This window comes from Chionomys nivalis, chromosome 11 (genome assembly GCF_950005125.1).
Source record: "Chionomys nivalis chromosome 11, mChiNiv1.1, whole genome shotgun sequence".
Taxonomy (NCBI): Eukaryota; Metazoa; Chordata; class Mammalia; order Rodentia; family Cricetidae; genus Chionomys; species Chionomys nivalis.
The window spans coordinates 16,622,253-16,741,950 of NC_080096.1; the positions used below are offsets into that span (position 1 = coordinate 16,622,253).

The following is a 119,698-nucleotide window of genomic DNA, read 5'->3' on the forward strand; positions in this document are numbered from 1 at the left end:
AGCCAGCTGCCTGCAGGGCTTCCCTCATGGTGCTCTGTCCTCTTTTCCGGCCTCTTCCTTCTTTCTGTTTCTTTCAGACGCTGGGTCAAAGCCTAGGCTTGTTTCCCCTACCACCTCTGGTTTCTCTAAAGCTTCCCTCCCCTTCTACCATGCTGCTCCACGGCAAGATCGCCCTGCTGACTTTCTTAGACCCTAATTCAAAAAGCCCAGCTTTCCTCTGTGCTCCCTTCTCCCTCCTCCGGAGGCTCGCGGCTTGCCTACCCTGTTGTGTTCCTCCCAGACTCTAGTAAGATTGTCCTCACGCATAGGACAATAACAACCAAATAAGGGAAGTAGAAAAGGGAACTAGCTGGTAGCTAGTTCTTGTAGGTGTTGGGGAAGTGTCTAGAGAAAGGGTCTTGGAACTTTTAACGAGCAAGGCTGTGAATTTGACAAGCAATTGCATAGAAATTATCCTAACAGGAGGCTGACACAGAGTATCACAGGTCACAGATGGCCTCTCTCCCAAAGTCAGTCAGGATGTGAAACTCTGTTGGGGTGAAATGTTCACAGCTGGAGCTCTGGGCTTCAGCCTCAGCTTTCCCACCATTTGACCAAGTCTTGGTTTATTCCCTCTTTCTGGAACATAAGGGTAGCAGTACCCACCTAAGGTGAGCAACATTTAAAGAACTACTTCTGCTAACAGAGTTGAATCTTCCATTTGGGTTGTTCCCATGGCTGGCCTCTGTCACTCTAAGTCAGAGGGGCACTTATCTGGGGGAAGAGGTCTGATAGCATTCTTTCCCCCCAAACCATATGCCTGTCTTTGGCAACTCAGCTCCCTGGAATGGCCTCTGTTTGGGTGTGTGCAAGTCTCTGTCTTTTGGGTACAATGTAACTTCTCTAGAGAGAAAGTTCCTGGGGGACTGTAGGTGGTCATGCTGAGTTGAACACAGTTGTTCCATGTGGCTAATTTGCATCTGTGCTCAGAAACCTGGTTTGTGTCTTCAAGGTAGAACTCTGCCTCACAAGCCCTGTCCTTACTGTCTGGGTGTGTCTGTGGGCATTTTGAGCATGGTGGAGTGGTATGCTGGAGCATTTGTTTTGTGCTGGGGTTTGAGGTGGGAAGTCCTTCTGTATATGTGTTACTTTTATTGGTTGATGAATATAGTTGTTTTGGCCAATGTCTTAGCAGAGTAAAGCCAGGTGGGAAATCTGAACAAAGATATACAGAGAGAGAGTAGGGAGAGTCAAGGAGACACCATTTAACAGCTGAAGGAGAAAGAACCAGAACATTACCTGTAAGCTACAGCCTTGTGGTGATACATAGATGAATAGAAATGAGTTAATTTAAGATGTAAGAGCTAGCTAGGAATATGCCTAAGCCATTGGCCAAGCAGTGTTGTAATTAATATGGTTTTTGTGTGTGATTATTCAGGTCTGGGCAGCCGGGAAACCAACAGGTAGTCTCCGTCTACTGGGATTCACAGGAGCAGGGTGTCCATATCCTTCCCTACCTTCATCCAGGGTCTTATGCATCCAGTCCTTTTGTAGCTGCTTCTGTCCAGTCTGCAGTGACCTTCTGCTCACAGTTCAAGCTCTTTCTTCTAAGAGCTATGGCTATGGTCCCACTCTTGACCGCCAGGCAGAGTTGGGCTCCCTTCCTTGTTCATATTCAATCACACGCTCACTCACTCATCCATTAGCAATGTTTTTCCTTGCCCGTCAAGTACTTGGGAAACACTCTAGCACTGATCTACAGCCCCAGCCCTCCCACAGCTCCCAGATCACTGGAGGAGAGGAGGTTTAAGCAGACAGCTAATTCCATCTTGAACCTGCTCAGTACTAGGGGTGTGGAGGGGCATCAATGAAATGAATGAATTAATAAATGAATGGATGAATGTGAAGCAAAAACTCACAAAAGCCTAATAACCAATTTATTAAGGGGTGCAATGAAAAGACAAACTCACAGATACAGAGCAGATCAGATTCAACTGCCTGCATTCAACTGCTCTGCCCAGCAGCAGGCACCGAGAGCAGGAGAGAGAGCAAGAGAACCCTCCTATCAGACACATACGCAGACAAGACCACGCCCTAGGGCTCATAACCCCCAAAAGTCATTGGCTAAAGGGATCAAAATTCCACAACATGAATGAATGGTCAAATGACTTCTTCCCAATAAGCTTCTCAGGCAACAAATAGCTTCTCAAGCAAAGTAGCTTAAGGTTAGTGAGCTTGAGTTTAGCACACAATGTAATCTCAGGAGGCAGAGGCAGGAGGATAACTGAAAATAAGAGGTCAACATATGCTATGTGGTAAATTTCAGAACCACCAAGACTGCAGAGGGTCACGGTGTCTCAAGAAACAAAACACATGGGGCTGGAGAGATGGCTCAGTGGTTAAGAGCATTTCCTGTTCTTCCAAAGGTCCTGAGTTCAATTCCCAGCAACCACATGGTGGCTCACAACCATCTGTAATAAGGTCTGGTGTCCTCTTGCGGCCTGCAGGCATACACACAGACAGAATACTCTATAGATAAGAAAGAAAGAAAGAAAGAAAGAAAGAAAGAAAGAAAGCTAAAAAAAAGAAACAAAACACAAAAGCAGGGGCTGGAGAGATGGCTCAGTGGTTAAGAGCAGTGACTGCTCTTCCAGAGGACCCGGGTTCAATTCCCAGCACCCACATGGCAGCTCACAGCTGTCTGAAGATCCAGTTGTAAGGGATCTGAAACCTTCACACCAATGCACATAAAATAAAAAGGTTAAAACACAAAAGCAGTCAAGCTACTTCGTTTACCTTTTGGTTGTGTCCTTTACCAAACTGATGGTCATTCTTTAGCCTCTCCCAGCAGTAGATGCCCCATCCCTGAAATTCCTCAAGTCATGCTGGGAGGGAGAGATGAAGTAGCCGAGAGCTGGGCTACCAGACATTCAGCCAATAGCAGTTGTTCCTATCTGCTTCAGCCAGGCTTTCAGGGGCAGGCTCTTCCCCTTGCTGAGGCATCACTGTGGTCCTCAACCCAGTCAGTAAGTATCTGTCTACCAGCTATAGAGCCCAGAGATGCTCCCTGGGTTTACATAAAGAAAAGAATCAAAATAAATTAAGACAAAGAGCTAAGGGAAGCTTGTAGGCTTTCCTGGATACAATGTGTATAAACACAGGACATTTTAAAGTATTGAATTATTTTTGTTATTCTTTGAGTGATGGAAGCATGAGTACTAAAGCCAGGCCTCCTACAAGCTAAGCAAACATTGTATCAACGAGCAGAAGCGGCTTCCTTTCCATCTTTCCATCTTTTCTGTTTTTACAGGGTTTTTTTTTTTTTTTTTTTTTTTTTTTTTTTTTTTGTGTGTGTGTGTTTATTGGTTTGTTTTGTTTTGAGGCAGGGTCTCTCGATGAAGTCCTGGCTATCCTGGAACTCCCTGTGTAGACCAGGCTGGTCTAGAACTCAGAGATCCGCCTGTCTCTGCCTCCTGAGTGCTGGGATTAAAAGTGTATGCCACCACAGCTTCAGAGTAACTTTTTTTTAAAGTGGGGGAGAGGGCAGGGCTACAGATTCTTAGTGGACTGTGTAGACAGATTTTTTCTTTGGGCCTCCAGTTCAGAAAAAAAAAATGACATGGAGACTTATTACTAATTATGAAAGCTTGGCCTATAGCTTAGGCTTGTCTTTGATGGGGTCCGGTGCTAGCCCAGACCATAAATTATTTCTCTACCAGACCCCAACATAAACAATCTCTCTCTGGACCAGTGTGGAGGAGACAGGAATAAAGACACAACACACAATCATCTGTAATGAGATCTGGTGCTCTTCTGGCTTGTAGGCATAGAAACCTGAGCCTATGAAGAAAACAGTGGCCACAGATACGTGAAACAAGCTGGAGGAATTCATGTGCTGTTTTACTGCAGAATTCAGTTCAGTATTCCTCTTCAAACAGTGTCTTTTCCCAACTATTGCTTCTTCCTTTTTTTTTCTTTTCTGTTTTGCATTTATTTATTTATTTTGAGCAGAGTTTCTCTGTGTAGCCTTGACTGTCCTGGAACTCTGCAGATCTGTAGACCAAGTTGGACTTGAACTCACAGAGATCCCCCTGACTCTGCCTCTAGAGTGCTGGGACTAAAGATGTGTGCCACCACCCCCAGGCTCCTTTCTTTTCTTTCTTTCTTTTTTTTTTCTTTTCGAGACAGGGTTTCTCTGTGGTTTTGGAGCCTGTCCTGGAACTAGCTCTTGTAGACCAGGCTGGTCTTGAACTCACAGAGATCTGCCTGCCTCTGCCTCCCGAGTGCTGGGATTAAAGGTGTGCACCACCACCACCTGGCTCTTATATTTTTTTTATAAATTATTGTTTTTTACTTTATTTTTATTTCATATGCACTGGTGTTTTACCTGCATGTATGTCTATGTGAGGTTGTTGGATCCTCTGAAACTGGAGTTACAGTGAGCTGCCATGTGCATGCTGGGAATTGATCCTGGGTCCTCTGGAAGAGAAGTCAGTGCTCTTAACCAATGAGTCAGCACTCCAGCCTTCTTATTCTTTATATAATATATATATATATATAGAGAGAGAGAGAGAGAGAGAGAGAGAGGGAGAGAGAGAGAGAGAGAGAGAGATATGCATGTGCCATGATGAGTGTACAGAGGTCAGAAGACAACCAACTCTCTCCCTACCTCATTATGGTCCCAAGAATCAAACTCAGTTCATCAGCTGGTTGTCTGGCTAGCTCTTTACCCACTGAGCCATCTCCCTGGCCCCCATGTTCAAGTGTTCACTTTTGGACTGGATGTGATATTGCATGCCTTTAATCTCACGAGGCAGAGCCGGGCGGTGGTGGCGCACGCCTTTAATCCCAGCACTTGGGAGGCAGAGGCAGGCGGATCTCTGTGAGTTCGAGACCAGCCTGGTCTACAAGAGCTAGTTCCAGGACAGGCTCCAAAACCACAGAGAAACCCTGTCTCGAAAAACCGAAAAAAAAAAAAAAAAAACAAAGAAACAAAGAAAAATCTCACGAGGCAGAGGCAGGTAGATGTCTGGGAGTTGGAGGCAGGCCAAGGCTTCATAGCTAGCCCCAGGCCATGTGTGGATGTGTTCATGCAAGTCCAAGTGTCCTCTGAGACTAGAAGCATAGGACCCTCTGGAACGGGAGTTAACAAGCAGTTGTGAGCTGCCCTAAGATGGACTGAACTCAGGTCCCCTGTAAGTGCACTAGGTGCTCTTAATTGCTGAGCCATCTCTTCAACCCCCTCTTTCTTTTTTTGACATAGGGTCTCATGTAGTCCAGGCTGGCTTTTAATTTATTATGTAGGTTGATCTTAAATGCCTACTCCTGGACCTAAGTGAGTGCTGGGGTTACCAGTCAGAACCACCACACCTTGCCTGATGCTTTTCCAAAGTTGCTGTATGCTGATTGCTTAACACAGGAATCACAAATCTAGTTAAGTGGGAGAAGCAATGTCAGGGTTTTCCTAAGGACCAGAAGCCATTGTGGACTCAGCACCTGCAGCTCAGGTTGTCACTGCCTCAAACCTGTGTTCTTTATTCTCACCATCCAAGCAAGTTCAGGTGATGCCTCTTCCTGAGCGAGTGGTGGAGCTCAGGGCCGGAGAGGTCTGAGGAGATACCTCCAGAACCAGAAACCCCCACTTAGCATTGGCTGTCCCAGCATAAGAATGGCACTTGAACAGCTAGAAAACAGGGCTGCTTCCTGCTGTCGAAGACAAGATGCTTGATAGATAATGTATTTTTTGTTATTTTTGCTTCCAGTGTTTCAAACTGCCTTAAAACCAGTCTGCGTTGCTCTTTACCAAAATTACAATACCGTTAAGTTACTTTAAATTTTTTAATTGTGTGGGTGTGTGTCACAGCTTTTAGGTGGAAGTCAGATAATTTACAGGAGTCTGTTCTCTCCTTCCATTCCAAGGGTCCCGGGATGGGACCCCGGAGCCAAGCACTGACACCACCGTCAGGTGTAAATGAGGGTGTGGCTCGCGGCAGGACCGGGAGGGCTCTGCGCTGGAAGAAAGGCCGGAGTTAGGCTGGCGGATTTCAGCGTCTGTGCCCGGGTGCAAGGCCCGGGGGCGTGGCTGGCGGCGTGGCTCTGGGCTGGGCGTGTCGGGGGCGTGGCCTGCTGCCGGGGTCGAGCAGGGCGGATCACGGAGAACCTGTGGGCGTGGTCTGGCGCGGGGGCAGGTCCTCAGGCCGTCCCCACACGCCCCCCAGCGGAGGCCCGGAAGGGACCATTCGCGCTTCCGTCTCCGCCGGGGCCGCACGGAGGGCGGAGTTGCGGCCCGAGGACGCGACGCGAGCCCAGTTCCGGCGAGGAGGCCGCGCCAGTGACAGCGATGGCGGCGGAGTCGGCGCTCCAAGTTGTGGAGAAGCTGCAGGCGCGCCTGGCCACGAACCCCGACCCTAAGAAGGTGAGCGGCGGGCGGGCCGGAGGCGCGGGCGGGCGTTGGGATGGGCGCGGGCCCGGTAACGGTCGCGGGCCGGGTGAGCCTGGGTCCTCGTTGGACCCGGAGCCAGGCCCAGCGGAGCGGCGCGGGTTAGCGGAGAGTTCGCAGCCGGCGGGCGCGTCCCGGCTGGGTGCTGAGGACTCGAGGGGGCACGGGCGGCCTGGCCTGGCGGCTTTCCCGGGGCTCGGGCAGCCGCGCCAGCTGTTTCCCCGTCCCAGCCGAGCGACGCTGTCCGTCTGGCTGGGGTCCTGTGGCTCCGCCGTTCAGCGGCGCGAGGACCCCCGCTCTCCTCTCTGTCCTTTAACCGAGAAAACGAGGAAAGCCTTGGGTTTTCGAGCTCTGCTCCTGGGCCAGGCGTGAGAGTATTACACGGCTCTGACTTACGGAAAGGTGGGAGCCGCCAGCCCGGAGAAACCACGTTTAATTGCACTTAACTACTTTGTTGCTTCTGTTAGAAACTATTACTTTAAATACATTGTTTCCACTCCTGGTCTCCCGGTGACTCGGCTTCTCCGGGGTCTAGGAGACGATATGATGGGCGTTAGAATAGTGATCATTGAAGTCTCTGGATGAACATACCGAAGGGTGTGACATTGCTTGTCAGCATTTTCGCCTGGACCCGTGGTTCCTAAAAGGTGAATTCTTCAGCGAACTGAGTGGACGAGGAAGAAGTGGAGGGAGGCAGCGGGCTTCTAAGTGCAATCTAGGTTCCCATTCAGCACTAGGTCTGGACTTTAGGGGAGGTCTTTGCTCCGCCTGTCTCTATTTTCTTCCTGAAATGCCAGGGGGACCCAAGTGCTCTGTGTTAATCACCGTCTTTCAGAATTTCCAGTCAAGGACCCCATTTACTCTTCTTGTTCCTAGCGGGTCCCAGAGAGGTTTTTCCATTTTTTGAAGGTTGCTACCTTTCACCACCAGGCCACTTTCTTTCTTTTCTTTTCTTCTTTTTTTTCTTTTTCTTTCTCGAGACAGGGTTTCTCAGTAGCTATGGAGCCAGTCCTGAAACTCACTCTGTAGACCAAGTTGGTCTCAAACTCACAGAGATCCGCCTGCCTCTGCCTCTGAGTGCTGAGATTAAAGGCGTGCACCACCATCGCCTGGCCTACTCCATTCATTCGGTTCGGAAATATACTTCTTCAGGAAGCTGTGTTCTAAATTAGTGAAAACTTAATGTTTTCTATTGTCTTTTGTCTCACTTTCTATGGAGGCTTTGGTACGTTCAGTCAAACATTTACAGTTTCTTTTTACAATAATCCTCTGTGGACATCTAATGGTCATTATTTTCAAGTACCAGTACACTGTAATATTTGTCAGTGACCTTAAAGTAACCATCCTCATTTGGGCATTTTCCCATTAGATTAAAAAAAAAAAAACCGACTCCTTATACTATCTATAGGGTTCCCCCCCATTAGAATTTAAATTTTGAAATGATCTTTCTAGTTGTGCTTGAAATTTCGAGTTAGGGAAAGTTTAAGTAGGTTTTCTTGCCTGGTGGTGGTGGCACACGCCTTTAATCCCAGCACTCCGGAGGCAGAGGCAGATGGATCTCTGAATTTGAGGCCAGCCTGGTCTACAGAGTGAGTTCCAAGACAGGCTCCAAGGCTACAAAGAAACCCTGTCTTGAAAAACCAAAAAAAAAAAAAAAGTTTTCTTGAACTACTAGGAATGTTTTTCAAAAGGTATTTGGTGTTTTTGTTGCTGTCATTTGGTGGCGGTTCTGCGGTGCTGGCATCTGCGCCCAGGGACTTGTGCGCTGACACTAACAGACAAGTGTCCACTACTGAAAGCCCCATCTGACTTTTCTTTTCCTAGATAGAAAATTACCTTGGGGCTGGGGGTAACTACTTGGGCTCCTGGGTTCTGTACCCACTGGGGAGGGAGAACTGAATGTGTCACCAAGAGAGCAGCACTAGGAAGGTGAGGAAAGAGGAAAATATTGAGACCGCTTTGCAAAGGGTCTGATTGTTGACATTCAGAAACAAGCGAAGTGCAGAGGGAAAATTGCAAGCTGGCGTACTGGCTTTCCAGACTCTTTTAACACAGCAAGCTCTCACAGGTACTGGAAACTGTGAGATGATTATAGAGTAGGACCGAATTCGCAACCAAATCATCCAGACCATCATTAGCCAAGGCTGAGTCCACACCCGTGTTTCTGGGACTCCTACTATTGGACTTTGGTGTTTTAAATGTAAATATAAATATCTGTCCACTCTACATTCACCCAAGGTGTAGGCTCACTTGATAAAGAAGGTGCTAGGAGAGACAATTAGCTTTTTTTATTACTTTGGGATCAGAAATGATTTTCGTGTTTGATAAAGTTAGCAGTCTTCTGTTCAGTTTTCAGTGTGAAACTATGAAGCTCACAGATTGGTAGATAGAGAACTAGAGGTCACTGTTGAGAACCTCATTGGCTTTAAGGATGGAAGCAGTGGGCAGGAGGCCCAGATCCCTCAGCTTGCTGCTGTACAGATTTTTGATATTTCTCAATCATCTGTTATCAGTTCTGGCTAGCTCTATAGATGCTACTTGGTTGACAACACAAGTTTCATCTACTTGGGAATACCCATAGTGCTTTCCCCTTGTTAGTGCTTCAGTCTTTCTTGGAATTTACTAAAAACTGGAGATGGTGAAGTTCTTTTACATTGGACCAAATCAGCTTGAAAGTCTCAGGAGTTTTCATTTTGTCTGCTAGCCCCAAGGCAAGAGACAGGCAACTCTCACTTTACCAGTTAGTGCTAAGCCTTGAGATGAACACATCCTCTGTGACTTCTGGCTCCACCCTTCTATGTTGACTGTGTAGAGGTCCTATAACTCTGTGTCCTTGTGACCGCCTCTGCCTTGTGGACTGTAAGCTGTCACTGTGAGCATGGTACTGAAGAAGAGTGCCTGCTTTCTTCTTTCATTTTAAGTGCTCAGTGCATGAGTTAGATATATGCTCCCTTTTTATCTTAGGTGTTTCATGGCTCGCTAGGCAAGCTTTGAAATCTCACTGGGCCTAGCTTCAATATGGATAAAATAGGAGAATAATACCCACTAGACAGGGTCAAATGAGACAAACTTAGCATGATACCGGTACACTGTGAATGGTATATAAATGTTCCCCTTCTAGGGATTCACATTAGAGAAGAACCACCTGTCTTAACTCTTTTCAATAATTTCAGATTTCACTTTCAGGAAATGTGAATTGACTTTAACCTTTGCACTTTATGTGACAAGAAATGCCCGTACGCTCTTTCCTGAGTTGGACCATGGAGGAGTTGGAGTTTGAGTACAGTTTTTACTCCATTAAGTTTCATACTCCCAAGATACACACAGGGCCTCTTATTCCCAGTCAAACAAGATTGTCACCTGTGATCCAATTGTTCTGCCTAGAGACCATGTTAAGTAATTATGGAAGTAGAATGACCAGAAAAACATACTTGCTGCCCCACCTTGTAGTGATACGGCATACCAATTACAGCCTGAACTTCAAAGAAGAAAGAAAATGTCTTGCTGTCTGTTATTTAAATGTAAAGGCAGCTAGTTATCGATTTTTCTGTTTTAGCTTCTTAAAAGTGTTTTTTTTATTTTTTATGTGTATTAGTTTCAGATGTGTGCCTGATGCCTATGGAGGCCTATAGAGGGCATTGAATCCTCTGGAACTTGAGTTAGAAACAGTTGTGAGCCACCATATGGGTTCTGGGAATTGGTCCCAGGTCCTCTGAAAGAGTAGCCAGTGCTTTTAGCTCTGGGGCCATCTCTTAAACCCTGTTTGACTTTTTTAAAATTAAAATTGTTCTAGTTCCAGGACAGGCTCCAAAACCACAGAGAAACCCTGTCTCGAAAAACCAAAAAAAAAAAAAAAAAAAAAATTAAAATTGTTAGCTGGGCGGTGGTGGCGCACACCTTTAATCCCGGCACTCGGGAAGCAGAGGCAGGCGGATCTCTGTGAGTTCGAGACCAGCCTGGTCTACAAGCGCTGGTTCCAGGACAGGCTCCAAAACCACAGAGAAACCCTGTCTTGAAAAACCAAAAATAAAAATTGTTAGGCACATATGTGTATATCTGCATGTTCGTTTGTACACATGCATGTGGGTAGAAAGCCAGAGGAGGGCAACAGGTGCCCTAAGGCTGGAGTAACAGGTGGCTATGAACTGCCAGATGGTTCTGGGAACTGAGCTTGGATTCTCTGGAAGAGCAAGTGTTTTTAACCACTGCCCTGTCTCTCATGTCCCGTGTTTTGGCTTTTTGAGTGAGGGTTTGCTATGTAACTGGCCTGGTATTCAAATGTAGCCCAGGCTAACATCCAACTCTAGGTGCTGGAATCATAAGGGTGTACTGCTGCAGCTGGCTCAGTTATCAGCAGTTCTACACTGCTTGTACTTTGCTACACTCCCGGTATGGAAAGTGTTTATATTCTTAGAAAAAGGCTTGGGCAATCCTGACTTTCGTAGAAATAAAGTAAGTAGGAATTGACTGAGCAGTGTCTGGTCCAGGATCAAGAGTAGGACATGGAAAGAGCTGTTGGTTGATGAATGAAATGATTAGAGGTGGACATGTTTAATTTTATAGTGTTGCAGACACCATGACTAAGCACATGGTTTGTCCCAGTGAATCGTCACAGCCTGTGCAGCAGACGGAGAATCCAGTTTTGATTTGTAGATGAAGTAACTAAGGTTCAGGGAGGTTACTGACTTGCACAAAATCAGACAAGAGATCAGCTAAGACAACCTGCCTCTGATTCCATCTTGAGCTTTGTCCTACCAGTTTTGACCTTGTTTTAGAGACTTTAGAAAGGAAATGGGCAAACCCAGATCTTTCTGATCTACCCAGGCATGTTTGATCATCATTAGCAATAAAGCTCTGACTCCAGCAACCCGAGATTGATCTTGGCTTCCCATTTGTGTTGAAAACACTTGTGCTAGCACTGCGCTCTTGAGGAGGCCTGTAGGTAGGACTCTGTTCCTGTGGAGTCCTTGTTCTGCTTCCCTATCAAGTTCTGGGTCATTTCCTTAATCTTTCACAGTCCTCTGCAAAGTAATAGTTGCTGGTGGCTTTATTTGGTTGTTTTCGTGGGGAGGGGTGGGATCATTCTCTGAAACCCAGGTGACCTTTGAATTCATGGTGATCCTCCTGCCTCAGTTTCCTAAATGCTGGGATTATAGACATGAATCATCATACCAGGCCAGTTAGCAAGGGTTTAAAATTTTTGTTTTATGTGTATGGGTGTTGTGCTTGCATGAATGTCTGTGTACTTCATGCATGTCTGCTGCTCTTGGAGACCAGAAGAAGGTATTGGATCCCCTGGAACTGGAGTTACAGATGAGATCATTTGAACTGCCATGTGGGTACTGAGAATCAAACCCAGGTCCTCGGGAAGAGCAGCCAGTGCTCTTAACCATTGAGCCATCTCTCCATTCCCAGTTAGTGAGTTTTAATTCTCTTCTCTGCCTCTTTCTTTCCTTGGAGAAGGAAAGCAGTTGAAACTACACACTCTAGCTAGGTCTAGTAGCAAGATTCCTGTAATCCCTATCAAAAAACTAAGGCAGGAAGCTCAGAAGTCAAGACCATACCTGAGCAAGCTAGTGAGACATTGTCTCTAAAAGTGGAGAGAAGGCTGGGTGATAAAGCACTTGTCAACATGGGTAAACAAATAAATAGGTTCAATTTCTAGTATTATAATCAACTGAAAACCACAGAAGAAGACTCATTTGGTAGCATGCTTACTTCAGAAGCATTAGGGTTTGAGTTCAATCACCTGTATCCATGTAAAAATGCTGGGCCTGGTGTTGCGCTCTTATAATTTGAGTGTTGGAGAGGCAGAGACAGGAACCTGGGGATTCATGGATCAGTGAGCCTAGCCTAATTGGTGATAGACCTGGTATCAAAGGAGGTAGGCAGTGATTGCTTGATTTTTGACACAGGGTTCCTGTGTAGACCAGGTTGACCACTGCTTCTCAACTATTGCTATAATTAAAGGTATGTATTACCATGCCCAGCTTGGTAATTTTTAAGGTTGTTCTCTGACCTCCACAGATATACACATATGTGCTTGAACACACACACACACACACACTTATTTGTTTTTAGACAGATTTTCTCTGTGTAGCTCTGGCTGTCCTGGAACTCATTCTGTAGACCAGGCTGGCCTTGAACTCACAGAGATCTGCCAGACTCTGCCTCCTGAGTGCCAGGATTAAAGGTGTGTGCCATCACTACTCAGCAAAAAAAAAATCTTTTTTTTTTTTTGGTTTTTTGAGGCAGGGTTTCTCTGTAGCTTTGGTGCCTGTCCCGGAACTAGCTCTTGTAGACCAGGTTGGCCTCGAACTCAGAGATCCGCCTGCCTCTGCCTCCCAAGTGCTGGGATTAAAGGCGTGCGCCACCACCGCCCGGCTTCTATTTTTTTTTTTTTTTTAAAAAAGCACAGACTCTAAAACCATAGACGAAAGTTACTTTGTTCCACTTGTGTCTTACACTTGTAAGATCATACACCCATAGTTGTTACTATAAAGGGCATAGCACCAAGCAAACGTTTCACCATCAGATAGTCTCATCTGCTCCAGAGAAGACTGTTATGACTATAGAAATTAATATTTGTTTTATTCTCTTTGCAGCTCTTGAAATATTTGAAGAAACTTTCCATCTTGCCTATCACAGTAGACATTCTTGTGGTAAGACTTTTGTAACTGTAAATATTACCTGACTATATTGCAAATGTTTCTCACTAGAGAAGGGTAGAGGGAGACTCCGAGGATAGGCTTTACAAGCTAAAGAAGCGAAACACAAAACACTGTACACTGTCTGAGTCTGTTCTTATGAGATGTCCGGAATAGGCAATGGCAAAGTCAGAAAGTGGGTAAAGTACGTGGTTGTTAGGGGCTGGGGGAGTTGGGAGGAACAGCGCTTCTTTTTGTGCTCTGGAGTTAGGTGATGGTAATTATTGCTCAGTATGAGGAATGTTCTAGAAATCACTATGTACTTTAAGATGGTGAATTTTATGTCATGTGTTAAGGTGGACAGGTGTGCTGTAGAACAAGCCCAGGGTGTTACAGATGATAGAAAAGTGTTCTCAGCTGAGCTACACTTCCATTTCTGTTATATGAATTTTAGTCCAAAATTTAAAAATTTATTCTTTTACTTTGTACCTGAGTAACTTTGAGTATTATGTGTTTAAATGCCCAAAGTGGCCACAGGACCTCAGATTGACTGGAACTAAAGTTACAGGCATTTAATTGTGAGCTACCTACTATGGGTGCTGATTGAATTCCTGTTTTCGGCAAGAGCAGTAATTGCTCTTAACTGCAAAGCCATCACTCTAGCCTTCAGTTCAGAATTTAGATAGATGAGGTGCATGGGTGGTTAAGAGTGCTTACTAAGGAACCAAGTATGGTGGCACTCGCCTTTAATCCCAGCACTGGGGAAACAGAGGCAGGAGGATCTCTGTGAGTTCAAGGCCAGCCTGATCTACAGAGAGAGTTACAAGATAGCCAGGGCTACACACAGAGAAAACCTGTCTTGAAAAACAAAAACAAAACAAAACATAAAAAGAACATTGGCTTTGATATCTACTACTCCTAAATTCTAGTCCAACTTCTAGGCAGGCATGGTTGCGTGTGCCTTTGTAGTTGAATCTAGCCTGGTGTACAGAGTGAAACCCTGTCTTTAAGAAGAAAATCAAATCTAACTCTGGCTGGGCCTCTGTACAGTGAGGCTGATTCCTTCCTACCTCTAGGGCTGTGATGAACACTGACTCATATGGGGCATGCAGGATCTTAAGTCCAGGGTCCACCACCTCCCCTCCTTGTTACATTGTTACTGTTCTGGGATGTTTTGATGACACACTTCTCTAACCCTGTGAGCTTTATTACTTAGAATCAGATCTTTGGGCATAGGCAACAAAGTAATTTAGTATAAGGCTTAGAAGGCATCTTAATAGTGAAGTATTTGCTTGTTCCTTTTCTCAAAGGGGAGGCCTTATTTCTTAAAAAAAATATACCCTTAGTTTCAGAACCCTCAATCAATTCCTTTGTTAAATTTGTAGGAGACTGGGGTAGGGAAAACAGTAAACAGCTTTCGAAAGCATGAACAAGTGGGGAACTTTGCCAGAGACTTGGTGGCCCAATGGAAGAAGTTGGTTCCTGTAGAGCGGTAAGAATGTTTCTTCTTTGCTTGTTCTGCTTCTTATATCAAATAACTATAATGCTTCAAGTATAAAAATAACCCGTAATTATTGTAGGCTATTGTAGAATATACAATAAAATATTAACAATCAAAATGGCTCATGCCTTTAATCCCAGCACTTAAGAGACAGGCAATCTGAGTTACAGGACAGCCAGGGATACACAGAGAAACCCTGTTTCAAAAGACAAAACAAACAAAACAACAACAACAAAAAACGAATCAAAATTCCTTAGGGACCAAGGAGATGGCCCTGTGGGTCACCTGCCACCTACTACCAACCTGAGCTTGATCCTTGGTACCTATATGGTGAAAGGAGAGGTCTGGGTCCCAAAGGTTATCCTCGGATCTCCAGATGTGCACAGGGCATGCTACCTATCAAATAAGAAGTAAAAATGGAATCACATATTTTTTTTCTTACAATGTTTTTGCTTTTGTTTTTTAAGACTGAGTCTCTATGACCCTGGTGGAACTCTGTAGGCCAGGCTGGCCTTGACTTCAGATCTGCTTGCCTCTCTGAGTGCTGGGATCAAAGGCATGCACCATCATGCCTGGGTATACAGTTCTTTTTTAATGATAAACATTAACATTTTGTTGGGTATTTTTTGTTTTGTTTGAGGATTTGGTGCTGTGGATTGAGTCCAGGGTCTCTCACATACTAAGCACGTTATCTTACCCTTTGGTTGTTCTTTCTGTTTATTATGGGGGGGCGGGGTGGGTATATGCTCTAGCTTTTGAGAGTCAGTTCTTTTCTGCCACCATGAGATTGGACACAGGTCACCAGGCTTGCATGACAAGTATTTTCGCCTGTTGAGCTGTCAGGCTGACCTTAATATCTTTCTTTAGACAGGATCTCATTTTGTGACTCAATCTAGCCTAAAACATACTATGGAACAGGATGACCTTGAACATCTGATTCCTCAGCAGTCCTATCTTAGTCTCATTGATCCTGGGGTTATAGGTATGAGCTACCACTATTGGCCTGGCTTTTGTTATTTTATTTTGTGGTGAGCTGGTCTCTCCTTTTTTTGTTTTTGTTTTTGTTTTTTGAGACAGGTTTTTCTGTATAGTCCTGGCTGCCCTAGAAATCACTCTGTAGGCCAGGCTGACCTCTGCCTCCCTGAGTGCTGGGGTTAAAGGCACGTGCCACCACCACCTGGCTGAGCCAGTTCCTTGTAGCAGAGGATGGCCTTGAACTTCTGATCCTCCTGTCCTCACCTCCCAAATATTAGGATTATAGATTTACCCTCCATGTTTAACGTCAGGGTCTGTGATTTTATCTAGAGAGGCTTATGCTGAGATTTCCTTCTGCTTTTGCTTTTATCTTAGAAACAGTGAAGCTGAGGATCAGGACTTGGAGAAGAGCAGTTCCCGAAAGCGCCCCCGAGATGCTCTTCAGAGGGTGGAGGAAGTGGAGGGGGACTACCAGGAGAGTTGGAAAGCCTCTGGCAGCCGGTCCTACAGTCCTGAGCACAGGCAGAAAAAACACAAGAAACTCTCTGAGCCTGAAAGGCCTCACAAAGTGGCTCACAGTCACGAGAGGAGGGATGAAAGAAAGAGGTGTCACAGAGTGTCACCACCATATTCTTCAGACCCTGAGTCTTCTGACTATGGCCATGTTCAATCCCCCCCACCTTCCAGTCCACATCAAATGTACACCGACCACTATAGGTCGACAGAGGAGGACCATGAGCCCATCATTTCACATCAGAAGCCTGGAAAAGTCCACAGTAATACCTTTCAGGACAGACTAGGAGTTAGTCAAGAACGACACTTGGCTGAGCACCAGGGGAAAGGGGCTGTAAGCCAAAACAAGGAGCACAAACCTTCTCACAAGGAGAAACGGCCTGTGGATGCCAGGGGTGATGAGAAGAGCTCTGCCCTGGGCAGAGAGAAATCATCACACAAGGCCTCTTCCAAAGAGGAGAACCGAAGGCTGCTCTCAGGGGACAGTGCCAAGGGGAAGCCGCCCTCTAGTGTTGCCAAGAAAGAGAAAGACAGAGAGAGCAACAGTCTCAAGAAGAAGTTTTCACCTGCCTCAGAGGCTATTTCAGAAAACCACTTTAGAAAGCCCAAACACAAGGACTCTGATAAGAGCAAGGCAGACAGGAACAAGCTGAGTGCAGACGGCTTAGACTCGGGGCGGGGGACAGGGGATCTGCTGCTCAAAGCAAAAGAGAAAGCTCCCAACAGCCTGAAGACTCCAGAGGGAAAAGGAAGATCTAACTCGGATCGAAAGTCACCAGCCTCGCTCCCTAAAGTAGAGGAGCCGGAGGTGGATGACGAGTTTGAGCAGCCCACCATGTCCTTTGAGTCATACCTCAGCTATGACCAGCCTCGCAAGAAAAAGAAGAAGGTTGTGAAACCCTCAACCACAGCACTTGGAGAAAAAGGACTTAAAAAAAAGGACTCCAAAAGCGTTAGTAAAAACTTGAACTCAGTTCAGAAATTGCCCAAGGTCAATGAAAACAAGTCTGAGAAGTCCCAGCCAGTGGGAGCTGAGCCCACCAGGTCTCGAAAGGTAAGAAAGGTAATTGTCGCCACCCAGCGCCTAGCCTGCTGAGTGCACAGAGCCACTGCCATGCTGCCTGGCTTGCTGGCATTTGGCCAAGTGAGTTTCGAGTGGTAGGAATATGTTCTGGGCCTCACTAGTTGCTAGCATGGATGCTACCCAAGACTTATTGTGGGCTGGGGAGGTAGGTAGCTCAGTAGTACAGGGCTCGCCAAGAGTGTGGGGTCCTACATTTACTTCTTAGCACCTCAAAAAAATTTTCTTCAAGGACTAGTTATTGTCTTATCTACATTTTATCGTTTACTTATTTATTTGGGTGGGGGTGAGCTTGAGATAGGTTTTGCCTGTGTAGCCCTGACTGTCCTAGATCTTGCTCTGTAGGCCAGGCTGGCTTCGAACTCACAGAAATCACCTGCCTCTGCCTCCCGAGTGCTGGGATTAAAGGCATGCACTACCACCACCCAGTTATACATTTATTTCTTGACCTAGATTTGTCATTCATGACTTCTATCCCCCTCTAGCCTGGATCTATCTCTATCTGCCTGTGCAATATGCTTGGTTAACTCAGGGATTAGCGCAGGGAAGAACATTGTGCTTACAGGATCAGCTCCACGCTCTGTCTCTTGCAGGCCCCTACTGATGTGCTGCCAGCGTTGCCAGACATCCCCTTACCTGCCTTACAAAGCAACTACCGTCCCCTTCCTTCCCTCGAGTTGATTTCTTCCTTCCAGCCAAAGCGAAAAGGTAATTTTGGAATCTTTACATTTATTTATTTACTTAATATTTTAAATGAGTCTCACTGTGTAGCCTTGACTGGCCTATAAATCACTTTGTAGTCAAGGATGTAGGAGCTCTTGGGATTAGAGTCACAGAAAGTAGTGAGCTGCCATGTGGGTTCAGAGTCTTCACCATGTGACTTAGACTTTTTGTGACTTGCTGGTTTTTCTCTTTCGACAGCATTCTCTTCACCCCAGGAAGAAGAAGAAGCTGGATTCACAGGACGCAGAATGAATTCTAAGATGCAGGTGTATTCAGGTTCCAAGTGTGCCTATCTCCCCAAAATGATGACCTTGCACCAGCAGTGTATCCGGGTGCTTAAGAACAACATCGACTGTGAGTCTCCACCTCTCAAGTCATTACCACACTGGGGCTTTGTCACCGGTGAGCTTGGCTGCCATTCAGCACTCACCTTGTCACCTTTGGTTCCTCTGCAGCTATCTATGAAGTGGGAGGAGTCCCCTATTCTGTTCTTGAACCCGTCCTGGAGAGGTGTACACCTGATCAGCTCTATCGCATAGAGGAATGCAATCATGTGAGTGTCCTGAGTGGGAGCAGGGCAGCTTCCTGGCTGAGTTTCCACAAGCAGTTTTGTCTCTGGTCTGATGTGGCTGAAGGGCAGGTCAGAGGGCAGATCACTAGATCACTGTTCTGGGCATGTTTGGTTTGCATCTGGGCCTTTAGATAAGCATGCTCTTTGCCTACTCCTGGGATCCTTCTTTGGTTTGTTTTTTTTGAGACAAGGTCTGGTTGCTCTGAACTTAATATGTAGACCAAGCTGGCCTCACAGAGATCCTCCTGCCCCTGTCTCTCGAGTGTTAAAATTAAAGGTGTGTGTCCCTATGCCCACCTCATTTAAAAAAAAAAAAAATTTAGTGTGTGTACATGTATTGTCTGTATGGAGAGGTCAAAGGACAGCTTTGTGGAGCTGCTTCTCTTCTGTCTTTACATGGGTTTGAGAACCAGACTTAGGTCAACAGGCTTGTATGGCAAGTTCCTTTCCTTTACCTATGAGACTTTTTGTTTGTTTGTTGTTTTTTTTTGGGGGGGGGGACACAGTTTCTCTGTAGCTTTGGAGCCTGTCCTGAAACACACTCTTGTAGACCAGACTGGCCTCGGGCTCACAGAGATCCTCTTGCTTCTGCCTCCAGGGTGCTGGGATTAAAGGCATGCGCCACCACCACCCAGGCTCTCTGGGGATCTTAAGCAGGGGGCTGGGATTCAAACACAGGGAAAAACACTTTCAAGGCGTCCCTTGACTTTTTCTAGTCATGAACGTAAATGGGAAATTCTGGCAACAAAACATCTGGGATCCAGGGCGATTTGTTTAGTGTTGACACTTGTGTGTCTAGTAAAAGTGACAGCCCATGCTAGACATTTGGAATCTTCTAGAATCCTTCCTAGAAGGCAGATACACTCATCTGATCTCACTATTCAAGACCTCCAAGGTAGCCCTCTTGCATGGCAGTTCGGTATATTGCTGGCAAACCTTTGACTTTACCGCAGCGCTGTTGTTACCGATTTCTGAAGAAAAAGACTAGTGTTGGTAGCTATCTTGTTAGCTCTCCATTTGCAATGCCATAGAGCAGTGATTCTCAACTTGTGGATCATGAGTCCTTTGAGGGTCTTATAGTGGATATCCTGCATATCAGATGTTTATATTCTGATTCATAACAGTAGCAAAATTACAGTTATGAAGTAGCAATGAAATAATGTTATGATTGGGAGTCTCTACAATATGTGGAACTGTATTAAGGGTTGAAGTATTAGAAAGGTTGAGAACCACAGTTCTAGGGTGATTAGCATAGTGCCTACAACTTACCTATATGTTTAATTTGGTGAGTTGCCTTTTTTTTAGAATTGTGGTACTATAATACTATTGTTTAGATCCCCCTCCCCCCAACTGTTAGGCAGTGGGTCATGCCTAAGCAGAAGGGAGAGAACCAGGGGCACTTATATCGAAATGATGTCCTGGCCTGATTGCAGGTATTAATTGAGGAAACAGATCAGTTATGGAAAGTTCACTGTCACCGAGACTTTAAGGAGGAACGACCAGAAGAGTACGAGTCCTGGCGGGAGATGTACTTGCGGCTTCAGGATGCCAGAGAGCAGCGGCTGCGCCTGCTCACCAACAACATCCGGTCTGCACATGCCAATAAGCCGAAAGGTAAAAGAAGTGGGAGCTGTGCAAGGGCAGCCAGCTGGGTGCTTGAGTCAGCAGCGGAGTCTCGGTGGCCCTGGTGGAGATGGGCTACCGTCCTCGAAGTGTCTCTTTGCACGTGGGCAGGCAAGGTTTTTCTTCTGCCACAGGCTGCTCCCAGACAGTCTTGGCTTGATTGAGCCCTAGTTTGGGGCTTTCAAAAGTTGTAGATTGTTGGGGCTGGAGAGATGGCTCAGAGGTTAAGAGCACTGACTGCTCTTCCAGAGGTCCTGAGTTCAATTCCCAGCAACCACATGGTGGCTCACAACCATCTGTAATGAGATCTGGTGCCCTCTTCTGGCCTGCAACCATACATGCAAGCAGAACACTGTATATGTAATAAATAAATAAATCTTTAAAAAAAAAAAGTTGTAGATTGTTAAATTGGCAGCAGTACCTTTGTTTAAGAAGTAAATATTGATGTTGTATTTCTCCTAGGACGACAAGCAAAGATGGCTTTTGTCAACTCTGTGGCCAAACCACCTCGAGATGTCCGACGAAGGCAGGAGAAGTTTGGAACTGGAGGAGCAGCTGTCCCTGAGAAAGTCAGGCAAGATCTCTGCTACTGCATGGTCATTTCCTGAAGGAGACCTGGGGGACAGGAAGTGACTTATTTTGGGGGTAGAGACCAGCAGAACGTGCTCTGGAGTGCTTACCGGGTCTGTACTCCACCTTTTGCCCCTCAGTGTCTGGGCCTGCTGCCTGGATAGATTATTTCTGCTTCTTGGTCAGGGACACAGGTCAGTTTCGTGGAGAACAGGACCTGGTTCAAGGAAGTGTACCTCTGCTTTCATTTTTCTCATTTAAACAAAACTATTTCTAGGGTTGAGGAGATCGCTCAGCCGATGAAGTACTTGAGGTCTGAGTTTGATCCCCAGCACCCATGCTGACAGACAGATGGGACGATGTGTACCTGTGATCCCAGTGCTGGGAGTGGATCACTGGCCTGCCAGCCTAGCCTGTGCAGTCAGCTCTAGGTCTCACAACCAAGTGACTCCTAAGGAACGACACCCAGGCTTCACTTCTGGCCTCCACGTGAGCACAGTTTACACACACAGCAAAACAAAATAAATTTCTAGGGTGACTAGATGATTCTAGGCCACGTCAGCATCTTTGAATTATAGACTAACAATTAATTTAACATCCAGAGTTTAGCTGAGACTGTCATTCTCACTGATGGGCTCAACAGTTGCCTCTGAACCTTCACCAGAACTCAGTGTATCAGGCCTACCGCTCAGAGCCTCACCAGGCTCACCCAGAACAGCTGTTTCAGATCACGTGCTCCCAGCTAAGCAACTTTGTTCTGTGTTACAGGATTAAGCCAGCACCATATACAACAGGAAGCAGCCATGTTGCTGCTAGCAACAGCAGCAGCAGCAGCTTCCACTCCAGCCCCGAGGAGCTGGCCTTTGATGGGCCCAGTACCAGCAGTGCCCACTTAGCTCCAGTGGCTAGCAGTTCTGTTTCCTATGATCCTAGGAAGCCAGCTGTGAAGAGTAAGCAACTTTGATGGGAGCAGGGCTGTGGGTGGGTGGGGATCCTGGCGCAGCTGTCAACTTGGCATAGGTCACTAGCCAAGGGCAGGCTGGCCATCCTCAGGTGTTTTGAATTTAGCTCATCTGAATCTTGTTGGGAAGCTGTGGGGGAGGTTAGGGGAGGTTTGTGTATTATTTACTGGTTTGAGTGTTTATGTTGCAATGTTAAATCGTGGGACTATGGCCCCTATAGTCAGCAAAGACTCCTGATTTGACACAGCCACCATGTACACATCAGCTGATCTTCGAGAGCTGTGATGTTAAGGATGGTGGTGGTTCTGTACTTGCAGGGTCGTGGCAAGGAACTGCCTCGTGATTTCTATTGCAGTGCTAGCAGATAGTTCCTGTTTGTGTCCATGTCTATGTCCACGTGCTTATGCATGTGTGTACGTGTGTGCATGCGTTCATTCATGCGTGTGTGTGTGTGTGTGGTCGCAGCAAGGATCTGCCTCATGATGTGATTTTTTATGGCAGCACTAGCAGATTGTGTGTGTGTGTGTGTGGTCGCAGCAAGGATCTGCCTCATGATGTGATTTTTATGGCAGCACTAGCAGATTGTGTCCATCTGTGTGTGTGTGTGTGTGTGTGTGTGTGTGGTCACAGCAAGGATCTGCCTCATGATGTGGTTTCTATGGCAGCACTAGCAGATTGTGTCCATCCGTGTGTGTGTGTGTGTGGTCACAGCAAGGATCTGCCTCATGATGTGTTTTCTATGGCAGCACTAGCAGATGGTTCGTGTCCATGTATGTGGGGAGGGTACACAGCCAGGGGAGCAAACTCAGTCTGGCATTTGCTGTAAACCACAGTGGTACATTTCTGTGCTACCACCCATCTGAAACAACTGCCTCCTTTTCCTTCACAGAAATTGCCCCAATGATGGCTAAGACAATTAAAGCTTTCAAGAACAGATTCTCCCGACGATAAATAGGACTTGCCTTGGAGGTGGAGTCTGGGAAGCAGAAGTACAGGGATGGTAGGGACAGGAGAAGAGGATGTCCACAGAAGACCCATATCTTTTGCTTTGTGGAACTTTTGGCCTCTGACTCCTGCACAGTTGCAGGTATCTTCCTGTGTGCCACAACCCTGCACCCTGCCTGGAGCACACTTCAGATTTCTGAAGACAGTGTGAAGCCTCAGTCTTACTGAGGACTTTAAGGTCAATTATACTTTTATTGCTAATTAGCATCTTTGTAAACTATAAGACATAGTTTTAATTAATAAATATTGCCCCCAGATGTATTTATAGTACCCCCAGGGTTTTTTGTTTTGTTTTGTTTTTCTTTACTTATTTTTTTTTTTTTAATTTTCTTTTTTCTCTTTTTCCCCCTCTATTGTATATTTAGCATTTTATTTTCCAGGTCTTTTATTAAAGTTAGATGAGTCTAGCAAAAGCCAGTCTTGTTCTAGGTCAGGTCTTTTGAGTAGACACTGGTCCAAAAGGTTGTCCCCAGAGCTTGTGTGTCATTTCAAACGCAAATATGGATGGGGCCAGGAGTTAGGAAGTGCTGGACTGCCTGTCCTCCAGGGGAGCCTTGACATAGTAACTGTTCAGAGGATCCTCACTCTGAGACCATCAAGAGTTCTGGGCAGAGGTCTTTCTTTCCTGTCCTTCAGTAGTGTTTGCTAAGGAAGGTTGTTTGCAGAGTCTAGAGTTCTTCCGTCTTCTGCAAATCACGCTCCTCCCTGTTATAAGGCTCACTGGAGGACAGAGCCTTGGGTCAAATTTGCAAAGGACCTCAGCAGTTTTAGGATTTCGAGTTTCTGGTTCAGTAGTTTAGCCCCCTCCCCCCCCAACCCCTTATTTTTCCTTTCCTTACACCACCAGGAAATACAGACATGGCAGGGCTTTTGTAGCTCTGAATGTGGGTTTTGGGGTTCTGAAAAGCCAGCACTTTACTCTCTTGTTCTCTATGAATTTCTACTAGGAGTGAATTATTTGAAACATTGTAGTGCTCTGTTGGAAACTGTTTTGTTTTAAAGGAAAGATCATGAGACTGGAAGAGCACAGCAGGTTGCTGTGTCGGACAGAGATCTTGCTGGGAAGCCCTCCCTCTACCTTCTGAGTGAGGGCCAGAGTTAGGAGGAAAGGGCCGCCTTTGGGAGGGGCTGGACTATACACACGGAGTCAGGGAAACCTGGTCCCAGCTAGCCAGCCAGTTCTGAAGGGAGGGAAGCTCTTTCCAGTTGACATGGAGGCAAGATCAGAACTAAGAGGGCAGTACCAGCTCCTTCCTTGCAGTCAGAAAGTATGGAGTTAGTAAGACTCGCTTGGTTATAAGCCAAGTGGAAAAAGCTGTGAAGTTGGGGGACAGATTGCTGACCTGTGCCATCACTCCTGACTACATTGTTTTAACCACCCTGCAGACCTCAGGCTAATGAAGACTCCAAGGCAGCACAGGAAACCTGCATTGCCACGCAGGATGCCTGTTGCCATGGGACATAAGTATTGCTGTATTTGGGATTGAGTAAAGCATGTTTCTCTGGATTGCTTATTTCACATACCACCTCTCTCTTAGCCTGACCTCGAATCTACCATCAGGTCTCTGACCTGAAATCAAGGGGATGTTTGCACCAGGAGCCAGGCACCTGGTGCTCAGAATAGCCCCTCTGGGTGTTGACCACCTCAGATCTGCCTTAGCTCTGTTTCTGAGACTTCCCATTGCCGTCTTTCCTGTTCTAGATTCAGTTGTGTATGATTTATTTCCCCTTCTTTGGAGTGCATAGGCCTAGGGTAAGAAAGGGCACAGATTTGTCTATCTCCGGTGTCAGATTTCTGATGCAGCCAGTTTGCTTAGAGCCAGATCTTCCACCTTTTCAAGAGTGTCTGTGTCAGGGATATGATTGGTGAGAATGGTGAGGGGACCCAGGGAGCCAACTGTCTCCACAACCCCTCACCAGTGTACACAATAGCCACAAAGCAGACACACAGTGATGTTCACCTTTTAGTTGCATTTGTGAAAATTTGTGCAATTTTTTTCTGTGCTACACTACATACTACAAATCACAAATGACAGATTAGCCCTTTGCGATCCTTGGTGTAACAAGGGGTTCTCAGGGGCTTTCTTTCTCTTTTTTGGAGGCAGGAGGGGCAGGAGTGAGCATCATCCTGCTCTTCATTTGTATTTCGGTCCCAAAATGTAAATACAATTTTCTATGTTACTTTTTTGTGGTAACTACAAGATGAATATTTTAATTAGATAAGTTATACAAAAAAGAAAAACTCAAGTCTAAATAAAAAACAAGAATTCTACCTGCTGAGCCTTCTTCATTTTATCAGGGAAGAGATATCGATCATAAGATGCCTGCTTCTTTTTTTTTTTTTTTTTTTTTTTTTTTTTTTTTTTTTTTTTTGGTTTTTCGAGACAGGGTTTCTCTGTGGTTTTGGAGCCTGTCCTGGAACTAGCTCTTGTAGACCAGGCTGGTCTCGAACTCACAGAGATCCGCCTGCCTCTGCCTCCCAAGTGCTGGGATTAAAGGCGTGCGCCACCACCGCCCGGCAGATGCCTGCTTCTTTAATTTTGGGGGCTATGCTTACACTGATGGGGCTGCCTCAGTGCCTGTGAGAGCCTCATATTTATGCTATTCAACTGAGCAGGGAAGGGGGTTATGCTATACAGCTGAGCAGGGAGGCCGAACTTAACAGTGTGCATCTGAACTAGGGGGCAGTTTTAGCTAATCTCAGTGGAGCAGTCTTAAGGTAGCAAGCATCTTTAGGGGGTGAGGGGTGCTAAGGTGGACATTTTCTGTATATAGTCAACATTCACACTAGGACCAAAGGAAGACTGTCATCCTCTGAGCCTCAGCTGGGAAAGCCTTTGCCATCTTTATGATTCTGATGCATTGGAGTCCTTGGCGTGGCCTTGCCAGTGTCAAGTAATGCACATTCACTCAGGATTTCCCTCGCTCCCTATAGGCCTAGTCTTAAAGGATTCAGGACCAGAGAGGAGTTTCAGAGACAACCTTGGCATCAAATATGTAAAGAGCACTTGGTAAGGGCTGGTGCTCTCTGTGCTTAAAGGCCTGAGGCTGAGCTAGTAACGCCACGATATTGTTAGGAACTGTGATTCAGAGATGGAGTCATAATATAGCCATGTTGAATAGCTTCAAGGGACAGAAAAGTATTTGAAACCCAGGTTCCCTGACTACAAGCTTTGAGTCCTTCTGGCTCTTAGTCTCCCAAGAGTGTAAAGGGTAGGTCTTACATTTTCCCTTGGCATCCTGAGATCTAAAAGAACTTGGTAAGAACCTGCTGTGTCGGCTCTAGTTGAGCTGCACAAGTTGTAGCATTTCTTAGAGGGACCAAGGGCTTTACTTGACTCACCCTGCGTGTATCCACTGGACCAGACCCTACATCAAACTGGGATCTCACAGCTACCCAGTTCTGTAGCCATCCTCTCCTAAAAATGGCATTTTTGGCCCTTAGCCTAGACTTCCCTTTCCTCCCCACTTTGCTTTACTAGATCTAGTTGTCAGTGTTAGGGAAATCCAGTACCTATATTAGATCTTGCTGATTGGGCTGGAGAGGTGGCTCAGAGGTGTGTGGGCATACATGCCAGAACACTGCCTATATAATAGATAAATAAATCTAAAAAAAAAAAGGATCTTGCTGATTATGCCAGGCCCCTCTTGGTCCTGATACTCTGTTCTCACATACATCCTAGGGAGTCAGTCATAGTTCTGTTTTATTTGTATTTGTTGGTAGACTGTGAGGCAAGGTTTTTGTAGCTCAGGTTGGCCTTAATCATTGAGTGATCCTCCTACCTCAGTCTCAGAAATGCTGGGATTATAGGCATATACCACCATGCCCTGCTCCATTTAAAAATAGGACTAGGTAGGCATTGGAAACCCATGTCCTTAATCTTAGCACTCAGGAAGGAGAGGAAGGTGAATTGCTCAGGGCCAGCCTGGTCTGCAGAGTAAGTTCCAGTACAATCAGGGCACAGAGAAACCTTGTCTTGAAAAACCTAAATAAATAAATGAGTAAGAAAACTGAATACAAAGAATCCTACTATTGCCCTATTGGGGATATGGGGCAGTGTGTGGTGTATACAGGTACACAAGGTACACACATGCACTCCTGGGGGCCAGTCCTCCCTGCCTGCAAACGCCGGAATCCTAAATGGGCGTGAGGTTATGTTAAGATCTAGCCTGAGGCTGGGTGGTGACTGCGCACCCTTTAATCCCAGCACTTGGGAGGCAGAGGCAGGTGGATCTCTGTGTGTTCGAGACCAGCCTGGTCTACAAGAGCTAGTTTCAGGATAGTCAGGACTGTTACACATAGAAACCCTGTCTCAAAAAAACAAAAGATCTAGCCTGAGGTCATAGAAATTGTCCTGGGTGCCCAGCGTTAGTGGCGCGCACTGCACTCCTTTTGGGAGGCAGAGAGTTCAAGGCCAGCCTGGTTCCAGAAAAGGCTCCAAAGCTACGGAGAAACCCTGTCCTGGGCTATAGTGCTGTGTGGTTGCCTGACTCCAAGGCATCTGCTCTTATGAGATGGCCTTTCTCAGTCACAGACACACACAGCCAGTTGGGTTTCAGAAGCAGAGCCTCAAGACCACAGTCACTGCTGAGAATTTCTGGCTGCTGGCGGAATTCTCTGTGTGGCTTGGCACCTTGCCGTTGCCCATCAGGTCTAAGTGTTCTTTTTCCTTGAGTTTCCCTGATCGGTTAAGTAGAGAAATATGACAATTCTTCTGCAAAATCCCCTGGACCTCCCTTTCTATGACCCCTGCTGACGGAGTGTTCTTCAAAGACTAACAGAGTTTCAAATGCACCCAAAACTTCTCAAGCGTGCTCTGTACCCAGAGTGCACATTTCAAAAATCAACAGAAGGGATTTAGCCTGAATGTGTCCTCTTTCCCTCCCCCACCAGTTCTGATGTTGAAATCCTAAAATCCAGCACGATGGTGTTAGGGGGCAGGGCCTTTGGAGGTAACTAGGTCATGGCGGCTTTAGCTTTGTGAAGAGACTATCCCCTGTATAAGAAGAGAAATGCAAGCCTGGCCTGGTGGCACATGCTGTAATCCCAGTCCTCGGAAGGCTAAGGATTATGCAGGCGTTCAGCTCAGCCTGGGCTACATGAGCCCATATCTCAAATGTTTAAAAATTAAAAATTTGAGAGCTACTCCATTAAATTTGCCACAAATAGTGCTGCAGGGCCAAGGGTCAGGGCTGGGAAGTTTGCTCATCACATACCTGTAGGGTCTGTTGCAGTCTCATCACTGATTAAGCAGATATGGCCCGTGTCCCCAGGAAGCCATGCAGTAGGGGCTAGGGAGATGGTTCATGGTTAAGAGAACTGCTCTCGCCAAGGACCTTGGTTTGGTTCACAGCACACGTAGTGGCTCACATCCATTAGTAATCCAGTTCCAGGGGATCTGATGCCCTCTTCCAGCCTCCTGTGGCAGCCAAGCACAAACAGAGTGTACGTGCACATTTGAAACACGCTTAGACACACAAAATTAAATCTGAAAAAAGTGAAGCTGTGTAGTATAGAATAATCAAATAACTGCGTAAATAACTGTTTAAAATGTAATTCTCGGGGCTGGAGAGATGGCTCAGAGGTTAAGAGCATTGCCTCCTCTTCCAAAGGTCCTGAGTTCAATTCCCAGCAACCACATGGTGGCTCACAACCATCTGTAATGGGGTCTGGTGCCCTCTTCTGGCCTGCAGGCATACACACAGACAGAATATTGTATACATAATAAATAAATAAATAAATAAATATTTTTAAAAAATGTAATTCTCCAGGTTGAGATGGCTCAGTGAGAAAATCTCTTCTACATGGGCATGAGGACTGGGGTTCAGAGCCCCAGAACTCACATAAAAAGTCAGTCATGGCTACAGTTGCATCTATAGCCCCAGTGCTGTGGGAGGCAGACTTAGCCAAGCTCCTGGACCTGGAGAGACCCTGTATGGATGGAATGTCCAGGGCAGTAGAGCAGAACATCTGAGGTCCTCCTCTGGCCTCCACGAACACAGCTCAAACTGAGAACTAATACTCAGACATCTCCGAGCCAGAGTGTAAGAGCAGGAGTGGAAAGCAAGAAGAAGAAAAAAGAAAAAAATGTGGGGCAGTGGTGGCGCACGCCTTTAATCCCAGCACTTGGGAGGCAGAGATAGGAGGATTTCTGTGAGTTTGAGGCCAGCAGATAGAAATCCTTGCTGCCAAGACTGATAGCTTGAGTTTGATCCCTGGGACCCACAGGGTAGAAGGAGAAACCAAGTTCAGCAAGTTGTCATCTGAATCCACTTGTGCACAGTGGCATTTCCTCCATAAATAAATAAAAATGTAAGGAAAAAACTGATCGTTTATACTAGACACTTCTACAAGACAGGGGTAACGACAGGGGTCTTAGTTACTCTTCTATTGGTGTGATAAGACACCATGACCAAGGCAACTTAGAGAAGAGAAAGTTTATTTGGGGCTCACAGTTTCAGAGAGTGGGTCCATGACCATCACGGCAGGGAGCAAGGCAACAGGCAGGCATGGCATCGGAGCAGTAGCAAGAGGCAGAGCTAACTAGGCATGGGCATTTGGAACCTCCAAGCTGTCCCCAGTGATCTACCTCCTCAAGCAAGACCACACCTCCTAGTCTTTCTCAGTTCCTGTTGCAAAATATTTGATTACAATGTGTAAAGATATGTCACTGTGATTGGTTTAATAAAGAGATTAATGGCCATTAACTAGGCAGAAAGAGGTTAGTCAGGGCTTCTGGGGACACAGCTCTGGGAAAAAGAAGGACAGAGTCGCCAGCCAGAGGTGGAAGAAACAGGATGGGTCAGGAAGTGGTGGCACACACTTTTAATCCCAGCACTTGGGAGGCAGAGGCAGGCAGATCTCTGTGAGTTCGAGGCCAGCCTGGTCTACAAGGGCTAGTTCCAGGACAGGCTCTAAAGCTACAGAGAAGCTCTGTCTCGAAAAAACAAAACAAAACAAAAAAATAAAAATAAAAGAAAAAAGGATGGACAGAATGGAGATAAGGTAACAGCCATGGGAGAAGGTAGATTAAGAAGTATGGGTAAGAGCTAGTTAGAAACAAGTCTGAGGGGACTGGAGAAATGGCTCAGCAGTTAAGAGCATTGACTGCTCTTCCTAGAGGCCCTGAATTCAATTCCTAGCAACCACATGGTGGCTCCCAACCATCTATAATGGGGGTCTGATGGCCTCTTCTGACATGCAGACAGAGCACTCATGCCTAAGAAATACATGAATAAATACATAAATTAAAAAAAAAACAAACCCAAGTCTGAGCTAAGACCAAGCTTTCATAATAATAGGTCACAGTTTCATATCCTGTGAGCTGGCAGTCTTGGCAAGAAATTTCATCTAGCTAGATAGATGGTGGTGGTGCACACCTTTAATTCCAGCACTTAGAAGGCAGAGGCAGGCAGATCTATGTGAGTTTGAGGCCAACCTGGTCTACCAGGGCTAGTTCCAACACAAGCTCCAAACCTACAGAGAAACCCTGTCTTGAAAAACCAAGGAGGAGGAAAAAAAAGTTCGTCCACAAGTGTCACCACCTGGGGACCAGACATTCAAATGCATGAGGCTGTGGGGGCCACATGCAGGAAGTGTAGTCGTTGAAATCGCAACATAAACCCCTTCATCTCTTAGTTGCTTTTGGTCATAGTTTTTATCACAGAATTAGAAAAACAAACTATAGGGCTGGAGAGATGGCTCAGTGGTTAAGAGCATTGCCTGCTCTTCCAAAGGTCCTGAGTTCAATTCCCGGCAACCACATGGTGGCTCACAACCATCTGTAATGAGATCTGGTGCCCTCTTCTGGCCTGCAGGCATGCACACAGACAGAATATTGTATACATAATAAATAAAAGAATTTTTTTAAAAAAAGATAGAAAAACTATAAAGAAATACAAATTCTATATAGGATAGAAAAACACTGCACAAGCCGGGCGATGGTGGCGCACGCCTTTAATCCCAGCACTCGGGAGGCAGAGGCAGGCGGATCTCTGTGAGTTCGAGACCAGCCTGGTCTACAAGAGCTAGTTCCAGGACAGGCTCCAAAGCCACAGAGAAACCCTGTCTCGAAAAACCAAAAAAAAAAAAAAAGAAAAAAGAAAAACACTGCACAGAGAACTAAGAAACTGAATGACCTTGTGCTTCTTCAATGTTCTGAAAGAATTCATCCAAATAACAAGGTCCACGTATCAGCAGCCTAAAGGATCTTGTACTCCGTGCCGTGTGTGCCTGTGTGGCAGGTGGCCTCTGAGGAAGGAGCCCTGTCTCCTTTAGGATTCGTCCCCATGGAACCATGGGACCCTGCAGACCTAACAGCATTGCAATGACTAAGGTTAGCACATCAAAGACCTTGCCTTCTCTTGGCTTACTTGCTCTGCAGACAGTCAGCTTCTGTCATACCATAGGTTTACTGTCTGCACAGCCATAAGGCCAGGTCTGCACAAACTTACTCTCACCTGAGTACCCCAGTCTTGGACCTTCAGGTGACTTCAGGCTCCTGAGAGATCCCAAGTTTGAAGCCACCCAAGGAAGCCACTCCTAAATTCAATTCTTGATTCAGAAACTGTGAGCTAATTGTTGTTCGAAGCCATGAAACCAGGGAGTGGTTACGTAAGGAAAGAGACCCACTTCTCACTGAGGGGAGGTAGTCCCAGAACTTGCTCTGTAGACCAGGCTGGCCTCGAACTCACAGAGAACTGCCTGCCTCTGCCTCCTGAGTGCTGGGATAAAAGGTGTGCCCAGCTAAAGTCAACTGTCCCCCATTACACATTCTGTGTAATGAAATCACACACATTGGTAAGTGCATTTGCGCACACACATACACAACCACACACACACACACCTGCCTATGGAAAAGCTGCTGCATGATGTACTTAGGGACTGTACTGATGTACTGAGACTGTCTTGGGAAAACAGGAATAATTCATGACCTTGAACTATTCCGAAGCTGAATGGAGCCTGCCCAGTTCACAAATAATTGGAGCAGTACACCTTAAATATTTCTAAACAAACAGATGTTTAGGGCTGTAATTTACCAACTTAGTAAAGCCAGCTGTGAAGGGAAAGGAATTCCAGAAAGTTCTATAGCTTTTTGAGCCCCCTCAGCCCCCCCCACCTCCCCCCCCCCCCGGGTGAGGGAGGAAGAAGGTGCTCTACTTTGAAGACAAAATCCTTTGAGCTGGACAGTAGGCTTTCAATCCTTCTGATGTCAACCTACAATATTAAAGCCACCCATGTGGCTCAAGGAGGAAACGTAAAGGTTCTTGAAATATCAAATGGGCAGGCATTAGCCCTATCGGGGGTTAAGTCGCTGGCCCTAGACCACATTTATAGTAAGGAGTGTTTGGATTTGATGGTGGTTACTAACAATCGAATACTTCCCCTGTGTCAGCCATTCCTGACACTGAGTTGTCTTTTCTGCTATGGTTTTGAGACGGGCTTTTATGTGCCAGGATGACCTTGAATGTGAGATTCTCTAGCTTTAGCCTCTCCAAAGCTGAATTTCCAGTGAAAACCACCACACCCATGTGTTGAGTTCTTTTTTTTGGGGGGGGGCCATGTTTCAAGACAGGTTTCCTCCACATAGATCTGGCTTTCCCGAACTCACTCTGTAGACCACGCTGGCCTTGAACTCAGGTCTGCCTGCCTCAGCCTCCAGACTGCTGGGATTAAGGGCGGGAAATCTTTTTTTTTTTTTTTTTTTTTTTGGATTTTTCGAGACAGGGTTTCTCCGTAGCTTTTGGTTCCTGTCCTGGAACTAGCTCTTGTAGATCAGGCTGGTCTCGAACTCACAGAGATCCGCCTGCCTCTGCCTCCCGAGTGCTGGGATTAAAGGCGTGCGCCACCACGGCCCGGCTAAAGGCGGGAATTTTTGAGTCACATTCTTCCACCCACTAGTCACTGTGACTACTGGACAGATACTATCGCGCCCCAGAACAGATGAAGAAGCAGTCTCAGACCAGGGAAAGAATGCCTTTTTTTCCCCAGTGTAACATGACCAGTGGCAGACCCAGACACTTGCATCCCAGGTCTGGCGGTGATCACAGCCTGCTATCAAGAAAGTAGCTATGTGCTTTGGAGATGACTCAGTGGCTAAGTGTGCAGGCTGTGAAGGGCACAAGGTTCAGAGTTCAAATCCCAAGCAGTCACGTAAAAGCTGACCATGGCCCCAGGTATACAGCAACCTTAGCTTTGGAGTGTGGAGTCCAGGAGTTCAGTGACCAGTGAGTCTAGTCTACTAAATGGTGAGCTTCAGGTTCAGGGATTCTGTTATCAATAAAATGGGGCTGGGCGCACCTTTAATCCCAACACTCAGGAGGCAGAGGCAGATGGATCTCTTGATTTTCAAGCCAGCCTGGTCTACACAGTAAGTTCCAGGCTAGCCAGAACTAGATAGTGAGACAGTGAATCTACTACCAGACATGGAGGTGCATGCCTATAATCCCTGAATTTGAGACTCGGAGGCAGGAGGATCAGGAGTTGAAGGTCATCCTCAGATATATAGATCATCTGAAGCCAGCCTGGGTTCCATGAGAACCTATCTGTAAAGAAAATCGAAGGAAAGGGGAGAGAGAAGAGAGAGAAGGGGAAGAGGTGGAGGAAAGTAGGGGTAAAAGGGGCAGCGGGGGAGAAGAGAGAGAGGAGGCCGGCTGTGCTGTCCCCTGGGCCCCGCCTTATCCACCACTCCCGAGAAAGCTAGCCGCTATGGAAGAAAGTGCACGCTTTGGCCGGGGAGAGGAGGATTCGCGTCCCTGCCACGCGGTGCTCTCCGATGCCGTGGTGTCTCCAGCCCTTCAGTTTCCACGCCTGAAAGGTGTCGCTTTTCCCCCACCGCCAGCATCAAGCTCAGCGGGCGTGCGTCCGGTGCCAAACCCTCTCGGCCCCGCCCCCTGGTCCCCACGCGCACGCGCCGCACAGGGGCGCCTTTTACGACGCTTCAGTCGCTGCGCTTGGCGGCGGGTGCGGAGCGCAGCAGGCGCCGGTCGAGCGGCGGCTCCCGGGAGTCGCAGGCGGGCGGCGTCGCCATGTCGCACGGGCACAGCCACGGCGGGGGCGGCTGTCGCTGCGCCGCCGAACGCGAGGAGCCGCCCGAGCAGCGCGGCCTGGCCTACGGGCTGTACCTGCGCATCGACCTGGAGCGGCTGCAGTGCCTGAACGAGAGCCGCGAGGGCAGCGGCCGCGGCGTCTTCAAGCCGTGGGAGGAGCGGACCGACCGCTCCAAGGTGGGCGGCCGGGGCGGGCTCGGAGCCGCGGGGCCTTGGAGGATAGACAGGCAGGGAAACAGGCCCAAAAGGAGCAAGGTGGGCGTTTCTCCTCCTTTCCAAGGCGGCGAAGGCTGCTGCCTCTCCCTCTGACCATTGGTCCAAATGGCTGTCCGACGGCATCACCTAGCCTAGGGTCGCGACCCGTGTTTCCAGCCTGGAGCCCAGGACCTCTTTGAAAGCCATTTGAAGGCTCCCCAGAAGGATACACTTAAGCACCGGTCTTTCAGTTCGCAGCCCGGGAAACCCTCAGAATCTAGTTTAGATAGAGGGTCTGTGGTGATTAGAACCCTGGCTGAGACTCATTAGAGCCTCATGCTCTTGGGTTGGGTGGTGGTGGTGGTGCAGGTCTGTGCATCGCATGCCCAGTTTGTAGAACAGGGAGGCAGGATGCCTGACGTAGTAGGCTCTCGGCAGCAATTTGTTGATTTCTCCCCCCCCCCCCCCAGTTTGTTGAAAGTGACGCGGATGAAGAGCTTCTGTTTAACATTCCGTAAGTATCTCCTCGGTCCTAGCCTCCGGCGAGGTAGGCTCTACCCAGTTGTCGCTTCAGACGGCTTCGTTCATTGGCTACGTCAAGAGTGCACATCTGTTTGCAGAAATGGGACAGATTACTTTGGTGGGTCCGAAAAAGAAAGCATCATAGCTTTTGTGTGTCTGTGTGTATGAGTAGAAGTGGATGTGTTTGTTGAATTAATGACCGAGAAGTTGAGGTAAATTTCCTAGAGTTGTGGAATGACAGAATCTTTGAAATGGCTACAAGGGACAGGTAGTTAAATTGGGCTCAGAGAGGGGAGGGTCTTGTTCACTCAGGGTCTCGCGGCTTCGTGGGATTCGATCCCAGGTAGACAACGCTCTCGTTTGCGTTCTGGCAGGTTTACGGGCAATGTCAAGCTCAAAGGCATCATCGTCATGGGAGAGGACGATGACTCACACCCCTCGGAGATGAGACTGTGAGTATCCGGGCCTAGGCCCTCGGGAACCTCCCACTTGTCTTTTCTCCGCTGCTGACATTTTATTCCAGGGATCGGGAGACGGCACAGTGGGTAAGAACGCTTGCTGCCAAGTGGGAGGCTCGGGATTCAGATCCCCAAGACCCAAGTGAAGAACTGCTGTGGCCTCCGTGCTGTGGGGAGAGCAGGATTGCAGGTCTTGCAGGGGTTCAGAGAGACCTGTCTCGGGAATAGGCCAAGAGTGCCAGGGGAGGGTCCTGAGGTCAGTCTTTGGCCTCCGTGTGCATATGCCACACACAGATAGGTTGGTCTGGCTGGGTGTGACAGTGTGCACTTGTAATCCTAGCACTGAGGAAGCTGAGGCAGGAGGATTATTGTGAGTTCAGTGGATTGATCTGGGTTCTCATTTACATTGGAATGCATGTATTGCTTCCTGAATTAGTTATATATGGAAATGTTAAATATGAGCTTTGCTTTATTTTTGAGACAAGGTCTTATGTGTTATGTAGCCCAGGCTGGCCTTCAGCTTCGAACCCCTACCTCCATCTTCCAAATTGCAGGTGTGTGCCACCATGCCCAGATGACTTTATTTTCTTTTTCTTTCCAGATGACTTTTATTTATTTATTTATTTTGGTTTTTCGAGACAGGGTTTCTCTGTGGTTTTGGAGCCTGTCCTGGAACTAGCTCTTGTAGACCAGGCTGGTCTCGAACTCACAGAGATCCGCCTGCCTCTGCCTCCCAAGTGCTGGGATTAAAGGCGTGCGCCACCACCGCCCGGCATGACTTTTATTTTTGATGCAGATTCTCACTGTGTAGCCCTGGCTGGCTGGGAACTCACAGAACTCTCTTTCTCTGCCTTCTGAGTGCCGGGATTAAAGGCACGGAACACTCTGCCTAACTGACTTTTTTTGTATTTTGTGGTTCTGGGGATGGACTACCAGGCCTTATGAGTGCTTGGTACCTGCTCTACCACTGACTCTCATCCCCAGCCCAGTGACTCTCTTAGATTAAGTATCCCTAGGGCCAGCTGCTTATCTCTTTTCCAAGTGCTGACTGTGGCGGCACTCTGACAGTTGGTGATGACTTTGCAGTTTCCTTAGTAACCTACCTGCAAGTTCCTCGGTGTTCCTTATGGCTGCTCTCGGTGACCATCTTTGCAGTGCTGTGCTGACATGCAGGTGCTCCATCTGCATCTGTTGGCCTCAGAGCAAGGTTCCATGGTCCTGGAGAGCTTGCTTTTTTTCTGGTGTCGCCTTCCTGAAAGAAGAGGAATGTTCTTTGTGATGCTGTGGAAATGTTAAATTTTCAGGATGGCTAGGAACATAGCTCAGTCAACAAACTGCCTGCCTAGCTGGCACAAGGACCTAAGTTGCATTTCTGACACCGATGTGATAGAGTGTGCTTGTAGTAATCCCCGTGCTGGGAGACAGGGGATCCTGGCGCTCATTGGCCAGCCAGCCTCACCTAATTGGCGAGCTTCTAGCTAATAAGAGAGCCTGTCTCAAATAAGGTGGGTGGCATTCCCGAGGATCACACCTAAGGTTGTCCTCTAACTGCCGCACAAGCATACAGACATAAATTCTTTCTCTGTCTCTGTCTCTCTCTCTCTCACACACACACACACACACATTAGAAGGGTGCAGAGATGGCTTAGTGATTGAGCATAATGCCTACTTTCCCAAAGGACTCGGGTTCAATTCCCAGCACCTGCTGGCTCACAACCATTTCTTAACTCCAGTTCCAGGGGATTTGACACCTTTTTATGTCCTCCGAGGGTACCAGTTATACAAGTGAGGTACATAGATGTACATGCAAGGACTCATACATAAAATAATAAAAAGAAAAAGAAGTGGCCACAGAGAGACGGTTCAGTGGTTCGGAGCACTTAATGTTCTTACAGAGGCCCCGGATCTGATTTCCAGCACTTACACCAGGTGGCTCACAGCTGCCTGTGACTCCAGTTTCAGGGATCCAACACCTTCCGATGTCCTTGATCACCTGTGTGCATGTGATACATACACATAAGCTCATGCAGGCGCACACAGATACACATAAGGAATAAACCTTCCTTGTTCTGGATTGCCTTGTCCAGCTTGAACGCAGGGGGAGGTGCTTGATATGCCATGCTTTGCTGAACCCATGGGAGGCCTGCCCTTTCTGAGCAAATGTGGGGGAGGGGTGAGAGGAGAGGAGGGAGGGGAGGCTGTGGTAGGGATGTAAAATAAGTAAATAATAAAAAAGTAATAAATCTTGATACTAGGCATAGTATCTCATACCTTTAATCCTAGCACTTGGAAGGCTAAAATAGGATTGCAGAGACTTTGAGGCCAATTGGTGCTATATAGTGAGCTCTGGGCCAGTGTGAGCTACCACATGACACCCCATTATAAAAAACAACATTTTTAAAAGTTTTTAAAAAAAATTACAAAAGCTTAATTGGGGCTAAGGTTGTAGCTCAGCGGTAGAGGACTGAGCATGTGTGAGGTCCCATGTCCAGTCCCTGCCACTCCTGGAGAGGTCTAGAGTTCCATTCCCAGTGACTACATTGGGTGGCTCGTAATCATCTGTAACTCCAGCTCCAAGGCATTAGACACCCTCTCCTGGGCTCCTTGGACACACATACCGGCATGGCATTGACAGAAATTCACACATTAATAAAAATAAATCTTTAAAAGTATATCTCTGTGTTGAATCATTTTAAGGAAACTCGATGTTTGATCTGATAACTTTTGATACTTTTGGATACTTAATTACTGGGGAGGTTGACTAGCTTCAGTCAAGCTGTTCTCTCCCTGTGCCTCTCTGGTTGAGTGTGGTCTGTGGGGCAAAGTGAGCTCATTTTCACACTGTACACTGACTAGCTGCTTCATGAATTCCGGACGCTGTTTACCTGTATGCTTTATTTTATGTGTATGTGCCTGAGTATGTAAATATGTATGTGCGCCACATGCGTGCCATCGCCTGTAGAGGTCGGGAGAGTGTCCAGGATACTCTGGAACTGGAGTTACAGGTGGTTGTGAGCCGCCATGTGGGTGCTGGGAACCAAAACTGAATGCTTAAGAATCTCTCCGACCCCATGGGTTTTTATTTGTTTATTTTTCTGAGGCATGATCTTTCTACATAACTCTGGCTGTCCTGGAACTCACTCTGTAGACCAGTCTGACCTCGAACTCACAGAGATCCGCCCGCTTCTGCCTCTGCTGGGAGGAAAGGCATGTACCATCTGGCTCCCGTTTTTTTGAGAGAAGGCCTCATAACAGTACACACTGACCTCTAACGCACTATGTAGTTGAGGCTTAAACGCCTGATCCTCCTGTTTCTGATCCCCAGGTGCTGAGATCACAGGTGTGTACTATCATGCCTGAGAAGCTTTTCTGTTCTTTTCTACAGTGTCTTTCCCCCATCATCTTACTATGTAACAGACTGGTCTGGTCTCAATGTGTCAGCCTCCCGCATGCTGGCATTGAGTCCCTATGCCTGGTGATCCATATTTGTCCTACTGTGCTGTAGGATACTAGAAGGTATTCCTTCTACCTAGCTGCATCCTGAACTAGTTAACCAGTCTTTCTCCGTGCTCACACCCCCGCTCAGGCTCCAGTAATCTCTTCTCTATCCTTGTTTCCCTGAGGTCAGCCTGTCTTGCTTCTAGGTATGTGAGAGAGCGTGCGGCATTTGTCGTTCTGTGTTAAGCTCATTTCACGTAACATCCTCTAAGCGTGTCTACACTGCATCAAATGATGGATTTTATTCTTTTCATAACTGAATAGCATCCGTGCTTACGTCACGTTTCCTCTGTTCATTCATCTGTTGATAGGACTGAGGTTGAGTCTTTGTCTTGGCCATTGAGTTGGCATTGGATAGTGCCGTGATAAGCAGCAGATGGCAGTAGGAGTGCAGACGGCTCTCCCGTACTCACTGTCTTTCCTTTGGATATTTGCTCAGTAAGGGAATTCTTAGCTCATATGGTATTTCTATTTCCCTTTTGTTTTGTTTTCTTGTTTGTTTTTTTAAGGATTTCCCATAATCTCACCCTAGCTTACATTTCTATATGCAGTGTTTGTGTGTTCCCCTTTCCCTGCTTCCTCGCCAATGTTTATTTTTATTTATTTATTTATTATTTTTTTTTTTTTTGGTTTTTCGAGATAGGGTTTCTCTGTGGTTTTGGAGCCTAACCTGGAACTAGCTCTTGTAGACCAGGCTGGTCTCGAACTCACAGAGATCTACCAGCCTCTGCCTCCCAAGTGCTGGGATTAAAGGCGTGCGCCACCACCGCCCGGCGCCAATGTTTATTTCTTGTTCTTTGGTGGTAGCCTTTGTGAGCGGGTAAGATGATAGCCAATTTGCATATCCTTGGTTAGTGATGGAATATTTCATATTCTTATTGGCTTCTTGAATATTTCCATCTTGTGGTTTTGAGACAGGGGCTGACCTCAAACTCGGGATCTTCCTGGCTCTGCCTCCAGTGCCGGGATTACAGAGTGTCATGGCGCCCAGGTGTATCTCTTGAGACCGCCTTTTCAGCTCCTTTGTTCTCTAATCAGAGTATCTGCTCTCCTGTGGCTGACTTGAGTTCCCCCATGTGTAGTTTGGAGCAGCTTGCATGTAGTTTCTGTCATTCTGTAGGATGAACCCGTGGGTTTTTAACTGCAGTACCGCACTGCCTCATAAAGCGGCTCATGAACACTCACTGTTATTACCCTGCTGGGGCTCATTCTTGGGAACACTTTGAAGCAAACACTTGCTTTCTTAAGTGACACACATTCTGCTGCAGTGAAATTATAGCCCCTCCTTTGTGGGTGTGTTAGTAAAATACCTGGAGGGACATTCAGCTGAGTGCTTCAGAATTTGTTAGGTGTCTTTTTTGTTTTTAAATATTTTCTTTAATTTACTGGCAGTTTAACTTCCCAAAGCCTTTTATGAGTTTGTTGTCTTTTGTGTACTCTTTTTGAAGTTGAAATCCCTCATTGTATTTTAAGAAAAATTGCTGGATATGTTGGCACAAGACCTTTAATCTCTTAATTTCAGTGCTTGGGAGGCAGAGGCAGGTAGATCCAGCCTGGTCTACCTAGCAAGTTCCAGGACAGCCAGGAGACCTTGTCCCAGGGGGGAAAAAAAAAAAAAACAGGAAAAGAAATATGATATGATGGTGTTCAGGTGGTTTTTGAACACGAAACCCGCTTGAGTGTTGGGCCACCTGATCTTAACTGTGTGTAATGTTTCTGCTGAAGTGTGCGCTTTCCCATGAGTAAGCTGTCTTCACAGTTCAGCGTGGGCTGGATGTGCTGAATCGGCTCTTCTCCGTGCAGTTCCTGTATGTGACCCAGCTGAGCGCTCTTGGGATCTCAAGCCCTCAATGGTGCCACTGGATTGCGTGTGGTTCCTAGCTCTCTACTTGCTGTTTTGTTCTCCCTCTCCTCTCTCTCCTTTCTTTCAAGGTGGGATCTTGCTGTTTGCCTGCAGTGGCCCCGAGTGAACTCTGATTAAGAAGTCCTCTTGCTTTGGGCTCCCTGATAGTCAGGGCTGCAGGCTTGCACTACCCCTTCCAGCTTTGTTGTTGGCCTAGGGATGTTTGTATGTAAATGCCAGTAAAATGCCATTTTGATCTCCTTTTGACAGAACTGGGGCTAGTTGGGCAGTCAGTAGGGAGTTATAAAACACTGAGAGATAATGCCCATTCCTTGACTTTTCTTCCCTTTTTCCCCCTCAGGTACAAGAACATTCCCCAGATGTCCTTTGATGACACAGAGAGGGAGCCTGATCAGACCTTCAGTCTGAACCGAGATACTGCAGGAGAATTAGAGTATGCTACAAAGTAAGCGTGCGACCGTCCTCCACTCTGTCTCTTCTTCCTTTCATTGTGGAGAAGGGTCTTGATATATGCCCAGGCTGGCCTTGAACCTCAGTCCTTCTGTATATCTGTCTCCCCAGAGTGACTGCTGCTTGCCCTGGCTATGCCATGGCTTGTCCTTGACTTGCAGCAAGCATGCAGCCTGTGAGCTTGCTTCTTTCTTTGGCCAGTGTCCTGCTCTGTGAGCAGTGGAATCGAGTTACAACAGCAGAGGAAGCTTGATCCTTGGCATGGCCAGCTTTTGGCAGAGATCAGTGCACATCACAGACTTGTTAACTTGGAAGCACTGGACAGTATCGGCTGAGCAGCTAGTATGGATTAGCAAAGGTGTTTGCAGAATTCATCTGCAAAGTGGGCTTGTGGCAGACTTGTTACCTGTGCCCGCCTGCTCGCTTGCTCGCTCGCGCTCTCTCTCCTCCCCCCCTTTTTTTTGAGATAATGTTTTTCTAGCTGTCCTGGAACTCACTTTGTAGATCAGAGTGGCCTCAAACCCACAGAGATTCACCTGTCCTGCCTCCTGAGTACTGGGATTAAAGGCGTGCATCACCACCACCTGGCCCCACCTGGTTTCTTTAGTGTTCTCCAAAGGGTGAAGTCGACTTGATAAACATGGCTTAGAACCCTGGATGGTCACACATCATTCCTATTTCTTGAAGTTAGGAGCATTATATATTCTTTTTTGCTTTTTCTTTCTTTTTTTTCTTTTTCCTTTCTTTCTTTCTTTCTTTTCTTTTTTTTTTTAAGACAGTTTTTCCACATATCCCTCACTGGGCTGGAATTAACATGCCGACCAGACTGACCTTAAACTTGTGGTAATCCTCCTCCCTCTGCCTTCCGGGTGTGGTGATGACATATGCCACTATGACAGGTGTGGTTTTTATTCATTTTTCTGTCCTTGCCTTAGACAGGGTCTGGCAGATGCTTAGTAAGTGTTCACTGCTCCTAAGGAAACCGGGGTGAAGGACCAGGTGTCCTCTGATACTTGGCTGCAAGTTGGGGCTGAAGTGTCGTCTCCCCTGGTGGAAGGATGCATGCCGCATGGTCAACTGTGTCTTCTCTCCTTCTTTCTTTTCTACCCTCCAGGATTTCCCGGTTTTCAAATGTCTATCATCTCTCTATTCATATTTCGAAAAACTTTGGAGCAGATACCACGAAGATCTTCTATATTGGCCTGAGAGGAGAGTGGACTGAGGTAAGAGACTGGTAATGTGTGTGCACACTCTGGGGCAGGAGCTCCAGGAGAAGAGCAAGTGAGGTATTGGCTGCTCCATCCGCTTATAATTTTTCTTTCTTTTTTGTTTGCTGTTTTGAGACAAGCTCTCACATTTAATTCTAGCTAGCCTAGAACTCATGTAGCCCAGGCTTGCCTGGGTCTCACAGAGATTCACCTGCCTCTGCTTCCTGAGTGCTGGCTTCTTAATTTTTCTTGATTTCATCATAACTTTCTTCATTGGATAAACTTGAAGTTTTTTGCTTTTCTAATTCATGTATTTTATTTTCTGAATATATTTATGTGTATATAGGTATGGGTAGCTTACAGGGCAACTTGTGGGAATCATTTCTCTCCTTCCACCATCTTGGTGTCACATGTATAATTTAGGTCATCAGCCTTGGCAGCGTCACCCTTACCTGCAGGGCTATCTTGCTGGCTCTGCTATAGGTACTATTAAGGGAATGGAAATGATAGAATTTCTATCAGTTTAGTTTTGAAGTTTCAGATTTTCATGAATATTTTTGATACAGCGTGTGGGTGTAGTTCAGTGACAGCTTGCTTAGCATGCAGAAGGCATGGGTTCCAGTCCATCACACATCCTTGGCTGTCTCTTGTTCTGGGCACCAGAGATAAGTTCCTTAGACAAGTTCCTGTTCTCACCTGGGTTTTCTTGGCTGCTGGGAATCTTGGTAGTGGATTGTGGTCTTTGTTGGCTTCTCAAGGTTAAAGTGTCAGCGGAGGGGAGCTTCAGAGAGGACATGTGGTGGGGAGGAGCTTTGGGAAAGGAGGGCTCCCTGGCAGCCACTGACCTCACTGTTACCTTTGCCTGTAGCTTCGCCGGCATGAGGTGACCATCTGCAATTATGAAGCGTCAGCTAACCCAGCAGACCACCGGGTCCATCAGGTCACCCCACAGACACACTTCATTTCTTAAGGGCGGGTCCAGGCTCCCTCAGATGCACTGTGAGTGAAGATGTACGACCACCTGCGGGGAAGGACTGAGGAGGCTCCAGCAAGAGCTGCCTGCCACAGCCTCGGCCAAGCTCTGTCTTGGGGTTTCTGCAGGAACCTGGCCTGTGGAAAGGGCCTCACCACCAGGAGCAGTGTGGGTGCCAAGGGCAGTGTTCTCTAAGGCACTACAGAAACGGGCTTAGGCTGGGTGCTATCTGGCAGTCCTGAATAACGTTTGCTTTTCCAGTCAGTGTGGCCATGGGATCCCAAGTGTCTTGTTGCTTGTGACAGGTTTTTTGTGTGATTTGTCTGTTTTAAAAAAGAAGCTTCCTGGGCCGCAGGAATCCTTCTGAAACCGAAGTTTTGTTTTTGTGTTAGCCCTCAGGAAGATCTCCAGCTAGAAACACACGTCCCTGCTCGCTCCTCCTCCCTGTCATTGCTCAGCATTTGTGTCAGGGTGCCCAGCTGGTGTCATGTGTCATGCACGAGTGTCCCATGATGGTGGTTGGAAAGGAAGGCGTCTCTTGGTAAATGACTGCTTGGGGGAGGTCTCTTCCAAGCAGGTGGGAGAGCATGGCATCGTTTCTGTGTGGGCGGCCTGGATGCGGTGAGACCGAAACTTACTAGAGATCACCCTCGGGACTCCTTGGTGTTTACTTGCTTCTGCCTCGTGTTATAAACTCAGTGCTCGAATCTGGAGACCCTGGTTCTTCTGTTCATGGCTTCTATTCACTGTGACTAATAAGCTTCTTAATAAATCCTTGCCAGACTTACAGTTTGTCCTGTCTTCTGTGCTCTTAGTACTGGGAAACTCACAAGCAGATAAAACACCCATGCACATAAAATCATCTTGGATACAGGAGAGATTCTGGAGGCATCAGACGAAGTGAGGATGAGGCTAAGAACAGTTCCTGATGGTGAGCATCTGAGTGTCAGAAAACATTGAGACCTGGTTTTCCTCTAAATAGCAAGAGTTGGTAAGGGAATTCCAGGACGGCTCATGCTAGTCGAGGAGGATGTGCAGTTCTTGGTACAAGGTCTGCCAGTTGAAGCCTTGGTGAGAATCAAAGTTCTTCCAGAGCATGAAGGTTGTCTTCAGCCGCAGCCTGCTTTGTCGGGGGCATTCTGAAGACAAGCAGAGGGCTAGCGGGTGTGGGTTTAGTTCAGCAGGACCCTTGCCTGGCATGTGCAGGGCCCTGGGTTTGGCTCCTAGCACCAAGATAAAGGCTACTTAAAAATTTGGATTAAGTGAAAATAGAAAGTTAAAAACCTCCAAACAGGACCATGCAGAAGGTAAGAGTATTTGCTACTTAAGTCTGACAACCCTAATTGGGATCCCCAGGACCCAATTGAGAAGCCCGAAGCCATGGCACATGTCTGTAATCCCAGTGAGATGGGCAGAAATGGGAGATTCCCAGGAAGTGCTCAGGCCAGCTTGAGTGCGGTATCCAACACTGCAACCGAGCAGACTGCCTCAAACAGGAGGTTTGCTGGGTATGATGGTCCATGCCTTCCATCCCAGTCCTTGGGAAGCAGAGGCAGGCACGTCTGTCTGCTTTACATAGCCAGGTCTGAAAACTGATAGCTGAACTTGGTCTCTGATGTGAACAAACAAGGACACACATGCACACAAAACACCCAGCGCCTCAAACACCAGCCCGTTTGTTCCCCTAATATGGGCTCACATGGAGCTCCTGGACCTGGGCCTGTAGATTTAAAGCGTCCCTTGCCAAAGTGCCATGTGGCCCATGTGATGAGCCTACAGGAGGAGCTGCATTTCACCCACAAACCAGCCCAGCAGGATTCTAGGATTCTGCAGTCAGGGGACCACCCCTAACCCATTGTTTTCTTCTACCTTTTTTTGTTTGTTTTTCGATACAGGGTTTCTCTGTATAAGCTCTGGCTGTCCTGGAACTCGCTCTGTACACCAGGCTGGCCTTGAACTCACAGCGATCCACCTGCCTCTGCCTCCCAAGTGCTGGGATTGCAGGTGTCTGCCACCACTGCCTAGCTGTTTTCTTCTTTTATCCCCTTTCTTTTGTGACATCCACTCCCAGGTCTTTGGCTTGCTGTGGTCTCTTGATCCTGGTATCCCAAGTTCCAATTATGTGACCTTTTGACTTAAATACGAGAACAAATTGCTTCTTGGCCTCGAGGGAAGTGTTTTGAGCTTCCAAGCTTGAATTGCTTTGGATTCATAGAAAAAGACTATAGAGTTGGTTAAACTGGGAAAAGGAGGCCTCAGTTGCTGAGGGACCCCTATGAATCATTTCCTGTTTGCGGATCCCTACTGGCTCTCTCAGGGATTCAGTCCTTCAGTTCTGCTTGTCTCAGCCTGGACTCCAAGCCCAATTTCCACTTCAGCAGTGTGACTCAGTGGTGACCAAATGAAGTCCTTTGGTTCGCAGCTCCCAGCTGGTGGCATTTGGCACAACCTGCAAGGCATCAAGTCGGCAAGGACAGTGTCAAGTCAACACCACCTGGGCTGGTCCGTATCCTGATATGGCCTACATACTTTCCCAGGGTCCTTCTTCAAATGGTTAAGGCCTCCTACTGTGATCTTCCAGTGTTCAAAGCAAGTTTACATGGCCTCATTGGAGCTTAACAGCAAAGTGACGAAACAGCAGGTGGTTATTATCATTTTATAGCCGAGGAAGCCGGTCAGGAAAGGCAGATTACAGTGTAATCTTGACGTTGCTATTCATTTCCTCACCTTTAAAGATAAGCGTGGAGGGCTGGTGATCTCCGGTCTTTCCAGGTCACGGTGTAGGACCGCATCCATGATCCTGTGAAACTGGAATAGGGCTTGAGAAAGATCTAAAGTATACAAGGTGTGTAGTTAAAGGCATTCAATCCCAGCACTCAGGAGGCAGAGGCAGGTAGATCGCTGTGAGTTCAAGGCCAGCCTGGTGTACAGAGCAAGTTCCAGGACAGGCAGGACTGTTACACAGAAAAACCCTGTCTGCAAAAATCAAAAACAAACAAACAAAAGCATTCACAAGTTTTGTGAGGGAAGCCAAACTCTGAGATGTAAAAGTGTTCCACTACAGTGAGCATTTCACATACACACACAATGCTGTGCGCTGGAGATGTATCTTAACCCAGGCGGTGGTGGCGCACCGCCTTTAATCCCAGCACTAGGGAGGCAGAGGCAGGCAGATCTCTGTGAGTTCGAGACCAGCCTAGTCTAGTTCCAGGACAGGCTCCAAAGCCACAGAGAAACCCTGTCTCGAAAAACCAAGAAAAAAAAAAAACAAAACCAAATAACCCGGGCGGTGGTGGTGCACACGCCTTTAATCCCAGCACTAGGACTAGGGAGGCAGAGGGAGGCAGATCTCTGTGAGTTCGAGGCCAGCCTGGTCTGGTCTACAAGAGCTAGTTCCAGGGCAGGCTCTAAAAAAACTACAGCAAGGGCTGGAGAGATGGCTCAGAGGTTAAGAGCACTGGCTGTTCTTCCAGAGGTCCTGAGTTCAATTCCCAGCAACCACATGGTGGCTCACAACCATCTATAATGAGATCTGGCGCCCTCCTCTGGCATGCGGACATATATGGAGGCAGAATGTTGTATACATAATAAATAAATAAATCTTTAAAAAAAAAACTACAGCAAAACCCTGTCTCGAAAACAAAAAGAAAAAAATAAAATAAAACAAAATATTGGTTAATACCCAAGACCACACACACCTGGAAGTGTGCCCTGCCCTATAGGGATGGGAAGACGCCCAACTTTATGATAAAGAATACTGTGAAGACTGTCTCTCCTCCAGGACGCAGATCGATCAGGAGCGCTGGGCTGGCAGAGCGTCTGGGAATCCCCTGTCGTGTCCAGACGCTGCAGGCGGCAGCGTCGCATCACAGGGAGTGGTCCCACTGTGGGCAACATGGCAGCTCCTAGCCAGGAAACCCGGACCCGCTTCCGGGTTCCGTACCACTGGCCAGGCTACTTCCGGCAGCGCGATGGCTGGGTTCCCGGGACTCGAACGGAAGTTCCGGCGGGGGCGGCCGAGGGGGACTAGTGTGTGTCTGTGCGGGAGAAAGGGGAGACTCGCCCGACCGGTCTCGGAAGCCCCAGGGAGTGAGGTACCCAGCTCGGCGTGCGGCGAGGCTGCGAGGGTCCCGGGGCGGCGGCGGGGAGCGGCCGGAGGGCGCTGTCCAGTCCTGGGACGGCGGGGCCAGGGGCTGCGCGCGTGGCGGGAGAGCGGCTGCGCGCTGGGCATTGGGAGACCCCATTGTGGGGCGGAGGCTCCCCCGGGTCAGTGCCCCTTTGTGGGCGGGTGCGAGCCCTGGGGGCAGGGTAGCAAATGCCACTGTAGGGATGTGATGACCCCGGGTCAGAACCCAAGTTCCCACTGTGGAGAATGGGAGACGCCGGGTCATCCCATCTCACCCTTTGGAGAGTGGGAGCCGGGTGTAGGTGGGAGTTCCCAGAGCGGAGGAGGAAGGGGATTCTAGCTTAAGGCGGCAGGTGCATCCTTCCTGTGTGGGAAGAGGATCCTCAGGGTCAGATGCTGTGTGATGCTGTGTGATGCCCCTTGAAGAGGGGCAGTCGGGGTCAGAGCTGGAAGGTGGGAGCCTGCAGGAGGGCGGGGCGCCCTTAAGAAGACACTTAAGAGGCAGGTAGCCGAAGCTTCCGGAGTTTGGAGGATGCTAAGGATGGGGAGGGGCCAGCCAGCTTGATATTCTTTTGTGTTGGGAGTCGCAACACCTGTTCATTTGGAGACCCATTTGGAGTCAGTGGCAGCAGCAACAGCAGGTAGCCCCGTGGAGCTGGGAAGGTCTGGAGCACAGTTTGTCGTGGAAGATGGCAGAAGGGAGTTGTTAGGCTCTCCTGGGACCTGGGTGGCTTCCAGAGGCCCTAGGAATTTCTTACTGAGCCAGAAACTGCTGTGAAGACTGGATAGGGTGGGTGGGACTGAGTCTGTTTTCCTGGCATTTTCTTTCCTTCGTCTCTTCTAGGGCCAGGACTCAGGGAAAGAGGGGCTCCAGGGTTCCAGGAAGGGATACCTGGGACTTTGGAAGGATGCCACTGGCACTCAGAGGCTTATGGGGAAAAGCTGCAGGAAATGCCCTGCCTTTCCTTGTCCCCACTTCCAACCCCTGTGCCTGTCCATCTGTGCCACGCTTGAGCTCTGGGGTTGGGTCAGAACCAGGAATGTGAGTTCTAGACCATGAGGATGGCTGTCCATGCTTCTCAACTTTGGGATGAGGCCAACTTTCTTTCTTGATTTTTCAAGACAGGGTTTCTCTGTGTAGCCTTTGCTGTCCTGGAACTAACTCTATAGACCAGACTGGCCTCCAACTCAGAGATCCGCCTGCCTCTGCCTCCTGAGTGCTGGGTTAAAGGCGTGTGCCACCGACACATGGCAAAGGCCAATTTTCTATCCCTCTGCCCCAGACTTCTTTTTGCTGGTATTTTCTCTCAGCTCAGAATCCAACCCTGGTGATGTGTGGCCTGGGGGGCGGGGGGGGTGGCTTCTTCTTTGGCTTGACTTTTAATCTACCGCCTTCCCTTGCGTAGGCCCAGCCTGCAGGGAGCCCTGCAGTGTATGTGTGGTAACACCATGTCTGTGCCCCTGCTCACCGACGCTGCCACTGTGTCTGGAGCTGAGCGGGAAACGGCCGCGGTAAGGACCCTGGGCCAGACTTGTGTGTGGCAACTGGCTGTAGGCAGTGTGGGAAACATGGAGGTGGCAGTATGAGGAGGGACTAGCCTGAAGCTAGGAGGGGGTTAATAATCTGTTGGCTCCCACCTTGGTCTCCCCAGGTCTGGGGAGCTGGGGGGGGCGCTGGAGTTGGAGGGTCTAAACGGGGACCTTTCAATCCCATTTTTTTACCTTTTTCCCAGGTTATTTTTTTACATGGACTTGGAGACACGGGGTGAGTGGGCTGAGGGGTGGGGTGCTCCTTCATCAGGTGGGGCTGGAGGGCCATTGTCCCTCTCGATCCTTCCTTTACCGGAGCCTCTTCCCCCCTCCCACAGGCACAGCTGGGCTGACGCCCTCTCTACCATCCGGCTCCCTCATGTCAAGTACATCTGTCCCCATGCGTGAGTGTCACCCCAACCGGAGAGGGGCTAAGGGGTGGGGTGTCCTCTAGCCCTAGGCCTGGCTCTTTTCATCAGCTGCCTCCTGGGGCTTGGGCTTAAAGCAGTCAGGCCTTGTTCAGTTTTATCTCCGTAGAGCCTTAGGAGTGGGCTCCAGTTTCTGCCTTCACCCCCAAGGCTTCCTAGACCCAAGACCTCCTAAACCGAGCCTTTTCCAAGTACTCACCCTCTGAGCTGGACCCCATCACCGGGCATTAGTCTCTGCTTCTCCATCCTTATCGCTGATGCCCCAACCACAGGCTCCAGCCCCACGTGGCAGGTTGCCGGGCAACACTTGAAACACAGGCTCTGCCTGCTGGGAGGGGCCCCCAAGGGCAGTTGTGCCCATGCCCAGGCTCTCTACCGATGCTTTGTCCCTCCTGAGACCTCTTGGCCACCCCTCCGCAGGCCCAGGATCCCTGTGACACTCAACATGAAGATGGTGATGCCGTCCTGGTGAGTGTGGAGCAGGAAAGAGATGGCAGCTGAGGTTGCTGCAGGGGCTGGCCAGCTCTTCCAAAAACTGCCGCCTCTGCTTGCCCAGGTTTGACCTGATGGGGCTGAGTCCAGATGCCCCAGAGGACGAAGTTGGTATCAAGAAGGCAGCAGAAAACAGTAAGGCCCCAGCCCCCCTTACGTCCCCCCCACTCTCCCTTCCTGAAGCACTGGGCAGTGCCTGCTTGCTCACTTTAAGCCAGCAGCTTCCTCCACCCAGTCTTGCCCTTCCCACCCCCCAGTCAAAGCTTTGATTGAACATGAGATGAAGAACGGGATCCCTGCCAATCGAATCGTCCTGGGTGGCTTTTCGCAGGTGAGGCTGTTGTAAGGGGGAGGGGCTGGGTGTATACGCTGTTCCCTCCTGACCCGCCATTCTTTTCTCCCCAGGGCGGGGCCCTGTCCCTCTATACAGCCCTTACCTGCCCTCACCCTCTGGCTGGCATTGTGGCATTGAGCTGTTGGCTGCCTCTGCATCGGAACTTTCCCCAAGTGAGTATCCGTGTCAGCCCCTCCCCTCCCGAGGGTCCCTGTGGCCTGGGCGCTGTGCTGTGCACAGCACTGACCTTGACTTGGAAATTCTTTCTGGCCCACAGGCAGCCAATGGCAGTGCCAAGGACCTGGCCATCCTCCAATGCCATGGGGAGCTGGATCCCATGGTACCTGTTCGGTTTGGGGCCCTGACAGCTGAGAAACTCCGGTCTGTCGTCACACCTGCCAGGGTCCAGTTCAAGACATACCCAGGTGTCATGCACAACTCCTGTCCTCAGGTCAGTGGGGATGACCTACTCCCATGCTCTCCCTCCTCCCTCCGGCAAGGAGCTTACAATCTCCCCTCATCCCAGGAGATGGCGGCTGTAAAGGAATTTCTGGAGAAGCTTCTGCCTCCAGTCTAACGAGTTGCTGGCTCCCATTGCGGTCCCCCAGCTCACCAGGGACCCCGCAAACAAGCAGCGCACCATCTTGGATCTGAGCCGGTCGAGCCCCTGTCCTTTCTCTTCCCACCCTGTCCTCTTCCCACAGGCCTCTGGGGCAGGTGGCCAAGGCTGGCCAGGCCTTCCTGCTGGCCTTGGCCATCTGGAAGTCAGCAGCAGGGGTGGGCTGCTTTCTTCCCCACTTCCCCAGAGGTGGGCCCCAGCAGCAGTATTGGAGGGGCTGTAGGCAGCGGGAGAAAGGGGGCCAGCTGCTGACCCACTCACTCAGGACCTCACTCAGCCCCGCTTTGGGCCCCCTCCTGCGACCTCAGGGTTTGGCCCATGGGGCCCTTATGGGCCCCCCGCCCCAGTGATTCTGCCCGGATAATCGTCTCTCCTGCCTCACTGCAGCTGCTTCTGTCACGAATGTGTCCATGGCCCGGGGCCCTTGCTACTGTGGGCTGCCTGCTTCTGGGCAGGCCAGTCAGTGAGGAGGTAGAGTCCCTCAGGGCCTCCCCTCAGCCCCTCCACAAGGGGGGGTGGGCCCTGCCTCCCCATGGCCCTTCCTTGCAGGCCTGGAGCCTACAGGGCTGGATCGAGGTTCAAGGGCCCCCTGCCCTCTGCTGTCTCACCCCCACTATGTCCCCACTCTAGGGCCAGGGAGGTGTTGGGGGAGTTGTGTCTTGTCTTCTGTCTCCATGTGGTTTTGGGTGTTTTTCTTGTTTTGTCCTGGATTCCGATAAAATTAAAGAAATTGCTTCAACTCTCAGGCCTGCCTGATGTGGTGTGGGGTGACCACCTGTGAAACTCTGCCCCAGGATAAGAAAACGTTTTTATTTTAAATACTTTGGAAAACTCAATCATAGCAGTATAAGTTAGTGCCTGGGAGAGGCTATGGTCCCAGACCCCTGGCCCTCACAGGCTTTAGGGGTCCCATGAGCTCCTGGACCCTGGAGGAGATGGGCTGGAAAGACCCAGGCTTCTTCCTGGTTAGTGGAGCCAGGCAGAGGTTGGTCTGGAGGGCTGAGCAAGCAGCTGGCATTTGAGGTAGGGTGGCCTCAGCTTGGCCCCAGGGCATGAGGGTACAGGGTCCTGTGGAGATTGGGAAGCAGGCAGCTGCTCCTCTTCCTTTCTGGTCCCTGGTAAGGAGGTCCTCAGGCCTGTGCCCCAAAGCCTGCCGGGTTCTGCTTCTGCCAGCGCCACAGATCTTCACCTGTGCACATATAGGTGGTCAGAGCTTGCCCGAAGCCAGCCCAGAGCAGAGCTGCCCTTTCTAGCCTGTTCATCACTCTTCCAGGAGAGGCAGACACTCACACATCCTGTCCAGCCCCAAGGCTGCTGTCCAGCCCAGCTCCTCGTGGGCCAGGCTGGGGTTGGCATAACAGGCTGCCACGTCACCTTCCCGCCGTGCCACCACCTTGTACGGGATCTGTAAGGAAGGTAGTGGATGCTTAGCTGAATAGGTCCTGGGCCTGAGGAACTGCGATTGAGAGCTGTGTCTAGAGTAGTACCTAGCTCTCAAGTTCAAGGTGGCTGGAGGTGGAGGGTGTGCTGGGTGCCTACTGCGTGGGTGGGACCTACCTTCTTCCCCGAAGCCTTCTCCATGGCTTGGACCATCTGCAGGACAGAGTAGCCTGTGCCTGTGCCCAGGTTGTAGATCTGCCCAGGAGAACAGGGGATGTTGGATGGGGTGTCTCATCCACCCCACATTTGCCCTGGGTTCCAACCCTTGCCCTCACTGGCTTCCTACCCGGCAACCACATTGCTCCTTCAGCTTCTTCAAGGCTGCGATGTGGCCCTTTGCCAGATCCACCACATGAATGTAGTCCCTTACACCTGTGGAGGAAGCGGTCGATGGGAAGTTTCCATCCTCAGTCGCCCCCCCCCCCCCCCGCTTCCTCTGACTCTTAAGCTCACCTGTCCCATCCTCCGTGGCATAGTCATCACCAAAGACATTCAGAGCCTCTCGTCGCCCAATTGCCACCTAGGGCAGAGGTCAGGTCAGCTTTCTCAAGGGCCCTGTACCAGCAGTACTCCAAGGTACCCTAGGAGTATCCCCCGTTACCTGGGAAACATAGGGCATGAGGTTGTTGGGGATGCCCTGGGGATCCTCGCCGATGCGGCCCGAGGCGTGGGCGCCCGTGGGGTTGAAGTACCGAAGCAGCACTGCATTCCAGGCCTATGGTGCAGGTCAGACAGTGGGGCTGGGGCACACGCAGTGAATCCCAGCTCAGTCCACAGCCGTCTACCCCAGTGTGTCCATTCTCAGTTCTCTATGAATGAGTGAGGCTGCTGTGACCTTAGGCAGGGTAGTGCCACGTCTGAGCCTCTGTCTCCTTGTGCTGGGAGTGCCCAGGGTTCCAATCCTGGCCTCAAGGTGAATGGGTGGAATGAGAGCTGGGGCAAGAGGGCCTCACCGAGTCTGCCCTGCACAGGTCCCGGATCATCTCCTCAATGAAGAACTTGGACTTTCCGTAGGGGTTGGTACAGCCCCCAGTGGGGTGGGCCTCGTCCAGAGGCAGGTACTGGGGGTTCCCGTAGACTGTGGCTGAACTGCTGAACACCAGGTTCTTCACTCCGTGGGCCCTCATGATCTGGCCGTGGAAGGGAAGGTCAGTGGCCTGTGCCTCAGCAACTAGTCCCATCTCTTACTCCACCCCAGCAGGGTCGAGGCAGGGGCATGCTCAGTTACAGAAAGGGAAACAGGCTGAGAGGCAAAGAAAGGCAGGTGTCCAAGATAACACAGCGTGGGTCATTCTTCCACAGGCCCCACTGTGGCCAGCATGCCAGGGACCCAGTTGGGGTCTGTGTCCCCTTCCTCTTACCTCCAAAAGCTGGATGGTTCCTGTTAGGTTAACTCTATAATAATCCAGAGGTTTCTGCACTGACTCGCCCACAGCCTTGAGCCCAGCAAAGTGGATGACGGCCTTAAAGCTGTGCTGCACGGGTAGAGCAGGGGTCAGAGGAGGCTCTGTAGCCTTGGCAACGCTCCTCCCACCTGCCAAGCAGCAACCACCTTTGTTTGTTTGTTTGTTTTGAGACAGGGTTGCTCCATGTAGCCCTGGCTGTCCTGGAACTAGTTATGTAGACCAGACTAGCCCCAAATTCACAAATGATTCGCCTGCCTTTGCCTCCCAAGTGCTGGGTTTAAAGGCGTGCGCCACCACATCCAGCTAGCACCCACCTTCTTAAAGAGGTGCTGTAGGGCTGCCTGGTCCAAGATGTCCATCTCCTCAAACTCCAGAGGGCGGCCTGTCAGTTCTTGGACCCGCCGCAGGCTCTCAGGCATGGAGTCCCCTCCTGGTGGGCAGGTAGAGGCTGTCAGCATTAGAAAATGGGGTCCTGGACACAGCCCCTCCAGAAACCACTCACTGCTTCCCAGTCAGCGCTCACCACGAATGGCATTATGGAAGTTGTCGATGACCACGGGCGAGTAGCCTGCCTCCAGCAGCTCCAGGACTGTGTGGCTGCCAATGTAGCCAGCCCCACCTGTGACCAGCACCTTCTCCGCCATGATGTCTGCTTAGAGGACATAGAGTTTCAGAGGTGGCTGAGGGTGTCCGCTCAGGGCCTCCCTCAGGGATGCTGGTCCCCTAACCTCACCTCAGAGGATACACTTGTGGGCCCTAGTGTAAGGAGGGGCTCCGGAGTCAGCCCGAGGTCTGACTGGGTAACGATTGCTTTCTGGCTATTTCCGGTTGAGGCATCCCTACTCTCTAGGCCATAGCTTCTACTCTATACTAATCACTGCACATATGCCATGTGCTAGGAGGGCCCAGTGAGGTGATTTAGAGAGGTCTGCCACCTTATATGTAGGAGTCAGACACGTCACACTGTCTAGTTCCCATTGATGTGGGGGTGGGAAGAGGGGCCTTTTGAGGACCCACCCTTCCTGCCTCCCTGTCTGGAGAATTGGCAGTCCTGGGCAGAAGTCCATGGCTTCAGGATTAGAATGCAAGAATTTGAAAAACTCAGACCCTCTCCCAGAAGTAGAAGCTTCCTGGGTTTGGTGACTAAAGCCTGGTCCTCCAACAACCCTTCCCCTTGAAGGTCAGTTGGCAGGAAGCAGAAAATGCAGTAAATGTCTTCAAGGGTGGGGTCCTGAGCCAGGGCAGCCAAGCCCAGCTCCGAGGCTGCAGTACCAGCAGCCCCGGAGTGGATGGGGCTTCTCCACCCTGGGGCAGCCAATAGCTCAGCTTTGGCCCGGCCGGATCACTTCCCGGCTAGAGGCAACATATCCCGCCCAACTTCGGGCAGCCGGTGTCGACGTGGATTTGGCCCGCACTCCACTGCCAGGTGTGCATCCCCGCCCTGAGCAAACTGCTGGGCGGACAGAAAGGAAATCCACACACTGAGGCCTTTCATTCTCGCGATCTGGCCTGCCCATCCCTCTCCAGGCTGCGCCCCAAGTGGCTGCTGGGGTCATTCCGCTGCAACCCATTGGACTGGACGCCCACTGCGTGCCAGAGTTACTACCCCGCGCTCGTGCGTTCCTCCCCTCTCCCCGAGTTCCCCCCACATCACATCTGGATGGGCAGGTGTTTCCAAAGCACTTGGGTACTAAGGTCAGGATCCGGAGGCAGTCGGCCCGGGGTCACAGAGCAGTGAGAACTGGGCTGGATGGGAGTCCTAGCCTTCTTCCCGCTCCTCCCCGCTGCTCCTGCTCTGCGCACGGACTCGGTGTAGTGGTCACCGAGGGGCCCTAGAGGCAGAAAGGCTGCTCTGAGGCCGCTCCGCTCCAGTCGGGGGCTGACCTTGGTCAGTTGTCCCCTCCTCAGTTTTCCCAGTCTGTACAATGGAGGGGAGAGGACGCTGGGCATCAGGAGCCCGGACGCGGCTTTTGGTCCTGGGCTGGGAGCGCGAGCGGGGAGCCGGGCCTGGAATGAATGGGTTCGGGTGGCCCCCACTACGGCCGCGGGAAACGCGAGCAGAGGGGGCGGGCCTGACTCTGTCTCGAACACGACCCTCTTGGAACTCCCTCGCTCCCCGCCGACCACAGACCCTTCCGAGCCCCCTAAACCCGTTATTCTGCTTCCCAAACCTGCTGAGGATCCCGCGCTGGCTCCGGGTGCCGCCTCCCGCGACCTGCGCGGCGGCCCCTTTAAGAGCTGACAGCCCAGTCTGGCCACGCCCCCTTCACGCCCTCCAGGAAACGTGTCTACTGGGTTACCTGCTCTACGGCGGCTCTCGAAGGACAAAAGACCTGCACAAACTTCAGCCAGCTCCGCACCGCAGTGCGTTTCCATTCTGGAAAACGCTGGGCGGAAGTGAGGGGCGTGGAACGTCATCCTGTGAGTCGCAGACTGCGGAGGAGAAACGGCCTGCACGGTGTCCTTCCTAGTCGTCATCCGTGGCAGCTGCACCCCGGATGATTGCGACCTGTTCCACTCTGAGCCGTTGGCTTCCGAGTTTCCGCTCATCTGCCAAGCCTTCGTCGGGCTGTGCTATTTGGACGGCATGGCTGGCCCGGGCTGCGACCTGGATCCAAACCCACTTTGGGAAAGAAAATAAAACCCTAGAGCGAAAAGAACCTTTAAATCCTTTTTTTTTTTGTTTTTTTGTTTTTTTTTTTTTTTTGTTTTGTTTGGTTTTTCGAGACAGGGTTTCTCTGTGGCTTTGGAGCCTGTCCTGGAACTAGCTCTTGTAGACCAGGCTGGTCTCCAACTCACAGAGATCAGCCTGCCTCTGCCTCCCGAGTGCTGGGATTAAAGGCGTGCGCCACCACCGCCTGGCGAACCTTTAAATCCTCATTAGCAATTGCTTGCTCATTACTGAGCCACTGCCTCCCTCCCTCCCCCAAAAGTGTGTCTGCACCTCTCCACCATATAGCGATTCAAGACACAGTTTTGTCTCGGTTAAAGTAAGAGATGGGGCTGGAAGATGGCCCCGAGCACTTTTTGCATTGGACCTGAGTCCTTTTCCCAGCACCCACAAACTGCCTATCATTCCCATGCCCGCTCTGGCCTCCGTGGCCGCCTGCACATTCCTGACGTTCTCGCACATATAAGCAAAAATAAATCTTATCTGGTGGCACAGGGCTTCAAACCTAGCACTTGGTAGGCAGAGACAGGCAGATTTCTGTGAGTTCGAGGGCAGCATGGCCTATATAGAGGGTTCTAATCCAGCCATGAATGAACAGTGAGAAGTTGTTTCAAACCCCCCCCCAAAAAAAGAAGAAAAAAAAAGAAAACCCAAAAATTAAAAAAAAAAAAAAGAGGCGGAGCTGGAAGATAGCGGATCAGTCAAGGGCACTTGTTACCCTTCACAAACTCTTGTAAGTGCAGTTCCAGGGGATCTACAACCATTCTGTCTTGGAGCTCCTGCAGTCACACACACACACACTTCTTTAAAGCGGGGAGGAAACGCTTCAGGAAGGCTCAGTAGTTAAGAGTTGGTGCAAGGGCTACTTTTTCTGAGAACGGAAGTTCTGTTCTTAGCACCTAACCTGCATGGCTCACAACTGTCTGGGTGGCCAGTTCCAGGATCTCCAATGTCTTCTGGACACAGCAGCCCCTGTACTTACACATGCACATACCTACACATGCATGCATGCATGTGCGCACGTGCGTGTATGTGTAATTAGAAATAAATCTCAGGGGGCTGGAGAGATGGCTCAGCGCTAAGAGCATTGCCTGCTCCCAGCACCCACATGGTGGCTCACAACCATGTGTAATGAGGTCTGGTGTCCTTTTCTGGCCTGCAGGTACAACACCGTATACACAACAAACAAATAAATGAAAAGTCAAGCTGACCATTGTCTCCATTCATTCAAGCACTGGAGCAGGGACAGATGGATTCCTGGAGGGAGGCTCACTGGCCAGTTAGCCCGTCTACCTGGCTAGGTTCAGGACAATAAGAGACCTGTCTCACTGCTCTGGGAACAGAGGCACAGCCTCAGAAGCAACTCCTTGGGTGTCCTGGCCAGCCACCCTATTGGTCTCGGGAATTAACCCAGAGTCATGATTGCCAATCACTGGACCTGGGGCTCAGTGCGGAGATGGAAGAAATCCAGAGATGAACCAGCTAAGACCTTCACTCTTCCTCAGAACGATCTTATTCCCCCACTCATAAACAAATACACTTTTGCATGATTGGATATTAGAAAATTAAACCTTTAATTACATAATCTGTTTTCAAAAATCATGTACAGAGTGAAGATTTCCCAGAGATGCTGGGGTTAGCAGATGGCCAGCACAGCAGATCAGCCCCCACCATTTCAGCTCTGCTGCTTTAGGGGGAAACTGCTCTGTTTTCCGAAGAGACGCACAGGACCCACAGTCATGGCAGGGTGGACAGCAGCTCTGTTAGTTAGCAGATTCACCCAGGAGACCCAGGGCCATCCCAAACCAGTGCTCATGCACTCGGCTCTGGGGAGCTGGCCCACAGGGAAGGGGGACGTCCAGGCTCCAAGACCACTCAGTTGCCCCAAGGCCTGGCAGCTCCTGCCCTTTCTGTCTAGAACCTTTGTGATACCTGCTCATTTGTCCGCATTCCATTCCCCCACCAAGGAATCATCTGAGCATGCCCACCTCCCCCGGTCCCAGGCCTCAGGTGAACAAGGGCTCAGAGTTTGCAGGTGGCCTGCGCCACTTTGGAGCTGGTTTTTCTGCTCAGGGCTTGACAGATGAAATCCCCAGCTTCGAGAAGTTTCTGGAGGTTCACACCCTGGAAGAAGTAAGTTAGAGGATGAAGCCAATCAGGGCCTGCTCTCAACACCAAGGGAAAGAGACTGGATAGCTGTGGCATGGAAAGAGGGAAGGTGGCGGCACTCAGGCGCCTGCTGCAACCACTGTCTGGGATGTTGTGTCCAGCAGGCACCAGGGTTCTTTCTTCAGAGTGGCTGTGGGACCTCCACCAGAAGAGGGGCCTTATTCTTGTCTCATCTCCATGTTTGGGGTCTAGCACAGGGCCTGGTCATGGAAATGTATTGTTCACTTATTTGCTTTTGTGTCTTTTTTTCCTGTGGCAGGAAAGGTACCCAAACCACTGCTCATGCTAGCCAGCGGTTCTAGTACTGAACCGCGTCCTCACCCTGCAACTGTAGAGCAATTGCTATCCGTGGCCGAGTGCCCAGGGCTAAGCACTCTACATGGTTCTGGCGCTGGAGACTGAACCCAGGACCTCACCACCGACCTACACCTCTGGCTGCACATTTTCTTAATTCTGTAACAACCTATGAGTAATCCATTTGCTGCCATGACTAGAGTTTGGAGAGATGAAATAATTTGAGGTTGCGCAGCCTGTGAGGAACAGATTTGGGTTTTAAATCATCAGCTCTTAAAGCAGAGGTTCTGTGTGTCCCTACAGAGTCTGGTGGAGCCCCGTGCGCTAATTTCACTGTCCTCATTTCACATAGAAAACATGCTCGGGGTAGTGACTCACTGCAGGCCATGAAGCCACCTCTCACGGCGGCCCTTTCCACCCTTTCTGGGGCTTCCAGGGACTGGACTGTGGACATCACTCTGAGGTCTTGGTCTCCTGCGCTCATGATCATGCCCAACAGACCAAAGTCCCTTCTGCCATGCTGCTCCCTCTGCCGGAGACCCCTCTCCTCATCCCATCTTTGGCTTTCCCATCCTTGGAGTCTTAGTCTACTCCTTCTAGGCCACCAACCAAGCCTCTCCTGCTGCTGAGACCCTGTCTGCTGGTTCTTCACACACACCCCAGGCTGCTCTGCCAAGGCCTCTAACCTCACACGGGCCCGATCGCTGTATCAGCCATTTTCCACTCTCCTGGAGGACTGTTTAGTCTCTCCTCTGCTCTCTCAGAAATATAAAGCTCCCACAATCCCTGCCCCTCTTCTAAATGCCACCCGTCCTAAGGATGGATGCCCACATCCCTATCCTCTGGCTCCAGTCCAGCACTGCTTAGTTCTGGATGTCACCACCAGAGGGCAGGCAGGCTTACCGTGTGAATCCCTAAGCCAGTCAGCATGTAGACCAGGTCCTCCGTAGCCAAATTCCCTGAGGCCCCCTGTGCATAGGGACAGCCTCCAAGTCCAGCCACAGAGGAGTCCACAACACTCACTCCCATCTGGAAACACAAGGATGGTGAGATGTAGCTGCCAGAGCCTGGAGGCCATTGAGCCTCTCCTCTTCTCATAAGCCTCTTGCCCTGGAGTCAGGAATTCTGCCAAAGCCATTCTCCTGCCTGCGGTCCTGCTGGGGGAATCGCTGAGGAACAGAGCTTCTCTCCCTGGATCAGTGAGCCTCCTTTGCTAGAAGAACTTCCCTCATCTCTTCAGTTGGCTCCTAGCTCCGTTTCTCCCTTTGGGGTTCTCCTTAGAGCGGCCCCTCTGGGACACCAGTCTAGCCCCTTGGTTCCAGGACAATGGCACTGATAGTGGACTCAGCTTCTCTGGAGGTATTTTGTCTTGAATAGAGTCAGAGAAATGGGAGGTTGGGAGTCTCAGAAGGATCTATAATTGGCTAGTGAAGTGTGGCTGAGGGGGTAAAGGTGCTTGTCAGAAAATGTGACAACCTGAATTTGGTCCCCAGGCAGAAGGAAAGAACCAGCTCCTTGGTTGCCCTCTGACCTCCACGGGTGCCTGCACATCCCGTCAGGTCTTCAGGTGGAACACCAGCTATGGCCTGATGCCAGCGTGGAAACCAACACCAGAGGGCGCCATTACAGCAGGTTCCACCTGCTTACTCTCTAGGTCACCCTGCTGCCACCAAAGACGCCTCCCTGTTCCCTGAACATGGCAAGCATGCCCTTCAGGCCTCGGCACCTGCAGGCACCTGCGCAGCATCCTCTCGTGACCTTCTGTGGGGAGCCATTCCCTTAACCTGGTATGTCTCCATCTGTGGCCTCATATACTTTTGCTTCAGTATTTTTTCCAAGACAGAGTTTTTCTATGTAGACCAGGCTGGCCTTGAACTTACAGAAACCTGCCTGGTTCTGCCTCCCAAGTGCTGGAAGTAAAGGCGTATGCCGCCACCACCACCTAGCTCAATACTTTTATTAATAAATAAAATGAAGCTGGGCTGCTCTGTCCCGTGCCCTCCTGGGGAATGGGCACGTGGCTTTCATTACCTGCAGGGCCACCAAGGTGTTGGCCAGGGCTTGACCATAGGTATCATGGCAGTGGACAGCCAGTGCGGCCACAGGCACCTCCCGCAGGACAGCAGTCAGCATGTCTTTCATGAGTCCCGGGGTGCCCACACCAATGGTGTCCCCAAGGGAGATCTCATAGCAGCCCATCGAGTACAGCTTCTTGGCAACCTGGAAAAGCGAACAGATGCTTAGAGGGTCCCAGAGGCACCAGTGTGGCTCTAGGGTTCAGAAGAATGGACTCTGCCCAGGCAGTTCACCTCTCTGAGGTGCTGGGTCCCTGGGTCCTAGGTTCTGACAACTCCAATGGAAATGACAAGCATTGCTCACAGGCTGGGAGACTGAGCCCGCAACAGAGGCAACCATGGCAGTGGCCCGTGACTCCCCTCTGCTTCCTCCACAGTGGCTGACAGGGATCAGGAAAAGGCCTTCCTTTGGCAATAGGATCTGTGGACTGTGGGTCTAGGATACCAGCTGTGTTCTTTAAGGAGTCACGGGGAGCCAGGCGGTGATGGCACACGCCTTTAATCCCAGCACTCGGGAGGCAGAGGCAGGCGGATCTCTGTGAGTTCGAGGCCAGCCTGGTCTACAAGAGCTAGTTCCAGGACAGAAACCAAAAAAGCTACGGAGAAACCCTGTCTCGAAAAATTAAAAAAAAAAAAAAAAAAAAAAGGAGTCACGGGGAACTATGTAACTTTAGAGAAACTCCTTTGAAACCGGTCAGCCACCACAGAGCCTCAGCAGCCAAAGTGGCCCCTGAGGAGGCTGCCGATGCCTGGCTCTGAGCAGAGGGAAGAGGTGGCAGGAGACACAATGTTTACTGTTTACACAGATGACTGTCCTGATAAATGACACAGTGACATCCCACCCTTCACCCCTGCCATGTGCCTACCAGGTGACAGCAGTGGCAGGCCTCTGGGGCCATGTGATGCTGAGTTCAAAAGTCCCCATCTGCAGTTCACTGTCTACCTGCGTTGGGGGGTGTGACTTCTCTGAGTCTCAATTTCTGCTTCAGGGAAGTGGTGATGGGCTACAGGAAGGGCAGGTGATAACAGGAGTGGGGTGCAGAGACCAGGGAACAGCAGCCACTGGAGCCCGCAGCAGCCCTGGGGTCATCCCTGACTGACGCCACAGGTATTGGGGAAGAACAAAAGGGTTCTGTAGGACACTGGATGAGACCCTAGCTGCCAGCAGCACCCTAGGTGGCCAGTGACTTGCCTCCTCAACTGCTCATGGAAGAACAGCATCAAGTACGCTGTGAGGTTTTCTGGGTGAAAAGGCTGAAGTTCCTGGGTTATTTACACCCTGGTCCTATGCTGGGTCCTCCTCTGTGTAGCCATGGTTACTAGTCAGGAGGATGTGTGTGGTCTCTCACCTCCTACAAGAAACCTGGAGACTCCTGGGGATACCACACTGGCAATTGTGCCTCAGCTGATGAGACTGGAATCTGAATGCAGGGCTTTCGGGTGGGTAGACCTGAGGGGCAAGTGCGGGCTGTGCTCTCAGTGTGAGCATGCGTGTGTGTGGCGGAGAAAGGGTAAAAAATGGTGTCCTACTGGGGAAGGGAGGCGAGGGCACCTGTGCATTCAGGTTGGCAGGGAAGCCAACCCTCACAAGACCTTGCCCACTGCACACACCTCAGCTACTTTAGCCGGGGAGACCTTCCCCTCGTAGGGGCATCCGAGGGCACAGGAGACATACCTGTGGAGAAACAGGAGGAACGGTGTCAGTGACCCAGCTCGTCAGCCATCAGGAATGCCTGGTGACCATTTGACACACATCCCTGGTGAGGCCACAGTAAACATGAAGCTGGGCAGGAGGCCCAGTACTGGGTAAAAGGGTAACTCTGAGTGGGAGAAAGGCTCTTTGGCCTAGTTTCTGGGCGGGAGAGCTAGAGAAGCCTTCATGGAAGGTGGGGCTAAGAGGCCACAGCTCCAGAAGCAGGTGGCAGGTGGTTGAGAACTCACAGTAGGTACAAGGAACCAGAGTGCACCTGAGCTGTCTGGAGGGGCAGCCCCACGCACTGGGGGAGATGGGCCAGTATTGAGGTCACCAATGCCAGGATGAACACACAGGTTCACACAAGAAGACAAGAACAGACGAGTCAGTACCAGGCTCGGGCCCCATGGCTCATCTACCACTCAGCTGCTGTTTACTGAGATGAAGAGGATGTGCCAGGCACTGGGCAGAGCCATGAGAGGACCCATAAGGGCCCTTGCCTCCAGAAGCATGTTCAAATCAGGAAGATGGCAAATAAGACTGCTGTCACATTAGGAGGGGGAGATAATTCCAGAAAGAGATGCGTCGTGAAGGACGCAACAGGAGGAAGCACAGGCAGGCAATGCAACAAGGGTTGCTAGGCAGAGCTCCCTAAGGCCATGGTGCCAGAGTTAGAGAGGGGAGAGTCTTCAGGAAGCATGTTTCAGTCAAGGTCAGAATCTGACATACCCAGGACAGAGCAAGGGACAGAACATCTAAGGCACAGGGAGAGATAGGGGCAAAGAAGGAAGACATGAGACAGGAGGGGAGTCCAGGCCTGACCCGCGACAGCCGTGTGGTCTGCTCTCAGCGCCCCTGCTGGCTCTGGAGCATCTTTATTGAGTTAGGCTGAGGGTGGTGGCTCAAACCTGTAATCCTAGCACCTGGGAGGCTGAGGCAGGAGGATTGACAGCCTTGGTGACATGAGTTCTAGGCTAACATGAACCTAAAGAATGAGATGCTAAGCCGGGCGGTGGTGGCGCATGCCTTTAATCCCAGCACTTGGGAGGCAGAGGCAGGCAGATCTCTGTGAGTTCGAGACCAGCCTGGTCTACAAGAGCTAGTTCCAGGACAGGCTCCAAAACCACAGAGAAACCCTGTCTCGAAAAACAAAAAAAACAAAAAAAAAAAAGAGATGCTGTCAGAAGAAACCAAACTGAACCAAAAACCCAGCCCCCTGCCGGGCGGTGGTGGCGCACACCTTTAATCCCAGCACTCGGGAGGCAGAGGCAGGCGGATCTCTGTGAGTTCGAGACCAGCCTGGTCTACAAGAGCTAGTTCCAGGACAGGCTCCAAAACCACAGAGAAACCTTGTCTCGAAAAACCAAAAAAAAAAAAAAAAAAAAAAAAACCCAGCCCCTTCATAGTCAAGTAAAATATTCTATCTATTAAGAGATGGAACAGGAGTGATAGCGCATGTCTTTAATTCTAGCTCTCAGGAGGCAGAGAGATCTCTGTGTGTTCCAGACCAACCAGGATTACACAGAAAGACCTTGTCTCAACAAATAATTATATAAATAAAGTATATAAATCAAAATAAAAAATGTTTGCTGGATCAAGATTCCAAAAATCTTGGTATGTTTTCCACCTTAATTTTGCTATTTACTCTGACATTGCTAAACAAGAAATAGTGGTTGGTGGCACAAACATCTGACCCCAGCACTAGGGAGGCGAGGCTTAGGCAGGAACTCTGAGTTCAAGGTCAGTCTGGTAACAGAGTGAGTTCCAGGACAGCCAGGGCTACATAGTGAGACTGTGTCTCAAAACAAGCAAACAAAAACAAAAAAAAACCCAGAAACAACAAAAAAGTAAGAAAGAAAGGAAGGAAAAAGAGAAAGAAAAAGTTAAAAGATTTAAAAAGATTTACCAGGACAGAGCACAGGCCTGGGGGACACAGCTGGAGACCCAGCTTCCCCTGCTTCCACCTGTTTATTGGGTCTTGAGCATCTCCTGTGTGTCAGGCCCTGTGATGGGAAAGCACAGCACCCAGGAACTGTAGGAAGTGGCCTGCCCTCAGAGAGAGCACAGCCCAGTGTGGTGAAGGCAGCTGCAGAGCTAGACAGCTAAGTGCCATGTTTCAGGATGTCAGAAGACTTTAGAACCCCAAAGGAGGGGCGCTGTCTCCTGCTGAGGGACAAAGGAGGGGCGCTGTCTCCTGCTGAGGGACAAGGAAAACCAAGGGGAGCTGACATGCACAGGGACCGTGAAGGAGCTGAGGAGCAGAATGAAGGAGGAGCATTCTGCCCACGGAGGGTGAATGCATTGCATAAGCAAGAGGCAGAAGGCATGTGGCAGAGAGTTAGAGGCTCCACCAGGGCTGGCACACAGAGTCATGAACTACTGTCCATGCTGCAGAATGCCAAGGTGATGCGCACAGGGTCCTGAAACACAGTAAAAGCTTCACTCGCTGTGCATACAGCAGTGGTAGAGTACCTGCCCAGGAGGCTACAAGGCTTCATCAGTGCTGGGTCTCGTTCCCAGCATTGCAGTTTATTTTTTTCTTTTTTTTAAAAAATATTTTATTTATTTATTATGCATACAATATTCTGTCTGTGTATATGTCTGCAGGCCAGAAGAGGGCACCAGACCTCATTACAGATGGTTGTGAGCCACCATGTGGTTGCCGGGAATTGAACTCAGGACCTTTGGAAGAGCAGGCAATGCTCTTAACCACTGAGCCATCTCTCCAGCCCTGCAGTTTATTTTCTTGAGACAGGGTTTCTCTGTGTAGCTTTAGCTGTCCTAGAACTCAATCTGTAGACCAGGCTAGCCTCAAATTCATAGAGATCCACCTGCCTCTGCCTCCTGAGTGCTGGGATTAAAGGTGTGCACCACCACTGCCTGGCCCCAGTCACTGTATTTTGTTGTTGCTGTTTGGTTTTTGTGGTTTTTTTTTTTTTTTTTTTTTTTTGGTTTTTCGAGACAGGGTTTCTCTGTGGTTTTGGAGCCTGTCCTGGAACTAGCTCTTGTAGACCAGGCTGGTCTCGAACTCACAGAGATCCGCCTTCCTCTGCCTCCCAAGTGCTGGGATTAAAGGCGTGCGCCACCACCACCCGGCCCGGTTTTTGTGTTTTGAGACACGTTTAAAGGCATGCACTACCAGGCCCAAAGCCACCAGGCCTGGCTTCCCAGCAGTGTAAGAACCAATCCTGGGGCTGGGCATGGTGGCACATGGCATCCCAGCACTGAAGCAGAGACAGATGAATGTCTGTGAGTTCCAGACTGGCCTGATCAGTCACCAAATTTAGGTCTGAGAGAAACCCCAGCTAATCTTCTGCCTCCACTCCCTCGGAGAAAGGTTCAGTTGTGGACTTTGGGTTGCTCCCGCCCAGCAGGAGTCTGAGGTGGAGAGACCAGTGGGTGGGAGAATCTGGCTCCATTCCACCAGGACACTGAGGAAGGAGCCGTGCAAGGCCTGACTCACCCTCTCACAGGGATGCTGGCAGCCTGTGCGGCCTTCATGACTCCATCAAAGCGCTGGAAACTCTCATCGATGGAGCAGTTCACATTCTTCCGAGTAAAGAGCTCAGAGGCTGCCCCAAAGATGCTGACTTCCTTGGCACCTGCAGCTACCTGCCAACATCCAGGTGAATACCTTTAGCACTCTGCTCCTGGAAGAACTGGTCCTGTGGCAAAACCTTTCTTGAGGCAGGTTGGACAGTATGTAACTGTTACAGGCTGCACAGTCATATGAATATCCTTTAGGGAATAGGCTGGGGCAGGCGACATGGCTCGGGAGGGAAAATGCATGTGCTGTCAATCCTGATGACCTGAGTTCAATTCCCCAGGACCCACACGGGAAAAGGAGAGAATCAAGTCACTCAAGTTGTCCACTGACCTCCATATGAGTGCCACTGCACACTCGTGTGTGTGCACACACATACACAACAAACAAATTTAATAATAATAAACAAATTATGTGGACATCCCAATATCTAGTTTCCCAGAACATGACCGTACTTGGAAATAGAGTCACCACAAATGTAACTAGGTAAAATGAGGTCACAATGGAGCAGGATGGGCCCCTAATCCAGAATGATTGGTGTCCTTAAAGGATGGTTGTGTGAAGAAATGCGGAGGGCGACCTGAGGGTGGAGGCAGGCACTGGAGGGAGGCACGACACCAAGGCTAAGTGCTCATCCCAGTCACTAGAAGATGTATGCGACCCCCTGGCCTCCAGAATGTGAGACAGTAAAGCGATTTCTGTCACAGTTTGCAGTATTTTCTCATAGCAGCCCTGGGAAACTTATATTTCAATTAGAAAGCAAAACAAAAGCAAGACTGGGGAATATAGACATTACAAGTGCCGGGGGTCGAGCAACCACTGCAGAAGCACCCATGTGCGGTGGGGGTTGAACAACCACACTGCAGAAATGCCCATGTGCAGTGGGGGTTGAGCAGCCACTGCAGAAGCGCCCATGCACAGCGCTGGTACCCTTCCCTAAAGCAGTGAGTGATGCGTGCTGCAGAGAGCGCAGCACTTAAGAGCGCTTGCTGCTCTTGCACGGGATCTGGGTTGGATTCCCAGCATCCATAACTGTTTGTATCTCCAGTTCCAAAGGACCTTATGTCCTCTTCTGGTCTCTGCAGGCATTGCATGCGCATGGTGCACAGACATTCAGGCAAAACACCAGAACATATAAAATAAAAAAATCTAAAAAATGAAAAAAAGAAGTGGGTGATCGCAGGACCTAATAGTTATAACAAGTGCGTGTCTCTCGGGCTCTTATCGAGCATTGCCTAACAGAAACAAATGGGTTCAGCTGTAAGCACCATGCTCAGTCCTCCTTCACGGGCAGACCTGAAGCTCAGAGGTTAAGCAATTTGTCAAGACAACAGAGCAGTTCCCTCGTCCCCAATCTGATGCTGCTCATAGCCACTGGAGACTAGCTGCTCAAAGGGCCATCCCAGGACACTACCGGAAGATGAGGCAGGTCAACCTCTTACCGCTTCCTCGAAGCCTTTCACATTTGGAGTCAGGACTGGATAGTTGACACCAGGAAACTTCTGAATGCCCTTCAAGACTTCAGAGTGGTCAGCCATCTGGGAGCCAAAGCCAAGAGCTCAGTGCTAGAGAGACCCCTCTCACCACTGAATTTTCTGTTTCCAATACTTTCCCTATTTGTCTGACTACTGAGGGCTCAGGAGACATCCTGGGCAGTGTGACCTTGGCAGCTCCTATGGTCAGTATTGACAATTCTGTGGTACCCTCAGTCACAACCAGCAGCAGCCACTCACCCAGAACCTTCTCTGGTGGGCCCTGGACACCACTCCCTCTGCATTGCCTGGCACTCACTGTCATGGGATGGTTTGCCCACCCCTGTGAAGGGGTCCTTGTGGCAGATGGGCATGGGGATTGTATGTGCTAGGGAGACCTCAGAGGCTGCCTCTATCTTGAGAGGGCAAAGGCCTCACTTAGCAAGGGCTCCAATAAACCAGGGCAGAGCCCAGACCAATTCGGAGCTCCTGGCTCCCAGGTCACGTCCTTCCTGTGCTACACAGTGCTGAGACTCACTTGAGACCTCTGAAGCCAGGAACCTGGAAACCTATGCTTCCGACATCCAGGGGCTGCAAGAGCAAATGGGGGGATCCCCACCATCCCATCTGGGACAGGCTTCTTCTGGAGGCTGGGCTCACCTGGGGAACCCACTTTGGAGAGACAAAGCTGGTGGCTTCGATAACGGGGAGCCCTGCTTCGGAAAGCATGTCTATCAGTTTGATTTTCACGGGGGTAGGAACAATGTTCTGTAACAGACGGAAACCCAGAGAAGGCAAGTCAGCAACACTGGTACCGAAAACGACCATTTTCCTATGATGTAGACTCTACCTTAACTCGATATGTTGGTTTACGGCCCCATCATCAACTGAGAGCAAGGTGCCTTGGCCAGAGTGAGCAGAAATGAATCCTCTGCTCTCTGAGTGCTGTGGATGGGTGGACCCCAAGTACCATGTTTTTTCTCTTTCTCTCCCTTCCCCACATCGAATCCCTCAGCACAGCCTATGGATTCCTTTCTAATCTACCTCTAAGATCCCAGGTGTAGTATGGCATGACCGCCCTCTGTCGACTCAGTCTAAACTGGAAACTTCCTGAACTGCAGTCTCCAGTGCCTCACTTTCCTGCCCAAAAGCCATGCATGAGGGGCTGCAGAGATGGCTCAGTAGTAAAGACTCCTCGGAGGACCCATGCTCAGTTCCCAGTACTCTAGCTGGGCAATTCACAAATGCCAATTAACTTCAGCTCCAGGGGATCTGATGCCCCCTTCTGGCCTCTATGGGCACTGCATGCACGTGGCAGGTATATGCACACAGGGATACACATACACATACACACACACACACACACACAAATAAAAATAAACTTTAAGCTGGGTGGTGGCAATGGTGCAAACAAATAAATATATAAAAAAAAAACTTAAAAAAAAAAAAAGCCTTTCATGGCTCCTTGGTGCCAGTCAGTAGGATTACAGTACAGGTTCTGACAATTCCCGGCCTGCCCATCATCTTCCCAGGGTTGTAAGCCATCATATGGGTACTGGGAATTGAAATTGGGTTCTCTGAGCAGGAAGCACTCTTAACCACGGGGTCAGTGTCTCCAGTCCCCTCACAAGCCACACATCAAGTGCTCCAAAGCCACACACGTTGGGGCCATAAATGGTGTATGAGCCACATTCAAAGTTATCCTTGGCACATGAGCCCTGTGTGCACAGACTGGACACGTGACTCATACTCAGGTGTAGAAAACTCCCACTTTTAAGGGAGTTTTATGTTTCTAAGTAAATACTTCCACACATACCTAGGCCTATTTCTTCTACATAGGAGTAAAGTTCAGCCTGGCATCATTTAATATTCTTGTATTAATAGCCGCATAATATTCCAATTTCTCAAAAGTTCATAATGTACCCGACCCAACTTCCCTGGAATGCTCCAAATAGACACGTGAACCATCTTTCCTGAGCCCACTTCCATCTTTACCTTTTCATTCTGCAGACCATCGCGGGGACCGACTTCCACGATCTTCACCCGCTTCGGGAGGACACCCATGGATGACGTGCCAGCCTTTGGTGTAAAGAGGAAACCTAAGTGTCAGGACTTGGCACAGGACCGTGTGGAACACAGGGCTCTTCCTGCGCTACTGCGAGCAGCCAGCTTCTCCCTGTGTAACTCCACCTGGTCTCTTTCAGGATTAAGACAAAAAAGCAAAATGCGCTTTGGGCAGGAATGAGCAAGAAGCCGTGCGTCCAGGCAGATCCTCCTTTGGTTCAGCACACACACACACACACACACACACACACACACACACACACACGCCCATTTGTCAGCCCCATTTCCACACTTCTCATTCGGCAGGCCCCAAAGCCCACACTGCACCAACACTCGCTTGACTCTATCCTGTCTGTTTCTGCAAAAGACATCACCAGCGCCCTGCTGCTCAGCTGGACTCTGACTCACCCCTTCCTCTAGTCACCCTGCCTTAGAGGCTCTGACCTCATTACTCACCCCTCCTTTCTGCTCCATTCTCTTCTACCCTCTGCCCAACAAGTCGCTATGCTCCAGTCCAGCAGGGCTGCCCTCTGCCTGGAATGCGCACCGATTCTTACATCCATCAATCACTTACTGAGTCGGAGCGCCTTCCCTGATCTACCATCCATTACCTTTGGTACTTTGTATTTCACAAGACTACAACGAATGCCTTCCCTTTGTCTCCCTCCGCCCCCTCTCATCCTGGCTGGCACTGCCCTGGCAACGCATTCAGTCACATTACAGGAACAGCAAACAATGCACGAAGGTATAGTGTCCAGAGGACAATCGCTGAGCACCAAGAGGAGTTAGCCTCAGATCCCACAGCGGTGATGAGGGTATGAAGGCTTTGCTAGCTCCGTTAAGGCTTGTCTAAAGCCCAATTCTGCACTGATGGGTGACATGGGGACATTAGGTCTGAGGAGATGACATCCCCGGCAACTGAAGAAAATATTTTTTCCAAAAGTTTAAAGCCTTTAGTTCATTGTACATCAGGTCTGCCACAAATCTTCCCCTATCCACCTACAGATTGTTAATTATTTATTTATTTTACGTGTTTGGGTATTCTGTCTGCATGTATGTCTGTTCGCCACATGTGTGCAGTGCCTTCATAAGCCAGAAGACGTCAGATCCCCTGGACTACAGCTACAAATGGTTGTGAGCCCCAGGTAAGTTCTAGAAACCAAGACGGAGTCCTCTGGAAAGAGCAGCGATCACTCTAAACCGCGGAGCCACCACCTCTCCAGGACTTCCCCCACCCCCAAATAAACATCCTGCAGTGGGCAAGGGAAAGATACACTGCACAATACACCAAGGACCCCAGGCCCATGCACCCTTAAGGAAGGACACAGCTGTGCCACGAGTCAGCTGGAACACCTCAGTGCTCCGGAAGTGGCTTTGGTTTTAGCCGGCAATGGTTTCTGACAAAGGGGACAAGGCCCTAGATTATAAGAAGCCGGGGAGCTGAGAGAAGGTCCCTGCCCCTGGAGTCTCCCTCCACCTGAGACGGTCAGCCTCTGCTGGTGTATCACCCCAAAATGACACCAGTGGAGCTTAAGTGTCAAGGGCCGGGAACTTGGTTCTCCCCACTGCTCTTCCCAAGGCTCCGGGACATAACAGACTCAATAAGTAAAGGCTAAGGCAAAACGTGCCTACTTTCTGAGGAACAGTTGACCTTAGTTCTACTTCTTTCCCTACAACTGCTCTTCATATAACAACAAAGGCCGGGTGTGGTGGCTCACACCCTAATCCCAGCACTTGGGGATGGAGGCAGGAGGGTCAGAAGCTCAAGTGTGTCTTCGGCTACCTAGCAAATGTGAGGCCAGCCTGAGACAGGAATGATCTTATTTTTAAAATATACCCAGAGACTGAAGAGCTCAGTCACTAAGAGTGCATACTGCTCTTACAGAAGACCCGCTTCCAAACACACGTCAGACAGCTTACAACTGCCTAAGTTTAGCTCAAGGAACCTGATACTCTCTTCCGGCATCCATGGGCACCTGCACACACACATGAATTTATATAATTCAAAACCACATAAACGGTGCTGGAGGGATGGCTCAGCAGTTAAGAGCATTTGATGGTCTTCCTGAGTTCAGGTCCCAGCATCCATGCCAACTGCCTATAATTCCAGATGGCCTCCAAAGGCACCGGAACACCCATGGTACACATTTACACAGACATGCACACATAACAGACCAATAATAAAAAACAAAACAAGAGGTTGGAGAGATGGTTCACACTCAAGAGCACCGGTTGCTCTTCCAGAGGACCTGGGTTCAATTCCCAGGACCCACAACACAGCTCCCAACTGTCTGTGACACCAGTTCCAGGGGATCCAACACCCCGACACAGACAAAATGCCAGTGCATATGGAATAAAGTTAAATGAAGACAAAAACAGAAACCAGGGTTGGCAAGAATTAAGACACTTGCTGCTAAGCCTGACGGCCGGAGTTCCACCCCTGGAACTCACACAGTCGGACAAAACCAACTCCTCAAAGTCGGTCGGCCTTTGGACTTTCACTAGGGCACGCTCACATATAAACAAGCAAATGAATAAACATAATTAAAAGCCAAATAAAAGAGAAAAGTGACAGCTTTTCATTCCATTCCACCAGGTTTTAAAAAATGATTATGATCTAGCTGAGCATAGCGGTGCATGCCTGTAATCCTAGAGGCAGAGGCAGGCTGATCTATTTCTGTTGAGTTCGAAACTAGCCTGGTCTACATCAGGAGTTCTAGGACAGCCATAGTTACATAGAAAGCTACTCTATCTCAAATAAACAAAACATTATTATCCACCATCTCAATTCCTAACTTCTTAAGTTGGAGTTGGCATTTTCATTTGATCCCTGAGCAATCAGTGGAGCTGGGTGGAGACCCACGAGATGCAAAGGAAGTAGTTTTCCCAAGTACTGATACACTGCCTAAACTCCAATTGTAATAAGCCCATCACTGAGCTGAGAATGTAGCTCCGTGGTAGAGCAGTGAAGTGGGGAGCTAATCCCCGCAAAACACAACTCCACCAAAACACCACCATGACTGATCACTCACCAAATCACCCTGAGACAAGCTATCCATTTCACGTACAAGCAAGCTGAGTGAAATCCGTCACTCGGCCTTGAAAGTGTCAAGCTCATCCGGACACCAGTTTGCGGCTTAACCAGCGCAGCTCCTTGGCCCTTTCCCTCCCCTCACTGTGCGTGGGAGAAGACAGAACACCAGGATCGCACAGGCCTAAAGTACAGTTCCGAGGGAATCCCTGCCCGACCGACCCACGCGATCCACGTTCTCCGCGGGAGTCCAGAAAAGCAACAAGACCCGGGGAGAGCGGCGAGCAGTGATGCTTTTTCCAGGTGGGACGTGTTTTTCATTAATAAAGGGCTGGAGAGATCCGAAGCTCAGTTAGGGAAAGGAGCCAGAGCCACCGTAAGGGAGTTAGGGCCCGGGATGATGTCCCAGGTCCCCACAGTGACAGCGGGTTGCTTGGCTTCACAGGCCTCAGTTTCCCCGTTTCTTGCAAGGGATCTGAGCCAGACCGGCTGGATCCGGAACTCTCAAACCCTCCCGGCTTCGGCCCCTGGAGCTGCCTCGCTTCGTCTGTCAGAGTCAGAGCAGCCGACGAGGCCCACCCGACCCCAACTGTCTCCCCTTGGGGCACTTACAGCCCGGAGGGACGCCAAGCCCACCAGCCTTCGCGGGAAAGCTCTCCTCACTGTTGCCATCTTTGCCCCGAGTCCCCGTGGCCACACCCTCTGAGTCCCACGTGACCTCCGATCGCTCTGTGGGCGGGACCAGGCATAGGGAGGAGCCTTGTGCGTGACGTGAGACTCCCAGAGTTGGCTCCACCCCCACTCCGCCTTTGTTTTTCTTCCCGGCTGGTTTTTCTGGTTATTCTCCGCGCCGCGGAACTGCTTTTTTGGTTTTGTTTTGATTTTGGCTTTCTGGTTCTACGTAACCCACGCTAGCCTGGAATTTACATATCACCCAGATTGTCCTCCTACTCATGGAAATCCTCCTGCCTCTGCCTCCTGGATCTTGACAGGAGTAAGCCACTACATCTTGCCCATTCAGTATTTTCCAGGCTTCTGCTATAAAACACAAAGAAAAGAGCAAGGAATATAGAGATGGTTAAAACTTCAGCCGGGTATGGTGACGCACGCCTGCCGTCCCAGCACTCCAGAGGCAGAGGCAGGACTGTCCCAAGTTTGAGACCAGTCTGGTCTATATGACAAGGTTCAGACCACTCGGCTTCATAGAGAGAGAGGACTTGCCTCTAAAAATCAAATCCAACCAAAGGGGGAAAATGAGGAAATGTAGTGAAAGTCTCTCTTCCTGCGTTTAGAGTCTGAGAGGTACGGAGAGAAACATGTGGCTGTAAAATGTCTAACTTTGAAGATAAGTCGCAGTACACCTGTTTTCTGTTGTGTTCTGAGCTGTCTCCATCTTCAGGCGGCAGCAGCTTCAGAGAAAACATTCCTTGATGGGTTCGTGAAGGAGTAAGAGCTATCCAAGCGAAGAGGTTGTCAAGTACAAGACAGTAGAAGACTGAAAGTCCTCCCCTCCTCAGGAATTAGCAGAACCCTGGGCTGGGGAGACAGCTTGGTGCACAGCACAAGGTCGTGAACTGAGATTCCCCGGTGCCTGGTACCGGCGGGCATAGGAGTGCACGCCTTGAATCCTAGCATTTGGGAGACAGGCAGATCTGCCTGGTCTACACAGTGAGTTCCAGGACAGCCAGGACTGAACAGAGAGATGCTCTCTCAAAGAAACAAAAGAATTTTTAAAAAATATTTATTTATTATTTATACAGTTAGCCAGAAGAGGGTATCAGACCTCATTACAGGTGGTTGTGGGCCACCATGTGGTTGCTGGGAATTGAACTCAACTCAGGACCTTTGGAAGAGCAGGCAATGCTCTTAACCGCTGAGTCATCTCTCCAGCCCCAAAAGAATTTTTTTTTTTTTTTTTTCCGAGACAGGGTTTCTCTGTAGCTTTGAAGCCTGTCCTGGAACTAGCTCTTGTAGACCAGGCTGGCCTCGAACTCCCAGAGATCCGCCTGCCTCTGCCTCCCGAGTGCTGGGATTAAAGGCATGCGCCACCACCGCCCAGCCCAAAAGATTTTTTTTAAAAAACTTCATCAAAAAGGTTTCCAGACAAATCGAATACAAATGCAGTGACCCTGAGGTAAGGAAACGATGCGTTGTGCACTGTTTTTCAGTCTGCATGCTGCACCCCATTAACTGTTTGCAGTAGCTTCTTGGGTGGGGTACCAATTATTACTGAAAATAATGAAATAGGAAGTTATCAGAGAACATTTGAGTAGTAAAACAAACTGGAGAAGTGGCTCAGCAGTTAGGAACACTTGTTCCTGCAGAGGTCCTGAGTTCAGGTCCTGCACCCACATGAGGGCTCACAACCATTGGTAACTCCAGTTTCAGAGGATCCGGTGCCCCCTTCTGGCCCCTGAAAGCACTGCATATATGTGATGCACAAACTTGCAGGCAAACCACCGTCTGGCCGAAGTTATTATTTTTCATTACATGTAGGTGTGTACCTGCATATGGGAATGTGTGTGTCAGTGTTGCTGGATCTTCCAGAGCTGTAATTACAGATGGTGGTGAGCTGCCTACTATGGGTGTTGGGAAACAGAACTAGGATCCCCTGAAAGAACAGTAACTGTTCTTAACCACTGAGCCGTCTCTCCAACCCAGTAAAATAAGCATTCTGGGTGTTGTGGTTAATCCCTGCAGTCTGAGGTATGCAGAAGGCTGACTGGAGAAGGAGCTCCATTGGTAGAGTGCCTGACTAGCATGCAGGAAGTATGAGCCAGAATGTTGCCACACAGGCTTCTAATCCCAGAGGTGGGGTCCCCCCCCCCCAGGAGTTCAAGGTCATCTTCAGCCTCAGGCAGTTCCTTGTCAACCAGGATGAGCAGAAACTGTCTCACAGCAACAGAGTTAGCTCTTTCAGGTTGAGGAGATGGCTTTGAGGATAAAGTGTTAGCTGCACAAGCCGGAAGACCTAGGTTTGGACTCCCAGTACCCACAAAAGATCAAGGCATGGCAGCACATACCTATAACCCCAGTGTTGGGGAATGGGGAGCCCCAGAGCTTGCTGGCCAGTGAGTCTACCTAGAATGATGAGCTCTGGGTTCAGTGGGAGACCGTTTCTCGTAAAGTAAGGTGGAGAGCAACAGGTACAGACACCCGATATTGACCTCTGGCTTCCAAGAGTGCACACCTGGCAAGAGCACCCTGGCACATGCATGTGGGCACACATGCATACACTTTTTTTTTTTTTTTTTTTTGGTTTTTCGAGACAGGGTTTCTCTGTGGCTTTGGAGCCTGTCCTGGAACTAGCTCTGTAGACCAGGCTGGTCTCGAACTCACAGAGATCCACCTGCCTCTGCCTCCTGAGTGGTGGGATTAAAGGTGTGCGCCACCACCGCCTGGCTTGTTTTTTTGAGACAGGGTTGCTCTGTAGCTGGAACTAGCTCTTGTAGACCAGGCTGGCCTCTAACTTACAAAGATCCACCTGCCTTTCCTGAGTGCTGGGATTAAAGACGTGTGTGACCACCACCCAGCCAGCCACTTAAAAAAATTTTAAAGATTGGTTATTGTGAATACGGTGTTCTCCCTGAACGTATGCACTTTTCTTTGCTCCCCCTCTATTCAACCCTCTCCCAAGGTCCCCATGCTCCCAATTTACTTAGGAGATCTTGTCTTTTCCTACTTCCCATTTTTTTTTAAAAGATTTTATTATGTATAGTGTTCTGATCTGCATGTATGCCTGCAGGACTTAAGAGGACACGGTGAGCCATGTGGTTGCTGGGAAATGAACTTTGGAAGAGTAGCCAGTGCTCTTAACCACCGAGCCATCTCTCCAACTCCATACAATGTGATTCTGTCAATAAAATGCTTTAAATATTTCCATGTGCCTTCATGTGGGTATGAGCAATTGAGTGCAACGCCCTCAGAGGGTAGTGGGTATGGGCGTTACACTAATGCCCTTGGAGGGCAGAGATGACACTGGATCCCTTAGAGCTGGTGTCACAGGCAGTTTTTGAGCATCCGTGGGTCCTGGAAGCCAAATTCTGTCCCCTGCAATGGCAGCATGAACTCAGACTGCTGTGCTGTCTCTCTAGTCCCATTGTTTGAGAGTCTCATGGAGCTCAGACTGGTCTCAAATTTGGTATATAGCAGAGCCTGGTTTTGAATTCTTTATCCCCCAGCTTCTGAGTGCTACAATTATAACAGATATTGACAACTGGCCATGTTTAAAATTTTGATATAAAGATATCCACATTAGTGTTCTTAATGGTTAATTTTTGTTTATGAGTGTTTTGCCTGTATGTGTGTTTATGTACCTGCACCATGTATGCAGTACCCACAGAAGCCAGAAGAGGGCAACAGGAACCAAGGCCAGTTTTCTTGCTATTTTATGTTTTAAAAATCTGGATGTAAGCCGGGAGGTGGCAGAGCACATGGAGATGGCAGAGCACATCTTTAATCCCACCACTCAGGAGGCAGAGGCAGGCCTGGGCTATAGAGCAAGTTCTACAGCCAGAGCTACACAGAGAAACCCTGTCTCAAAAAAAATCAAACCAAACCAAAACAAACAAACAAACAAACAAACAAAAAAAAAAGTCAAGAAAACCAGAAAATGAGTAAAAAGCTGTAAATAGCCCAAACAGAAGCTAGGGAAAGAAAACTATCACATGGTCTTGGTAGAAATAACTGACATACAAATTTACTTCCATCTTTTTAAAAGGCAAGACAGAATCACACTCCTTCATCAGTATCTCTGCAGATATGCTCAATGCCAGAGTTTTGGCTTTCTTCACAAACTTCCAGAGAATTGACCTTGGCAGCCTGGCAAATCCTTCAGGACCAGCTTAATCCCTTCAGGATTAGTGACAACCAACATAAGGCACAGGGGCTGGCTTTGCCAGACCTCTTTTACCTGGTCCCACAGGCAACAGGTGACTTGGCTCATTATCAGGTGACTTGGCTCGTCATCAGAAAGAGAGATTTCACCCCAGTGAAGGAACAGGTGACCTCAGCTGAGCTGTCCAGGGTTTCTGCTCAGAGATACCAGTGGTCTAGGTTCTCACTGATTAAAATGGGTTGGGGAAGCCATCACTGGGTGGGGGAGGGTAGCTACTTTATTGCACTGCTGGTAAGAGAAAGGCAAGCAGCCCAACATAGGGCCTTCTGCCCTTGAACTCCAATCATCACTTCACGCTCGTCAGCTTTAGAGTCCAGGCGAACTCCACTGGGAGAGCCGTAGGTGGCAATGGGGGCAGAGTGATGAGAACCCCCTCCTGGGGATCCTGGGTCCAGGTCAAATATTCTTCCATCCCTAGCATTGTTATCTGTGGAAAGCAAAGGGGGATGGGAAGACCCCGTTATTCAAGCAGACTTTGCCCCCAAAATGATGGGAATAAGTGTGCTGGCCCAGAGCACTGAGGACACTCTAGTAAGGAAGGAGCCAAAGCCTGCCAATGTGTTTTAATAAAAATTCTATCTATCCAGGCATGGTGACACAAGCCTGGAATCTTAGCACTGGGAAGGTAGAGGCAGGAGGACCACAGGTTGAGGCTAGCCTGAATGACATAGAGAGAGTCTTTAATCCCAGCACTCCCAGAGGTAGAAGCAGGAGGATCTCTAAGTTCAAGGTCAGCCTGATATACAGAGCAAGTTCCAGGACAGCCAGGGCTGTTACACAAGAGAAACCCTGTCTTGAGGTAGCTGGGAATGTAGTTCAGGGTGGTTTGCCTAAGCATGCCTAGGCCCTGGGGTCTAGCACTAGAAAAATAAAAACAAAACAAAACCAGGTTGTAGCTTAGGAGGGATGAGGAGCTTCCTTACCTTTGTAGCCGAGGTCGTTTTGGGAGATTTGAGGCTTATGATTCCATTTTCTGGCCAGTACAGAAAGGTGGCATAAACAGCTGAGTCTTTAGTGGTGTACCTGGGAACAAGAAACACCGTTGTCCTAGGGGAGTCGGTGGTGTTCCCAGACAGACCCTCAGTCCTCTCTAGCTAACTCACCAATAAAGACCTTGTATCATGACTACTAGGAAGTGAGAGGAAGGTGAGGAAGGAAGAAGTCTACAAAACTCTGAAATCCTCTATTCTCCCCCTTCACTGGGTTAAGGTTCCTGTAAAAATTAAAACTAACCCTTGGGCAACACATTTTCCAGACCTTTCCCTGCTGCTTCAGTATCCTTTGTCGCCAGGCGGTGGTGGCACGCGCCTGTAACCCACACACTTGGGAGGCAGAGGCAGGTGGATCTTGGTGAGTTCGAGGCAAACCTAGTCTACAAAGAGAGTTCCGGGACAGTCAGGGCTGTTACACAGAGAAACCCTGTTTCTAAAACAACAACAGCCAAAACCCCAAAACAAACAAAAAAACAAAGGAAAGGTATGGCATTGTATATATAATCCCAGCTACTAAGGAGGCTGAGGCAGCAGGATACCTTGAGCTCAGGAGCTGGGGAACTGCCTACACAACACGGTGAGACCATGACCCACACAGCAACAACAACAAAACACGCACCAGCTACTTCCCTACTTCTTAGGAGCCGAAGCCACATAAATGTTACTGAAATCTTTCCAACTCCAGATCCATGAGAAGACAGAGAGTGTAACAAGGGGACACACAAAACGGAGGCACACTCACTGAGAGTTCACCCTATTCAGGAAGTAGGATGAACAGCGCCTCATAGGAATTCATCTGTAGGGGTTCATGTCACCTAGTCTTCAAAGCAAGTCTGTGAAGCTAAGTACCATCACTCACTTCGTAGTTGGAGAAACTGAGGTCCAAGATCAAATAACTAGATCTAGAGGCCCAGGTACGAAAGGGAAGAATTTAGGATGAGCTCTGCACAGGGGACCAGAGTCAGAACCCAGCTGGGACACAGATTTTACAGCAGAGGCAATAACCTCCAGCCTTGTAATGAGGATGGAGGGACCTGAGAATGTGCAGGGCAGCAAGTGTGATGTACAACATACTGATAAGTGCATTTGGAACTCCAGCTGACTACCCCAACTTCCCCAGTATGTTTCTAGTGAATATTGTAAGCCCCTGATTTAATGACATTTTCTCTGGTCTGGGACTCTGAGACTCTGTCAGGAGCTCCAGCCTTAGGGCAACTTCCACAAACAACTGATTTCTGTTGGGTGCCTTAAGTACCAAGTTTGATGGTATTTTACATCTATCTATCTATCTATCTATCTATCTATCTATCTATCTATCTATCTATCTATCATCATCATCATCATCTTTTGCTAGTTATTCTCTTACTTAGGCTGTACTCTCACACAGAACTGAAGATGTGGCTATCATCAATCACTCTCCTGACCATACAAGAAGGCAATGCTTACCACACAACTGTTGTGTTCTTTTCAGACTGCACTCTCCAGGGTTGGGAGGCATAGATAGCCTCCCCGTTGATCTGCAGCCACTTGCCTACAGCGAGAAGCCTTTCTTGGAAGATGGGAACGATCAGTCCATCTTTAGTTGGTCCAACGTTGAGAAGATAGTTGCCTCCCAAACTTACTGTCTGAACCAATTCCTAAAGAGAGCAGAGACAATGAGAGCTGAGGCATGACTACCAAGCCTGGCATGGTGTCTAGAATGCAGACAGTAAGGGATATGAGAGAAGAAAAGCCCTGGATTCAATCCTTAGTGCTGCAAAGGGAAAAGAAGGGAAGGTGAGCTTTAGATCCGGGCGAGACGGCACTCGTCTCCCTGAGCTCTTTAAGGACAAACTTTATGTACCTGTGGGAAAACTGAAGCAAAGAGAGCAGGCATGCTGGCCCATGCCTGGAATTCCAGCACTTGGGGTGGGGAAAAGGCAAGAAGGCCAGGAGTTCAAAGTCAGCCTCGGCTACAATACCAAGTTTGAGGCCAGCATGGACTACATGGAGACCCAGTCTCAGACAGGAACTGCCAGAAAGAGACACATTCTGAAGGCATCCTCTTATGTGGAGGTGTTCACTGTGACCCCAAGCAAGCGTCACCCAAGGTAACCCAGGACTAGGTTTACACCTGAAAAAATGTACAGATGTGAGCCCATTAGGGACCACGCAAAGGCTCTCTCCATCCTTTCAACGTCTCTCGGTCTTCCCACTGCCACTGAAAGCTCATGTTTTAACTGAAAATGCTCCTGGGAGGGGCTCGGACGATGATGACCCAGAGGGTGAGCGCTTGCCTTAGAAGACCTGAGTTCATCCCCAGAATTCACGTTCAAACAAAACACACCTCAATCATTAACAACCAAAAAACCTGGAGGTCGTGGTGTGGCGTGTGCTGGTGATCACCATCGCAGCGAGCAGAAACAAAGGCTCACTGTGGCTTCCTGGCCAGCGAGCCTCGCTGAATGGCCAGTTCCAGGCTATTAAGTGATCTTGCCCCTCGGGGCCCTGAGCTCCTACTATACCCCATAGAAGGAACGTAAGAATGACAATTCAGGTTGTGCTCTGGAGGTCAAAAACATGCCTGCATACACGTCACAACACTCACACATACACACACACACACACACGCGCGCGCGTGTGCACCCTCCCAACAAAGAAAAAGGAAGGAAAGTTCTGGAAAGATAAAGCTTTCTTTGAGGGTAAGAAAATGATAATAAAGACAACGGACTTCAGTGGGTGCCATCAAGATGAATGACCTGAATTTGATCCTAGGGATTTCCGTCACAGGACGGAAGGGGAGAAGTGACTGTCAATTTTAGCTGGGCGTGGTGGCACACACTGTTAATTTCAGCACTCGGGAGGTAGAGGCAAGCAGATGTCTGTGAGTCTGAGGCCTGAGGCCAGTCAGGAGTACAGAGAGAAACCCTGTCTCAGAAAAAAAAAACAACAACAAAACAGAATAAAAACTAAACAAAACAAGCCGGGCGGTGGTGGCGCACGCCTTTAATCCCAGCACTCGGGAGGCAGAGGCAGGCGGATCTCTGTGAGTTCGAGACCAGCCTGGTCTACAGAGCTAGTTCCAGGACAGGCTCCAAAGCCACAGAGAAACCCTGTCTCGAAAAACCAAAAAAAGAAAAAAAAAAAACTAAACAAAACAAACCAAAAGCAGGTTTTAAAGGCCTAACCCCTTTCTCTGCAACAGCAACAATGTACTTAGGAGAGGCTTGTTTCTGTGACTGTGGCCCTAGCGGGTTCTAGCCACCCAACTCTGGACTGGAGGGCTCTAAGGTAAGCAGCTAAATAACCAAGGCGAGTGCTCTTACCTCAATGATTTCGTTCTCACTGGCAATGGTGGACATGGTCATGTCACGGCGATAGCCCCAGGACGCCCTGTCGATGCTGGTGCACATCTCCCACTTGTGGTTTGGCAAGCTCTGCGGTCTGTATTTATCCTGACAGTTGTAGTAGCCTCCATGATGGCAGGAGCAGTTCTGACCCCACCGGTCATTCACTACCACCTGGTCCTAAGGGAGGAAGAGAATGGGGTCACGAGGCAGCACCTCCTGGCCCCTCTATGCAGTGCAGATGCGTCTGGTGACCGTCTGTTCGGAAGAAGAACAGCAGACTACACTAGAGTCTTTTCCCTGTGCTATTTTGCTCTAAAGGGCACACATGGGAAACTAGACAGCTGCACACAGCTTCTAATGTCAGCAATGCCCAAGCCCGGGAAGCCAGCTGACAGATGAACAGAGGAAGAGCCTACGCAGGGGGGCTCAGGAGATGACTCGGGGTGACACGCTTGTCGTGAAAGCATGAGAACTCTCTAGCACTCGTGGGACTGGAAAGATGGCTCAACAGTTAAGAGTGCCTGACACTCTTACAAAGGATGTGGATTTGGTTCCCAGCACCCACATAGTGACTCACAACTGTCCATAACTCCAGTCCCAAGGGATCCAACACCCTTCTCCTGGCCTCCACTGGCTCTTGCACACACATAATTCATGCAGGCAAAACACCCATACACATAATAACATAAAATAACCTTTTAAAAATGTGTTTGGGGGCCGGGCGGTGGTGGTGCACGCCTTTAATCCCAGCACTCGGGAGGTAGAGGCAGGCGGATCTCTGTGAATTCGAGGCCAGCCTGGTCTACAAGAGCTAGTTCCAGGACAGGAACCAAAAAGCTACGGAGAAACCCTGTCTTGAAAATCCAAAAAAAGCTTCTTCCTTTCTGTTTCCTTGGCGTGCGCACGTGTCTGTCTCTCTCTCTTTCTATCTCTTCTCTCTCTCTCTCTCTCTCTCTCTCTCTCTCTCTCTCTCTCTCTCTCTCTCTCTCTCCCTTCCACCCTCCCTCTCTCTCCCTCAATAAATGTTTTATGGCTAAAAAAATAAAATAAAAATGTGTTTGGGGACCTGGTGAGATGGCTCAGTGGTTAAGAGCAGCCACTGGTGTCGAAGTGGACCTGGCTTGTTTTCCAGCACTCACGTGGTGACTCAGAACTACCCTGACTCCAGTTACAGGACAGCTGGTGCCCTCTTCTGGCCTCATGGGCTTTTGCATGCACACAGTATACATAACCTTACACAGGCGTACATACATTTACATACATATAATAAATAAACAAATCATAAAAACGGGCATGGAGGGGCTGGAGAGATGGCTCAGAGGTTAAGAGCACTGGCTGCTCTTCCAAAGGTCCCGAGTTCAATTCCCAGCAACTACATGGTGGCTCACAACCATCTATGAGATCTGGTGCCCTCTTCTGGCAGGCAGGTATACATGCAGACAGAACATTGTATACATAATAAATAAATAAATTAACTTAAAAAATAAAACGGGTATGGAAGGTCTATGCACATGTGTACAGTAGCCAAAAAGGCCAGAAGAGGGTGCCAGCTGCCCTTTTCCTGGAGTTTCAGATGGTTGTGACCCACCATGTATGTGATGCTGGGAAGGGCACTCAGAACAGTACATGCTCTAACCACTGAGCCCTCTCCCCAGCCCTTGCTGAGGGATTTTTTTGTTATTGTTGTTTTTTGAGACAGGGTTTCTTTGTGTAGCCTGGCTGTCCTGGAACTCACACTGTAGACCTGACTGGCCTTGAACTCAGAGATCCGGGATTGAAGGTGTGTGCCATCACTGCCCAGCTTTACTGTGGTTTTTAAATACACGAGGCTGACATTGCTCCCTTCACTAATGCTGCATCTTGTTTATCTTTTTCCCTTTCTGTGATTCTCCTTAATCAGGCACGTGTAACTGTCACCCCACTTGACAAATGACCTGGCTCCATGAAGGCACAGACCAGAGTCACCAACAAGGTACCGCAGAGGCATATGAGGTATCAACTCCCTAAGTTTACTTGTTTCTTGAGAGTCTTACTATGTAGCCCTGGTTGACCTCAGAACTCACTGTGTAGACCAGGCTGACCTTGAACTTACAGAGGTCCACTGTTGAGTGCTAGGATTAAAGGAATATCTGGCCAGGCTCAAGTCTTGAAGGGCAGTCACTCATAACTGTATGTCACTGTGACAGAGATGGGTGCCATAGTGATAACACAGTACTTGTCCTTTAAACTTTAAGCAGAGACATGTAGAAAAGACAGATGTGGACAATTTACACCATGGCATTCTGGGAATGAACTGCACTTCTGGGAGTCCCGAGACTCCCCAAAAGCAAGCCTTGCATGCACCGTTAACATGCTCTCCCAGTAAGGTGCATTCCAGTCTGTGAGAGCCACCCTCAACCATTATCCACTCAGGAATGGTGTCTCTCCTGTCTCCTGTCCTTTCATTTCGTGAATTTAGTAATAACTACCCAATAGGACCCCCAGATAGGCATCCACCAGAGCACCTTCATGGTTAGCTTGTGGTTAAACCCAGGCCCCCACATGCTGAGCATGCACTCTACCACTGAGCTGTATCTCCAGCCACCAAATCTAGAGCGTGTAAAATCTTTGGCATGTCCGTCAACAGATAGACTTCTGCCACACAATAAAAGTCCCATAACACAAGATGCAAATGTACTAGCTAGGTGTACTAACTGTGGGAGGGTTTAGCTAGCTAAGTACCCTTTCAAATTTGATAAAGCTAGGAGTGGTGCCATACACCTGTAATCCCAGCTCTTGAGAAGCTGAGGCAGAAGGATGGCTGCGAATTCCACCTGTCATAGACTACTGAGAGCTGAGAGAACAGGTAAGCATCACCATGCCCGTTACATAAGTTAGACATCACCTACCTTGACAGGGCTATCATTATAGAGCCAAGCAAGGAAAGCTGTGGAGTTCCAGTACGTGTCAGGACACTCCCACTCCCCATCAGACCAGATCAGGTCGGGCTTGTAGCTGGAAGACACAGGATCGGAACAGCTTGCTATCTGAATCTGTATCTAGTCCAGTCTTATGGACAGACTTTTGCAACAAACTCAGAGCAGGGAGACTGGCTCTGTGGTAGGGCTCTCGCCGACCACGTGTGAGGCTGTAGGTTCCATTCCCAGCCCAGCAAACAGGAAAGATGCGTCTTGATGGGAAAGTACCCTGAAGATGACAATGCAGAAACTAAAGAGACAGGAGACCTAACAGCCTCAGGGAGGGCATGTGGAGGGAGGGCTGAGCAGCTAAAAGCACTGGCTGCTCTTCCAGAGGACACAGGCTTGATTCCTGCACCCAGGAGGCTCACAATCACTTGTGACTGACTTCAGGCCTTGGGATCTGATACCCTTTTCTGGCCTCTGTTGGCACAGGCTTGCACAGAGCATAGACAAACATGCAGGCAAAACAGCTGTACATATAAAATAATAATCTTAATTTTAAAAAATTGCAGGGGCTGGTGAAAGGGCTCCACGTGTAAAGGTGCCCACTTGCCAAGTCTGACAACCTGAGTTCAATCCTGGGTCCCGTGTGGCGGAGAGAGAGCTGATCCTGCAAGTAGTCCTCTGACTTCTACATGCACATCACAGCACATGCATGCACCCCCCCAATAAATTAAAATGTAATAGCAATAGCAACAATAACAGCAACAACAATAATAAAGAAGGCATTGGTTCCGTATACTTCTCTTAGTGCCTCTGTTCTCCCTTCAGAAAGGACACGGTAATCAGTATCTAGAGTTTGCGTCCCTTCAAATCCAGTTAGGGGTGGCGCTCGCAGGGCTGGAGAGACAGCTCAGGGGGTGAGGGTGCTTAGTGCTTGCAGAGGACCCGGGCTTGGTTCCCAGCACCCACATGGTGGCTCACAGTACCTGTAACTCTCACTGCAGGGAACGATGCCCTCCGGTCTCCTTGGGCACCTGTTGCTCACGGTGTGGAGACCACACATAAATAATAAGTGCATTCTGGAAAAGACTAGTGTTTGGGCAGGTCAGATGGCTCAGCTGGGCTGGAAAAGCTCCCGCTCTCAAGCCTGATGACCCGAGTTCGAGTCTCAAATCCACAAGGAAGGAAAACTAACTGACTTCCAGTTGTTCTCTGACCTCCATGTGTGCCGGGGCACACATGTTCCCATAGAATACACTCAGGGACACAAAATAATAAAATATGACTATAAAGACAGTAATAGCGCTCGTGGCCCGGGATGTGTAACTCAGTGGCAGAGTACTGCCCAGCGTGCTCTAAGACCTGGGGTCCTGTCCCCAGGACCAAAAAAAAAAAAAAAAAACCCAAAAATCAGGCAGGTGTGCTGGCTCATCTGGCTCATGCCTGTAATCCTAGCACTTGGGAACCTGAGTCAGGAGCTTACAAATTAGAGTCTAGCCTGGGATACACAGCAAGTCCCTGGTATTCCAAAAGTACAAAATGAAGATGTTTGCTTTAAGGGTGTTGTAAACATTTGAACTGTGGTGCTGATCTGTTCTTGGAGGCTACCCAGCCTGGCTGGAAAAGCCTACCAGGGCCTAGTGCTCCTTCCACAATGTGTTCTGCCTGACGACAGACCCTCACTGCACTTCATAGTGGGGCCAGTAACAATCTTGGGGAAGCCCAGATAGTAATCTCTTCCACCGTGTGCAGTCACATACACAAGGCAGCTCATGCCCATGACCTCATCAGCTCCCATGATTACCAACCCCAGGTTCAGGAATAAAGAAGAGAGTCAGAGCTGGGCAGTGATGGTACAGGCCTTTTAAGTCCAGCTTTTGGGCAGGCAGATCTCTGTGAGTTCAAGGCCAGCCTGGTCTACAGAGGAAGTTCCAGGACAGCCAGGACTACACAGAGAAACCTTGCCCCAAAAAATCAAAAGGAAGAAAAGAAAACCAAACACAACAAAAACAAAATATATAAAATGAGAGTAGGGGCAAAGAAGTCACCCAGGCTCTGAGGGTCCCCCACCTAGGGCTGGCTCCCAGCTGTCATAAGGGAAACATAAAAGGGATTAGGGGTAAAAGCCTTTGCCATCAAATCTGATGATCTGAGTTTGATCCTTGGACTCCACGTGGTAAAAACGAGGAAACTAACATCTCTGTTTTTGTGTGCTGTGGCACGCCAATGCCACCTCATCCCCACTAAACAATGAACGTTAGCAACAAAAGCCAACTTGAGAATGGTGATGCTAGTTAACAGTGGCTCTTCCTGTTCCCAGCACTGGCAGGGATTCTGCGTGCTGATCTGAGCCCAGACAAGACATGACAGTTCTAAGTGAGCAGGGTCTGTGCTCAGGACGCTGCTCCAGTTAGAGCTTCTGATGGTGAAGAAGCTAGTGTCCCTTTTCAAGGTCCTGACTAGGGACACTGGCAAGGGAGGAGGGTGCTGAAGGGCAAGCTTTGTCTCACAGCCACCTGGGTCCCCAGTGACAGCAGCAGCTTAGTAAGTGACCACAGTTCAGAAGTTCTGAGCAGTGGGAGGGGAACATGCTTTGCATGAATGGAAACACCACCTTTATTCTTTTGATGCCTCTGAGAGTTTCTCAGGCAGCAGCCTGCAGCTGGAGCCCATCAACAGCACCCCGAGAGGAGCTGACTTCCAGCACAAGCCCTCAGGCCCAGGCCCCTGTCTCACCTGTTAACAAGGTCGTACAGCTCTGGCATTGTTTTCGCGCTGACAAAATACTGAGTTTTGAAACCATTTTTCTTGTCGAGGAGATAGAGTGGATGGAACCACTCCAAGAGCGAGTGGTACAGGCCGTAGCGTATGTTCCTTAAACAGAAATACAGCAGTGGCTGGTATCAGGCAGAGAAAAATCAGGCTGGGTGCAGTGTGGCAGCACTTAGGAGGGGGCAGTAGGAGGATCAGGAGTTCAAGGTGCATCCGTGCCTACCAAGTGGGTTTAATGTCAGCCTAAGCTGCTTGAGATCCTTTATCTAATCTATGTATCTATCTATGTATCTATGTATCTATCTATCTATCTATGTATCTATCTATGTATCTATCTATCTCTATGTATCTATCTATGTATCTAAGTATCTATGTATCTAAGTATCTATGTATCTAAGTATCTATGTATCTATCTATGTATCTATGTATGTATGTATGTATGTATGTATGTATGTATGTATGTATGTATCTATGTATCTATCTATCTATCTATCTATCTATCTATCTATCTATCTATCTGAGACAAGGCCTCACCATGTAGTCCTGGCTGGTCTAGAACTGCCTAAGTAGACCAAGCTAGCCCCAAACTCACAAAGATCCCACCTGCCTCTGCCTACCAAGTGCTGAGATTAAAGGCATGTGCCACCACAGTTGGTATATATTTCATACTTTAAAAATCTTACTTCTGGGCTGGAGAGATGGCTCAGTGGTTAAGAGCATTGCCTGCTCTTCCAAAGGTCCTGAGTTCAATTCTCACCAACCACATGGTGGCTCACAACCATCTGTAATGAGGTCTGGTGCCCTCTTCTGGCCTGCAGGCAAACATGCAGACAGAATATTGTATACATAATAAATTAAAAAAAAAAAAAAAAAAGCTGGGCGGTGGTGGCTCTTGCCCTTAATCCCAGCACTCGGGAGGCAGAGGCGGGTGTATCTCTGTGAGTTCGAGACCAGCCTGGTCTACAGAGCTAGTTCCAGGACAGGCACCAAAGCTACAGAGAAACCCTGTCTCGAAAAACCAAAAAAAAAAAAAAAAAAAACAAAACAAAACAAAAAAATCTTGCTTTATTTTTTTTGGAGGGGGTGGTGCTGGGAATACAACCTAGGGCCTCCTCACCTATGCTAGGCAAGCATTCTGTCATAAACTATACTCTCACCCCTATTAAATATTTTTTTAAAGAACTAGGAGCTTGAAGGTTCCTAACACAAAGAAATGACAAATGATTAAGGAGCTAGGAATGTTAATTAGCGTGATCTGCTCATTATATCCTGCAAGCACGTCACACTGTGCCTCATAAAGATGTATAATTACCACAGTTCAATTAAGACAGTGCTACACAAACATTATACTGCAGGCAAGGAAGAAAATAACACAGCAAGGCACAGATAAGGAAGAACTGAAGGGGGCATTTCAGCTGTGATTCGGGAACTAGCCACTTACAGAGAAGCTACCATTCCATCTGCTGAGGCTGGGCATGGTGCCACAGGCCTGGAGCCCCAGTACCTGGAAGGCAGAGGCAGGAGGATTGCTTCAAGAGAGAAGTAGGCCTGGTCTGCATAGCATGTTCCCAAGCTCTTGGGGGATACTGAGCAAGGTCTCATCTCAAAAGATCAAACCAAATCAGAAGAAAAATGCGGCTTCCAAAGTCCATGTCTGGTCTAGGCCTATGATCAGACAGACATCTACTGCAGGACTTTTGATCACGTGCAGCACAGGGCCCAGAACACTGAGCAGCTAACAAGAGTCAGCAAATGCATTCTTGAAGGTCCAGGTAGTCCGCTGGACTTTGGAAGCTGTGGCTCTGTCTCAGCTCTCAACGTGCTCTGGAGACAGTCCTGGGCAGTGTGTGACACAGGCACAGCTTGGTTCCAACAGACTCGACAATTTACACATGCATCACACTTACAATGTGACAGCACAAAGCATCACTAGCAGGGTTCCAAACCTGAATACCTGAGTCCAAATCCCACTCCCTGCTGGTGGCTGGGGACAGGACTCTGTTATGGCTTCCCTGTCCTCCGGACTCATGTCTTGATGGCTTGTTCCCTGGCTGGTGTTATTTTTGGGAATCTGCAGAACCTTAACAAGGTGGAAGGTGCTTGCAGAAGTGGGTCACAAGGGCTCTGAAAGACATACTGCCTCTCATTCCTGTCTGTCCCTATAGTCATGTTAGGTGAACAATCTCTACTACGTGTACGGCTGTCCTGACTGCAGCTGCCCCACCACAGTGGACTGAAACCCTCTAAAAACCAACTTTCCTTTCCTGAAGTTGTTTCTATCTAACAAGCATGGTGGTCACTGACACAGAAGTCACTACACGTTCAGCTGGAGAGCAACCGCTTGTCGGCACCAGACCCCACAGCCACCCTGCTCTGCCACACCCTACTGATTTTCTTTTTTTTTTTTTTTGGTTTTTCGAGACAGGGTTTCTCTGTGGTTTTGGAGCCTGTCCTGGAACTAGCTCTTGTAGACCAAGCTGGTCTCGAACTCACAGAGATTCACCTGCCTCTGCCTCCCAAGTGTTGGGATTAAAGGCGTGCGCCACCACCACCTGGCAAAATGTGTAGTCCAGGCTGGCCTCGAACTCTAGATCCACCTGCCTCTGCCTCCTTCAGCAAATCCTACCGGCCTGCGCCACCAGAACCGGCCCTACTGCTTTTCTATTGAGAAGTTAGTCGCTATTATTATTCATCTTTTAGAGACAGAGTCAGGTTAGCCTCAAACTCAGTACACACCTAAGGCCAGCCTTGAACTCCTAACTCTCCTGCCTTTGCCTCCCAAGTGCTAGAGTCACCTGCCTGCACAGAGCACCAGGTCTGAGAGGCCTAACAAATCCCAGAGTGCTGGTTGGGAAGAACAGTGTGTGCCTCCCTCTTTAGTTTTGATCTGCTCTTACCAGAGCTTGCCCTCAGGCCTCAACAGCTCTAGTGGCGAAAGATGAGATCCACTCCGTGGGCCATCTCATGCCAGCACTTAGGAGGTAGAGGCAGGAGGATCTCTGTGAGTTTGAGGCTAGCCTGGTCTGCAGAGCTAGGATTAAAGGCCTTGAGCCACCACCTCCCAGGCTCTTGCATTACCTTTGGTCCTGTGGAAACCACCAGGTCTGGGAGCCCATCTTCTCACTGGCTAAATATGACCCCGGGTGACAAACAGGAGGATTTGACGCACTAGAGGGACAGATGGGAAAGAGGGGAGAGTGGCTGTCTGTCCGCAGACACGCACCTCTTCCGAACAGCAGCTCCCAACTCGCCGACCAAATCGCGATGGGGCCCTACGTCCTTAGAGTTCCAGTTCCAGGACACAGGACTTGGCCAGTTTGTGAAGCCTTCGTGATGCTTTGTGGTCAGAACCACATACCTGGAAACACGTGAAAACCAAGTGAGAACAAAGGAAAGCGGGCAGTGGCCACAACCATGACCTTGCCTGGCACAACAGGAAGATCTCCATTACAGGAAATGTATGGGGACTGGGAGATGCTTTTAGGGTGACAATGTCTCCTTGTAGGTATGACTCAAGAATGTAAACAGGAACTGGATGCCCAGAGAGGGAAGGACAGCAAGAGAAAAACCCTGCACCTTAGTGCACAGACTCAACCCTTCTGGGCATGAACTTTATCTCAACCCTCTGCCCTGCTCTATTGGCAAGAGCAGGTGACTAACGGAAGATGCTTGTTTTACCAATACTGTGGAAGCGCCCTTCATTCAAGGAGGCGACTGAGACTCAAACGTCTGGGACTGAAAAGGCAACTGCTGAGATAACCAATTCATTCAATGTCTGCTTTTTTTGTGGCAAAAAAAAAAAAAAAGAAAAAAAAGAAAGAAAAGAAAACATGTACATGTGATTTCATCACCGGCAGGTGTGGAGACCCTGGAAATCTGGGTCATACAGTTATCTCAGGCTTACACAAACATTCCTCTCTGCAACACGTCTCTTTCCTCTTTAAAAAGTCCTTCTGAAATATAAAAGCCCTTCTCTCACCGGGTGGTGGTGGCACACACCTTTAATCCTGGCACTGAGGAAGCAGAGGCAGTTAGTTCCAGAACAGTCAGGGCTGTTACACAGTAACCCTGTCTCAAAAAAATGAAAAAGTCCTTCTCACTCATCGACCTCATAAACAGATAATTACTTCTTCTGGGTATGGCTCGCAGACCCTGGGTGCAGTGATCAAGAGCCTTCGTTTCCAGATCACAAGATCTGCAGTCCAGGACACCAGGCTCCTTCCTCTCTGCGTTAGCCACCTCATCCATAGAACAGGGAGTCTGGAATCCAACATTTTGAGTTCTGGACCTCGGAGATGGAGAGAGGGCAGCTTCCTGTTTTTCTTTTTTTTTTTTTGTTTTTCAAGACAGGGTTTCTCTGTGGTTTTGGAGCCTGTCCTGGAACTAGCTCTTGTAGACCAGGCTGGTCTCGAAGGCAGCTTCCTGTTTTGGGTGGGAGGATTTCCATAGGGTTTCTCTGTGTAACAGCTCTGGGTGTCCTGGAACTCGCTCTGTAGACCAGGCTGGCCTCAAAACTCACAAGATCCGCCTGCCTGTGCCTCCCGAGCGCCGGGACTAACGGAGTGTGTCACCAGGCTTACAACAGCAAATGCTAAGCGCCCAGTATAAGAAAAGCCAGGGCCCAGAGCAAACTGAAAACCTGGAGGATGAGTGGAGTATCGCTTAGTGAGGCCTCCTTACTATCTTACCAGCTGCCCCCAATGGCCAAACCCACGGGTCCAGAAGTCAGCCCAAATCCTCTGGCTTAGGGCTCTCAAAATGTACTTCCTCTAGAAGGCTCTACCCAAACCCATTCCTCCTTGGAGCTCTACTACAAGGAAGTAGAAGGGAAGAAGGGGAACCCAAAGAGAGCACCCCGAAACTCCCATCCTTCCTTCTCCACTTAAGAGACGCAGGGCTACAAGGAACTCAGAAAGATCCTTTTTATAAGCTTCCACGGACGCCACAGGTAGCCTACGGTCCAGGTCCACAACTCCAGGCCACTGACAAGAATCCAGGCTGTGTTCTGGCCCTCGTGGAAGAGACACCGGGTGTAGCCTGGCTCGAGCCTCTTTCCACACAGGGGATGTACCTAATGCTTTCCCGCCTTTATTTTTAAAACTAATCCCCGGCTGGATTCTCTTCTTTAACATCAATGCTCCATCCTCCTGGGTGCAGAACGCGGGGTGCGGGACTTCCAAGGTCAGGCAGCCCCGGCCGTGGGCTAGCCCCCGGCCCGCTCGCGCCCGGCCCGCACTCACTTGGCCCCGGCAGCCTGAAAGAGTTCGGCCCACTGGTCCGGTTGGAAGAAACGCGCCGTGAACTGCGGTCCGAAGTCGGCGTAGCTGAAGCCGGGCGGGTAGTTTTCTTTCATGAAGAGCTCATAGGCCGGCAGCCGCTCGCCCTGCCAGTGCCACCAGAACCACTCGCTGCCCCAGGCGGGCACCGAGAAGACCCCCCAGTGCACAAAGACCCCGAACTTGGCCTCGTCAAACCATCTCGGCAGTGGACGAGAGTCCAGGCTCTTCCAGTCCGGGGTGTAGCGGCGCGGAGCCCGGGCCACTGCCTGGGCCGCAGCAGCCAGCCACAGCAGCAGCGTGAAACCCACCGCCCGCCATTCACTTCTCAGCTCCCACATCCCTGCTTCCTTGTTTGTGCCTTGTCCCTCTTAACGCGCAGGCGCCCGCCAGTAGCTCCGCCTCCCTGAGTAACGATTGGCTCAGATGGGAAAAGGGGCGGGATCAATCTTGAGGATCATCGTGCCGTCTGAGGCTCCATCTCTGGAGCGCCCGCTGGCGTTGAGAGAGAGAAGGGCGCAAAGAGCCGTTGACAGCTCTGATCTACTGAATTTAAACCCCACAGTCTCCCCTTAAGGACTTAATTGCTGGGTTCCCTTAAGCGGGAAAGACCCAGGGTGTGCGGAGAACACGGAGTAGCCCATGTTACTGCACCGATCTTCAGGAGTAGAATGAAACTAGATTGTTTTATTTAGTGGCTAATTAAGACCCATGGTATCTTTGCGCTATACATCCAGCCGGCAGGTGGCGCTTAGCCTATTGCAGACTTGCACAAGAGATTTAGAAATAATGAGGTAGAAACGTAAAGAAGAAACTTTATGAGGAGAAATGGGTGCTGAAAGAGGAAGGGCAGATGTGGTTATTTTGGCCTGTCTTTTATTTATTGAACTTACTTTTAAAACTCTGAGGCATTTAATTATTTTAATTTAATTTTAAATTGTAACTTAAATTTATTTTGAGATGAGGGGGTCTCATGAAGCTCAGGCTGGCCTTGAACTTACAGCTAGATGACCTTGAATTACTGATTCTCCTGCTTCTACCACTTGAGAGCCAGGATTACTGGTTGGGGAGGCACCACCACTCCTGGTTTTATGCAGTACTGGCTTTTTGAACCCCAGAGATTTGCCCATGCAAAGGACTGAGCTGCACCCCCAAATTCCTGGGGACGCTCAGAGAGCTTAGTGTCTACCAGCAGGAGCTGGGGTGTAGTTTAGGAGTACTTAGCATGTTGGAAGGCCTGTGGTGCGGTTCAGTTCAGTGCCACCAAACAAGCCCACAGAGGGCCACTGAACACAATTTTTAGAATAGCAGGGCCAGAAAATTGAGAGCCAAGAGACCCTCTTTGCCTCAGGAACATCTGCAAGGTTTGCCAAGCCACCTGGTTCCTCTACAGTCAGCACAGCCCAGTGGTGTGTGTGTGTGTGTGTGTCCATAGCTGCAGGAAGTACGCAAGCCAGAAGTCAGGTGGTTCATGTGGCACAACCATCTCCATGGTTGCCGAGACAACCACCACATGTCAGAGCAGTAAGAGGTTTTACTGCTTCTTGATGGCACCCTCCTCTGAGGAGAAAACGGAGGTAAGGAGATGGGCAGGGGGTGCCCAAGATGACGCAGTGGAAACCTTCCCTCCACCTACTCTGTCTGGCACCTTGGAGAAAATCAGGGCTTGTGTTAACAGACTAAGCACTTCCTCCTTTGGGGAGTAATAAGGAAGCATAGGGTATTTTCTGTTTCTTCCTTCCCAAGGTAATGTTGAAATATGGTCTAAAACACTAAGCACAGAGGACTTAAAAAATAATCAACTTCTCCCCTCATCCTTCCAAATAGTGATAAGAATTTGCAGTAGCCGGGCGGTGGTGACGCACGCCTTTAATCCCAGCACTCGGGAGGCAGAGGCAGGCAGATCTCTGTGAGTTCGAGACCAGCCTGGCTACAAAGGGAGTTCCAGGACAGGCTCCAAAGCTACAGAGAAACCCTGTCTCGAAAAAAACAAAAAAAACAAAAAAAACAAAAAAAAAAAAAAAGAATTTGCAGTAGCTTTCGATGCACAGAACGTGTTTTGGGGAGAACAAAATGGGACCCCGTGACCTTCATTTGACCTAACAGAGAAACAGGTTGTCTTGCAGAGGCCTGTGGGAGGGTCTGGGGTCTGTGGCAGAGTGGACAGACCTGCACTATTAGGAAGCCTGAGTTTTTTGCCCTGGACACCCCCTTTTGGTTTCTCTGGGTAATGGGCAAGTCTTGTCTGCTGGTTGGATCATCATTTAAAAACAAGGCTGTCTCTCATTTCTCCCCAAGACCCTTGCCTTGTCCTTCCTCTTCACAAACTCTGCCTCTCTACTTAAAGCAAAGGTAGAAAGTTTTAATAGCTGGATTCAGAGCTGGATTGAAAGTTGGCTAGAGGTTAAGAGCACTGGCTGTTCTTCCGGAGGACCCAGGTTTGATTCCCAGTACCCACATGGCAGCTCACCACTGTCTGGAACACCAGTTCTAAGGGATCTGAATCTCTGTGAGCCCCAGGCACACATGTGGTGCACAGACATACATGCAGTAAAACACTCCTACAGTAAAATAAAATAGAGAAAGAGAAAAGAAAAAAAGTGTCTCACTTAGGTGAGGCTGGCCTTAAACTTTCAGCAATTCCACCTAAACACCAGGGTTATATTTGTGCACCGCTATGCCCAGCTCCGGCTCTTCGTTTATTTTTTATTTTGACTCGGGTCCCACCAATTTGCCTAAACTGAACTTGAACTCTGTGTACAGCCCAAGCAGGCTTTGAACTTAGACTCTTCTTGCCTCAGCCTCTAAGGGAGCTGGAATGAGCAGGCCTGTGCCACCAGGCTCAGCTTCCCTGACTTCCTGTCAGAATGTAGACGGCCAGTGTGGAGGCCCCAAAATGTGAGCCTATTTCCACCTTGACCGAAGGTCAGAGAATTGAGACTTGCCTCCTGTTCCTTCCGGGTTGTGGCACTTCTACTTCAAACAAAGGTCCCTCCCTCCTAGAGGCAGCTTGGAGAGTTCTGCTTGCTCAAGGTTATTGTCAACAGGTGTGGCTAATAGCCAGACCTCGGGCTCCAGGAATAGAGACGTTCCCACCTCAAACAAGAATCTAAGGATCCAGCTAAGGGATAACTTTGGATTCCTTTAGGAGATAACTTTGCATTCCACATAGGGAGTGGTTTGCCTACAACAGAATATTTTGATCTAGGATGTGTGGGTGACTTGTTTTATTCTAGCAACAGAATATTTAGCTGTAGCCCATGACCTTCATCTGGTCTGTTCAGTTCCTTGTAGCCTGTTTGTTGTTGTTGTTTTTTTGTTTGTTTGTTTTTCGAGACAGGGTTTCTCTGTGGTTTTGGAGCCTGTCCTGGAACTAGCTCTTGTAGACCAGGCTGGTCTCGAACTCACAAAGATCTGCCAGCTTCTACCTCCTGAGTGCTGGGATTAAAGGCGTGCGCCACCACCTCCCGGCTATCATGTTTATGCGATCTTTTGTCTTACTCCTACCTTTTGGGGTCAGGGGTATTTTAAGCAGTTGGAAATTTCAGTACTCACTGGAATTCCCTCCTGATACTATCCTGTATGTTTCTCCATTTTATTATTTTCATTCGCGTCTTTATAATCTTTCCTATGTTTCTAAATCCCTGCGCCTCTACCCTGGCAAGAGGTATTTTTGTCGAGGCTGGTCCACGACGATAGGGTTTGTCTCCTTCGTGGCTGGACATCTAGGACTGGCACAAAACCTGGTGTGCACATATTTATGATGCAGATTAAAGAGCACACGGACAGGGAGCACGTGGTTTTTAATGTATTAAATGACATTAATGGATAGTTTTCCCTTCACTGTGCCTGTGGTCCCCAGTGTTAACCCTCCTGTCACCAGCAGTGTCTTGAACCTCCCTCTGTTGGGGACAGCCCTTAGTGAAGGTAAAATTTAGGTACCCAGGGACATAGCATAGGGCTGTGGACAGAGGATGTCAGCCTGTGTCTGGACCACAGCAGGAAGTCTCGCCTCCTGGGCTCCTTCTTTTGTCCCCCAGGACCAGAGTATGGAAGGCTAGGTGAGCATTGCTGGAAACAATCTAGGACCCAGAGAATCTTTGTGAATATCTTGCTTCGTCCTGGAGCTAGGCTGGCCGGGGTACTGCTACACTAGACGCAGCAGCTGTGACAAGGTCAATACAGGTCCCTCCAGACTGTACCTCCAGTGGGTCCCCGAGGACCTAAAGTCACATGACTCCAGGGCTTATCAGGGTGTCAAGAGGGCCCTTGCCCAACAGGATGCTCTGAGCTGATGGCTTGTGACTGTCTGAGCCAACACCCTTGAGCCTCAGCACACCACAATTCTTGATCCTCAAGAGGCAAGGGTCGCCTGTAGGTGGGGCCTCACTGAGTTTTATAGCCATGGAATCCAAAACCATACAGACAGAGGGAACCAGAGCTAGCTGGTCTCACTGCCAATCATCAGCAGGACAGCCTGGAATCCGCACCATGGCAGCCATGGGCACTGATGAACTTGCAGGCGGTGGCCACACTGGCCAGAGTACTCTGCGATCCCAGGAGAATAGGTCCTTCATCTTCTCAGACCACCTCTGGGTCCTCTATTACAGTCCCTGGAGGCCCCTCTTGCTTCTTGGTCTCTGGAGTCAGGAGGGTTTCCTGACTTGATGTAAACAGAACCTGTCTCGTCACAGGCCACTTTCCACAGACTGTGCAGGTCAGCATGACAGGTCACCCTCCAACCGTGAAGCCCAGTACTCTTTGGCAAAAGGGGGTCCATGTTTAGTCCCCTAGAGCTGGTTCCAGAAGGACGCAGGGTCTGGGACTCCTCTCTCCTTGAGCGAGAAAACTGATTCCTCATGCAGGCTGTTTCTAATAGGAAACTAGGTACCGTCAGCAATTGGAGCAGCCTGGACTTCTGGAAGCAGGCACCACGGTGGTTTTCACATCAGCCTCTGTCTCTGTAACTGAGGACCTTGGGGCTTCTTCTTTTCCCTCAGACCCGAGCCCTCGTAGATGCTTCTTCCAGCCGACCAGGCAGTGCTGGGCAGCGGAGCGGATCTCTCCACTTCGCAGGGCATAAATGATAGGGTTGACCATAGAGTTAAGCAGGCACAGCATGGAACAGAAGGCGAAGGCCTCCTTGACCTGGTCACTCAGCGTGCTGACCAGGCTATGGGCCATGAGAGCCAAGGCAGGGAACCAGCATATGAGCAGAACGGCCAGTACCAGCCCCAGGGTCTTGGCCAACCTCACATCTAGCCGCATCCGAGCTAACCCAGGCACCTGCCTGTCCTGGTGCTCTGCCAAGCTGGCTACATGTTGGTGGGCTTTCCAGAGAACATACCCGTAGGTGTAGACGATGCCAATGAAGAGAACGGTAATGAAGAGGAGCCAGCCCAGCAGGTAGTCATTGGGGATGAGTGGGAAAAGCTCAGAGCAGGGACTAGGACAACAGGTCCACCCCATGAGTGGCAGGTAGGAGATCAATGCCGAGAGGACCCACATGACACAGAGGGCCACCAGTGCCCTCCCACGGGTGACTAGAGCCTTGTAGGTAGGTGGGTAGCACAGACATAGGTACCGATCAACAGCGGTCAGCAGCAGGCTGCCTACAGAGGCTGTGAAGGTCATGGTCACACTGCCGATCTTCAGCAGGAAGACGGCCTTGGTATCAACACCGTGGAAGACGTGGAAAATGACGAAGTTGCAGGCAAAGATGATGCTGGCCAGGAAGTCAGCCCCAGCCAGGCTGCCAATGAAGAGGAACGAGGGCTTTCTGCGGAGCCGCTGGGAGGACAGGATAAGGTAGAGCACAGCCATGTTCTCCAGGGCACTCAGCAGACCCAGCAGGGTACACAGCACCGCCACAGCTATCTTCTGGGCATCGCTCAGGATCATGTAATCCTTCATCGGGTTGAAGTCCGAGCCGCTCTCTGAGCCATTGGTCACCTCTGTCTCCCAACATCCCTCCATGGCCAGGCTTTGGCCTCTACCAGGTCTGGCCCAGAAGACTTGGCTGTAGATAGGGAGAGAAGAGTCTTGGGATGTTAACAGTAATGCCTCCCCGGGGAGCCGAACATTTACCCGCGTGCTACAAATATCAATTTATATTTTGTTGTCAAGCATTTAGCCTTTCGCCCAAGCCAGGACTTTGAGTTTCCAAGTAGCAGAAGTGACCTGCCAGGTTTTTGGTCTTTTGTTTTCTAAAGAGACAGATCCTAAAACTTCCTTTTAAAACTAAGGGGAATTCCCAGGGCCAGCAACCAAAACAACAAAATCAGGAAGAAGAGGAAGTGACGATGTAGGGATATTTTTTTCTTTTACTTATTTTTGGTATGTGTGTGTGTGCATGTGCATGCACACGCGTGTATATGCTCATATGTGATGTGTATCTGCAGGCATGAGTGTGCCACAGAGTGAGTGTGGAGGTCAGGATGGGTTCTCTCCTTCTACTGTGGTTCTGGAAATTGAACTCAGGACATGAGGTTTGCACACCAAGCACTTTAACTCACTAAGCCATCTTGCTGGTCTACTTTCTCTTTTCATTTTTGAGACGTGGCCTCACAAGGTAGCCTTGTGTAGAAGGAGTGGCGGGCCACTTCCCGCTGCTGCCCTGTTCCCGGCTAGCTTTACCCAAAATAATTACACGGAAACTGTATTCATTTACACTGCCTGGCCCATTATCTCCAGACCCTTATTGGCTAACTATCACATATTGATCTAACCCATTTCTAATATCTGTATTGCCACTTGACTGTGGCTTACCTGCATGAGTCTAACCACCGTCTGTCTTGGAGAGGAGAGTTATGGCGTTTGCCTGACTCTGTTTCTTTCTCCCAGCATTCTGTTCAGTCTACTCTGCCTATCTAAGTTCTGTCCTATCAAAAAGCCAAGGCAGTTTCTTTATTAACCAATGAAATTAACACATAGAAGACCCACCTACATCATTCCCCCTTTTCTGTTTAAACAAAAAAGAAAGGCTTTAACTTTAACATAGAAAAATTACATATAAGCCGGGCGGTGGTGGCGCACGCCTTTAATCCCAGTACTCGGGAGGCAGAGGCAGGCGGATCTCTGTGAGTTCGAGACCAGCCTGGTCTACAAGAGCTAGTTCCAGGACAGGCTCCAAAACCACAGAGAAACCCTGTCTCGAAAAACAAAAACAAAAACAAAAACAAAAAAAAAAAAAAAAAAAAAAAAAAAGAAAAATTACATATAACAAAACAGTTACAAAGCAAGAATTACAGTTACAATTTATATCTATTTTATCTTTTATCATAACTAAGGAAAACTATAACCATTCTTCACCTCCATCAAAGACTCCAGAAGGATATAATATTACCTAAGTAAACAAGAAATAAGCAACTTTCAAAACTCTAGGAATGACAGAGACATCTCACTCCTGTTTCAGGTTCCAGAGCAGCTGGGATTACAGACAGGCATGTGCCACCAAACCTGTCTTCAGTTTCGTGTGTGCGTGTGAGTGTGGGTGTGTGTGAGAGTGTGTGTATAAGTGTGTTGCTGTTGTCGTCCCAATTTTGGTAAGATACCAAAGGCTAACAACGATTTGGGGATGGGAAACAATAGTGCGGACTTCTCTCACGTGTTGGGAAGATAAACTCTAAAGATGCAATATGTTGTGGACTGTAATGGTATCTGCTTTTAATCCCAGCACTCAGGAGGCTGAGGTAGGCAGATCTCTGAGAAATGGAGACCAATTTGAGTTACATAGTGAAATTCTGTCTCAAAAACAATTTTTTTTTTATACTCATGTAGGGAATGTAGCTTGCCTAGCATGAACAAAGCCCTGGGTATAGTCTCCAGCACTGCATAAACTGGGTGTGGTGGCACACACCTGCAATCCCAGCACTGGGGGGGGGGGGGTGACAGCAGGATCAGGTCAAAGTCATCTTTGTCTTAGAAAAACAACTGTATGGGGGCTGGAGAGATGGCTCAGCAGTAAAGAGCGCTGACTGCTCTTCCAGAGGACAGGGGTTCAATTCCTAGCAACCACATGATTTATAACCATCTGTAATGAGATCTGGTGCCCTCTTCTGCCCTCTTCTGGCCTGCAGGCACACATGTAGGCAGAACACTGTGTACTAAATAAATAAATATAAATAAAGTTATAAAAATCAATTGTACTATATATAAGATATAGAAGTCCTGTTAATTTGAATATCAGATAATCATTTTTAATATAAGTATTTCTTGAATATTGAAGAAAAATACTTAGGACAACTAAACATTGTGTGAGACATTATTAAACTTAATAAGAAAGCAAATTAAATACTCCTCCAGAAAGACAAATTTCCTAAACAGATAATGTGGGATTTTTCCATCTAGAGGCCCATGGAATTTGAATTCATAAGCTCGGGGATGAACAACGAGCATACAAGAATTATCAGGTGTGCCAGCATTTGCAAGAGTTTTATATAACTCTTGGATATACTTTAGAAGGGCAAGGTGGTGGTGGTGCACACCTTTAATCCCAGCACTCAGGAGGCAGAGGCAGGCAGATCTCTGTAAGTTCGAGGCCACCCTGGTTGAAGCATGATTAATAAAAACTCAGAGAGAAGCTGGGCGGTGGTGGCACACGCCTTTAATCCCAGCACTCGGGAGGCAGAGGCAGGTGGATCTCTGGGAGTTCGAGGCCAGCCTGGTCTACAAGAGCTAGTTCCGGGACGGGCACCAAAGCTACAGAGAAACCCTGTCTCGAAAAACAAAAACAAAAACAAACAAACAAACAAAAAAACCTCAGAGAGAAAAACTGGGATAGGGTACAACCAGAAGGTCTGAAAAGCAGTACAGCCAGTCACTGGCTCTCACCTCGACCTCAGTCTGAAATGGTGATCCTGCCTCCAGGAATCTCACTCAGAATGAGTCTGTGCCTGAGAGCTGTCTCCTGTTTTATAATCCTCTCTAGTTCTGGGATTAAAGGCCTATACCATTACCGCCTGGTTTCTATGGAAAACTAGTGTGGCTCCTGGGATTAAAGGTGCATGCCATTGCTGCCTGGTCTGTAAAGCTGGCCAGTGTGGCTGTTTTACTTTCCCAAACCCCAGGCAAGATTTATTTATTAAAATACAATTGAAATGCCACCACAGCTTGTTCCAGGACAACCAGGATTATATGGAGAAACCCTGTCTCGATGAAACAATAAAGAAAGAAACCAAAAAGTGTGAACGAAAAAGATAAAAATAGCCGGGCGGTGGTGGCGCACGCCTTTAATCCCAGCACTCGGGAGGCAGAGGCAGGCGGATCTCTGTGAGTTCGAGGCCAGCCTGGTCTACAAAGGGAGTTCCAGGACAGGCTCCAAAGCTACAGAGAAACCCTGTCTCAAAAAAAAAAAAAAAAAAAAAAGTGGAAAAGATAAAAATAAAAGAAGGGGTTGGAGAGATGACGCAGAGGCTAAGAGCTGTCCACACAGAGGACCTGAGGGTACACGGAAGCTAAGAGCTGTCCACACAGAGGACCTGAGGGTACACGGAGGCTCACAACCACGTCACCCTCCAGTTCTAGGGGCTCTGATGTCCTCTTCTGGCCTCCACAGTACACTTAAACACATAAAATAAAATAAGTGAATCTTTAGTTGGGCGTGATGGTTCATGCCTTGAAACCAGCACTCTCAAGGTCAAGGCAGCTGAGTTCAAAATCAGCTGACTTACATAGCACAAAGCATGTTCACGACCTTGTCTCATAAAACAAGAAGAAAAAAAATAAGACAAACCAAAAAACTTACAAAACAAACAAACCAACCTAAAAGGAGACCGGAGGTGGATGAGATGGATCAGCTGGTAGAGAAAGGTGCTAAATCACTGCATCTCCCCAACCCTGGCACACACACACAATACATACACACACACGAACGCATGCACACACATGTACACACACATGAACACATGCACACACACGAACACATGCACGCACACACTCGTGCACACACAATATGTCACACACACAAATGAATGAATGAATAGATAAATAAATAAATGTGATTTTGTTTTTGTTTTCTTGAGACAGGTTTCTCTGTGCACCCTTGGCTGACCTGAAACTTGCTCTGTAGACAGGCCAGGCTGGAACTCATGCCTCTGGCCCCCGGATTAATAAGGGCAACAAATATGATTTTTTTTTTTTTTTTTTTGGTTTTTCGAGACAGGGTTTCTCTGTGGTTTTGGAGCCTGTCCTGGAACTAGTTCTTGTAGACCAGGCTGGTCTTGAACTCACAGAGATCCGCCTGCCTCTGCCTCCCGAGTGCTGGGATTAAAGGTGTGCGCCACCACCGCCCGGCTCAAATATGATTTTAAAATTAAGCAACATAGGGGGTTTAGGACCCCTGGTGATTAGGTGTGTGACTTCAGCGACCTAAAGGCCTGTCTGGATGACATTGAGTTCAGGCTCAACCCTGATGCCTTGAAGACCTCATCTCAAAAATAAACAAATAAATAAATAATTTGCAGTCCATATGGAGTTGAAGCCAGCCAGGGCTAATTCTATCTGTAGTCAACAAACCAAACAAAAAAACCCCAAAATAAGACTGTCTGCTAAGAGACCTTTGTTGCTGAAAAGTCCCTTATCTTTTCAGCAGGAGGAAATCCAGTCTAGGAAGGAGCAGAGGAAGTCAGCTGCTGTGGTGAGCTGATAAACTCAGGAATACATTCCACTTTTTAATTTCTTTGACACAAGCTCTCTCTGTGTAGACCAGGCTTGCTTCCAACTCACAGGGGTCTGCTTGCCCCACCAGTGCTGCAGTGAAGGGCCTGGCTCTCCGTGCCATGCTCACTTTTCCTGTTTCTCTCCTGTGACTGTTGAGTTTTTGTGTGGATGAGTGTGCCTGTGCTTGTGTGTGTGGAGGCTAGGGATCAACAGCCAATGCTTTCTTCAACCGATCTTCACCTTATCTCTCTGAGGCTGGGTCTCTCTCCCGGAGTTCACCAATTCAGCTAGACTGGATGGTCGCCAAGTCCTAGGGATCCTTCTGTCTCTGGCTCCAAAGTGTTAATAATGACGGGTAGACATCATGGCTAGTTGTTTTGTTTATTTATTCATATTTCTTTTTTTAATGCTTGAGTCAAAAAGAGCAAGCACTTTACCATTTGGGCCATCTCACCAGCCCCTTCATCTGTTTTTTTTTTCTTTATTTTTTAAGTTTTTTAGTTTTTTGAGACAGGGTTTCTCTGTGTAGCCCTGAGTGTCCTGGAACTCGCTTTGTAGACCAGGCTGGTCTTGAACTCAGAGATCCACCCACCTCTGCCTCCCAAGTACTAGGATTAAAGGAGTGTGCTACTACACCTGGCTCTGTTTTTCTATCTATCTATCTATTATCTATCTATCTATCTATCTATCTATCTATCTATCTATCTATCTATCATCTATCTATTATCTATCTATCTATCTATCTATCTATCTATCTATCTATCTATCATTTTTGTGGTCCTGGGGGATCAAATCTCAGGCCTTACACATTCACAAGCACTCTACCACTTTTAAAGAAAGGTTTCTTTCTTTCTTTTCTTTTCTTTTTTTTTCTGAGACAGGGTTTCTCTGTGGTTTTGGAGCCTGTCCTGGAACTAGCTCTTGTAGACCAGGCTGGTCTCGAACTCACAGAGATCTGCCTGCCTCTGCCTCCCAAGTGCTGGGATTAAAGGCATGTGCCACCACCGCCCGGCCACTCTACCACTTTTAGCCAAATATACATTGTATAGATTTCCCCCGCCCCTCTTCTTTTTCCATGTGGTCACAGGAAAAATATCAGCAGCATCCAGGAGGAGGATGCTCTACCTTCCAACCCACACCCAGCTGGCCATCTGCTGCCTCTGGGGAGAAACTTCACCTTCAGACCTCCTGGCCTTTGCCCCGGGTTTTTCTGCCCCATATCTGTCCTGGACTTTCCTTTAGTTCCTCTGCCCAGTGGAGCCTTCCCAAGCCTGCAACCATGCATCAGCCTCCCAGAACGTTCTGCGTGTATCGGCCAGTTTTACACGCTGCCTTCCCTTCAACTATTCCAATAACCAAGAATATGGAATTTAATTTCTATAGAATATTGTTCTTGGAGTGGAGAAACAGGTTAGCTGGTAAAGGTGCCTCCCAGAAAGTCAGACAACCTGAGCTGGATCTCCGGGACCCATGTAAAGACGGAAGAAGAGAGTTCCCCCCTAAGTTGCCCTCTGACCTCCAGAAGCAGGCTATGGGATGCTCACACACATACACACATGCACATAAAATAAATAAATAAAAACTTAATAAAATTTTAAAAATATTGTTTCCAGCCAAAAAAATGATTTCATCTACACAACACTATAATCTAAAACTTCAGACTGCAAGACTGCTGACTGGACAGATGGCTCAGTGGACAAGATACCCTGGAAGACCTGAGTTCAGCTCAGCACTCTCCTTAAGAGCTGGGAGTGGCCAAACACCTGCCTCACCTGTAATTTCAGAGTTGGGTGGGGCTGACAGAGGAGTCACTGGAATTTGCTGACCACCAACCCAGCTCTGGGCTCAGCCAGAGACCTTGTTGCAAAGGAATAAGTTAGAGATCCATAAAGCAGGACACCCACATATACACCCCCCACACACAAACACACAGATACACAAATTAATAATAAGTAAATAAAAAAATAAACTGAAAGTTCTGGTTGGGAGTGTGAGTCATGGTAGCACATACCTGTAATCCCAGCACTCAAGAGGCTGAGGCCGGACTGCCGTGTGTTTGAGGCCAGGACATAGTGCGTTCTAAGGCTGGAACTGCTGGCAGTTTGATGTTGGGTAGCGTAATGAGTTCAAGGCCAGCTTAGGCAACACAGCAAAACCTTGTCTAAAAATAAATAGACCAATAAAAAGTAAAACTAAAATAAAACCTTTAGGGAAGGCCTTACCCCATCCAGAGCGAGCACAGACAATGGTGGCTGGTGGCTGTGCCTCACCCGGCACAGTGTGGTCGCAGACCACTGTTACCATCCAGAGGAAGGGCAGGAAATGCATGCATTTGATGGACATCCTAACAAGGCAACAACAGGAAGCACAGAGCAACAGGAAACCCAGCTCCCTGTCCCCACGCAGATAGAAACACTCCTTTAAGGCCACACTGATCTTCTAGAAGGCCTAAGTTTGTGCTTGCTACACAGAGACTGCGAGTTTGTTACGCAGGCAGCCGCTCTGGTTCCATCTGTCACTCTCATCATGTGACTGTGGGCAAGTCCCTCTCCTCATCTGCGAAGTGACAATAATGTTACCCGCCCGTTGTTAGGGAGGCCAAGTGGACCGAGGACATCCGTTGTAGTTTTTGAACCTGAGAGCTGGCAAGATCTTTTTGATCCTTTCAGAATGTATATAAGACCTGTCCAGCTTGGTATGGTAGTGCACTCATTTAATCCTAGCACTTGGGAGGCAGAGACAGGTGGATCTCTATGAGTCTGAGGATAGCTTGGTCTATGTGGCAACTTCCTTACATAGTAAGGTGTGGTCACAAAAACAGTTAATAGTATACACACACGTGTGTGTGTACACACACACACACACATGCATGCTCATTTTTTAAAAAATTTTATTTTATGTGCATTGGTGTGAGAGTGTCAGATCCCCTGGAACAGTAACTATAGACAGTTGCGAGCTGCCATGGGAGTATTAAGAACTGAACCCCTGTCCTCTGGAAGAATAGCCAGTGCTCTTAACTGCTGAGCCAACTCTCCAGCCCATAAATGAAATTCTTTTTTTGTTTGTTTGAGACAGAGATAGGATTTCTCTGTGTAGCCCTAGTTGCCCTGGAACTTGTTCTGTAGACCCGGCTGGCCTCAAACTCACAAAGATCTGCCTGCCTCTGTTTCCAGAGTGCTGGGATTAAAGCCCTGTGCCACCACCGCTTGGTGATTCATCTATGTTATCAACATGTCATTGTCATTCCACACCTTCAGAGCCACAGGCGTGTGCAAGAACATGATGAAGAGCAAGCTATAGTCTGATGCTGGGTAGATGTCAGAACTAAAGAGAACCAATAGCCCATAACCCCGGCCTCCACACTTCCGGAAATGCCTAGCTCCGAAGGCCTGGTTCCTGGCAGTGTGTCTCTGCTGGGCTGGTATCTGGGGCTATAGCTGGAATCCTAACTCCATCTGACTTTCTGGGGCAAAAACTGGGGGTTGGGGAATTCTCAGAAAAAGGTGTGTCAGGCTTTTGTTTCCACCTGAAGTGAAAGTGTGAAGTGAAAGAGGGTCACAGACAGCTGGCCTCTCCGTGCTACGACGCTGGAGGGGACCGGAAGTTCGTGACTGCAAGTGCCCACAGTGAGAGGCTGAGATTTGATGCCCCAGAAATGCTGAGATTTTTTTTCTGGTGTTGGGGATGAAAGTCAAAGTATTTTGGCATGTGGAGGACGTGCTCTCCCCCTGAGTCACACCCTAGCAATCTTGCTGTTCTTGTCTGGGACTGGGAACGAGGAGGTCTGTATTCTACTTCCTGTCCCGCCACTGAGTCTTAGGGCTGGCCGTCTGGGTTTTTCTTTTTCTCATCTTTGAAGAAGGTAGAGTTGATGGTGGTAATTCATAAGGTCTCTGGATCTCAACGTACCAAGTGTGTGTGTGTGTGTGTGTGTGTGTGTGTGTGTGTAAATGTGTGCTCTATACATTAGAACTGGGGCGCACAGTGTGTTAGACAAGAGCTCTACCACTGAGCTACAACCTGGGCCCTCACTCTAATACTTAATGTCTTCCCTCCCCCATCTATAATAGGAAGGAGTTTGTAATGTATGGACCCTCCATGCAAGTCTCTTCTGTGACTCCTTTTTCCTCTCTCTCTCTCTCTCTCTCTCTCTCTCTCTCTCTCTCTCTCTCTCTCTCTTTCTTTCTCTCTCTTGAGACAGGGTTTCTCTGTGTAGCCCTGGTTGTCCTGGAACTCACTTTGTAGACCAGGCTGGCTTTGAACTCACAGAGATCCACCTGCTTCTGCTTCCCAAGTGCTGGGGTTAAAGGTGTGCACCACCACCGTCTGGCACTCTCCAGTGTCTTGCAGTTGTCGAAGAAGTCACAGGAGTCTGCCTAGTGGAGCTAAATTCATCTCAAGCCTTGTTGATATTTGCTGTCCATCACCCTGCCCAGACTTCCCTGGAGTCTCCATCGACAGGTTGGACTCCTTCTTTGTGCCTGGACTGTATCAGTCTGTATCAAGCTTAACCGCCACCCTTCTGATGGAGTCCATTGAAAGGATGGCAGACACCTCTAAGTTTTACTGTTCCAGACCCGGAGTGCCAAGGTTTTGGAATGACACGTCACTGAGTCATGTCACCGAGTTCCGTCACAGACACAGGCTGTGTGACCTGGAGCAAGTCGGGGCCAGTCAAACTCTCTGAACTTCCATGTCGTCTTCTATGAGTTGGGAATCCAGTCCCACATTCCGACATGCAGATTATTAAATTATTTAAAACTCAGTAGTAAGTGTTAGGGAGATGTTCAGCTGGTACAGTGCCTGCCACATCAGTCGAAGTTTGATCTCCCAGGACCCACATAACAAAGTCAGTTATGAGCCAGGCCTAGTGGAACACACCCTTAATGCCAGCACTTGGGAGGCAGAGGCAGGTGGATCTCTGAGTTGGTGACTGACCTGGTCTACACAGTGGGTTCCAGGGCAGCCAGAGTTACATGGTGAGAGCCTATCTCAATAAATAAATAAATAGGTAGGTAGGTAGAAAGATAGATCGATAGATAGATAGATAGATAGATAGATAGATAGATAGATAGATAGATAGATAGATAGACGCTAGCAAAAGCCAGGTGTGGTGCTGTGGATTTGTAATTTCAGCACTGGGGAGATGGAGATAGACAATTTTCTGGGGCTTGCTGCTCAGCCAGTTTAGCTGAAGCAGTGAACTCCAGGTTCAGTAAGAGACCCTGTCTCAAAATAAAGTGGACAGCATCTGAGGAACAACACCCAAGGCTGACCTCTGACCTCTGTAAGTACACACATGCATAGAAAGAAGTAATAGTAACAACAACAACCTAAGCAGGAGCATGGCTTCCAGACGGAGCTGGAGACAGAGCTGGAGACAGAGCTGGAGACGGAACTGATATGACGCAAAGGGAAGGGTCCTGAGACGTTCAGGGTCTCAGCCGTGGCTTGGCCCAGTCAGTTCTGTGAGAAGCGACAAACACTACAAAGATAAACTTCAATAATGGATGTGTCGGGTTTCTCCTATCTCAGACACGCATCCTGAGTTTGGAGCCACAGAGAACAGCTTTTAACCTGCTCCAAAGCTGCGCCCACAGTCCGTTATTTCTTCCAAGAACACGAAGGGCAGACTTCATACCCAAGGTTTCCATCATCCTGGGCAGAATGAAGTGTTCATGGCCACTCCAATAAAAACCCCAGTGGGTTAGCTGGGCAGTGGTGGCGCACGCCTTTAACCCCAGCACTCAGAAGGCAGAGACAGGCGGATCTCTGTGAATTCGAGGCCAACCTGGTCTACACAGAGCAAGTTTCAAAACAGACTCCAAAGCTCCAGAGAAATCCTGTCTCAAAAACCAAAACCAAAACAAAACAAAAACCCAACAAACAGCAAGCAACAACAACAAAAAGAGAATGGAGACCTCAAAGCGGCCCCTACAGTGACACTTTCTCTATCAAGGTGTCTATCCCTAATAGAGATGCTCCCTGTGGGGGCCATTTTCATTCAAACCACCACAACTGTTGAGCCATCTCTTTACCCAGAAATAACATAGCTTTGTTTTTGTTCTTTTTGGTTTTTCAATACAGGCTTTCTCTGTGTATTCCTGGCTGCCCTGGAACTCGCTCTGTAGCCCAGGCTGCCCTCAAACTCAGAGATCTGCCTGCCTCTGCCTCCCTAGTGATGGAACTAAAGGCGTGTGCCACCACCACCACCACCTGGCTTAGAAATAACATCTCTTTAATGGAGATATCCTTATTGCCTGAAGATTAGCTGCTTCAACTCAGTCTGCTGAACTGCCTGCTGTGGTTAGATTCTATGCAGGGCGAGTTTCCTCCGTCACAGGCACAAGGGACTTTGTGTGTGCTGCCCTCTCACTCTCTGTTGTTACTCAGATCCATAGCATCTATTCTTTTTCTTCTTGTGGTCCTGGAAGTTGTGCCTACAGCTTCCTACACACCACGCAAGCACTGTACCACTGAATTTAGACATCCTCAGACTCTTTTTCTTTTTGAGATGCTCTCACTGTGTAGCCGTGGTTGGCCTGGAACTCCTTATGTAGACCAGGCTGAACTGTAACTCACAGTGATCCTCCTGCCTCTATCTCTGAGTCCTGGGATTAAAGGCATGGGCTATAACACCTGGCCAATCCAGTCTTTAATTTTTTTTTAAGTTTTGAGACAGGTTCTTGTTAACTTGCCCAGGACAGCCTTGAGCTCATGATCCTTCTTCTTCAGCTTTTAGAGTAGCAGGTGCTGTTATCTTTTCTTTAAAATCAAATTATTTGTTTGTAACAGACAGTTGGTAATTGTGTATTTATGACAACATAGTAGCAGGGCAGCTAGAGCTACATGGGAAAATCCTGTCTCAAAGAGAGAGAGAGAGAGAAGGACTAGCCAGTGTGGTTCTCCCCCTCTCACTGGGCATCGCTTTGTACTGGGGAAATAGATCTTCATCTTTAAGCAGGAAGTGTGGGGAGATTTGGGTGGGAGAGCGTCGTTGTGAAAATCCCTCCGAGGGTGGCCACCCCTCTGTTTGTAATGTGCTTTCTGTAGAAAAGGAACTTTCATGCCAAATCAAGTAGTGTGGCCGTGGGAGGACATGGGACCGAGAAGCCTGAATAATGACAAGATTTTGCACCCTGGTTTCCCTGTACATCATGGATAGGACATGGTTGGCCTTGTCTTGGCTTTCTTCATCCCCTGTGCTTTTCCCTGCTGGCTCTGAACTTCTTGGCTTGGTCAGATTTCACAGAGTGGAGTCCCTACCCAGGCCCGGTTTTGATTTGTTTAAATGGTTGTAGCATCAGGAGGTGGGAGGTGCAATTCAGACAGGTGCCCCCAACAGAAGAGGGGGCTTAGGAAAGGGATGTGAAGTAACTTCAAACACTCTGTTAGCTGTGACAATGTTAACACTACCATTAGTGCTGAGTCAGACTTACGAAGACTGCAAGTCGCAAAATGAGCCTAGCAACAAGCTGATGGTGGCGGTGGTGTTGGTGGCGGTGGTGTTGGTGTTGGAGGTGCTGCTGCTGTCAAACCACACAATATCTTGCTGGGAAAACTCACTCGTGGGCTCTGGGTTGCTAGGATTTGGTAGTGGTGACAAAGCAGATGGCAGGGACTCAGGAACAGCTGGAAGAGGCTGATAATGAATTAAACCTGGCAAGGACAGTCCTGTCTCAGAGAGATGGGCCCCTGAAGGCTGAACCAGGAGGATTGTTGAGAATTTAAGGCCAGCTTGAGCTAGATGATAAGGATTTATTTATTGCAGTTTTTTTTTATTTTTTGAATTTTTGAGACAGGATTTCTCTGTGTAGTCCTGGCTGTCCTGGAACTCAATTTGTAGATCAGGCTGGCCTCTAACTCAGAGATATGCCTGCCTCTGCCATTCAAGTGTTGGGATTAAAGGTGTGTGCCATCATGCCATGCTTACTGTTTTGGTTTTAATATTTACTTTATTGTTTGTGTGTGTGTGTGTGTGTGTGTGTGTGCCATATGTGCGTGTGAGTGCAGGTGCCTGGGGAAGCCAGAAGAGGGTGTCAGAGTCCCTGGAGCCAGGATTACTGCAGTTTTGAGCCATTCCATGTGGCTGCTGGGATTTGAACTCAGGTCCTTTGCGAGAACAGCACACACTCTTCTTTTTTTTTTTTTTTTTTTGGTTTTTCGAGACAGGGTTTCTCTGTGGTTTTGGAGTCTGTCCTGGAACAAGCTCTTGTAGACCAGGCTGGACTCAAACTCACAGAGATCCGCCTGCCTCTGCCTCCCAAGTGCTAACAGCACACACTCTTAACACTGAGCCATCTCTCCAGCCTCATAAGAAGAATTTAAAATAAACCTAGCACATTATACCACTTGTAAGGCTGGGAGAAGCCAAAGTTTAACTTTGTAAACAATGCATATAGTTTGAAATTTTTATTACTTCTGCTATCCAGTTTCATTAAGTTTGCACACACAATTTGTTTTAGCAGCGCTGAGGATTGAAACCAGGCTTTATGTACGTTAGGCAAGTGTTTTACCACTGAGCTTCATCCCGACCACACGTTCAATTGAAGTGTTTAAAGCAGATATGAAGGAGGGGGAGAAAGCGTAAGTGGCATTCTTACAGAAAATAGTAAATGTGCTCGGAGTGTTGGGGGACTCCTGTAACCTTTAACCTTTAGCGCTCAGGAGGCAGAGGCAGGCAGATCCCTGTGAGGCAGCCTGGTCTACAGAGCAAGTTCCAGCTGAGCTAAGGCTACATAATGAGTGTGATCTTGTCTCAAAAATTAAAAAAAAAAACAAAACAAAACAACCGGACAGTGGTTGGTGCACATCTACAATCCCAGCACTCGGGAGGCAGAGGCAGGAGGATCACTGTGAGTTCAAGGCCAGCCTGGTCTACAGAGTGAGTTCCAGAATAGCAAAGGCTACAAAAAGCAACCCTGTCTTGAAAACCCAAGAGGGAGAGAGAGAGAATAGTAGACTTATTTTCAAATCACTTCCTTTCTCACGGCCCGCAGGAAATGATGAAATGGCTTAATAATTCCCACTGCGGCTTGTGAATTTTTATGCCACTGTGAATCAAGTCATTGAGTTCAGACCTGAGATGGTCAAGTTCAGCTCCACTTTCTCTCTTAGTTCACTGTGTAACCATTGAGTATCCTGATGGAGGAAATGTACAAACAGATACTAACCATAACAGCATGGGCAGATAGCCTGGCTTGCTGGTGTTGCTGTTTTGTTTTGTTTTTCTCTGTGTAACCCTGACTGTCCTGGAACTAGCTCTTGTAGACCAGGCTGGCCTCGAACTCACAGAGATCCACCTGCCTCTGCCTCCCAAGTGATGGGATTAAAGCATGTGCTGCCACCACCTGGCCTCCAATGTTATTATTATGAAGTGAGGACCCATGTGTCTCACGATTTGGTGCTTAAAAAGTCAATATACAGAGGCAGGCGGATCTCTGTGAGTTCGAGACCAGCCTGGTCTACAAGAGCTAGTTCCAGGACAGGCTCCAAAACCACAGAGAAACCCTGTCTCGAAAAACAAAAACAAAAACAAAAACAAAAAAAAAAGTCAATATACAACCAGGTATGGTAGTGTATGCCTATAATCCCAGGACTTAGGAAGCTGAGGCAGTAGGGTCCTGAATTTAGGGCTAGCCTGGGTTATACAGTGAGTTCGAGGTCAGGCTAGACTATATAAGGAGATCTCATCTCCCTAAACGAGCCCCTGCAAGTGAATTTATACTGTTATTTTTTTTATTCTGTGTGTGCTGTGTATGCACATATGCGTACATGTATGTAGCCCTGAGGTTGACGTCAGGGGTCTTTCCCTATCGCTCATCGTCTTGTTTTTGGAGTCAGGATCTTTCATGGAACCTGAAGCTGGAAGCTTTAGCTAGCAGGGCTGGCAAGTGAGCCGCCTATCTCTGAAGCTGACACTGGGGCTCCAGGTGTGAGCCAGCACGCTGGGCATTTCCGTGAGTGCTGGGGATCCACACTCAGCACAGCCTCTTCTCACGGCAAGCACTTTACTCACGGAGCCAGCCCCGAAGACCCTGATTTATACCTTAAAAAAACCTGATGGCTGGAGAGGCGGCTCCTCTGTTAGGAGCACTTGCTGCTCTCGCAGAGGGTCCAAGTTCCCTATACTCATATTGGGTGGCTCACAACTGCCTAAAACTCTAGCTCCTGGGGAGCTGTCTGAAGTTTCTCTCCTCTGGAGGCACCTGTACTATTGTGCATGTATCCATACTTAATTTAGAAGAAAATAGTAATTAATTCTGCATGGCTGTTTTGCCTGCATGCATGTCTATGCATCATATTATGCCTGGTGCACACAGAAGCCAGAGAGAGCATTAGATCCCCTCAGACTGGAGTTATAGACTGTTTGAAATGCCATGCTGGGAACAACGCAGTCCCCTGGAAGAGCAGCTCATGCTCTTAACCACTGAGAGATCACTTCAGCCCTCATAATAGATCTTTAAAAAAAAAAAAATGTTTGGCAAAGCTAAGAGTCGTGGCACACACCTGTAATCCCGCCACTTGGGCGATGGAAGCGAGGGGATATTGAATTCTAGGTTGGCCTGGGCTGTATAATCTGCCAAAACCCAAACAGCCAAGCATCCATCCTGTCACTCTGGTTACCGACACCCAGATTGTCCTTTAACTGATCTTTGACACTTTCTTCATTTTTGAGAAAGGCCAGATCTATTTTGGTTAGTTGTTTTCCACCTTCATCTAGCGTAGTCTGTGAACCCCTTCTTCTTGTTTTGGGGTGTGGGATGCTCCTGACTAACTTCTGTCCTAGCCACGCCTCTGTCATCAGCCCCTCGTAAATCGCAATCCTACATCTCAAAGCACCTTCCAGATCTGCTGACCTGTTCTTCAGAAACACGCATTGTTCTCCATAGACCCCCAAACTCCTGTCCGTGGTACCATTGGACCAACCAGTACCCAAACACATACACAGGAAGGGCCCACTGAATTCGGACAGAAGCACCACCGTGACCGCACCTGTGGTTCTCGAAGAGGAACTGAGGTGGGGCACAACCCCTAGGGAGCCATGGGAATCACCGCGACAGGGCTGCGGCAGTTTGAGTGGGAGGCACTGGGCGCCACAGACAGTGGGAGAAAGTTGTAGGAAAGGAGGGGAGAGGAGAAGCCACAAAACTTGTTTTGTTTTTCGAGACAGAGTTTCTCTGTAGCTTTGGAGCTTGTCCTGGAACTAGCTCTTGTAGACCAGGCTGACCTCGAACTCACAGAGATCCGCCTGCCTCTGCCTCCCAAGTGCTGGGATTAAAGGCGTGTGCCACCATCACCGGGCGAGAAGCCACGAAACTTAGAGGACACACAACCTATAAAGTCCCTTTTGAGTGAGGTCCCACCCTCTCCTCATGATACTCCAGCAGGCTCCCCCCTGGGGGCGGGGTTAACTCCATTGTGGCCCCACCCTCCTCCACCTGCAGCACCAATCTAGTTTGTCCTCTTTAGCATTAGGGGTCTTCATCCCTTAGGGGAAGCATGCTTTCTGGGCTTTTCCTCTCCCTAGGAAATGGAAGGAAGGAGTTTCCTTCTCTTCCGGGCTGTGCTGAGAGAAGCGCCTTCCAGACACAGAAGTCATGGCCAAGTGCCCTGATTTTGCTGGGGATCCCGCTTTGGCTTTGGCAAAGCAGTTACTCTCTGGACCCCATTTCTATCTTGGGACAGGGAAAAAAAACATCCCCCATAGGATCAGGATGTTATGACATAAGACAACGCCAGCGACAACCGCAAGCACCGGAAGGAAGTCCTGGGGAGAGAGCACTGGGGAATGAGGAATCCCCGGGGTTTGTGGTTGGAACCACAGAATATGCTCCTTTCCCCCTGGAGTCAGGCTCTCCGGCTGCACTATGGTGGCAATGGTGACCAGAGCTGCACCTTCACAACAATGAGGGGTTCTCTACCCTGCCCACCTGTTTATTCTCACAACAGAGTAGGGATCGGCTAAGACTGGCCTGGTAGTTTGAACTGAGATGACCTTGAACTTCTGGTCTTCTTGCCCTCCTCTCCTGAGGGCTGGGATCACAGGCCTGTGCCACCAATCCTACTCTGCGTGTCTCTGGGGCTAGAACCTAAGTGGTCTTGGGTTGAGCAACAGCTTTGCCCACCATCTTGGATGGCTTTTAAATCTGGGTGGGCTTCAGTTTTGCACCTTACAAGTGTGAGTGACCATGAGTCACTGTGAAGACCACACAAGGGGAGGTCACCAAATGGCACCTTCTAGAGCCAAGCAGCGTGGATGGATTTGGGGCACAAACAGGCACGTGTAAGAGGCAGGCTGGGAAGCCATGGGCTGCATCGGTGGAGCTGAACACACAGAGATCCAGGAAGTGTTGCTAATCACCCAGTGTCACCTAGTTAGTGGGGTGGCTTGGGTCTGTCACAAGATTCAGCACCGTCCACTCCCGCCCGCTCCCCACTGCCCTGACCAAGTGACATTGTGCAATGCTGCTGCTGAGCCTTGCTCTCCTTATCTGTAAGATAGGGCTGGCCGTCTCTCTGCAGACAGCCTTCTGAGGCTCCCGCCTGAGACACTTTTCACAATCATTTGGGGCAGAGGCAGAAGTTCCTGGAAGACAGTCTAGTCCCTTGTGAGAGTACTGCTCAGGGGTGGAGAGCCAGGGCCGAGGTGGGCAGGAGCAAAGGGCATTCGCTAGCTGAAGCCATGGAGAGAGAGGCTGCTTACTTAGTTCTTGGACTAGAAAGGGATCATAGGCCCCTCAAGTATCCAGGAGCTGGGCTCTGATCCCTGGAGAGTTGGGGGAAGGGGCTCCACGGGAGAGCATTGGGTGGTTCATTCTGAAGGCCAAACATTAAGGACAGTGTTTTAAGTCTTGACAAAGAAACTGGGACTCCAGCTAGACCAGGGACGCGGTAAGGCTGGATCTAGCTGGGAAGCGTGGACATTAGGGCAACAGGCATCTTTGGTTGGAGCCAGAGTATCGTATCAATGAAGCTCTGTATGTGACCTGAGGGCCAATGCCCACTGGTTTAGCAGGATGAGGCTCGGAGGCTATTGCATGTAATTCCATCAGAATAAATGCAAGGCACCCTGAGAACACGCAGGAAGAGTGATGGGAGCCGAAGGGTTGAGGACATAGCTCAGCCTTTCAAAGGTGTGCTGTGTAAGCATGAGGACCATCCTTGGGGGCGCCAGAGCCCACATGAAAACCTGGCACAGTGATGTGCATCTGTAATCCCAGCATGATGCTGGGGGATACAGGAGGATTCCTAAGACGCACCAGCCAGCCAGACTAGCTGAATCAGTGAGTCCCAGATTCAGTGAGAAACGGTCCCAAAAAAATAGTGTGGAGATCAAATGAAAAAGACACCCAACACTAACTTCACTTGCTTTCGCAAGCATGCCCACACAGGCACGCGCATAAGGGGGAAGTAAGACGGGAGGCAGTCATTTTATCAGCTTGACGGAGGACAGGGGAAGGATGATCTCACTGGTGGAGAGCCACACACAGGGCTCGCTCCGCTAAGGGAGCAAGCTTCCTCGAACCACGACAGCCGCAGAACTGGGGCATCCTCAGACTTACTAAATCTTTCACCAGCCTTCTTCTGCCCAGTCCTGTCTTTCATGATCAAGATGCATCTCCCTTGAGGCAAAGTCCTATTCTGGGGAAGGAGTTGGTGGCCTCCTTTACTCGCTTCTAACCCACAGCATGGGCAGAGCGGGCAAGGGGCAAGCAAGCTCTCATTTACTGAGCCCAGCGCTGCTGTCTATCCCCTGTCTGAGCCTTTACCACACCTGTCTGAGTCCTTACCACAAGCCTGAGGAACTGTGCTGTCCAGAAGAAGCCGAGGGGCAGAGAAGTAGAGTTATGTGGTGTTGAGTTCAGGTTCTACAGGAGTCGACGCCTCAAGGACCCCACTCAACATCTCTTTCCCTCAGTGAGTGTGACCTCCATAGATGCAGAGCCCTGGCCTCCTGGGCCCAGAGCCTTTTTCTGTGTCTGACAGTCGATCACTTCATTCATTTTTCCCCCTTCTATAAAACAGGGATCCGGATTGCCCAGGTGAGCCCTAAAACCTTAGTCTCCTGGGGCTCCTTTCCAATTCCCCAATCTGCTTTGGTAGTTAAGGATTAGGCTAGGAAGCCAAAATGTCTACCCTCAGGCCACTGTTCTCCATTGATAGCCCCTGGGGCTTGAGGGAAGTGGCACATAGCCTCCCTCTGCCAAACAGGAGACATGATATAGTTTATCACAGACACAGCATTTGAGCAGTGAGTGTCTAGTAAAGGAAACCTTGGAAAGCCCTTAGAGCAGAGCCCAGCCCTCAGAGAAGTCTGCTTGTTCTCTGGGCACTCGCGGTTCTTCCTCTATAGCTGTGATTATCTACAAAAGGCCTTCAAAGGATCAGTCCTGTGACCAGGGCAGTCATTAGGCCCTCACCTGACATTCCAGCCACACCCTCGCTCCTGCTCCACCCCTGCAAGTCCTCCTGCCCAGCTGCTTGTGGTCTGGGGGTGTACCAGAGTAAGGGGAGGTGGAAAGTCAGCTAGGGATGGGGACACCAATGATGTCATCAGTTTTGGGCACTTGTCACCATGCTAGGGTGGGCTTTTAGATGACACAGTTGCCTGAGCCGCCCATGTTCCTGAAGACAACCCCAATAAACTTAACAGTTCACTAAACTGAACTGGAAGGGAAATTTCTTTAGTCTAGTGTGACTTTCTGTTTCTGGGTGAATAGAAGCGCACTCCCCAAGGAAAATCAGCTCAGTTTTGGGGTTTGTTACTATGGTGAACGGCAGGGAAAATCCTGTCTTAGGAGGGTCCAGCCTTGAGCATCACAGTGACCCATGCTCTTGGTCTGACATCCCTCCCTCTGCCTCAGACAGCCCTCTCTCTCTCTCTCTCTCTCTCTCTCTCTCTCTCTCTTTTTTCTTTTGGTTTTTCGAGACAGGGTTTCTCTGTGGTTTTGGAGCCTGTTCTGGAACTAGCTCTTGTAGACCAGGCTGGTCTCGAACTTACAGAGATCCGCCTGCCTCTGCCTCCCAAGTGCTGGGATTAAAGGCATGCGCCACCACCACCCAGTTTAGACAGCCCTCTCTCTAGCTCTAGCTCTAGAACAGAGGCTTGAGGAGCCTGGGAAAAAAGCAAGCTACTCACGGTTGCTTGTCGGCAGCCCGCTGGAGCTTAGAGAGCCTTCCTGGCTATTTGTGTTCAGATCCGCAGGCTCAGCCTGTGTTCCGCACTAGGTCCTGAGAGCCACAGTTCCAGCTGGTTTCTCTTGGTTTTACCCTTTCGTAAATGAATGTGAGGAGGTCTGGCCTTCCTGTCCCTGTTACCACTTCCCTTCTGGGTCCCCAGTGCCACAGTGTTCTTGCCCTGCTGCTGAGTTCTCTCTGGCCAGGATAGGGCATAGGCCTGAGCCCCAAATTCTGGAGACTTGGGTTCTAACCCAGCCTAGGCATATGATGTTCAGAAATTCACTCGAACTCTGTCAAGTTTAGTTCCCTTGTATGTGACAACATGCCAGGTTACACATGTGACTCCGTGTCCCCCCCCCCCCACTAGCCCAGGGTTTCGAAATGCAAATACCTGCAGCTGTTGGCAGGTTACATGAATGAATGATGGGCGGCTGTTCTGGTTTCATTCAGTGACTGTGACAGGTGCCATAATCAAAAGCAAATTAAGAAACTGGGCATGGAGCCAGGCAATGGTGGCGCACACCTTTAATCCCAGCATTTGAGAGGCAGAGGCAGGCAGATCTCTGTGAGTTCAAGGCCAGCCTGGTCTACAGAACGAGTTCCAGGACAGCCAGGGTTACAAATAGAGACCTTGTCTCAAAAGAACAAAATGAGAAACAGTGACAACCAAAGCAAACGAGGGAAAGAAAGGGTTTATTACAGCTTATAGGTGACAGTTCAAGGCAGGAACTCAAACAGGTACCTGAAGCCAGGAGTGCATGCCATTCCACACAGTGCTCCCTCTGACTAAGGAACTTGTCAAGGAGGCATAGCAAAAACCATGGAGGGTGCTGGTTGCTGGCTTGACGGCGGCCAGCTCTACCCTGTTAGCTCCGTCTTGGTTGCTGGCTTGACGGCGGCCAGCTATACCCTGCTAGCTCCGTCTTGGTTGCTGGCTTGAAGACAGGCCAGCTATACCCTGCTAGCTCCGTCTTGGTTGCTGGCTTGAAGACAGGCCAGCTATACCCTGCTAGCTCTGCCTTATTTTTTGCTGCCAGTCCTGTCACTGTGATTGAATACCTGGGCTAGGGAGAACGTCTCCACCCACCCAGAGCTGGGTTTACAGGTATTCATCACCAGGCCTGACTTTATTTTATTCTATTTTATTTATTTTTAAAGTGTGTGAGTGTTTTGCCTGCATGTATGTATGTGTACCACATGTGTGCCTGGTGTTCCCAAAGGTCAGAAGAGGGCTCTGGATCTCCGGGGACTAGAGTTACAGTCAATTGCAAGCAGCCGTGTGGGTGCTGAGAAGGGAACCTGAGTCCTCTGGAATGATAGCCATTGTTCTTAACCTCTGAGTCAGCTTTCCATCACCCTTCCCCCCTCTTAAATGTGGGTTCCAGGGATTGGCCAAAGTCTTCATGCTTGCAGAGAAAGCCCTCCACAGACTGAGCTCAACCCAGCCCTAAGAAGTGTGTTTCTAATGTCCAGTTCTGGAAGATACTCAGGTA

At 49.0% G+C, this 119,698-nt stretch overlaps 7 protein-coding genes across 13 annotated transcripts; 3 read left to right on the plus strand and 4 right to left on the minus strand.

The window, feature by feature from the left end:
- The first annotated feature begins 6,252 nt into the window (after positions 1-6,252).
- Eloa (elongin A) lies at positions 6,253-24,861 on the plus strand. 2 transcript variants are annotated; one of them, XM_057784939.1, is made up of 11 exons: positions 6,253-6,394; positions 13,024-13,080; positions 14,451-14,557; positions 15,917-17,117; positions 17,729-17,843; positions 18,057-18,212; positions 18,314-18,411; positions 19,863-20,043; positions 20,515-20,626; positions 21,391-21,572; positions 22,474-24,861. In XM_057784939.1, the coding sequence occupies exons 1-11, from the start codon at positions 6,320-6,322 to the stop codon at positions 22,533-22,535; spliced, it is 2,346 nt and encodes a 781-aa protein (XP_057640922.1). In that variant the 5' UTR covers positions 6,253-6,319; the 3' UTR covers positions 22,536-24,861. The 2 variants fall into 2 exon arrangements, with proteins under 2 accessions (XP_057640922.1, XP_057640923.1); XM_057784940.1 differs by having other exon boundaries at positions 6,254-6,394; positions 15,917-17,108.
- Positions 24,862-33,523: 8,662 nt separating this feature from the next.
- Positions 33,524-43,598, plus strand: Pithd1 (PITH domain containing 1). Its single transcript, XM_057785052.1, has 6 exons — positions 33,524-33,815; positions 34,304-34,347; positions 34,730-34,807; positions 40,516-40,620; positions 41,740-41,848; positions 42,702-43,598. The coding sequence occupies exons 1-6, from the start codon at positions 33,618-33,620 to the stop codon at positions 42,801-42,803; spliced, it is 636 nt and encodes a 211-aa protein (XP_057641035.1). The 5' UTR covers positions 33,524-33,617; the 3' UTR covers positions 42,804-43,598.
- Positions 43,599-46,776: 3,178 nt separating this feature from the next.
- Positions 46,777-51,074, plus strand: Lypla2 (lysophospholipase 2). The gene is made up of 10 exons (XM_057784254.1): positions 46,777-46,900; positions 48,339-48,444; positions 48,666-48,697; positions 48,801-48,866; positions 49,311-49,358; positions 49,447-49,517; positions 49,640-49,713; positions 49,788-49,889; positions 49,994-50,167; positions 50,243-51,074. The coding sequence occupies exons 2-10, from the start codon at positions 48,367-48,369 to the stop codon at positions 50,291-50,293; spliced, it is 696 nt and encodes a 231-aa protein (XP_057640237.1). The 5' UTR covers positions 46,777-46,900; positions 48,339-48,366; the 3' UTR covers positions 50,294-51,074.
- A 56-nt stretch (positions 51,075-51,130) lies between these two features.
- On the minus strand, positions 51,131-55,411 carry Gale (UDP-galactose-4-epimerase). Of its 3 annotated transcripts, none has more exons than XM_057784486.1 (11): positions 55,353-55,411; positions 53,705-53,830; positions 53,496-53,611; positions 53,137-53,250; positions 52,729-52,905; positions 52,377-52,490; positions 52,229-52,295; positions 52,062-52,147; positions 51,893-51,970; positions 51,626-51,740; positions 51,131-51,524 (listed from the first exon to the last, which is right to left on the minus strand). In XM_057784486.1, the coding sequence occupies exons 2-11, from the start codon at positions 53,823-53,825 to the stop codon at positions 51,466-51,468; spliced, it is 1,047 nt and encodes a 348-aa protein (XP_057640469.1). In that variant the 5' UTR covers positions 53,826-53,830; positions 55,353-55,411; the 3' UTR covers positions 51,131-51,465. The 3 variants fall into 3 exon arrangements, with proteins under 3 accessions (XP_057640469.1, XP_057640468.1, XP_057640466.1); XM_057784485.1 differs by having other exon boundaries at positions 53,705-53,833; positions 55,353-55,400; XM_057784483.1 differs by lacking the exon at positions 55,353-55,411 and adding an exon at positions 55,066-55,317.
- Positions 55,412-57,407: 1,996 nt separating this feature from the next.
- Hmgcl (3-hydroxy-3-methylglutaryl-CoA lyase) lies at positions 57,408-72,906 on the minus strand. Of its 2 annotated transcripts, none has more exons than XM_057784164.1 (9): positions 72,807-72,906; positions 69,095-69,178; positions 67,760-67,867; positions 67,070-67,165; positions 65,547-65,695; positions 62,002-62,065; positions 60,347-60,535; positions 59,219-59,344; positions 57,408-57,976 (listed from the first exon to the last, which is right to left on the minus strand). In XM_057784164.1, the coding sequence occupies exons 1-9, from the start codon at positions 72,864-72,866 to the stop codon at positions 57,875-57,877; spliced, it is 978 nt and encodes a 325-aa protein (XP_057640147.1). In that variant the 5' UTR covers positions 72,867-72,906; the 3' UTR covers positions 57,408-57,874. The 2 variants fall into 2 exon arrangements, with proteins under 2 accessions (XP_057640147.1, XP_057640148.1); XM_057784165.1 differs by lacking the exon at positions 72,807-72,906 and adding an exon at positions 72,196-72,362.
- A 3,894-nt stretch (positions 72,907-76,800) lies between these two features.
- On the minus strand, positions 76,801-92,718 carry Fuca1 (alpha-L-fucosidase 1). 2 transcript variants are annotated; one of them, XM_057784162.1, is made up of 8 exons: positions 92,328-92,718; positions 90,311-90,445; positions 87,052-87,189; positions 84,301-84,406; positions 81,389-81,589; positions 79,530-79,720; positions 78,015-78,114; positions 76,801-77,518 (listed from the first exon to the last, which is right to left on the minus strand). In XM_057784162.1, exons 1-8 carry the CDS (start codon positions 92,702-92,704, stop codon positions 77,378-77,380), a joined length of 1,389 nt encoding a protein of 462 aa, XP_057640145.1. In that variant the 5' UTR covers positions 92,705-92,718; the 3' UTR covers positions 76,801-77,377. The 2 variants fall into 2 exon arrangements, with proteins under 2 accessions (XP_057640145.1, XP_057640146.1); XM_057784163.1 differs by lacking the exon at positions 87,052-87,189.
- A 3,444-nt stretch (positions 92,719-96,162) lies between these two features.
- Cnr2 (cannabinoid receptor 2) lies at positions 96,163-118,281 on the minus strand. 2 transcript variants are annotated; one of them, XM_057784725.1, is made up of 3 exons: positions 118,165-118,281; positions 105,034-105,183; positions 96,163-98,382 (listed from the first exon to the last, which is right to left on the minus strand). In XM_057784725.1, exon 3 carries the CDS (start codon positions 98,337-98,339, stop codon positions 97,257-97,259), a length of 1,083 nt encoding a protein of 360 aa, XP_057640708.1. In that variant the 5' UTR covers positions 98,340-98,382; positions 105,034-105,183; positions 118,165-118,281; the 3' UTR covers positions 96,163-97,256. The 2 variants fall into 2 exon arrangements, with proteins under 2 accessions (XP_057640708.1, XP_057640707.1); XM_057784724.1 differs by lacking the exons at positions 105,034-105,183; positions 118,165-118,281 and adding an exon at positions 105,245-105,298.
- Between the last annotated feature and the right edge of the window lie 1,417 nt (positions 118,282-119,698).

What these genes read in the sequence shown, in the direction of transcription:
- Hmgcl (XM_057784164.1), bottom strand. Translation starts at nt 72,866, where the DNA reads ATGGCAACAGTGAGGAGAGCTTTCCCGCGAAGGCTGGTGGGCTTGGCG. An exon ending in GCTTGGCGTCCCTCCGGGCT is followed by an intron (nt 69,179 to 72,806) that starts GTAAGTGCCCCA and finishes TTTACACCAAAG; the next exon opens with GCTGGCACGTCATCCATGGG. An exon ending in TGAAAGGCTTCGAGGAAGCG is followed by an intron (nt 65,696 to 67,069) that starts GTAAGAGGTTGA and finishes GGATGTTGGCAG; the next exon opens with GTAGCTGCAGGTGCCAAGGA.
- Lypla2 (XM_057784254.1), top strand. Translation starts at nt 48,367, where the DNA reads ATGTGTGGTAACACCATGTCTGTGCCCCTGCTCACCGACGCTGCCACT. An exon ending in CTGAGCGGGAAACGGCCGCG is followed by an intron (nt 48,445 to 48,665) that starts GTAAGGACCCTG and finishes CCTTTTTCCCAG; the next exon opens with GTTATTTTTTTACATGGACT. An exon ending in TGCATCGGAACTTTCCCCAA is followed by an intron (nt 49,890 to 49,993) that starts GTGAGTATCCGT and finishes TCTGGCCCACAG; the next exon opens with GCAGCCAATGGCAGTGCCAA.
- Gale (XM_057784486.1), bottom strand. Translation starts at nt 53,825, where the DNA reads ATGGCGGAGAAGGTGCTGGTCACAGGTGGGGCTGGCTACATTGGCAGC. An exon ending in TACAGCACCTCTTTAAGAAG is followed by an intron (nt 53,251 to 53,495) that starts GTGGGTGCTAGC and finishes CTACCCGTGCAG; the next exon opens with CACAGCTTTAAGGCCGTCAT. An exon ending in GAACCATCCAGCTTTTGGAG is followed by an intron (nt 52,906 to 53,136) that starts GTAAGAGGAAGG and finishes TTCCACGGCCAG; the next exon opens with ATCATGAGGGCCCACGGAGT.
- Fuca1 (XM_057784162.1), bottom strand. Translation starts at nt 92,704, where the DNA reads ATGTGGGAGCTGAGAAGTGAATGGCGGGCGGTGGGTTTCACGCTGCTG. An exon ending in CTGTACGACCTTGTTAACAG is followed by an intron (nt 84,407 to 87,051) that starts GTGAGACAGGGG and finishes TGTGTCTTCCAG; the next exon opens with CTACAAGCCCGACCTGATCT. An exon ending in AAACGACCTCGGCTACAAAG is followed by an intron (nt 77,519 to 78,014) that starts GTAAGGAAGCTC and finishes TGCTTTCCACAG; the next exon opens with ATAACAATGCTAGGGATGGA.
- Pithd1 (XM_057785052.1), top strand. Translation starts at nt 33,618, where the DNA reads ATGTCGCACGGGCACAGCCACGGCGGGGGCGGCTGTCGCTGCGCCGCC. An exon ending in GAGCTTCTGTTTAACATTCC is followed by an intron (nt 34,348 to 34,729) that starts GTAAGTATCTCC and finishes GCGTTCTGGCAG; the next exon opens with GTTTACGGGCAATGTCAAGC. An exon ending in GAATTAGAGTATGCTACAAA is followed by an intron (nt 40,621 to 41,739) that starts GTAAGCGTGCGA and finishes TCTACCCTCCAG; the next exon opens with GATTTCCCGGTTTTCAAATG.
- Eloa (XM_057784939.1), top strand. Translation starts at nt 6,320, where the DNA reads ATGGCGGCGGAGTCGGCGCTCCAAGTTGTGGAGAAGCTGCAGGCGCGC. An exon ending in GCTTAAGAACAACATCGACT is followed by an intron (nt 18,213 to 18,313) that starts GTGAGTCTCCAC and finishes GTTCCTCTGCAG; the next exon opens with CTATCTATGAAGTGGGAGGA. An exon ending in ACATGCCAATAAGCCGAAAG is followed by an intron (nt 20,044 to 20,514) that starts GTAAAAGAAGTG and finishes TATTTCTCCTAG; the next exon opens with GACGACAAGCAAAGATGGCT.